Here is a 144,179-nt window from a genome sequence, read left to right as displayed (position 1 = left end):
TATTACTTAATTACAGTTATGCAAATGAGGCAGTACAATTTGATTACTACAAATATTAATATTTGCGGGAAATTCATCACTGTAACCAGTAAATTAATGTTACTTATTTGAATATTTTTAAACAATGAAATCTGTGTTCATACAATATAAATTGATTTACTCACCACAGCTACAACTTGTTTTTCTTTACAATTCCCATGCCTCAATATGACAAGACAAGAGACTCTATAGGGGTAAATGAACAGCTCATGTTCACTGGGATACACAAGATTTTTGCTATTCAATTTATTGCAGGGTTTTTGATTTTTTTGAGCCATGAGGAGTTTTTTTTTCTCAAAGCGCAAGAGCATGACCAATTTGTCCTAAAATCAATATTTTAAGGAAAAAATCATCAGGAATTGCTCTGAAACAGCTACAGGTTGAGGGTTGAGTATCCCTTATCCGTATATCCGTTATCCAAATTATTCTGAAAACCATAAATTCCAGAAAGGGGATTTTTTTTTTTTGCTAAATGCACTACTGGGAACATCTGTACCAGAACTACTGAGGACATGATATGTAACTGGCACTACTGGGGACATCTGTAACAGCACTACTGGGGACATGATATGTAACTGACACTACTGGGGACATCTGTAACAGCACTACTGGGGACATGATATGTAACTGGCACTAATGGGGACATCTGTAACAGCACTACTGGGGACATGATATGTAACTGGCACTACTGGGGACATCTGTAACAGCACTACTGGGGACATGATATGTAACTGCCACTACTGGGGACATCTGTAACAGCAATACTGGGGACATGATATGTAACTGGCACTACTGGGGACATCTGTAACAGCACTACTGGGGACATGATATGTAACTGGCACTACTGGGGACATCTGTAACAGCACTACTGGGGACATGATATGTAACTGCCACTACTGGGGACATCTGTAACAGCAATACTGGGGACATGATATGTAACTGGCACTACTGGGGACATCTGTAACAGCACTACTGGGGACATGATATGTAACTGCCACGGAATAATCCGTTATCCAATATTCTTCTGGTCCCGATCATTTTGGATAAGGGATACTCAACCTGTACTGCATCCTCTAATGACTAATTGAGCAATTGGACGCCTCCAAATGATGACTCTGGCTCTTCTCTGCGACAGCATTGGACTGGGACTGTCCCAGCACAGGACAGGTACTATCCCTATCTCCACACCCCACTTCCTCTGACCCTGTACACACTTCCTGCACACAACCTTGTACTACCGTTTCCCTTGCACCCGCTCCCGAAACTACCTCTAGCCCTTAACCTGCTCCCCACACACATTACTCTAAACTACCACTAGCATACCCTCCAACTGTACCGATTTAGCCGGTACAGTACCGTTTTTTAACGGTCTGTACCGACTAAATCAAAGTGTACCTAATGTACCGGTTTTTGAAGGCTTTGGGTGGCTCCTCGCTCCCTTCCCCCTTGACAGGCAATGGGAATCGATTGGGACCGGCACAGATGAAAATAAGAATGTATTCTTCCTATCCTGGGCCTTCTGCACCCGTTCCCAGGGGTGCATTGCGGTGGGTCCCAGGGTGCATTGCGGCACATCAAGTCATCAGGCGGCCAGCGGACTCCCAGGCTGAGAGACGCTGGTGGAGGGCGGAGGTATATCCTATACCTGCAGCAGCGACCCGGTGAAGTCTCCCTCCAGCCGTTTTGTGCCTGTGTCCTGGCGCTTTCTCCGCTGGGGCCTGCCGGCATGGTGCTCCGGGCTGCGCTATCTCACTAGCGGGCAATGCGATCGGCAACAGTGTCTTCTCGCAGACCAGCACCCTCAGGTCAGGCTGTGTCTGTGGAGGCTGTATGTGCCCAGTTAAATGTACTGTGCTGGGCACATAATACATAAAATAAAAATGTTTGAAATGCAGTTATACTGTAGTTCACTGTCCTGTACATATTCGGAAAGGGGGCGTGGTCACACCCCCTTTACTTATGGCAACGCCCTCTCTTTCTGTTGGCCACGCCCCCTTCCCGAATATGTACCGATTTCTAACCTGCAGATGTTGGAGGGTATGCCACTAGGCCTGTATCTGCTCCCCACACACATTACTCTAAACTACCACTAGGCCTACACTTACTTCCTACACACAATACACTACACTACCCCTAGGCCTGCTCCTACTCCCCACACACTTTACTCTACACTACCCCTAGGCCTGCACCTGCTTCCCGCACACATTACTCTATACTACCACTAGGCCTGCACCCACTCCTCACACACATTACTCTACACTACCCCTAGGCCTGCACCTGCTCCCCACACATATTACACTATACTACCACTAGGCCTGCACCCACTCCTCACACACATTACTCTATACTACCACTAGGCCTGCACCTGCTCCCCACACATATTACACTATACTACCACTAGGCCTGTACCCACTCCTCACACACATTACTCTACACTACCCCTAGGCCTGCACCTGCTCTCCACACACATTACTCTATACTACCACTAGCCCTGCACCTGCTCCCCACACATATTACACTATACTACCCCTAGGCCTGCACCTGCTCCCTGCACACATTACTCTATACTACCCGTAGGCCTGCACCCACATCTCAAACAAACAGCATTGGCAGCCATCCACAGGCTGCACGCTGTTTCAGAAAAAAAATGCCCTCCTGCGTGACCAGCTCTTTTAAAAAGAATATATCCTGTGAGTATCGCGTACCTGTGGATATCTAATACTGGTCACGAGATAGTGTGACATGCTCAGGAACTTGGATTATGAGAACCTCTTAACCTAACACAGTCCCTGGCTCTATTTACTTATTACTAAAATTTAGTTATATCTTTAATTTTAAGTAATTTCAAGTTCAGGTTATATAACATTAGGCAATGTCAAGAGAGCAGCTCACTCACTGTTGCCTTGTTCTAACAGCATCTTCCTATAGTGACACATGAACGAGAATATTTTACTGTTTTAATTTATTTTTCAGATGTTGACGAGTGTCTGTTCAGCCCTTGTAAATATGGAACATGCTTTAACACCATAGGAAGTTATGTATGTATTTGTAATCTGGGTTTCACTGGTGTAAACTGTGATGAAGGTAAGTAAATGTGTAACAACATCCTGTTTTTTCTTATGTAGGGGAGATGTATCAAAGCTCGGCGAGACAAAGTGGAAAGAGATAAAGAACCATCCAATCAGATCCTGTAATTTGTCAGAGACTATGAAGTGACAGTTAGACACTGATTGGTTGGTTCTTTATCACTTTCCACTGTATCACTCTCCAAGGTTTCATACAACTACCCCATATTTTGTTAGCAATAACCTTTTTAACATACAACAAATGGTACTTCTTCATCTTTGTGGTCACCGCTACGTAAGGATTTTCGGCAAGGGAACTATTACAAATCTGCTCGCCCATCCCACCCTCCTGTGTGCACGCCACCATCTATTACTTTAAGTAAAGTTGCGGCAAGCAAAGCGGAGCTGAGTGAGCAACCGAGCCCGAAGCGAAGCGAGCCTGCGAGGGGACGATGCTGCTTAGCAGCACTTCATAAATTCCGCAGCAAAAGCGGTGGCAGCAAAGATGAGGAAGTACCCAAAAAATAGCAATCTAAAAGTTGAATATTGCAATGTTCTTTCACTGTGACGGTTTTGAGCCCACAAACTCTCCACCCCACCCTCACTCCCTATATGTTCCTGCCTCCAATATCTGTCTTCTCAGCGCCTTCTCTCTATATCCAGCAAGTTTGAAACAGATCAATGTCCCTGCAATTTTTTACTTTCTGTTATGACATCTTGTAGCACACAAAAGAGTAAATTGGTCTGTTGAGTGGCCTCTAGTGGTTATTGGCTGTACTTCACCTCATAGGTGAGATGATGAGTAGTTAGACTAGAGGCTTTTACATATATACATTAAGGTAGGTCATGTTCATATGAAACTCTTTTTCATATACTTTGGCCAAAGACAAGAGCTGTCACAGGCTTCCTCCATTCTACACATGTCATTTGTATTATTACGGTTACATTCAAACAGCGGTATTGCACAAAAATCTGTAGTTTTTTTTTAAATGCAATGAAATGAAAATGGAGTTGCTTGTAAATAATGAAAAATGTACAGTGAAAAAAATGATTGATTTGTAATTTGTGACATGATCATCCCACGTCCATTTATGTTCAATTGCTAGACACAATTTGCTATATTCCAATATGAGAGTGAGATCACTAGCAGGGGGTCCCCGGCTAAAGTGAAAATCAGCCCTGTCGGGTCAGTAAAAGGCTAGTGTCTCTATTAAATCTTTCACACCCAGCTCTGACCCAGAATCGGCGCTTTCACATTAAACCCGGGTCACCCGCTATACAGAAGGATGACCCAGGTCCATCCGTCACCATTCACTGCAATAACCTGGGTTCGAAGTGCGAGGATGAAAGAGCCACATAACGCAACAACCACAGTGCTGTCATTGTATTATGGAAATGTATTTCAATGTACTCCGCCCTTTAGCTAATAGAGCAATATAACTGCAACATACAGTATACACAAAATGTCATTGATTAAAATATTTCTTTACCACCCCTAGTAGACAAAACATTTTATACTACTTTCCTGTTCATCTTAGTCTAAATAGATAACCATAAGGCCAATGAATAAACATAAAAAATATCTGTTTGAGGGTTCGATGGAGTTTCTGGTTGGGCTTGGATGCACATTTGAACCAACATTTCCCAAATTTCTATTGGTGTGAGTGATCTCTATGATACAGTGACTAACCATGTGTACAAAGTGGTATGGAAGCAGCAAACAGAAGACCATACCAAGTTCCGCTCCTGTTATATTAACTAAGAACAGCAAGCTGCTATGACTACAGTGTAGTCTTACCAAAATAATACAGCTGTACCTTTTGTACGATAGATCACATGAAAAGATGACTGTGGAGATACCGTGTTTCCCCGATAATAAGACACTGTCTTATTTATTTTTTTCACTCAAAAAAGACCATAGGTCTTATTTTCGGGGGAGGGCTTATTTTAAAAAATGCCCCAGTGCTCCTTTAAAACATGCCCCAGTGCTCCTTTAAAAAATGCCCCAGTGCTCCTTTAAAAAAATGCCCCACTGCTCCTTTAAAAAAATGCCCCACTGCTCCTTTAAAACATGCCCCAGTCCACCATCTCAAAATTGAACCCAGTCAACCATCTTCCACATGCCCCCACATTCTTGATGGCCCCAAACCTGTTTGTTTACCGGAACTCCGTACGGTACGGTATTGATGGCCCCAAAACATCCGTCGGCGCTGTGTGCTGCACAGGCTGTACTGTTCAGCAGCCGCGTGATGTGCGCGGCGTGACGTCACGCTGCGCCTACCGCAATGCATCCCTGGGAACGGGAGCCGCGGTATTACCGTACAGGCGAGGTGAGCGGGGCTGAGCGGGGCTACACTTTAACAACTGTAAAAAAAATCTATGGGAAATTTCATAGGTCTTATTTTCAGGGGAGGGCTTATTTTGGACAAATGTTCCAAATCTGGGGTAGGGCTTATTATCGGGGTAGGTCTAATTATCGGGGAAACACGGTAGTAATGTAAGAATTCAATGTAAGCAGCATGAATGAATTGATACATCCTAATTTGTGTCAATGGTTGAGGCTAGATGTAGCAGTGCAATGGTTTAAAAAAAATATTAGTACATACAGTATGTCACCTTAATACTAATTAAGCAATTTATTTAAAAAAAATGCTCTCTAACACAATTTACCTGAGCATTTTTGTTGACCATATGAATCCTTTTTTTATCACAGTCTACCCAGTGTCACACTGCAGTTGCCAAACCCACTTACCTCACCTGACACTGTCCGTATTCATCATGGCCAGTGGCGTAACTAAATACATGTGGGCCCCATAGCAAACATTTGTAAGAGACCCTATTCATCCACTAATACTGATAAATGTATATTGCACATGATACTTTGACAGGCAAAGTGGGCCCCTCTCAGTTCTGGGCCCCATAGCAGCTGCACCCCCTGCACCTATGATAGTTATGCCCTTGATCATGGCACATTCCCAGGTTACAGCATTTCCTGAGATATAGCATGGCATGGGCACTGCCATCTTGTCTTGATCATATGATTATCCTGCTTCTGTTCTGGGCTCCCTTATTCCACATGACCACTACAGCCAATCCACTCACTAAATGGATTTGCCAAGTTAATTAGCACATTGCGAGTACAACTGGTCTCCCTCCTAGTTTCTGGTTTCTGGTCAGTAGTCTCTTTCTGATTGTGTTCAGCAATCCTGAACAACCCTTCCACAAATGTGCTATAGGGATGGATATCGACCCGCGATGTTTCACTATCGTTATTTTTTATTCGATTGTAGTGTTTTTACCATTCGGTAGCAGCATTCAGATGTTTGCCACCATCGAATATTAAACATTCAATTGTGTTCCGATGGTACCAACCCCCAGCCAGCCATGCTGCAGTGCTTCTGCACATGCGTGGCTGGGTTGAAGATGGTTGCGCATATGCAAAAAAAAGATTTTTTGTGCATGCGCCAATCATTTGAATTTTTTTTTTCTATTGAATACTTTTGATGCGATGGTCAGTGACCATCGCATCAAAAGATTTGATGGCGGAAGCCCAGCCATCTTTTGATGGTGGGCTTCTGATGTCCATCCCTACTGTACTAGTGCTTTCCTGTTACTTCGCTTTTTCATACACCTGTGGGCTCTTGCCTGCAATATACCAAAACGTGCTGGAAGCCTTGTTATATTACCCGTGTATCACAAAAAAACCTATACCAACATATCCTGGAACCTCCTGCACCTACCAACTCACAGATTTACTGTTACCCTGTGAGAAATCTACACCATTATATTCGTGCAAACTGCTACCGTCATCTGCTATTCCAGTACGTTTCAAACTGCATTTCAGTGTGCTACCCCCCTCCATTTCAACTTAATATGCCTCACCAGCCCACATAGCCCCTCCCCTGGTTACTGCTTTAATGATTACACATTTTCAAGCACTGCTGGAAGTAGAAGAAACGTATTGCAGTCTTTCCATAATCATTGATTTATTTACTGGTTACAAAGGAAAACATCATTTAAAATAAATATTTTAAAAGTTAAAATAAAAAACATAATAACAATAAAAATATGTTTTATATTTTGAAATTGTTTTCATATGCAGATATTGATGAGTGTCGGAGCAACCCCTGCAGGAATGGGGCCACATGCAATAATTTAGTCAATGCCTTTTCCTGCTCCTGTGTTCCTGGCTTTACCGGCAGATTCTGTGAAATAAGTGAGTGACTGTATCGGAGTACTTAGTGATTGTACAAGTATTGTATACAAGTGTATCTGCTTTATATACTCATCACTGATCACTTTTCTTAGCATATCCCACTCTATTATTACAGATATTAATGACTGCACTGCAACTTCATGTCGCAATGGTGGTATCTGCATTGATCTGGTAAATGATTTTGCTTGCTTATGTCCTCCTACCTGGGAAGGAAAGAGCTGTAACATAGGTAATACTTCATCTTATTTCCTTATTACTGTTATTTGGTAGTAACCAGAGGCACTTTTAGAGAGGAGAGGGCCTATGTTGCGGCTCCGATTGGGCCCTCTTCTATCCGGCGGTGTGGCAGACTTTGGCATTGTGTGTCACAGTGCCAAAGTCTGCCATACCGCTGGAGTGGAGGGGGCCCAATCGGACATGCATAGGTCTCTGGTAAAATGGTGCTTGCACCGCATTCCTGGGGACATCCCAATGGCACATTTGCAAATCGCTGGAAAATAGTGGTAGTGGCCATTTTCCCAGTGATATTTGCAGCTTGGCAGCAAGCATCAAGATGACAGAAAGGTAAGTATAATTAAATGGGTGCAAATATAAATATATATATATATACAGTATATATATATATATATATATATAAATATATACCAAGCGGCCGGCCCATGTGCACCACATACCTTGCACCCATTATAGATACGCCAGCGTTAGTATGATTTTCTCATGACTACAGTAGGGGTTCCCAACTACAGTCCTCTAGTACCACCAACAGGTGCTGATTTGTGGATGTCTTTAATCATGCACAGGTGAATTAATCTTTGCTGTGTTGGAAATGATCACACTGGGTTTCACAGACCAATATCTTCAAAGCAGGACCTGTCAGGTAGACTTGTGGGTTGAGGTCGAGACCATTGGACTACAGACAATAAATGATAATATGTAACAGTTCTGCTTTTTATACATATTCTTGTATTCCAGATGTGGATGAATGTAAAAATGGACAGAACCAATGCAGTGTTAATGCACAATGCGAAAACTATCCAGGAAGCTATCGTTGCAAGTGCAATTCTGGATACCAAGGAAATGGATATGTCTGCAATGGTATTTAGTTATTTCTTTATATTTTGCAAGGTTCCACACAATGGCCCTTATTCAGATCTGATCGCAGTACAAATTTGTTTGGAAAATGGGCAAAACCACGTGCACTGCAGGTGGGGCAGATGCAATATGTGCAGAGAGAGTTAAATTTGGGTGGGGTGTGTTGAAACTGAAATCTTAATTGCAGTGTAAAAATAATGCAGCCAGTATTTACCCTGCACAGAAACAAAAATACCCACACAAATCTAACTCTCTCTGCACATATCTGTTACATATGCCCCACCTGCAGTGCACATGGTTTTGCCCATTTTCCAAACAAATGTGTACTGCGATCAGATCTGAATAAGGGCCAAAGTACAAAGCACTGCACAACAACTAACATAAAAACAATAATGTAATGGCCTGAAAACAATGCACAACTGGGAGCAACACACAGCGTAGGTATTGCAATTAAGCCACAGACACGGTGATCCACAAGAGAAGGCACACTGACTGGGCGAGCAGATGTTGGCCTGATTCAGACCCATTTGATGGGCTTCTAAATGTAGAAGCCCAGAGATCTGGTCTGAATTACCCCCATTGCCAGAGTACATGAAAGGGTTGGATGGCGTGGAGCACTGATGTTAAGAATGGGAAAGGGAAGTGAGCCCTACTGAACTTAAGGTTTAGAGGAACTTTGCCATACTAAAAAGCTTAAATGAACGTTTCCAGCCTAAAATGCCCCTATCAGTGTATCAGTCATGTTTACAATGATAACCAGTAGCTAATATCACTAAGTTTCTCTTGTTGAGCTTCTTCCTACAGCTGACAGACATAGGACACAGATAATGATGCTCACCTCTGTATCTTACATAGTAACATAGTAATTAAAGCTGAAAAAAGATGTTAGTCCATCGAGTTCAACCTATTTGACTTGTAACTACTGACTTGAGTAAGTCCTATCTATAGGATTCCCATAGTGGCCAAAATACATCCAGTTTTGATTTAAATGCATTAACAGTAGTTTCTGTAACCACCCCCACCGGCAATGAGTTCCAGAATGTTACTGCTCTAATGGTGAAGAATCCTCTTCTTAATTCAGTATGGAATTTATTTTTCTCGAGCCTCAGTACATGCCCGCGTGTCCTAAGTATACAGATGTAGCCCCTGTCATCTTGGCAGGGGCTGGCAATTCTATTGACAGCCCCCAGCTCCCGACAGGGGGCGCGCACGCCCCGCGGCAGCGGAGCTCCCTGCTGACGTCCGCTGCCTCCCCCGCCACCGCCAGTCCCCCTCGCTCCCCACTAACCCTGCCCATCTCCCTGAAGCGAAGAGGTGCAGGGTGCCGCTTTCCAGCTGCCGAGAGACTGGGACGCACATGACGGTGAGACGCACGTGCATCCCAGTTTAATGGAGTCCATATCCGCTGGCGCTAGCCAGAGGGGACATTCTGGCGGGTGTCGTGCAAGGACAAGGCCGGCTCCATCTGTAGGCCTGTTAGTGAACAAATCATGTCCCAGTTCCATATGATTCCCAATCCTGTATTTGAACATGCTAATCATATCACCTCTCAACCTCCATTTCTCCAGTGAAAACATATTCAGCCTGGTTAACCTATCTTAGGATTCTAGTGATTTGAGTCTGTGACCGGACGCCTACCCTATGCCCTTCGGGTCCACAGATAGGGATTCCCTGTTACCGTCAGTAACCACCTGTTTCTGACTCCGCCCACTTCGCAGTGGGCAGGGATATAGCTGCCACCACCAGGCTCCTACTTAGGTTACGCCTGGAGCCATCGTTACCTCCTCAGGCCCAAACGCTGGCACCTGAGTACTACCTGCTGGAGTGTGTGCGTCGACACTCTGCTGACACACCCCCGACTGGCGTTGGTTGGTTCCCTGCTGGTCACTGACAAGACCTCTGCTTTGGTAGCTGGCAGAGTGGAACTTGGAGACGTTGGATGCGATACCCAGTACAGCTGGAGAACTGAATTATTGCAGTAAATCTGTTGGTCGCAAGATGAAAGTGGTCATCTTGAGGCAATAGATGGTTTATTTGCTCAAATATAAGCTCTTTAAAGAGCCCTCTCCTATCGATAGGAGGCACAGCATACAGATGTTACAGCATTCATACAGGCAGATTTACAATTTTACACAGGGCAGCAGCCCTCCTTTTATGCTACTCCAATACACGTTACCACAGGTGGTAAGCCCACCCTGTGGTCTTCAACCAATCAGTTTAAGTGCCAGAGATGTGCATGTGCTGGGCACATGCACACTCTGCATTGTTCTTGATGGACAGAGGGGAATGGTTACTTCCATACTTAATGCCCTATAAAAACTCAATTTAGCCTATAATTAGCTTGTTCATTTTTGTTCCCATAATAAATGACTTTACATTTTTCAATGTTAAACTGTATTTTCCACTTTTCCACCGACCTTTCCAGTTTATTTAAGTCACTTTGTAGTGTTTCCACATTCTCTCCTGAGTTAATTTCCTTACTCAATTTCATGTCGTCCGCAAATGTTGCAATTTTATTCACTTTGTCACTTCCAATATCATTAATTAATATATAAAATAAGGTGGGTCCCAATATTTTACCATGCGGGACTCAACTTTGGACCTTACCCCAGCTGGAATGTATGCCATTTACCACCACTCTCTGTCCCCGATTGTGCAACCAGTTTTTATCCAATTACAAATTGTATCTCCTAACCCTAAATTACCTGGTTTCATTAATAACCTTTTATGAGGTACCAGGGGAAATATACTAAGGAAAATATGCCTAAAAAATTTGTATTTGTATATTAAAATACAATTTTTTTCGGCGTATTCGTATTTTTGGCATTTACTATGACAAAAATACACAGATTCATATTCGTATTTATGGCACAATTGTATTTGTATATACATATACGAATGTATACGCCATCGGACAATACAAATAGGAATCCCCATTCAAAAGAATGGTGATTCCTAATGTACTAAGTGGCCGTATTTTCAATACGGCCACTAATTAGCATAAATCGGCTGTAATGACCGGCCAAATACGCCAGGAAAATAGACTTCAATTTACTGGCGTATTTGGCTTTAGTCTGCATGAAAAAGTCAGATCCATGCAGGCTTCAGTGTGCAAAAAAAAGAAAAATAACTAAATTTAAAACGCTGGCATCTGAGTACTACCTGCTGGAGTGTGTGCGTCGACACTCTGCTGACACACCCCCGACTGGCGTTGGTTGGTTCCCTGCTGGTCACTGACAAGACCTCTGCTTCGGTAGCTGGCAGAGTGGAACTTGGAGACGTTGGATGCGATACCCAGTACAGCTGGAGAACTGAATTATTGCAGTAATTCTGTTGGTCGCAAGATGAAAGTGGTCATCTTGAGGCAATAGATGGTTTATTTGCTCAAATATAAGCTCTTTAAAGAGCCCTCTCCTATCGATAGGAGGCACAGCATACAGATGTTACAGCATTCATACAGGCAGATTTACAATTTTACACAGGGCCGCAGCCCTCCTTTTATGCTACTCCAATACACGTTACCACAGGTGGTAAGCCCACCCTGTGGTCTTCAACCAATCAGTTTAAGTGCCAGAGATGTGCATGTGCTGGGCACATGCACACTCTGCATTGTTCTTGATGGACAGAGGGGAATGGTTACTTCCATACTTAATTCCCTATAAAAACTCAATTTAGCCTATAATTAGCTTGTTCAGTTTTTTTCCCATAATAAATGACTTTACATTTTTCAATGTTAAACTGTATTTTCCACTTTTCCACCGACCTTTCCAGTTTATTTAAGTCACTTTGTAGTGTTTCCACATTCTCTCCTGAGTTAATTTCCTTACTCAATTTCATGTCGTCCGCAAATGTTGCAATTTTATTCACTTTGTCACTTCCAATATCATTAATTAATATATTAAAAAAGGTGGGTCCCAATATTTTACCATGCGGGACTCAACTTTGGACCTTACCCCAGCTGGAATGTATGCCATTTACCACCACTCTCTGTCCCCGATTGTGCAACCAGTTTTAATCCAATTACAAATTGTATCTCCTAACCCTAAATTACCTGGTTTCATTAATAACCTTTTATGGGGTACCAGGGGAAATATACTAAGGAAAATATGCCTAAAAAATTTGTATTTGTATATTAAAATACAAATTTTTTCGACGTATTCGTATTTTTGGCATTTACTATGACAAAAATACACAGATTCATATTCGTATTTATGGCACAATTGTATTTGTATATACAAATACGAATGTATACGCCATCGGACAATACAAATAGGAATCCCCATTCAAAAGAATGGTGATTCCTAATGTACTAAGTGGCCGTATTTTCAATACGGCCACTAATTAGCATAAATCGGCTGTAATGACCGGCCAAATATGCCAGGAAAATAGACTTCAATTTACTGGCGTATTTGGCTTTAATCTGCATGAAAAAGTCAGATCCATGCAGGCTTCAGTGTGCAAAAAAAATAAATACATTTAAAAAAAGGGCTTGGGGTCCCCCCCCTCCACAGCCGTAACAAGCACCAGGCTCAAAGAGTCTGGGATGGTTTTTAAAAAACTGAAAACCAATGAAATAGGGCTCCGCTGAATTTTTAAAACCAGCCCCAGGCTCCAGGGCCGGGTCTGGTTCCCAAAATACGAGGACAAAATGAATATGGGTCCCCCATATTTTAAGAACCAGCCCCAGGCCCAACCAGCCAGCAGGGTAATGCCACTGCTGGGGGGAGACTTTTTATACAAGCCAAAGTATTCATCCCTACCGACCAGTCAGCCTGGGCAGGGGTCCTGGGGGAGTGGGGACCCCCCATTGAAGGGCCCCCCCACCTCCAGAACTTACCTGCCCAGGCTGAAGCCTGGTGCTGTCCCCTGTACCCCTGGGCTGTGGGTACCAGGCTGATTTAAGGTGTAAAAATAGAGAAAACCATTGAGTTTTGTTGTGGAACTATGAGTCCCAGCAAGCCTGGAACACATACTGGGACTTGGAGAACCACAAGTCCCAGCATGTGGACGAATCCGTGCAGGCTGCCAATACCAATTTGTATTTTAAAATACAAATTTGTATTTAAAATATGAATTCGTATAGGAAAATATACGAATCAGTACGATATCGAATAATATGAATCAGTTAAATACGACTGATTAGTAAATTATCCTCCAGAATACGAATGAAAATACGACTACACCAGTCATATTCATTCATATTCATTCGAATTACGAATACGAATACGATTTTCGTATTCTTAGTAAATTTCCCCCACTGTGTCAAAAGCTTTAACAAAATCAAGCAGTATTACATCAACAGATTTCCCTAAGTCCATTCCCCTACTGACTTCCTCATAGAAGCTAATTAAATTAGTCTGACATGATCTATTTTTGACGAACCCATGCTGAGCCTTTCTCCTGTTCTAAGACATTTTTAATCCTATATCTTATTATTCCTTCTAATATTTTCCCCACAATGGATCTAAGGCTGACCGGTCTATAATTTTAAGGGTTAGTTTTGTTACCTTTCTTCCATATTGGTACTACGTTAGCTATGCGCCAGTTCCTTGGTACCGTCCCGGATTTTATTGATTCCTTGAATATCAGATATAATGGTAGTGCTATGACAGAACTCAATTATTTTAGTTCCAAGGGTGTATTTCGTCCGGACCAGGAGATTTTTTACTACTTACAGGCAAGTCCAAACTATGGCCCTCCAGATGTTGTGAAACTACAAGTCCCATCATGCCTTGCCACAGTTTTGCTATTAGGAATGCTAAAATAATTGCAAGGCATGCTGGGGTGTGTAGTTTCACAACAGCTGGAGGGCCGCAGTTTGGACATGCCTGACTTAGGATCTGTAATCTATTTTTAACTATTTCCTCACTCAAACATACAGTATGGGAGCAATCAAGAGCCAAGCTTTTAATCTGTGGGAGATAGTCTGAAGATAATTCCCTTGTAAATACTGAAGCAAAAAATTAATCGAATAATTCAGATTTCTCTTTTCCTTCTATTGCCAGGGTACCCTGCTTATTTTTTAGTTGGCCAATATTTTCCTTCCTTAACCGTTTCCCCTTTATATAACTGTATAATTTTTTGGGAGTAGATTTGCTATCTGCGACATTCAGTCTCTGATTTAACCATCTTGATTGTATTTTTACATTTCTTATTACATTCTTTATATGCGGCAAATTATTTGGGTGTCCCATCTTGTTTAAATGCTTTGAATCCCTCCTTTTTTTAGCTATTTCAAATTTGACTTTGCTGTTAAGCCACATAGGTTTCCTTTTGACATTTGTTCTTTTATTTACCCTAGGAATAAATTCATCAGTGCCCTCCAGCAGTATTTTTTTTTTAAGTTTGCCACCTTTTAGTATATTACCATTGAGGTGTGCCATTATGTTTTATTGTCTATCAATGTATTGTGTCTAGTAAATTATTTTTTTTCCATATTTTTATGATTGTGGCCACAAAGACAGCTTTGTACTAATTTTTTTTATTAAATACTACTAATTGATTAATTGATTACTTAATACTCTAGCCTATGTGTAGTTTTGTTCTCTTTGTTCTTTTTTTGGGGGGGGGGCCTTGGGATACTGAGCAATCCCAAACAAACAGCGGCATTGGTCTAGAGAGACTTTTTTTTAAATGTGGGTACAGTATTACTGTTTATAATTTGTTGTATTGATATTGAGTTTGTAGCACTAGATTTCTTTCCATTTCACTTATTTTAGGTCATTGAATTGAAGTATGGTTATTTATGTCAGTTATAACAGTTCAGTAAAGTTTTCATCCAAATCCATCCAGTAGGCTCAGAACAAGCTTCCTGTGTCAGAATTCTATCAGCCGTATGCCACTGAAATATCTGATAAGGACCTCAAGCCTTAATTATGTCTTCTTGGGCTCTATGAAGTTTTCATCCAAATCCATTTAGTAGAAACCCCCGGACATGCTCACTGGGTCTAAGTTCTGTCTAGTGAAAACTAACAGTAATTCCAACCACCCCCTACTATGTTTTCTGGGATATGCTCCCCAGCATCATACAGCATACACTAATGGGAGGACCAACTGGAACCCCAGCCCCCTAGTATGTCTTCTCGGATCCAGTGGAAGGTTCACAATAGGCTCTGCAAGTCCATGTTCTGCCAGCTTGCACATATTTAAGTTCCGGATGGGACTAAAACCCCCTTAAAATCTGGCCACGATCCAACTGGACCACCTCCTGTTGGTTTCATCCCACTCACTGCAGCAGTGTTGAAATCCATATCCAGACAGACAAACAAGCATGAATTTTAAATATAACAAATACAGTACCTCTTGTAAATTTCAGTGTGCCTATGGCCTAATGACACCTGAGGAATTGTGAATTAAAAGACTTTGGGTGAAATGTACTAAGATGAGAGATTCAGAAAGAGAGAGGTTTGTAAATCAAAATCAAACTGGTTTTGCAGGGTAAATGATTGCCGCTTTAAAAAAAAATGGAGATTTCTTACCAAATCTCTCACCTTCTGAGTCTCTCATCCTATTAAATTTCACCCTTTATATTGAGCCAACACTATGTTTAACTCACGTTGATGTCATCTACATGTATTGTATATTTGTATAACCTTAGGATGAAAAATACTTTATGCTGCAAATACATTAATTGAATAAGCTATTTACAATTCAATGCGGAAATGAAGGTTTATGCAATAGTTTTATGTATTTGGAATGACTGTGTTATCATGTCTTTATTACAGAGGACAGACTATTTGAATATAGAAGTGGGCACAAAGCAACAAAACGCTACAAGGATTTTGTTTCTCCCTTGATTAATGTCCCATCGGGCTTTCCTTTTGGTGCTTCACTTTACAACACATTATATGTAAGTTTTACCGTATGACAAAGTATCATATTACACAACATTAATGGTAGGATGTAATGCCGCGGAATGCAGACTTAATTTAGACTTTTTTAAAGGGGCAATCACTTACAAGGCATGGGTTTGTATTGTAAGTGATTGCCCCTTTTAAAAAACATCTGAGTTAATTTCTGTATGGCATCCTAGAAAATTAAGTGCAGAATCTGATTGGTTGCTATGGGCAACATTACTTCTTAATTTTTAAAAGCTTTAGTAAATTTACTATAGCTATTGTGTGTGTGTGGGGGGGACATGTTTATCTAATTAATGTTTTCTGGCCTTTTTCTTATTTGTCCCATATTTTCAGGCATTTTTCTTATTCGTCCCATATTTTCTGGCCCTTTTTCTTATTTGTCCCATATTTTCTTGCCTTTTTCTTATATTTCCCATGTTTTCTGGCCTCTCATTTTTTTTTTTTTTCACTCTTCTGAGTCCCCGACTTCTACTTTTCATCAGTACTGGTCCTTTCTTCTCACTCTAGGATGCTTCCACTGCTTTTTTTAGCTCTTTCCTACCAAACTCTCTACCATCATTCAAACCTTCAAAGAGCCCTTCAGACTATAGAAGATTTCCCATACAATACATTTCATTGTATACAGTATCAATAAAATGTAGTCATTTTATATATACTGTATACAGACTAATATATTGTTTTAACGTGCAAGTTTTATCTGTTAAAAGTTGTTTTACCTTACCATATTCTTCCATGTCTTTATATGTAATTGTTTCCCTGTGTTATATCATTTACTGATTAATGTGTGTTGATTAACTACAGACACCATGAGACGCCAAATAAATAAAAAATAATACTAATAATAATACAAATTGTGAAGTAAATGTAACCTTTCCCACAGATTAAGAAAAAAAAATGTACTTGTTTCCTAGCACGGCGCCCATTGTGACCCATCGCTTACCTTAAGTTAAGGTACGCGATGGGACCCGACCGACGCGATTTCGGGCTATTTTTAGCCTTTCCTGACAATTAGAAAATCGGGTCCATCGCATACCTTAAGTTAAGGTACGCGATGGGACCCGACCGACGCGATTTCGGGCTATTTTTAGCCTTTCCTGACAATTAGAAAATCGTGTCCATCGCATTAGTCGCATTGTATGCCATTATAATGGCATGCGACCGACACGACCGACGCGATTTAACATTGAATGCATTGTACTTAATGTTAAATTTCTATGTAAAATCGGGTCCATTGTATGCCATTATAATGGCATACAATGCGACCAATGCGATGGACCCGATTTTACATAGGGAACAATGTTAAATGGCCCACCATACCCGATTTTTGATTGTATATCCACCCTGATGGGTAATTTGTATGTGAAATCCCCCCCCCCCCATTGTTAACGCCACCCCACGATGAACGCCATCCCGAAGCGTGGTGAGCGTAGCGAGCCCGTGCGGGGCGGCGGTACGCGTCCTCCGACCTTTTCATACCCCCACTATCCACGTCGGCGTGGAGTTAACCTTATATAGTGTGGCGAGCGCAGCGAGCCACCGAGCCCAAAGCATGGCGAACGCAGCGAGCCCCGTGAGGGGACGCGCATTACTTCACAGGTATTACGCGGCCCCTCACGGGGCTCGATGCGCTCGCCACGCTTCGGGCTCGGTGGCTCGCTGCGCTAGCCACACTATATAAAATCAACTCCACGCCGACGTGGATAGTGGGGGTATGAAAAGGTCGGAGGACGCGTACCGCCGCCCCTCGTGGGCTCGCTGCGCTTGCCACACTTCGTGTTGGCATTGGTCATGGGGTGGCGTTAACAATGGGGGGGCATTTGACCTATCAGGGTTGGTATACAATGAAAATTGGGGTCTAGGGGGGCATTTTACATTGGGCCCAATGTAAAATCGGATCTCAGGGACCATTTCACATTGGTTCCAATGTAAAAATCGGGTCAATCGCGTTGATCGCATCGCATGCAATTTGGTTGCATGCGATGCGATCGACACGATTTTTACAGACCCGATGTATACAATTAAAATCGTTGGTGCCGTGCTAGGAAACCTGTACCAAAAATTATTAAAAAGAGGCATCATTTTTTTAGAGAGTAAATTAAATTACTATAATCGATAATCAGAGCAATCAATAGAATTTCTAATTTCAAGATAGAGAAAAAAAAATATTACAAAATGACCATACAGCCTCATAAGCCTAAATTATGACATGCATCCTGGTGCACTGTCCCTAAAGCTGTGTACACAACACACTAACAATATCGCTTAATCTCCAGACAAATTCTATACACTGAATGGTTTTGTTAGTGATATTGTTCAGTCACACTACTCGGACCCCCAATAAATGGGATGTGGTCGGCTGGTTGACCCTAATAAGGCCAACAGTCAATAGGTAAACTTTGCAGTACACATCTATGGTGCCTATGTCCACCTGTGTCAACACAGACACCCCCAAAAAATTTGAAAAATGCATTCAGACCTTTTCTACTGTATGTGGATCTATTGATTGTGTTGACCTTTTGACCATGATAACCTAAGCTATGTCATCCTTTTTCATGTGTCGACTTATGGCATGTCGACAAATAGTGGTCGATCTATTGAGTGTTGTATAAAATGATGTATAAGCATTAGCTACATTTATACACTAAAGGTGCGTACACACGGGGGCAATTTTGTCCAAAATCGCGGGAAATATGGTCGCTGAGCGACCATATTGCCCGCAATGGGAGTGTGCACCGGCGATATATCGCCGGGTGCGCGCTCCCGTTTTTGCCCCTGTGGTGATCGCTGGTCGTAGGAACATGCTCCTGCGACCAGCTGATTACCACTGCCGGGCTCCCCCCAGCAGTTTCTTTTTCATCAGCGACCATCTCTGGTCGCTGATAAACAGGAGAAACTGAGCAATATATTGCTCAGCCATATATTGCTCAGCCATATATGGCTGAGCAATATATCTCCCCCGTGTGTACACAGCATCACTCTGCATCATGAATTGTGGTATCCCTGCTGTGGCAAACACCATCATTTGCAATGCTTTTGACTTTTGGTTTTAAAAAATCACTATAAAGTATTTTCATTTATATTTTTTCACTTTTTGAAAAGTCACATTTTCAATAATTTCACCATTAACCCAGGGGATCCCAGAAGGACCATAAGTGGGGATCATTGATTACAAAGGCTGACACAACCCAATTAATTGGGCAATTGGTCAGTTGATTGATTTACTTAAAGACAATCACTTTATTGATTCACTTATTAATTTAACACTTGTGGGTCGTTACTCAAAAATATTATTGTCTCCTATCAATATACCCAGGGCTATTTTTCAGCAGGCTCCAGCAGGAACTGAGGCCCTTATTTTAGTTCACTCTTTCTGACAAAATATTTCTTAGATGGACAAAACCATGTGCACTGCAGGTGAGGCAGGTGTTACTTGTGCAGAGATAATTAGATTTGGGTGGGGTTTTACACCTGCCTCACCTGCAGTGCACACGGTTTTGTCCATCTAATGCCCCCCATACACGGTCCGTTTTTGCGGTCCGTTCTGTACTGTTATAATTACACATCGGATCGCATCCCTTGTGCATGCATTGTGCATGCACTGCGATCCGATACGATGTGTACCTAGTACAAAAAGTATGTGCAGCACATACTTTTTGTACCGTACTATGTGATGCGCGGGAGCGCGCATCTCATAGTACAGAACGGAGCCGGCAAAAACGGAGCGTCTATGGGCTCCTTTAGAAATATTTTGTCAGAAAGAGTGAACTAGAATAAGGGCCTTAGTTCCTGCTGGAGCCTGCTGAAAAATAGCCCTGAATATACATATATATTCTTTGCATGTTGTTGGAACAGGGATACCTGTAATATATAATTTAATATTGATATATCGATACCATTGCCTCACTTACTTTCATTTTCTAGTTTCTTTTTCTTTTTTCTTTTTTCTCTTTTTTTCTTTCTTCTTTCTTCTTTGTTTAGTTCCCATTATTTCATCTGTTTCTCTCATTTTCCAATTTTATCTTTTATTTATTTTTCTTTATTCTTTATTTTTGCTAGGTTAGTGCACTTTATTTTAATGCGTATCATTAAAATTACATTTTAAATAGTAAAAAGTAGTGCCCCAACAAAGAGAGTTATCTTTTTTTCCCCTTTTCTTCATTTACGATTCTGTGAGGAGACCTGATAAAAGTTAACTGTTGGTAGGTCTCAAGGACTGGAGTTGGCTACCCCTGCATTAGACGATATGCACCATAACATCATATCATTAAAAATATTGTTATCCTGTATATTGCTAAGAAATAACACATAGTGTGTACCCAGCATAATACTTGGGATCAGGCCACTGTTACATGGCTTAGCTATGCCACTGACAAAACAATATTGTAAATATCAGTTTCAAAAGCTTGTTGCCAAATAAATTCCTTGCTTAAATTATGCTTAAATTGCTTAAAAATGTCATTAATTTATTTATTTTCATTTTTCCTGCTACAGTTCACAGACAATGGGGTTATTATTTTCCAACTTAATTATTATGATCCTATTTACATAATGAGTTACCCTCATAGCTCTTTCTACAACAATGACTACTCTACTCCTCCCATGATTGCTGTTTTCTGGGCAGATGCTGATTTCACCTATATGGGGGAACTGTACTACCAGGTGAGAGACCCCATTATATAATTGGTCTTTGTGCATGAGTGTTGTGATGTCATCATATGTGTTGATGCTTTGTTTGCATATTTCTACACTGTGAAATACATTAGTGCATTTGTAACTAAATATAATTTAAAAAATAGTAGTTACTGTACATTTATTACATGATTTATAATTCCATTAGAATAATTAGCTCATTATTTGGTATTATTTGGTATATTACGAGTTAATGGACACTTATTGGGAACGTGTGTTAATGCACCTTTGGTTAATCACTGCTTTACTGTTGCTCTACGGCAGCTAATAATGTATTTTATGTATACATTTTGGTGTCACAATCATCATTTTCCAATATTTTATATATATATATATAACATGCTGCACCTGCCATGTGATGCGATGTCTACTGACTACTGCTAATGCTCGTAGTGAGAGTTAGGGTTGCTCAAAAGTTGTATGGTGCAACCAATGCTAATCTTTGTACACTAACAGCGAATCAGTGATGGCAGCTGTATCTGTCTCTGTAAAAAATACATTGGCTGCAGCTATAGCATGCCTTACATTGTTATAACAGTATTATCCCATAGCTTTTCTACCTCAAGAGTTTTCAAGAAGCATTAAGGTGCATACGCACTGTGTACGCACGGAGATGATCACTAAAATACGCACTGAGCGATTTTCCTCCTGCCCAGAGATTTTCTCCACTGTGAACAGCTTTCAAAACCAAGACCATATGGAAAGCCATAGAGGGTGGGATGTACTAAGGGAAAAATGCAGTAAAACCCTGTTTTTTGGGGGTTTTACTGCATTTTCAAATGTACTAATCCCCTGCCGCCACGTCTTTGCAGGGCAGAGTATCGCTACCTTTGGGCTTCTATCGCCACCTGCTGCAGATTCCTAATCCCCTCCCAGTCCTCAGTCAAAATCCTCCTCCCACTAGCATATGTCAAAGCCTGATGTCCTTCCAGCTACAGGGGAAGGTGCCAAGGGCAGCCTCGCTGAGCAGGGGATGGGATGGAGACCCCCCACACACCACATCACAGGTATCGCAGGGGGGCCTCCATCACCACATTGCAATGCTAGGCGCAGATGTTAATACAACTGCGCTAACATCGATGCGGGGGTGTGGCCGTGGGGCTGCAATGTATTTTAATACATCCCGCCCTCAGTCTGCTGGTAATACCAGCCAATGAAAGGTGGGCAAACATCACAGCTCACCGCTATTTACCTGCCCATACACATTGGGCAGCTTTTGAACTCAAAGCCCCTCAAACAGCGAGTGTCAGTCATGCAAGAAAATACACAGATGCACTGTGGGCCTTTACCCTGTTACCTTGTGATTTGCAAACCTGTGTTCCCGATACTTGAGCCATGACAGTTGATTCTGACTCCTGTTTCTCATATTTTAATGTTCTCATCTTTATTGTCTCTCCCACTTCTTGGCCACAGCCAACCCCCTGCAGGCTGTGGGTAAACTAAAGTAATAAGTCAGTTACACTTACTGTTCCTCTTCCATATTGCTTTCAAATTTCTAGGAATTCTCTTCAGTCTTTGTATGTTTCAGGTTCTGAGTCCCATGGCTACATTTGTGTCTATGGTTTTGTTTACATGGCTATTTGTTGCAACCAAAGATTTGTGACAAAAAAAAAAAAAATTGTATATATTTTTATTGTAAATGAGCAGACTACAGCTGATATGTACAGTAAGTAACACTTGTAGTAGAGTTGCCACTGACACTTCTTAAAAGAGGTAAGTACTGTAGCAAAGAACCATGAGAACCGTTGCCCCGCACGAGATTCCCTTTTTATGAGAATGCTTCACTTTTAGATATGATATCAATGTTTGTAAATAGCTGCTCCTTACAGAGTAGTAATAATTGCAGATCCTTAAAGAATCTTCCTTTCCTCAGGTATATGACTTCCAGGTATCACCCACTCAGAATTTAGACTTCAAAATCAAACTTGAATCTGAGATAAAGGAGTATTTCCCTTTCCTGAATTTCAAAGCCACCTGGGCAATAAAGATAAGCTGGGTAGACGTTCTTCCATTTCCCGCATATCAGTTCAGCTCCACAGAGGTGAGATTACAGGCTAGACTTCTATGTGCTTATTTGTATAAGGCAGACATAGGAATTTTGGGTTAGATGTTTTTTAGAAAACGAATGTAAGTTAATGAATTTGCATTTATTTAGACTAATAGACATATCTGCTTATTTATTTTAATATTTTATGATTATAGTAAGAGAAGTCGATTCATTTCGGTGTTAAGATTGTATCAAATAATCTCAATCATGAGAATTTAAAATCCGTAGGAATGTTCTTTGCATAATGAGCTCCTTTGCCAGAAGATACTGGAGCCCCAGTAACCACTAAGGGCGGTATCTAATTCGGGATTCCGATTGTAGGAACGTCCCTACAGTTATATGACCTATCAATATACTGTACAGTATAGAAATTGTACCAATGTACAGCAAAGGTGTGATGTAATGATGCCCGAGTACGGCAGCCGTGCAGGATGTAAGACAATTTTCTTTTTCTCTCCAACAAACGTGTATGTGAAGAAAACAAAGATGGGAAAAACAATGTGTAGTTCTGTTTCTTGAGCTTAAATATAGTTTAAAGGGTTCTTTCAGGACACTTTGAAATCCCTCCTTTCCAGTGATGTTCTATTTTTAAAAGGTTCACCACGTGTTCTCTGATCCGTGTAAAAGCTGGCGTACATGTATGCTTACATATATCTGGAGCCTTCAACACGCATCAGGGTATCTTTATCAATAAGTATTCTTACTTGTATGCTTACTTTAAGCTAAGTATGAATCCTCACATCAAGGTATCTTTGACCATGGAAACTTCTCCAAAGAGTTTTTCACGTAATTTTATTGTGGTATAAAAACGGGGGTCAAATTACATAGGTATAACAATGGTTTCCAAAATATTAAAACGTATATCAGTTAACATGGATTGTTCTAAGGCCCAGGTTAGGGAGTCACAAAAAAAGATGTTTTGCCCGGGACGGCTCACCAATACCAAAGGTCTCTCACAAAGAACATGAACTGAATATACCTTAAAAACAGCAGCACCGCACCGACGCGTTTCGACCCTCAGGTCTTTATCAAGGTGGTGCTGTATGTGGGTCCAGACAGGGTTTATATACCTTAAATCCCCTCCCCTTCCCCTTGTCATCGGTGGGTGTGGGAGGTGGGGAATCAGTAAAAACACATCAAATTTCTATCAAATTTCTGAGCCATTGGTATAAAAATACGTTCTATAAATGGACATAATCAATACACATATCTGTATTACAAAAAGCATTAAATTTCATGTTGTGTAAAAACATATCAATTAAAAAACGGAAGTCAGGACCGGAAGTCCATTTATGGGCATATCGCCCTGCACCCTGTATCTCGCCTGCCCCACGGGGGCTATTACTCTTTCCGTTATTTTGTATGCTAGCACAGGGCTGGCATATGCAGTACTCTGATCTGTGTTAGCGTGTAAGCGCCCCGCTTCCGGTATGTGTATACCCGGAAGTCGGAGCGCGCCGTGGAACGCACGGCCATGTTTATTGGATACAGGTGCAGGCTTATGACACGCAACGCTGTCTAAAAGGAAGCGTTCTTACTTCAATGCTGACACGCACAGCCATATTAATTGCGTGCGCAGTGGAACGCAGAGTCCTATAAAGATCCTGGCTTTTGTAAGGGTGACACGCACGGCCATTTTAGATGTTATATAGATCCATTTATTTTATAATGAAACGCACGGCCATATTTATCTATTGTGAGTCTAGTGTGGTTGTTATGACGATCTCTTCTTTTAATATATGTTCCCCAACTAATTGTCAATTTAGAATTCTATCAGGATAGGCATATTGCTATGATATATACAAACAATAATTGTATCGGAATGGGCATATTTCTCTACTGTGTATAGAAAATGGGTTCATTATTAGCTTCTTATAGGAACCATTTAACTTCAAAGTCGCCGTTTAGGCCATTGGGTGTAAGGGTTTTCATGTTATAGATGATATTGATATGTTTTTACACAACATGAAATTTAATGCTTTTTGTAATACAGATATGTGTATTGATTATGTCCATTTATAGAACGTATTTTTATACCAATGGCTCAGAAATTTGATAGAAATTTGATGTGTTTTTACTGATTCCCCACCTCCCACACCCACCGATGACAAGGGGAAGGGGAGGGGATTTAAGGTATATAAACCCTGTCTGGACCCACATACAGCACCACCTTGATAAAGACCTGAGGGTCGAAACGCGTCGGTGCGGTGCTGCTGTTTTTAAGGTATATTCAGTTCATGTTCTTTGTGAGAGACCTTTGGTATTGGTGAGCCATCCCGGGCAAAACATCTTTTTTTGTGACTCCCTAACCTGGGCCTTAGAACAATCCATGTTAACTGATATACGTTTTAATATTTTGGAAACCATTGTTATACCTATGTAATTTGACCCCCGTTTTTATACCACAATAAAATTACGTGAAAAACTCTTTGGAGAAGTTTCCATGGTCAAAGATACCTTGATGTGAGGATTCATACTTAGCTTAAAGTAAGCATACAAGTAAGAATACTTATTGATAAAGATACCCTGATGCGTGTTGAAGGCTCCAGATATATGTAAGCATACATGTACGCCAGCTTTTACACGGATCAGAGAACACGTGGTGAACCTTTTAAAAATAGAACATCACTGGAAAGGAGGGATTTCAAAGTGTCCTGAAAGAACCCTTTAAACTATATTTAAGCTCAAGAAACAGAACTACACATTGTTTTTCCCATCTTTGTTTTCTTCACATACACGTTTGTTGGAGAGAAAAAGAAAACTTTCTGGAGAACTTTAACAACAACTCCTAACAGTGGGCGCTTTTCCTATCTTTTGTATTTTACTGTCTCTCTTTACCCAGGGAAGGTAACCCCTGGGCAGGTTAGTGCCGCCTTTTTCAGCGCCATTGATTTTATTACATTTTATTGTATTAGGATGTAAGACAAACTTGGATGTTTTTTAAAGGGGCAAGCAAACGGCCCTAAATGTTATTTTGGATGTTTAACCCTAATTTTCTTACAAACATTGGGTCTGATTCAGCATGGATCTCTAATCTTATCACATAGAGATATGTGATGCATTCACAAATTTGCACAGGGCGTTTTTCCTTTTTGTCTTGGCGGTGTCTTTCTGCTCCAGTGAACTGGATTTTCCCTGATTAGCGATCCGTGCTGAATAAGGCCCATTGAACTGAACTGAATATAGGGCCAGTTGTGATAATTCTATCTTACTGTATGTTTCTTGCAGACAAGCACCTACCAAGCTGTACTAGTCACAGATGGCATTTTCTCTTTCTGTCTGATGCGATATGAGGATGGAGGCATGAAGTGGCGATATTATTCTATCCCTACATACTACATGCCCAAAATGGGCTACTTTAGGTATATACTCTGTACATTGCAGCTATTGTATGATGGGAACAAGCAGAGTGTAGTTTTCTAATGTAATGGGCCCCATACATCAGCAATCACAATTTATGGATTTCAAGATACAGGGATTTTTTTGGCAGATAAATGGATTCTACAATCTATTTGACTTAACCACACATTACAGATTTATTTCAGTGATCGGCAGATTTTTCCATCTAAAGATTGCATCTTCATATCTGGAAATTGCCCAATCGATTGTCATTTCAGCTGTTTATAATGTAAATAGATGAAGAAGACGAATTGGGAATGCCCACACATATAAAAAGGATCCGCAGATAATACCAGATTATTAAGCATGTTTAAAAATCTGATTAAACAATCGGTTGGCGATTTTGATTGGGATTGCCAAAAGAGGGAGCCCACACATCTAAAATTAATTGTGGCAATCATCTCCATATCTGAAAATTGTCACAATTAATTGCTGATGTATGGGGCCCTTAAGACTTGTGGTGTCATTATCAGGGTATGGGTCATAGGCATAGGCGTGCGCAGCCCATTTTATTAGAGGGTGCACAATTGGAGGGGTGTGTCTATCACCGCCTACTGGGCGTGTCTATCACTGCCAACTGGGCATCAATGCAAATGTATTGAAAAATGAATTAATACTTTACTATAGAAGAACTATATATTATGTGTCCCCCCCCCTCCCACTAACAGGCCGCCTGCAGTAGACACTCAGTGACTGCTTTTGGATGCCCTGCCCACCATAGTAAAGTCAGTGTCAGTCACATTTATTTAATAATTCTATTTTCTATCTTCAAGCCACACTGCTTCGAAGAAAGTTTGTGGCTATATTAACATAAATAAAAACCACATAGGCGTCCCACCCCAGATAATAATACATTGCATAGACGTTCCCCCTCCCAAGATAATAAAACATATAGGTGGTTTCATCCCCCAAAGATAATAATACAGCACATACTGTAGGTCCCCCCAGAAATTAATACAGCATATAAGTCAGTATCCCCCCGGATAATAATACAGCACATAAGTCCCCCACCTCGATCTTAATACAGCACATAGGTCCCCCAACAGATAGTAACACAGCAAATAGGCCCCCCATATAATAGCACAGCACATAGGTCCCCCCCCCCCACAGATAGTAATACAGCAAATAGACCCCCCAGATAATAATACAGCACATACTGTAAGTCCCCCCGCTGAAATAATAGCACAGCACATACAGTAGGTCCCCCCCCACATATAATACCGCACATGATAAGTCCCCACCCAGATAATAATAATGCACATAGGTCCCCTCCCCCCACATATAATACAGCAATACAGCACATAACCCCTCCCCCCCAACCCTCACAAAAAAATCCAAATAAATAATACAGCCCATGGTCAGTCACCCACCACCAGTTTGCAGAAAGGAGGTTTAAGGGACCAGACCACCAGCTGAGAAAATCCCAGCACAGAAGCCGCTGCATGTTCAAAGCAGGGCGACCCTGTGTTGCGGGTAGATGGTGCGGCGCCGGCAGTCCCTCCTCCCTGTTGCCCCAATATTTGTGTGCCGCGAAATGAGTGAGAGCGGGTCAGTGTAGCTGCATGATGTCATGATGCACCACACCTGCAATGCTAGGAACATGCGGCATTCATTTTGCGTGGGTGGGCAGTCATTAGGGGGTGCCTGGGCACGTGCGTGCGCACGCCTATGGTCAAGGTTGACAGTCATTAGGTCAACAACTATTGGATGACAGGCCATAGGTCAACACATGAAAAAGCTCAACATGGCTTAGGTTAACAGGGTCAATAGGTCAACACAAGCTATAAGTCGACATGGAAAAGGTCAACATGAGTTTTCACAGGTTTTTTGTGTCTGTTGAATTACGTCAACATGGACACCATATAAGTGCACCACGTCCCCTTCAGGAACAACATTGTAGTAGTTTGTATGACCTATTTTTACATGGTTTGGTTATACAATCTAACAAATTGGAACAGTCATTTGTGATTGCACATGGGTGGGAAGTCACATGCACAGTGACATTTATCTGATCGTTGGGTTCGTAAGATTCGCAGACAAGATATCAGGTCTGAATCAGGCCCTATGCACAGCAATTTCTCAGTGTAGACTCCTATAAAAGACACTGCTGATACACATTATCGTCCCACTGTCCTCAGTACATTTGGGGGACAAAAAGATTTTAGCACTTATATTAACCCTTTGAGTGCCAACATCTCTGTGAGAGATGTTCAAAATATCTGCTAAAAATGCCAGCGTCGCTCACATTTGGTATATCAATTCAAATAAAAAATGTGTCAAAAAAGATTATATTTCCTATATAAAATAAACATTACGGGTGACATTCTATGGGATGAGATTTTTTTCGCACTTTCAAAATCACCCATTATCGCACTTTTTTAATGTCGCATTTATGCTGCGAATTCGCATATTTAATGAGGTGCGAATTCTGGAATGAAAAGTGCGATGTAGTGCGATAATGTGCGAATTTTAGGCATGAAAATGTGCGAATTTTAGCCATGAAAATGTGCAAATTGTAGGCATGAAAATGTGCGATTTTAAAGAAAACGTGTGATTTTGTGTTCATAAAAAAAAAAAATTGGCGTGGGGTCCCCCCTCCTGAGCATAACCAGCCCCGGGCTCATTGAGCTGGGGCTGGTTCCAAAAATACGGGGGACAAAAAGCATAGGGGTCCCCCGTATTTCTGAAACCAGCCCCGGACTCTTGGACCAGTCCTGGTTCCAAAAATACGGGGGACAAAAAATCTGGGGGTCCCCCGTATTTAGAAACCAGCACTGGGCTCCAACAGCCCTCGGTGTCATGCCACAGCCGGGGGACACTTTTTATATAAGGTCCCCCGGCCGAAATATGAGCACCGTGGCTGGTCAGCCTTGGACGGGGTACCTGGAGGAGTGGGGACCCCCCCATAAAGGGGTCCCCCCCCAGGCTTCACCCGTCCAGGGCTGAAGCCAGGGGCTGTCACCGGCGTCCGTGGCCAGTGGACGCCGGCCTGATAGGGTTAAATCTTCCATACATAACATTGCTTGATACAGAAGAACTACAAGTGCCAGCAGACCTCCCCCGCATGCTGGGACTTGGAGAACCACAAGTCCCAGCATGCGGGGCATTAATGGGCCCGCTGGGACTTGTAGTCCACCTGTAAAAAGAATGTTAAAAAAAACACACACACAGAGAAGTAAAACTTTATTACACACACATTCACACTCCTCACTTTTACACCCACGTACTCACCAATCCAGGTCCAGTGCTATCCTCTTCACAGCCGGCTCCCCCCGCACTGACAGCGGGGAGAATGGGCTCTCTCCGATGCCGCTAACAGCCTCTGTAGCGCTGGCCCAGTGCTACAGAGGCTGAGAGCGTCTTTGGCTTATGCGTCTCCAGGGAGACGCATAGCTCAGCCAACACAGGGCCATGCACAGATCTCTATGATCTGTGCAGGGTTCTGGCCAAATCGCATATCAGAACCTGGTCTGATTTTTTTGAGATTTTTAGACACATTTTTTAAATTCTCATCTCATTAAATATGCGAATTGTATACTTTTCAATGTGAAAACATCTGGATGCGAGTTGTGGCGAAAACTAAAAATCGCACTTTTAAAAAGTGCGATTTCGCTGCAAAACCGCACTTTTTGCCGATTTTTGCATCTCATTAAATATGCGAATTAGGGAAAAAGTGCGAAAACGGCCGTTTTTGCGATAAAATTCGCCAAAGTCAGATTATCTCATCCCATAGAATGTCACCCTACAGGTCATTATGATGAATACATATGTTTGCTTTGCAATTTTCACTGCTAAATTGACAAGTTCTCTTGGCTCTCAAAGGGTTAAACCCTTTTCTTTGGGTCCATTATGAGGGCGACATTTTATAATCTAGGTCTACAGCGTTTTTTTGTTATACTTGTTTAAAGTTAACAGTTACTGGAATTTTGTCCTCCTTTTGGTTTAATGTTTGCATTGTTTTTCCTTTTTTTTGGGCATTGTTAAGAAAAAATAACTGAATATCCCAGCATGCTATGCTGTATCTGAATTTTGGATGCAAATTTACAGTAAAGTGTACAAAACTCCAGTTTTAAGCTTATACCTCTAATGTACTCTGAGGCAAGGAATTAACATTAGCATAAAAGACAGTTTTCTGACATCAATAACCCTTTCAGTGCCAACATCTCTGTGAGAGATGTTACAAATGTCTGCTAAAATGCCAGAGTCTCTCGCATTTGTTATATAAATTCAAATAAAAAATGTTTTATCAAAAAAAGATTATATTTTTTATATAAGGTAATCATTACAGATTATTATGGGGTATAAAAATTCACTTGGCACTCAAAAGGGTTAAGAGAACAAAATATACAATGGAATGTAGTCTATACCTAACAATCGGCAGATACGATAAACAGATTATTAGGAGCATGCTCCTGTAATGTTATATTGTAAGTATTAGGTATAAAATTGTTATGCGTGTACAGTACTGTATGTTCAGATACATGAGTTTTCACAGGTCGTCATCCACCATACAGTATCATCTACAACTGATGTGTTTTTACTTTCAGTGGAGAACCTACATACCACAGTTTTGTTCCAAATTTCCCAGCATTTAATGACCCACAAACTGACCATTCTGCTAGTATCCAAAAGAGATACACTCCAGACCGGTACCAAGGATACAATACGAGTAAGTACATTATACCCATATATGCCATGATAATAAAGTTAATCAGAATCTGTGTTCTAGCAGCTTAGAGATTAATGCATTGCTCTTCAGAGTCTTTTTCACTCTTACTGTACATACTATAGTTTACATTAGTGCCAGCTTTATGTCACAAGGGGACAAAAAAAAGCGTATGATACTTATTTTATCACAACATAAATATTATTCCTATTGGATGATTCTGGTTATTAGTTAAATATAACTCACATCAAACACACAATTATGTATCAAGTAATTGCTCATAATCAGTGCAAGTCTAAGCAGTATTAGATGTCTCCAGAAAGTAACTTATATAATAGTAACAGGAACCTGCAGAAAGAGCAATTCTCCAAAAGTCAGTCTCTCCCTCTCTCTCTTTTGCTCTCCCCATATGTATCTGTGTAACTAATATTGATATGGTTTTGACTGATTATATGCAATTACTTGTTATACAATTGTGTATTCAGGGCCGGCGCTAGGGTGTTCGGCGCCCCCCTGCAAACTAAAAATGTGCGCCCTCAATGCCTGCTGAAGGCTCATGATGAAAAAACACATAATGGGCTTAGTAGCAGCAATACCTTATGTAGACATTTTGGTGCCCTGGTTAGAAAACCCCCCCACGCACACACACGCAGACACCAAAACCAGTGATAACATGCGCTGTAGGCGTGCGGAAAAATTTACACCGCAAATCCTATTACACATGATTGCCACACACCGTAGTCCCCATAACACATTGTCACACACCATAATTCCTATTACATGTTATAACCCACTGTAATGCCTATTACACATTACGCTACAACCGTAACGCCTATTACATATGATAACAAATGCCATAATGCCTATTACATATTATACCACACACCGTAATGCCAGTTATATATTATGCCACATAAGTGGCGCTTACCTACATGCTCATTGCCAGGAGTTACATGCTCGTTGCCATGGGTTTCTTGCTCAAATACAGGGGTTACATGCTCCTTACTAGGGGTTTGATGCTCGTTGCCACTGAGTTACCATTAAATGCGTATATGGTAAAGGTAGATAGCAGTTTTGGCAGTACTGGGTCAAGGAGGGGGTTAGGGTTAGATAACCATATTTAATTCCTTTTAAAATAAATAACTTATCTATTGTAAAGTGGCTTTCCCTGGTGGTCTAGGGCAGTGTTTCCCAAACCTGGTCCCTAGGTACCTCCAACAGTTTTCCAGGTCTCCACACAGAATCACAAGTGCTATAATTAGCTCCACCTGTAGATCTTTTAAAATGTGCCTGAATAATGAGTGCACCTGCCGGGTGACCTGGAAAACGTGCACTGTTGGGGGTACTTGAGGACCAGGGTTGGGAACCACCGGTCTAGGGTGAAAGCACTCAGCAAGTGTTTATTACCACACAACCTACCCCTCCCCCCTTTCCCAGCAGTTTTGGGGTTGGTGGCAGCCAGCCCAGTACACCTACCCCAGGCAGTGAAGAGAAAGCAGGGCTGGTCCATGCTGTAGCTGCAGCTCCTGACTTGTCCTGCGCATGTCACATAGGCAGCACAAAGCACAGCAACATTGTAGCTGCCCCAGCAGTGTCCAGACTATTGCTGAAAATACTGGTAACTGAGACACTCGCGGTGGGGAAGACCCAATTAAGCGATAGCCGATGCGGTAGTCAGCACTGTGTTGTTGCTGTGCTTCTGGCACTGCTGTCTGTATGACAGGCACGGTACAGGAGGCACCATGTCCCGGCAGAAGCAGAGTGGAAGTGCCGGGAGAGGCTTGAGCGCCTCTTCAGCCAGGCGCCTCCCTGCACCGCAGGAGCCGCTGAGTGGGTAGCGCCGGCCCTGTGTGTATTTGATTTTAAAAATCTTTTACTAATATTATAAATTACATACAAAACACAATAATGTTCCCAATCAATCCACCAATGTGTCTCACGAGATCTGTGTGATGTGCTTAAACACACAGTCTCCTGACCCACAAAGGGAAACAGAGAAGGAGCCACTAGATCGGGTGCACAAACAATAACAAGAACAGGTGTCGATTATGTATAGTATCAATTGCAGCTCCCTATTGAGGACCTCTGTGTCTCTCAACATAGACCAAAATTTATACAAATTCAAACAATATATTGTTTAAGAGAGCGCACATGACACTAATAAATTTTAAACAGGTTTTTTCATTTATTATTATACACAATCAATAATTAAATAGAATAGCATAAAATGACTAGACAGAGATAGCCGTGGGGAAAATTAAATGGTGAAATAATTCAGTCCGTTTAAAAGTCCAGCATTACATTTCCGGACAATATTCAATTAGCTGTTATGCCCAAGGGATGCTCCAGTATGTAATACCACAATGGTAGCTTGGTAGATATTCACAATCTCAGGTGAAACTGTTATTGTTGGTAACAATTTGCAGCGCTTTTACCTTGATGATACAGCCCGTAAATAAGATAATGATGTTGAAGAATTACATACCAGCTTTTACGGTAATCGCCTCGATAGACTTGTGGGTGCAGCGGCTGATTTTTGGAAGGCAGACCGCAGCGTGAGACCTGCTCACTTAGCTGCGTCTGCGGGTAATCCACACACACTCGGCTGGGGGCGGACACCCGTTTGCAGTCTTAATGCCGTTGCTGAAGTTAGTCTCCCACTGCTCTATAGATGTGCGGCTTGGAGTTCCCAGTTGTTACCGGCTCGCTGGATAGCGGGAGCAATAAGGGGCGATGTAACCAGCTTTCAAGTGATTGCTGTTTTAAAAGTCCATACCCATCGGCAGTCTGTCAGTCAAACAGGGGGTCTCTTGACGCGTTTCATCGTCATAAAATTTAGCGGTTTGTATAAATTATAAATTACGTGCTTTCCTTATTTTCCTCTTAGTTTAGCTGTGCCTGTATGTTTGGATATACTCTGCGTGCCTAATCACTTTGATTTTGTAGATGAACTGCAGTATATCATTAAGCAGGTAGTCACACCATAGCTGAGTTTTAGCCGGATTAAGGCCATTATTCAGATCTGATCGCAGTACAAATTTGGGTACTTGTTTAGTTTCACGGTGGCAGCTCTACGCTACGTTTTCAACGTAGCCTAAGCTACGTTGTCAGCGTAGCCGCCGCCATGAAACTGCACTGGGAGCAGGGGGAGCAGGGTGGTGGGTTGCAGAGGGAGCAGGGTGGTGAGTGCTTTGTTTTATACTTACCGCCCTCCGGTCGGCGATCCTCACGGGCGATAGTCACTCCCCGGCGGCAGCTTTCAGTCCCCCTCCTCCGGCAGTCACTCCCCGACACCAGCTATGTATGTAATTCAGCGTATTGCCACTGGGGGGGGCATCACATTTTTCCCTGCTCCCCCAGCGGCACTACGCTAATTGCGTACATTGTCCGCTGCCAGTGCCGGAAGAGGGGGACTGAACGCTGGCACCGGGGAGTGACTGCTGGAGGACGGGGGCTGAACGCTGCCCATCAGTGGACTTGATGGACCCGGTGTCCGGGCCAGAGGAGGTTAAGTATAAAGCACAACACACACACATTTCCCCCACTATCCACCTCATATCCCCACTATCCACGTCATACTCCCAGTATCCACATTGGCATGGAGTTGATTTTATAAAGTGTGGCGAGCGCAGCAAACCACCGAGCCCGAAGTGTGGCGAGTGTGCGTATCCGTGTCCCCTCGCTGCACCTCTCCATGCTTCGGGTTTGGTGGCTCGCTACGCTCGCCACACTTTATAGAATCAACTCCGCGCCGATGTGGATACTGGGGGTATGACGTGGATAGTGGGGATATTAACCATTATGTCGTTTCAGGGCTCCAGAAGCACTTACATAGTTTAAGTAGGCAGCATAGTGCTGTGTTGGTATTCTCAATACAGCACTACGTAAATGCCTCCGTGAAACTAAACAAGTACCCAAATTTGCTCTCAAACTATGTGCACTGCAGGTTGGGCAGATGTAACATGTGCAGAGAGAGTTATATCTGGGTGATTTATTTTGTTTCTGTGCAGGGTAAATCTCATCACCGTAAATATTAACATTTAAGTGCCCTTGTATCTTTTTTATATTTCCATAATATTTTTTCATTTCTCTGCATTTGACAGATAAAAAGGGCTATTGGGCCTATCGTCTGGAATACAATGATGCCAACAGGGTAAATCCTCGACAGCAATGTCGTAACTGGTATTACAATGAGATTCATTCAAACATCTTCCCATACTGGATTTATTATGGACGCCCATGTCCATGTTCATACCAGCAGGCTAGATTTGATACTTCTGCTTATACACCTGCAAGTCGTCTTCAAGGGTATGGATTTCAGCAGAAAAACACAGGTCAGTCTTCCACATATATGGGTAAATGTACTAAGATGCGAAACCTATTGAAGATGGGATGTTGCCCTATTAGCAATCAATCAGATTCTACTTATTTATATAGCACTTTCTAGAATATAATATATAGGGGAAAATGTTCTAAGATTGCTGATTACAGATGATCCACAGTACAAACGGGTACGACCAGGATCGTCTGTAATCGGCCCAAAAATACGAATAGAGAATACAGATCATTTACTAAGCATCCGTATTCTCCGGATTCGTATTTTCTGATGGTGGAGTCATTCGTATTTGGCTTCCAAATTACTGGCAGCCAAATAGGTACAACCTGGCAGCATCTCACAGATTAGTCACATATGTGCGATGATGCCCTGCGAAAAAGATGGGGAACATAAATAAATAAATTTTAAAAATGGCCTGCAGTCCCGCTGCCCGGCTATAACCAGCCCATTGAGCCCATTGGTTGCAGAAATACAGGGGGGGGGGGGGGGGAATCAAATGGGGTCCCCTGTATTTCTAAACCAGCACCTTGGCCCAGTCCTGGTTCCCAAAATAGAGGGACAAAATGACTAGCGATCCCCCGTATTTCAGCAAGCAGCTCCAGGCTCAAACAGTCAGCAGTGTGGGGACACTTATTCACACCTGGGGGGACACTTATTATATAAGGTCCCCAAAACATGATCACACTGGCTGGTCATGCTGGGCTGGGTCCCTGGGGGAGTGGGAACCCCCCAATAAAGGGGTCCCCCCCTCCAGGGGAACTCTGTACCAGGCTGATGGCAGTGAAAAGTGTAAAAAAAAAAAAAAAAAGAAGTAAAGTATTCAGTTATGTTGTGGAACTACAAGTCCCAGCAAGCCTCCCCCATGCAAGGATTTAAAGAACCACAAGTGCATGTGGGGCATTAGTTCCGCAACAGAACCAATACCTAATAAAAAACAGACACACTAATAAAGTAAAACTTAAATACGTATATACTACAATACATATTACAGGTACATTCACACATACATACTTACCTATAGGGTCCCCTGTAGGCCTGTCCTCTTGTCCAGTAGAATTCTTAGAGGTAGCTGTGAAAATAAATTATACTCACAATCCCCACCAGTTCTCTTCAGTCCGCGTAGCTTCCACGTTTGGAAAAAGAAAACCCGTACCACCGGACTGAGAAGAGAAGTGTGTGGTTATAGTCAGGCGGGGGCCGGCTATAACCAGCCGGTCTCTACTGCACATCAATCTCTGGCATTGTGCTGGAGTCTACTGCAACTTTGGCTACTTTGCCGCGGCTGCAGTGTCCGACGCATTACTGCCACTTGGGTGCAGTGTGGCCCCCCTTGACCCAGGGGTCCATGTGCACTGCACACATTATAAAAATGCCAATGCTTATCCCGTGCCTCACCAATACATGGGAATTCAAGTTTATTGTACACCGTCAGCCATTAGAGCATGCCCAATGGAGCAATTCAAATGTTGCTCCATTCGGCCATGCATAGCAACCGGCACTTACATTTCTGTTATGAATGTTATTTTAATGGGCTGGTAACTTGTTCATAATAATAATGCTGTCAGTATAACATTAAGTAACTTGTTGATTTGTTCCCACAGATTTATATAGCTCGTCCCACACCTTCCAGAGCGCTTTTTCCGTTTGGTATGGAGGGGGCACAAGATGTTATTACAATTACTGGGGAAGCCTCTCCTATGGAGAAAAAGAAAGATTTTTACCAACTCCCTGGGAGTATGAAAACAGTTGGCTTAGAGAACAGAACCCATACTATTATTATAATTACTATTATGGCAATGTTTATCTACCAACACTGACTCAAGAAAGGAAACAATACAAAGGTAACTGATAGCACAACCCATAAAAACTTGTCTCAACGGTTGCATATAGTAGAGCCAGTTCTAACCAATTTGGTGCCTTGGCAAGATTTTGATTGCGGCCCCCAGCAGATAATCCTAGGCTCCATTCACAGCACCCTATCTTCTCTCATTGGACACTACTGTAACTAAAGAACAAGGGGACAGGTTTTCAGAGAAAGTCCCTTTTAAGGCATTTTATAGACACATTCTCCCTTCACTGCACTCCCAAGCTCTCCCATCACAGCATTCTTCTTACCCCCCTCTCCCCCTGTCTTCTCAACTCCTGTTTCTATAACTCATCCATAGGACCTCTCACTCTGTTTAGCCCTCTCTCCCTCCTGGTCCTCTCACCTCCTGTTTCTATTACTCATCTCCTGGTCCTCTCATCTCCTGTTTCCATTAGTCAGCTCCTGCACCTCTCACTCTCCAATGCTTGGTACACCCTAGACCCTTGATGGCTAACCTTGACACTCCAGGTGTTGTTGAACTACACATCCCAGCATGCTCTGCATCAGATTTAGCATGGGCAAATAGCAAAACTGAAGCAGAGCATGCTGGGATGTGTAGTTCAACAACAGCTGGAATGTCAAGGTTTTCTATCAAGGCCTTAGACCAGGGGTGGCCAAACCAGTCCTCAAGATCTACCAACAGTCCATATTTTCCAGGTTACCTAGCTGGTGCACAGCTGCAGTCAATACTAACAGTCACATTTTCAAACATGCCGCATTCATTCCTACTATAGATCCACAGGTTGCCTGGAAAACATGCACCGTTGGTAGATCTTGAGGACAGGTTTGGCCACCCCTGCCTTAGACAATACATTCCAAAATTTTAACAATTCCGACCAGTCGGTACAACAAAATCTTAATATCGTCTAGTGTGTATGCTCTATGTCACTGCCGATGTGCACTCCTATGTGTCACCGGTGACATCCTATGTTGTCTGTACATGCAGTATGACAAAGGACATCACAAGCAAGCATTCTGCAGCATGGCCCCTTTCACGTCACAGCTGTCATTGCCAAGTGTGTATTTCACTCCCTTATTAACTCAATCTCAGCCCCTGCACCTCTCACATTTCTAGATCACTTACTTCCTGCTTCCATCTGTATGCTGCTGGAATTTTCCTACCTTTAAGATGGAGGATGACTGGCAGCACAGCTGCTGATAGGTCAGAGCGCATCCTTAGAGACCAGACATTTTTTTTTAATCCCAATATTAAAGTGGTAGTATACTGCCCCATGCCTCCCCATTTTGACCACTGGTGCTCACCCAAAGAGTTTCAATCCTTTTTTTCTACATAAGGCAGGAAAAAATCAACCTTTTTGTACTTGTAGCTTGTTATTGCTCCCTATACCCTTCCATCCTGGTGATCATTATCACCAGTTAACACACTGGATCCTTTTTTTTATCAATGTGCATGATGTGTAGACCATCCATGCCCATAGCAGTATCATCTTGGGTCCCCACACTCCATAGGTCTTCACCTCCACCCAGAGCAGTGTCATTAGCTAAATTCCTCCCAATCCCTTTGTGTCTCCCAGTAGCATTATTATAAACCCCCTCAGCCTCCACTTCCAATTGTCTTTCCCTCCCAGGGTCCTGCAGATACCACATCAGGCAGAATGTGAAAGTAAACAACTCTCCTCCTCATTGGTTGGGTGTATAGAGGAGCTGGCCCTAGGCTTGGGATTCCTCAATGCATTCCATTCCCCCTAGGCATTTGCCTATAATGCCTATGCCTAGGGCCAGCTCCTGTGACAATGATGTGTGTATATATATATATCATAGTTGCCTACCCTCAGGCATTCTACAGGAGACTCCCTCAAATAAAAGCAATCTCCCTTTCTCCCTGATTAGTCTAGCAATCTCCCTCATTTCACCTAGCCCACATTATGTAGCTGTTACAGTTTTGAGAAAAAAAGGAATGAGAGATAGATACATTTACATGAAATCATCAGCGCCATTTCCCAGCATTGGTTATAAAACACAATGTTCCCTATGGCTGTGTGCATTTCTTGTGGCCATATATATGGAATCACTTGTAAAACACAATAGATGAACAGACCCTGACACATATCAGTGACTTTTCTTCCAGCAAGTATAGTAGATTCCTCTCAGATGTAGTAGTACACAGCCACGCTTCTAGGTGCCATTTTCACAAACTCTTTTCACAATCTCTCCATATATGGAACTAGACAAGCCCTTTGGATGGAGCATGACAGGCCCACTCAATGGGGCGCTGTGCAAAATTCTACTACCGACTATAATCTCCCTGAAACTAGTTTTCAAAAGTAGGCAAGTATGATATATGGATATGGTCAGCTACCATTGAATGATTCTCTCTCCTTCAGCCGCATGCGAGGGCATGTGTTCACATATATTCTTGGTGTGTTTAGTAGATGTTTGATGCTAGATTGTTGACATGTTGGAATTTGTTATTTGTCCTATTATTGCTTTCTTATAGAAAATGAAGTTGATCCTTACAACAACTGCTGCAGATACTCTGGCTCTTCCATGCTGTGTTCTATGTACCGAGAGAGAAGACCTTATGACTACTGCTCTGGATATATTCCTCCAGACTTTGGTAAGAGTTGTCCTTATAGATGTGTCCACATGTACTGTTTTGCATCCTATGGTATTAGGCACTTGGCGCAACGTAGACACTAACAAAAGTAGCCATTTATATGTTTTCTTGAACTTTGCATCTTAGTCACATCATAGTAGCATAGAAAGTCATTTACAGTCTCCCATGCACTCTAAACTAATACTTTTGTGCCAAGTATAAAGATACAGATTACGCATAATAATGTATTATGCATACTTCACAACATACCTGATGAAATCCGTGTCAGCATCCAAATAAGAGGTGTGATTCTCAGGAATGATGCTACCGGTAGCCACGCCTACTCTTTTCATCACTATTGGGGTGTGGCCAGTGCTCTCTGTCTCCTGTGAATAGACACGTCTATTGACTGCTGGTCTCCTAAGCAGAGGATCAAATGACAAGGAGACTCCCAGCTGCCCCCTACCCCCTCACACACTGCAGTATACTGCTGTCTGCAGTTGTTACAGTGGAGCGGTCCTTAAAAATAAACTGGTGTTGGGAGGTGTGTAATATGTGGCGTGAAGCATGGCCCAGGTCTCTCATATCAGAGCTTTGTTTTTGCGCTTTACACAAATTAGCAACACTGAATTGCATGAAATGCCAGCCACAGTATTCAGTGTACCCTTGCATTGTGCAAATAAGATACATATTTTGAAAGATAGCATGACTCTTGGCGCAGCTAAATCCCAAAGTCTATGGAATTACAAATAGCTCCGTTTTGAGCAAAGGTTTGTCTGGCATACATATCAACTTGGCTGCCAATTCCACCAACAGAGGGCATCCAATTCAGCACATCGGGATATAGCTGATACTGTACAATGGTGGTCTATCCGGGGGTGTGCTGGCACATACGCGTAATCATGGCTCCACTCCCTGCTCTACACTGCACACGCACAGTACAGCCACAAACAGGCACAGTACAGCTGGGGCAGGGCTACCGTGGCACGATTCAGCAAGAATCGAGGGAGTACCAGGGAGGCTGGAGGGTAAAGACTTGCGTGTCTTTCGGGGAGCCATTCCAAAAGTGTAGGCAAGTATGCTGTGTGGACATATCTCTAATAGTTGATATTGGTAATACTTGTACAACACAATTTATTCTACTGTTTACGGCTATATAACAGGCAGCCTAACTTAATGCATGTTATCTGTTGTAGGATCTTCATTTGGAGACCCCCACATCAACACTATGAATGGCTTGCAGTATACATTCAATGGTTTGGGGGAGTTCATTTTGACCAATGTTAGAGATGAGAATGACACAGAGATTTTTAGGCTCCAAGGACGCACAGCTTTGGCCGGGAATAGCACCCAGGCCACCAACTTTGTAGGATTGGCTGCATTAATTAATAATGAGACCACGGTAAAGGTTGTTTGTTTGTTTATTGGATGTGTTTACAGTGATTGTTAAGTTGGCAGATGACTCGTACACCAAATTGATTATTGTAAGTTAAAAAACCAGTTGTGTATAGAAGTGATGGCTTAATTCTGATATCTGGCCTGTTTCAGGTTGAGTGGATACTGCATGTCAGCAATGCAATAGTTGTGAAGATAAATGGAACTGAATTTACTTTGCCAGGTAAGATAGTGTTCCTGGAGCCAAATGTAATGCAGTCCTGAGTTCGGTGGCTGTGAGGGATGTCAGCCAAACTCGGATGTTTTTACAAAAGGGCAATAACTTACATGGCATGGTTTTGCCTTGTAAGTGATTGGACCTTTAAAAAAGTCTAAGTTTGGCCAGCATCCCACACAGCCACCGAACTTGAACGGTGTTAAATTTGGCCCCTGGTTGTAGTTCTCTATCGACTATCAGATTACAAAATTATAATGTTACAGATTACCTAATTTTCTTATTGTGATGATAGTATAAGAGCAAACAGTACTAAATCAAACGTTAATAAATCAGAGGTCCAATCAAAAGTTAATAAATCAGAGGTCCGCCCAGTGTTTCAAACGTTTTTTTTCAAAATCTGGTGCCACTGCACCCAGTAGTGAGCCTTCACAGCACTAAACTACCCAGACGGATGCCCCCTCTCCCCAAACCTGCCACCACTGAAAGCATTTCCTTCCCCCCCCCCCCCGCGCGGATCGCATTCGAGCAATCGCATGTGCTTTAAAACAACGCGTGATCGCTCCTGCAATTCGATAGATATTATATGCAGCACATACTATCTATCGACACGACATTCGACCACTGAGCCTGCGCATCACATGGTCCCTAAAATGTGCATACAATCATTCAATTTATCGAACAGATGTGGTCGAACTCTAATGATTGAATGCAATATCTTATAAGTCTATGGGCTACAGTTGAGAATTGGGAATAGTTGAAAATTACCTTACTTTATCAGGAAAATTGTACAAAGGGTAAGATGAAAGAGCGGCAGCAAATTTATATTATGTGATAGTAATACTTACTTTAGCTTCCTCGTTTTTTCCGCAATTTATATTTACTCCATACATTTGGGTTATTCTGGTCCAAATTTTGTGCTGCAAATTTTGATGATATAATAATGACAAATGTATGAATGTGTGTGCATACAGATGTAGTCAGCTTCATTGCACCTGCAACTATTTGTGGCACATTAGCAGTCATGATCAACTATTCACAACCATGATCCATAGGCTTTGCATTATGTGATTGCAGGCACATATATACGCAGCCCAGTGTGGCAAGTCAATGGCATGATGCATAGGTCATGCGTACACATCACAGCTAAAATTAATGCTGCTACATCTGTAGTACTGTACCCCAATAGACAGGTTACATACCTCCCAACTGCCCCAATTACAGCGGGACAATTCTCTACCTGAAGCCTGTCCAACTGTCCCTACTGTGGGTGGCAATGTCCCAGTGGTGGGGGCAATTGAGGGGAGCCACAGATCACTACAGAGCAGCCAGTGATCACTGAAGAGATGCTGTGCGCAAGTGCATGGCATCTCTTCCGTGCAGGGAGAGAGGGAGGGAGTGCTGAGAGCCAGGGACTTCCCAGTCACTAGGGGAGCACTGGGAATGCCCCGAAATGCTAAAAACGGAAGTCATGTCCCCTCTACCCAAGATCACCCCCACCCCTTGTTCCTACACCCTTTTTAGGCGGGCCATGCCGAATGGTAGGTTCCTCTTTACCAATTACAAATGTTGCGAGGTATGAGGTTAGATTGTGGGTCAGTCCCACAGAAATAAAAAGGCACAAGATACAGAAGGGAATATGTAATAGCAATGGAATTCACCAGACATTTTTTAAAGCAGCAATTGTTTACAAGGTAAAACAAGGCCTAAATGATTGCTGCTTTAAAAAAAAAATCTTACAAGTTTGGCAAGCATCCTGCACATCTGGTGAACTCGGATGCTACTACAGAAGATACTGTATGCCCCTCAGTATGAACTCAAATTTCACTTGCACATAAAAAACAGTGTAAGTTTTATCCTGGAAAGCGCCTATTGCACTAGTATTTTCTTTGTACTACATGCCTTTGAAAAGTTGGTGAACTTTTTTTGCTGGTGCTGGCTGCCTCCGGGCATTAGCGCAAACAATTTACAAAATCTTGTCTTTGTGCCCCTCAGTATGATCAGGATTGCATGCTAAGCTTTTAACTCAGTTTTTCAGGGTTCTCTCACCATACCTGTTTTCACTGTGTCTGCTACCTCAGTATTATGTACAAGTCTTCTTGGTCCTTCACTTTCCACATTCAGACTATCTCTCAATATCGCAGCTACCACCACAATAACATCTCTAGAATTCAACATTTGCTCAAATCATCTCTCGCCGCCACTACTGTGACTTTCCCCTATCTGGCTTCCCTCTATTCCACTTCTCCCTTCTCCAATCCTTTGTTGGAATTATGGGTGGTGCTGGTAGTGCGTTGCAGCAGAGACAACAGCAATGATAAAGCCAGCAACTGTCAGAATTACCAGCAGTGCTAATAATTCCGAGCGTGACCTCGTAGATATTTATACAGTACATGTTCCTAGTGAAGTCATGGGATACATTCTCATGAGCCATGTTTAGTGCACAAAATATGTATCAATGATGAGGCATATTAGACATACTTAATGACTTTTGACTGAAATTTGATATTTTTTCCAAAGAGAGGAAATTTAATATTGTGGATTCAATTAAGGACAATGGAGCTGATATAAGGATAATAGCAATAGTAATAAAAATATTGTTATCATTCACTACTGCTTCTAGTATGACCAATGTGGCAGGAATTATGGAAAACCCAAATGTATGAAATGATGCATAGCATATGTCATATTTGGATAATATTTCACCCTTAATGCATTCTGTATTTAAGACAACTCTACATATATAAGCAAAGTAACACTGCAGAAGACAAGTAAAGATGAAATACAAGCCTCATTTGATGGTGGGATCTCAGTCACAGTGTCTGCTAAGGTGGGAGCCTTGAGCTTCGACACAATGCTAGAGCCTGATTACAAGAACAAAACGGAAGGTCTTCTGGGTAAGATAAATGTTTTAAAACAAGGGGAGAGTAGGGGAATGAGGGATAGGTTCTAGGGCACTGGACAGTTTGGCCAAGGTGAAAAAAGGCTGACTCCAAACAACAAATAATTTCACTGGCTATGTGTGTTGGTCTAGTATGGTTGAGGAGGTGCTCCCTGGGAGTAGGGTAAGTAAATGGAAAGGAATATATCCAAGAGAGGTTATACAGAAGTCTCCCTGGGTGGGGCACAAGCCTGTTGGTATAGTAAAGAGTTAAAAGATAACTTTAATCGGGTATATGTTAATAATTCCTCAAGTAAATGAAAAATGCAAACAACAAAGAACATAGAGGTAGACAAAACACGACAGAGATAAAAATAATTAGAATAATGAGTCAATTTGTGAGAAAGCAGTGAAATATTTAGGCAAGTATGTTGCACCCCAGGATGTCTGGACATAATTCCACAGTAAATATTAATTTTATCCTGGTATTGGTACAGTTCAAACAGTAAGAAATTGTCACACAATATTAGTGTGATGGTGAGCTTGTAAGACAGGGAATGTATCTCAGGTAATTACTTTTGTAGCTTGTCCCCTATTAATACATAAGCATCACACAGGTAATTTGTCTTAGATGGGCATTTGTCTGAGTCATTCTAATACAGCAATCAAAGAAAGTATCAATTAAGTTGCAAAGTAGGTAAAGCCTTCCAAATGGCACTTCCTTTCTACATGAGAGAATAAGATAGATTTATACAATGTAACAGTTTATAGCTTAGCCTTAGACTGTAAGAATTGTATAGCACATGAACCGCACCGCACACCTGGTCCTTTCCTCTGTCTTAAAACGAATCTACACATTTCACTTTACCTGCCCTTAAACCCTAGTGATATCCTATGATGCTACATATGTGTTTTTCCTGCAATGTCATTTAGATAACAGGATTAATAATAGGATGCACCGATAATCAATAGTAGGGACACTATTGTTCCTTCGTGGGTTACACTACCTATGTATAATCGCTCATCCACTGTGCACTACAAAAAATTCCCTCTCTTTTTTTGTATACAGCGGACAGCAGCATTTTACTGGGGGATATAGTGAACCTATTCTTACTATATCCTATACTATATCCTCTACCACCTCTTTTTACTCTAGGGTTCTCTCATTTCAACGGGCATCCTTTTGACTCTGCTCTGTTCCAACATCAGAGCCAAGAGGGTTACCCGCAGCAACAGCAGAAACCTGCTCTTTCTCTCAATTACCATACTTGTGATGCACCCAGAGTCCGCTCAACTACGCATTCACTAAACCATTGATTACATGCGTAGGCAGCAGCCACTCAGGGTGTCTACCCAACTCAAGTACCTGTTACTGTTTGCAACATTTTTCTTGCCTGTTTAATTATAGATTGTTACCTAGTGTTAGTGCTATTCAGAGAGGTTAATTTGCTATACAATTCTTACAGTCTAAGCCAGTGGTTCCCAAACTGTGTGCCTAGGCACCCTGGGGTGCCTCAGGACACTTGCAGGGGTGCCTTGGGTAAGGTTGGTGGACTAGGATCAATTCATATTATTTATGGTCAATGTACCAGGCAAAACCAGTGCTGGTGGCTGCCAATCAAAATATATGTGGACAAACAGAAGTAAATCCTGTCCCTCACCAGATAACTGTGACATATACACACAATGCACTTAATTTAATATATATATATTTTTTTAAGTTCTCGATAAGAAGCCTAGGGGTGCCGTGAAAATATTTTGATGCACTAGGGCGCCGTTATTCAAAAAAGTTTGGGAACCACTGGTCTAAGCTATAAACTGTTACATTGTATAAATCTATATTATTCTCTCATGTTAAAAGGAAGTGCCATTTGGAAGGCTTTACCTACTTTGCAACTTAATTGATACTTTCTTTGATTGCTGTATTAGAATGACTCAGACAAATGCCCATCTAAGACAAATTACCTAGGTGATGCTTATGTACTAATAGGGTACAAGCTACAAAAGTAATTACCTGAGATACATTCCCTGTCTTACAAGCTCACCATCACACTAATATTGTGTGACAATTTAAGACTGTTTGAACTGTACCAATACCAGGATAAAATTAATATTTACTGTGAAATATTATCCAGACATCCTGGGGTGCAACATACTTAGAAAGCCTAAATATTTCACTGCTTTCTCACAAATTCACTCATTATTCTAATTATTTTTATCTTTGTCTCTGTCGTGTTCTGTCTACCTCTTGGTTCTTTGTTGTTTGCATTACATTCTTCATTTACTTGAGGAATTATTAACATATACCCGATAAAAGTTATCTTTTAACTCTTTACTATACCAACAGGCTTGTGCCCCACCCAGGGAGACTTCTGTATATCCTCTCTTGGATATATTCCTTTCTAAGATAAATATTTGTCTAATGATAAATGCATTTTTAATATGAGATTTGCTAATTCTTACCTTGGTACAATACAATGCATAAGAGAAAAGTTACTTACGTAATAAAATAAGTCAGATATTTGCTGTTCTTGACTTTAGAAAACACTGAAAACATGGGTGTGGTATGCCGGGCTGACAGTCTGGATTCCAATGGTCAGTATACTGACATCAGAATCCCGACTGCCAGTACTCCGATCATGCTTGGTGACTCACTGCACTCGCCACAAGTTCTATTCTCCCTATATGGGGGTTGTGGACCCCCACGAGGTAGAATAGCCCCTGTAAGTCAGAATCCCGACTGTCGGGCACTTAACAGTCAGGATTAAGTGATCCAACCCGACTGTGGAGACGTCATCTGGACCACGAAAAAATATCAGAAATTCATATGTATAAATAAATTAGCCAACAATATACCATCTACAGCCTCATATGTATTCATATATGTACGTATATGTAATTACGTATATGTAATTTCAGGTGTGTTCAATGATGACATAACAGATGATCTAATGGCTGCCAATGGAACCAAACTGGAATATATTGATGGAAAACTTCCCAATGAATCCCTAATATTTGAAATCGGAATGACATGTAAGTGATTAAAATATATTATCTCAAATTCCTAATGTGCTTAATTGCAATTTAAACATAGAACCAATCTGAATCCTACAGGTAAACTAGGTCATATCATATGTATTTCATTTCTGGAGTAAATTATTTTATTTGATAATACAGAAGCCTCTGTCTCGTAGCACATTATTAGATACAGCGGCGCACACAGTTGTAGGCTCTGTCAAACATGTCTCTTCATTTACAGTTTATGGCATTTACAAATGAACAGCACTTAGAATTGCACAACATTTCAATACATTGTTGCGTATAATTAGCAGAATATTATTTAAAAAAAAAGTAAAATTGACCGAAAGTTACATTGAAATTAAAGTAAAATCATCGTTTCTGTCTATACAGAAGACTAGCTACAAGTCTGTAATCATGACATACTGTACATTGTTGTTTGCACGTACAGTATGTAACTATATTTGAACAGGTTTGGTGCATTGCCTGTGGTGGACATGTTTGGCCGACAGTATCACTGTGCATCTTGAAAGTCTGTTCTGCCGTTTTCAAAGGAAGTACAATGAATACAGACATTGGGGGTTATTCTGATTCACTCGAAAAAGGCACAATCACTCTCTACACACTTGTTAATTAGACACTGTTTATAAACCCTAGGGTACAAACACAATTGCAAATATGGAAAAAGGATTGGAAGCACTGCGCTGGATTTATATACTCACACCAAGTATCAATTCTCATGACCAATCAATTAGTATAATAGTTATATTTATTTGTAAATTATTATAATACTATCACTTTGCTATGGTGGTCACAACAAATTAAAATAAAAGCATTACATACAATTTAACATATGTATGTAATGTTTTTATTTTAATTTGTGGTGGCCACCATAACATAGTGATATTATTATTATAATTTACAAATAAATATAACTTATACTAATTGATTGGTCATGTGAATTGATACTTGGTGTGAGTATGTAAAGCCAGTGCAGTGCTTCCAATCCCTTTTCCATCTTTCTGTGACTCTACTCTCATGTAAGCAAGAGTATGTCCTACAGTATGTAGGTAATCTCCGGGCAAATGCCTTCTCTGCAAAATACAGGATAGCAAAAGTAACATTTACCCAAACTGTGAGCAATTATACATGAAATATGTGTGCTTTTAAAACAAGAGTGAATGCACCCTCGTTCCTCCCATTTGCTTCTGTGCCTAAAACCATACTCGCCGACTTTTTCATTTGCCTCTCTGGGAGAAGCCTGGAGTGGACAGCCCAATTTCCTGGTCAAGGGGGGGGGACGACAAGGCTGACGATTCAAAGCCATGCAACCAATGCACACAAACTCTGCGATTCGCAGGTCTGCAGATGGGGGGCAGGGCTAAAATGACGTAAAATGACGATATTTGCGGCATTTTATTCCCGCCCCCTCCCACGGACCTGCAAATTTCAGCATTTCTTTCAGCAGCTCTGGGGGGAAGTGGGGCTCTGGGGGGCATGTGGGAGACTTGGCCACCTTCCTGGGGGGCCAGGAGGGGAACTCAATTTTCAGGAGCCTCCTGGCCATTCCGGGAGTGTAGGCAAGTATGCCTAAAACACTACCAGCAACCTGACAAATTTTCAAGTCTTTTAACATGAAGAACCAGGATGTATTGTTTCTTCCGTAATTTCTTATCATAAAACTGTTACTGTATGTCTCACCTGTTACATGCCATGTAATGATTGCATGTACTGTACTTCAAAATGTTAACAGGCTCAGCAGGCCTAGCCTCCAAATACTGAAACAAGCGGCAATCACCAGCATTTTACTTAACCAATAATTGCAGTACTGTACCTAAAGGTTTGCTCCCTGTTCAAGCTGAACTCTTCCTACCGATATCCATCACTGTAAACAAGTTTACAGCATGGCCTATGTGGCCTAACTTTATTTGTACTGGTGACAGAATACAGCGTAATGTTTAGTTTAGGAATAAGCAATATACGGTACTGTTTTACATTCTACTATACTGTGGGTTGCTACAAAATGCACATTTTCTCCATAGGGAAGACTACTCCTTTGAACAGCATTTTCATCTACAATGAAACGGATGGGGAATCCTGGGACACCTACAACAATAATACCTTTGTGCCATTGTTTTATGATGTGCTACTACTGATCAGTCACCCTGACACTATCAAGAAGGCAAATGAGACGTGTAATGGAAATGATGAGTGTATCTTTGACATTCTGAGTACTGGAGATTTTGCACTGGGAGAAGCTACACTGGACAGTGTCATCTCAGCTGTTGAACAGAAGAGCACAATGAGTAAGACATGCCTCCACCTACGGATCATAATTCCAGCCACTCTAGAATTGAACGGGTTGGGATCGTTCGGTCTACAGCAACTAAGTTGACAAGCATTGGGTCAACACCACTAGGCCGACATGGGTCTAGGTCGACATGGGGATTTTCACTATTTTTTGACCCATGTACAATGGAGTTCAGTGCTTCAAGGGTTCCCAAAAACGAGAAGTGATGAACTCCTTTGTTCTTTTCCACTATTACTATTCACTTTTTCAGGTGTTGTTGGGTATCGCCTGATACATCGGTTGCTCAGCTGCATCTTGGTTTATTGTGCGCGCAGAGAAACCCATTTTTTTTTGCTTTAGACACTGTCGACATGGACACAGTTTGAAGTGCACCGCATCACTCTCAATGCTTCGGGCATGGTGCCTCGCTACGCTTGGCACACTATTTTATACTCCCACCACGCCCTAGTGGATGGTAGGGCATGTCAGCACATGGCTCAAAAAACAGTGAAAACCCCCATGTCGACCTTTTGACTGTCAACCTTGCCCATGACGACCTAATGCTTGTGGCGACCTAATGACCTGTCGACCTAGACCCATGTCGAACTAGATCCATGTCGACCTTGCTGCCTGTCGACCTAGTGGTGTCGACCCAATCCAAGTCATACAAGCATCCACTTATTTGTTCTTTAAGAACATCACAGCATGTAAGGAGAACATATTGTGGTATTTTTACACAGTTACATTTAAGGCCCCCCATACACAGGTCCGACTTCAACCTGCCCGGTAGCTTTCCAGGAGGGTTATATACGATTTGGCACTTGATATGCATTTTTTTTACATGCAATAAATCCCATTTGGGCATCCGCTGATTGGCTGAGAGAGCACTCTCAGCCAATCAGCAACTGCCCATTAATTTGTATAGGAGTCTTAAAATCTCCTGCCCGCCTGCCACTACTGCAGCCAGAGAGAGAGCTAGAGGATTTGGGAGGGGGTCTCTGAGGCACAGAGCCGGGAAAGCAGCTCTCCATCTTCCCCACTCTGTGGCACAGATGGCACACATATGGACCTGATTGGATGTGATACATCGCAGGTGCAAAAAAGGACCCACGATGTGCTGCTGATGGGTCCAATCCAAAAAAGCATATGTGCTGCACATATGATCTTTTAAAGCAGGGGTGGGGAACCTCAGGCCTGGGGGCCGTAGCCGGTCTGAGTGGCCCTTCCACCCGCTCGTCAGCTTCGCTGGGAGTCAAGTACAGGGGAATTCTCGCGAGAAGTCGGTCATTCTCACGAGATTCTTCTTAATCAACAGCAACTGGAGACTGGGAGTCCTATTCAGCGGCAGCCACTGGAGGGTGGGACGGCTGCAGCAGGACAATTTGTAAGAGAAATTTTACATATGGCCCCCGAAGGATTTTTTCTCCATACAAACTGCCCTTGGCACAAAAAAGGTTCCCCACCCCTGTTTTAAAGGATCCGATCCAATGTACATGGGAACACTTTTGCCAATTTTTATCTCATTTATCAGCCCGATCCATCCAAATCCAACAGGCCAGATCGGACCTGTATATGGTGGACTTTAGTTTACTAAATTAAATAAAATTGACAAGACTTATTTAGCAAATGTTCTATAATTCATAACATTTCCATACATGTTTTGTGCAAACTCTCCTGCAGACTTGATCAAATGCATACATATGATGCACATGTGCAGCAATTGTATCATGATTGATAATATATGACTACCAATAAGTATGAATGATTACATATTTTCTTAAGAAAATACAGAACTGTGTGTTTACCCCAATAAAGGTTACAGTACAGTATGTCAAAGCATCAACTTGAAAGCAAATTTGCAACAATGACAGTAGTTTTTAATATCATACTGTACATGATCTCAGTAGTCATATTACCAGTTAACATCATTTATATTGATTTTGCATAGTAGATTAAAAGATCTGCCCAAAAATCTCTTTTTCCATAGAAAACTTTCCTCCCAATGTAACTGGACTCCGCACCATCAGCACCCAGCTCTTCCAGCCGGTGACAGTGACTTACATAGCCATTGATGACAATGATGACACCGTGATATTTTCACTGCTGACAAATTCTTCTGACATCAATATAACAGGTGAGTTAACACAACTTATATTTTGATGGCTGATCCAATACGTTATGTACATCATTACATAGTCTCACTCACTGATTTGTGTATAGAATTTAGTGTTTAGGCTGTTTAGCAGGGTGCCACGCCCTGCCTGACCTTTAAAGGGCAGAATACACACTGACCCTGCTGGAACAGCATGCTAAAGAATATAAAAGATACATATATGTGTGAAATGAAATCACACACAAATTTACTTTTATGAGAGAGCGCCACACAGCTGAGTATAATTAATCAATTTATTTTGTTATTAGCATATTAATCAATTTATTCTTATATATAAAAAACATACAACAGTTATAAAAACATGATTAAGAATTTGATTAAGAATTATTTGAAACAATATATTCACTGGAAACTACACTCCGATGTTATTTATATTTCAATTATTCCAATTTTAGGAAAGCAAAGTCCCGTGCTGTGTGTAATGAACAGCAATGCAATATTTTGCGGCTTGTATAGTACTAATTTTGCACTAGGATGACGCCCTGTTTATAGAAGGTGTCCGGAGTAACAGAGGTTGGTTAAGTCGGACGGCTCCAGCTCACCTGTGCGGCTATCGCCGCTTGATGTTGTACTGCTAGATGACGTTTGCAGGCAGGGAGCGAGCCGTCCGTCTCCGCTTCAGGAAACCGCCGTACAAGTGGACTTGCCAGGAGGATCAGATGGTAAATTGAAGCCGCAAAGTGTTTTTATAATGAAGACCAGCCGGGATCTACATCAACGCCAAAAAGGATGTTTGTCGGCAGGGAGTGTAGATATTTCCAGAGACTCCAGAGTCCAGGGTCAATAAATCTTATAAAAAGTGACAAATCATATGACATTTTTTTCCGATCCAATACGCGATCCTGTGTGCATTAAATTGGATCAGGAGATTGTCATGGCTGCCAAAAGGAGATGGGAGTTCTATTTCAAATAGGATGTTGCCATGGTCAACATATCAGAATCTGCATATTAATTTACCATCTTCTAGAAGATAATAGATAGTATCTGATTGGTTGCCCATAGCAACATCTCATGTGAAACAGATCTACCATTTTAGTAAATTTCCCCCATTGTATACTGGCTAAGTGAATGGGATCGCATACAATAAATCGTATGCAAAAGGGCCACATACAATATATCATATGCCACCGGGGAGCCGCAGGGGTTGCAGACGTAACACATGTGGGCGGCATGAGATATCTCACTTTAGTGTATTGGGGCCTAAACATTTTACGGTACTTGTTTCCTAGCACGGCCACAATCTTCTTGGTCGTGTGCCTTAACTTTAAGGCACACGATGCCCACGATGGACCCGATTTTCTTTCAAATCAGGTCCATTTTACCGGCAAATGGAATATCGGGTCCATCGCGTCGGTCGTGTGCCTTTAATAAGGCACACGACGCGACCGACGCGATGGACCCGATTCTCCATAGGCTTCAATGTTAAAAATATTTTAACATTGAAGCCTATGGAGAAATCGCGTCCATCGGGTCCATCGCGTCGGTCGCGTCGTGTGCCTTAACATGGCACACGACGCGACCGACGCGATGGACCCGATTTCTCCATAGGCTTCAATGTTAAAATATTTTTAACATTGAAATCGCGTCGGTCGTGTCGGTCTTGTGCCATTATAATGGCACAAGATAAGATGGACTTGATTAAGTCCATCTTCACATAGTAATCAATGGGAAAGGGGCCAATATGGGCCATTTCTCATTGTATATGGCCCCGTCATGCCCCCACATTTTAAACGCCACCCCACTATTGACGCCAATCCGAAGCGCGGCGAGCGCAGCGAGCCCGCGAGGGGCGGCGGTGCGCGTCCTCCGACCTTTTCATACCCCTACTAGCCACGTCGGCGTGGAGTTGAGAATAGAATAGTGTGGCGAGCGCAGCGAGCCACCGAGCCCGAAGCGTGGCGAGCGCAGCGAGCCCCGCGAGGGGACGCGTATAACTTCACAGGTATACGCGTCCCCTCGCGGGGCTCGCTGCGCTCGCCACGCTTCGGGCTCGGTGGCTCGCTGCGCTCGCCACACTATTCTATTCTCAACTCCACGCCGACGTGGATAGTAGGGGAATGAAAAGGTCGGAGGACGCGCACCGCCGCCCCTCGCGGGCTCGCTGCGCTCGCCACGCTTCGGGTTGGCGTCTATCGTGGGGTGGGGTGTACGCCGTGACATTTGGGGGGGTTGGGAATATTTTACATTGAATCCAATGTAAAATCGGGTCCCAGGGACCCGATTTACATTTCATTAAAAAAAAAAAATCGGGTCCAAAATCGGTCGGTCGCGTCGATCGCATCGCATGCGACCAAATCGCATGCGATGCGATTGAACCGATTTTTCCGACACGACCACCCCGATGTAAATCGGTGTGGCCGTGCTAGGAAACAAGTACCCATTTTACAAAGACAGATGTATAATGGTTATCTTAATGATTGTTTATCTCTCTCCACTTTATTACTCTCAAGAGTTGGATAAATCTGGTTGCAACTATGAATAGAAGGAAGATCACAAGTGTAACATACCCTACCACAGTGATTTTCAACCTTTTTACCTTGCGGCACACTAAATAAGATTTTAAAATTGCCAAGACACACCATGAGAACGCCACAGGGCAAAATACATTGGCCCCCACAGGAAAAAAAATAAACTAATGACCTCATATCAAAAACAATCACACTGGTTCCCACAGCAAACAAAAATAAAATACATGAATACATTACATGAAAAGAAGAGACCAGTAAATAACAGTTGAACTGGTGGTGGCTGTAAACTAGTTTGGGCATCTCTAGATCTGGGGGCACACTTGAGAACAGCTCAAGGCACACTAGTGTGCCACAGCACAGTGGTTGAAAAAAATAATGAAAACTGTCCCCAAGCTAGTGTAATATCCTGTAGTAATGATATTGTTTTGTATAATATTAACACCCTGTGGGCATATGATGCCATACTCCATAGTCTTATTATAAGAAACTGTTGTTGTGTACCATCCCCATAGGGGACATTCAATGTTATATGGGCATGTATAGGAATGCCTTCACAGAAGGTCACTGGGGCTTGAATGGACAAGCAATGCACTTTGTAGTACTTTATTAGACACACATATATGTATATAGCAATGCCTTCACAGAAGGCAACCAAGACTTCCTCGGAAAGTGATCAAGTTATTATGAATTAATATAAAACCCCCAGCAGATATAAATGGACTGGTCTAGCTGAGAGGCTCAGTACAGCTGGTATAGGAGGACTACTACATTTACCCCATTGTCAGGGGATCTTAAGAGAGACAGACCACAGCGTGACAGGAGGCACAGGCTACGATAATTTTTTACTGCACGAGCGGTGAGCTTGAGGTGTGAGGTGCGCGAGGCTCGGGGAGTTAGTGAGGAGCCGTTGGAGTTTGGTGGCGCAGTCTCCGGAGAAGGTGAAAGGGTGCAGAGCTACGCAGCGTGTCCTTCTCTCAGGTAACTACAATCTCCGTGGGTGGCGGGCAGAGCTAGGGCAATGTGTGACTGTAAATTAATGTACCAATGTTAAAATATGCAGAGATTGTAGTTACCTGAGAGAGGGAAACGGACAATCTGGCCAATAAATCCCCACAAAGAGCAGAAAGGAATCCAGCATTTGATATACTCTCCTGCTGAATAAATTGGCTGAATTAAATCCAGCAATACTAAACCTTGCAGAGGTTTACTGCCGGTTCAGGCAGAAACCCCTTAAAAGGATAGTGTAACCGCAGCAATCACAGAAACTTCTGAATCTCATGTCTGTGATTTAATTGTGACCAAATACCAACAGTAATAAAAAATATATAAAAAACTGATACCACCTCCCAAATAAGAGGGAACAGGGATACTTATAATTTATACCCCTGGATAAACTGTGGTTCAACATCAGCCATAATAAAAACTGACATTTTCTTCTATATAAAACAGCAAGAGCTCACTTAACAAGAAGTGAAACATTGTTGATCCAAGTAGAAATCAACTATTGCTACTGTTGCTGTATTCCTGCCACTGTAAAAGAGACAAGATCTGGGCTCTATACTAGAAAACAGAGCAGAAGTATCTAAATTAAAGCAATATAGCTACTAATATAAAAAATATAGATACACCAGTACTCATCTCACACGAATTACTACAAAGACTGCACAAGCAACCCTAGCTCTGCACCATTTGAAAAACTATTCTTTCTCACTAGCTAAATTTCTTTATTGCACTATACTGTATGCCTCATTTGTGTTGTGACTGTATTTTTTTTAACCTTTTTCACCTTATCTAAATAGTCATTATGTCCTCCAGTTTCAATTAATAAAAAAAAGGACATTTTTAAGAAAAATTAACCCTATAAAAAAGCAAATCCTCCCTGAAAATAGGTGTGCATCCAACCCTACAACCCCCTTTTTCTCTTTTGTGTCCATAAACTTATATGGTTGTGAGGATTGCACCCCCACCAGAAAGAAACAGATTGGTGGTAAGACCTACACTGATAGGTCAAACAGTTTAGAGTGCAGAATTATACCTCCTGTTCTGAAAACTAGTATAGCAAGGATTTTAGCAAAACCTGGGACACCGAGACTCATTAACTGATTAACTCAGGAAATCCTTGCTGTTCACAAAGAGTACACAGAGACTATTGTAGAGTATTGATTGTCAGTGTTCTGGTTGGTACCACACCCTATAATAATATGAGGACAGTTGTGGTATTATAAGAATCTATTTGTTTTATCATAGAGTTAATAGATAAAGTTTAACCTATTTATTATTTAAGGTAAGAAGCTACCTTAAAGGTCAGATATTTAACCTGTCATTGGGATTTTAGTGAATTTAGTATTCCACTGTATTATTAGCCAACACTTACTGTAATTTAGTAGGCAGATTGTTGTTACTCATCGTTGCATAAAACGTGAAAACCACATATATATATATATATATATATATATATATATATATATATATGTATTGCAAATATATCAACCTGTTATATAAATAAACGTGTTATGGTAAACGAAATTGACTATACTTAGTGAGGAAGAAGTCTGGAAGTCGCCCGCTAGAGAGGTGACAGAACCTGAAAAGAAAGAAAGGTAGCAAAGCATTAACACAGAGTTTCAGGATATTACAAGGAGTTGATTTGGCGTCTATGAACAGGATACAACCGGAAAATAACAATCCAAGTAAAGGCGAAATGGCAGAATCAGAACCACCGACTCCTAAATCAACAAAGAGAAGGGTTCTTCTGTCTCCAGAGAGCATGGCTGTTAGAAGGAGGGGAGAAATAGCAGAACACTCCCCTATTACCATGCCATATTATTTCGGTGCTCCATGGCTGCCCTCGTACTCAGGAAACAAATGCATGGCGGGAACAACAACCTTCAGGGATTTTAAAGACAGGATGTGATCCATGTTTGAACTGTGCCATGTTAGCAGTGATCAACAGGTACAGATATTATTAGGACAGTTTAAAGGGCCAGCAAGAAGGGAAGTGAAGGCATGGATTGGAGAGCGGAAAGTGACGGTTCAAGACATCTTTAAAAAATCGGCCAGTGTATTTGACGCACGAACCATGGCCTACTTAAAAGGGCATTTGTACTCAAGGAAACAAAAGTCACTAGAATCTTTTAGAGACTTTGCCCTAGCGGTTCAAGAAGCTTCACACGCTATTCAGGCAGTAGAGCCGGGCGATAAGGGTCAGGAGAATGAAACCTTGATCAATTTTTTTGTGGAAGGGGCCAGGGAGAAAGTGGTACGTAATCAGCTCCGGATGTGGAGGAAGCAGAACCCAGGCGGCACATTCTCAAAGTTCAAAGAGGCAATATTCCAATTATTAGGATTAAACCAGTACGATGAGGAAGAGAGTCAAATAACTACAGATACGGAGGAAGAAGAAGAAGATGAGGCTGAAGAAGAGGTAGCCCCTAAGACCCTTCTCCACAGCAAGAAAGAAGCAATGACTCAACAAGTGCAGTCCAGTTGGGACATCTCTGGACCGGTGGCAGAAAAGCTGGACTGGGAGAGGACGACGGGCCACCGATAGATTTGACTCCCAAGGGAATCCAATTTGCAGACGCTGCAGTAAGAGCAGACATATTGAGCGGCACTGCATAGAAGAAGATTTAAAAAGGGAGGACCCGAGGTCAAGGACCTATCCTCGGGAGAACCCCCCTCAGTAGGTCCAACTTCTCTGTCATGGTGGTCCCGGGTTGTAGGAGCATGTCCACATGTGAAAACTCTGGTAAACGACGTTGAAATCCCCGCCCTTTTAGACACTGGGTCCCAAGTTACCACCATTCGCTTCACTGAATTTGAGAAGTATTGGCCAAGAGAAGAAATAATGACTCCTTCTGAATTATTAGCCAGTAATGGTCAAGAAATTGAATACTGCGGATATTGGGAGGCTGAATTGATGATTGGAAAAGCACGGTTGCCCCACCAAGGTTGCCTAATTACTAACGGATACAATGAACAGTTGCCCCCGATTATATTGGGTATGAATGTCCTTAAAAACTGTCCAGAGGAACTAGTAGAGTCTCTCAAGGAAGAAATGAATAAGGCAGACAGGGAAGAACGAAAGGCATTGATACAGACGGTTCGATGGCTCAAAGGAGTGGGGAGTTTCACTAACGAGCAAGGAGAGATCGGTAAAGCAAGGATTAGCAATAGGACCCCGTCCTTATCAGACCAAATTCTGAAGTAATGTTACAATGCAAAGCTCATTTTGGGATAGGAGGAAAAGATTACGAAGCTATCATTTAACCCCATGATCCCGACGGACAATATCCATTTGCGGTGGCGAGAGCAGTGGCCAAAGTAAACCAAGGTCAAGTCTTTGTACGAGTGCTCAACCCTCATAGTTTGCACATTAAATTGTATAAAAACTGCCCGGTTGCCAGGTTGACCGACGTGGGTTTTGAAGATGTCTTTAAGGGAAAAGCCTCAGTGCCTCCCCAACAAGCCAAGAAAGTATCCCCAGCCAAAAAAACAGAAGAGAATCGGTGGTGGGATAACCTACAGGTGGGAGATCCTAGGACAACACCGGAACAGAAAGAAGGGGTGTTACGAGTGGTGAAGGAGCACACACAAGCGTTCAGTCAATATCCCTCCAATTTCGGGACAGCTAAGAACGTAGTTCACTACATTCCAACCAGAGATCATCCACCCATCAAGGAGCGACATCATCCCTTGGCGCCTGCATTATACCAGCCAGTGCGAGAAATGCTAACAGAAATTAAGCATGCTGGTGTAATAAAAGAAAGTCACAGTCCATGGGCAGCCCCCATTGTATTAGTCCTGGCAACTTGAGGTTTTGCTTGGACTATTGGAAACTAAACAACATGACCCACAAGGATTCCTATCCGCTACAAAGAATAGAAGAATCATTAACAGCATTGAAGACCGCTCAATACTTCTCAACGTTAGATCTCACAAGCGGATATTGGCAAATCCCAGTCGCCCCAGAACATCGAGAAAAGACGGCCTTTACTACACCTATGGGGTTGTTCAAATTCAAACTAATGCCCTTCGGCTTATGCAATGCTCCTGCGAGATTCCAAAGACCAATGGAACACTGTTTGGGCCATCAAAACTTTGAAATGATTCTTCTATACTTGAATGATGTAATTACCTTTTCATTGCCCTAATTCAAAGAAGGATCATCATACCTCCAGCGGCTTCCAATACCCATTGGTTCACCAAAGGACTATCCATCAAGGACTCATGCCCGGTCCAGTGCAGGTCATATGATGTGCTAAGGTTATAACTCCACTCATTAATTCTTTTTATTGCTGCTTTTTAACCATATATCCGGATTAATTGTATTTTTTTGTGCCATTAAAATTGTTACATTTTAGATATTTGATTCACTTGTAATCAATTGGTTTAATTTTTACAGCGCTGCTTCCATTTTCTCCTTCTGGCAGCATAGGACCGCTGAAACAGCAGCTGAGAGTTAAGCTGATTTTACAGTGAACACTTGGGTGGATACAATAGTTATTCTTAAAAAGCGACTGTAACACATGGAACTCTGTTTTGTGGATTACAAAAGTATACACTGAAGAATAGAGCTCCCATTTATGGCAACATTCTGAGTGGATAGAAATAAGTACAAGTTACAGTGTATGTACAGATATTACCTTTCGGAATACAAATATTGTTTTCTACTAACCTCATACTACAGGGTAGCTAAACCCTTATAAAAACTAGTATAGCAAGGATTTTAGCAAAACCTGGGATGCCGAGACTCATTAACTGATTAACTCAGGAAATCCTTGCTGTTCACAAAGAGTACACAGAGACTATTGTAGAGTATTGATTGTCAGTGTTCTGGTTAGTACCACACCCTATAATAATATGAGGACAGTTGTGGTATTCTAAGAATCTATTTGTTTTATCATAGAGTTAATAGATAAAGTTTAACCTATTTATTATTTAAGGTAAGAAGCTAACTAAAAGGTAGGATATTTAACCTGTCATTAGTATTTTAGTGAATTTAGTATTCCTTTGGGTGGCGATACCCTATAGAAGCCTATGGGCTTCTTTTCGCCGCCTGCCGACGACGACGCAAACCCGCCGCCACGCCGACCCCCCCCCCTCTGGCTTACCTTCCTGAAGGGTCCTCCTGGACCCTGGAAGATAAACCTCTCCTCCCCCTAGTGACACAGCCGGACGTCCTTCCGGCTGCAGGGGGGAGGAGGAGGCGGCGCCGGGGACAGCTTGCTTAGCTGTCCCCGGCGTGACACCGTGTGAGGGATGCAGGAGCCGGCTGGGAGGTGACGGAGACCCCCCGCACACCACATTCCAGGTATCGCGGGGGGCCTCCGTCACCGCACCGCAATGCCAGCCGCATATGTTAGTACATATGCGGCGGCATCGCGGCGGGGGGGGCGCGAAGGGCGGCGATGTATTTTAATACATCCTGCCCAGTGTCAGGTAGAGCAACAGAATGGGGGAAAGAAAGAGAGAGGGGAAAGGCAGGAAAGAGATAGCTGGGGAGGAGAAAGAGAATAGGGGCAGATTGATGGAGGGGAAGTAAGAGGGTTGAGAGAAAACAGGTGAATGGGGAAAGAGAACAGTGGAGAGAAAGAAAGAGGAGAGTGAGCGGGGCAGGGGGAGAGAGAGTGAGAGAGATGAGACAAGGGGAGGATGAGTGAGGGGGGTTGAGGGGGAAAAAGAGGGGTATGGGGAGAGAGAGAGAGAGGGGGTGAGACAGGGGAAAGGGGAGGGAAGAAAACAGGAGAGAGAGGTGGCTGAGGAGAAGAAGAGTGCAAGACAGAGGAAAAAAAGAGAAGAGAGAGTGAGGGAAGATCTTCATCCATCCTACCCCACTTGACCAGGCATTCTGTGCCCCTCTGCCCTCCCACAGTACAAACTGTCTTGTTTTACTGTACCTCCATATCGGTGCTCTCCTCAGCAGCGCAGCGTGTCCACATCAGTGGGTCCCCTCAGCAGCGCGGATGTCAGGCAGGCAGCCAGCCAGCCAGCCCGGGTCCCGCTGTCACACCCCCCCACAGCTACTCCCCCTTTATTGATTGGTGACAATAAAGCTGCTGCGGAGGGGGGGGGACAAGGCACGGGGAGCCGCGCCGTGGTGGGGAAGGATCAGGGGAAGAAAGGGATGGGACGGCTGCCGAGGCAATAGCTAATAGAGGTCTAATGGGTGCAGGGGATGCCTGCTTAGCCCTTGGGCCCCCCAAAGGCCCGGGCCCCATAGCAGTTGCACCCCCTGCACCCTCCATAGTTATGCCACTGTGCCCAAGAGAGCTGCTGCTGTATACCGCAAGTTATTTATTAATCCTCTATGCACTGTAAGTATCTCCCAGACAAGGGCACATAGCTCCTGCACAAGCCAGGCACAGGGGGAGGGGAGCTGAAAGTTTAATTAACTGAGCTGCTAAGGTGCAGCCTGAAGTTAGCAGAGTAAGAACATACTGTATACTAGAAGCCAGCAGCAGGTATGATGATCATGTCCTCTCTCTCCCCCTTGCCACTCTATACCCTCTCTCTGGGGACCATGTAAAAACCGGACCCGGACAATACCCCGGACTGGACATTGTAGAATCTGCAGTCCGGAATTTGTAGTGGTCGGTCCGGGGGGGGGGGGGGGGGTGTCCTGTCCTGGGGGTGTGGTCTGGACCGGATTTTGCTACATGCCCGGACCGTAGTGACAGCTGTCACATGAAGCACCCCCCCCCCCCCTGGACAGGACACCCCCAGGATGGAACACTACAAGCTCCGGACTGCAGATTTTGATGTCCGGTCCGCAGTCTTGTCTGGATCCGGTTTTTACTCATACCCTCTCTCTGCAAGTAACTAACTTGTGAGTACAACACCTGCCATCTCATAAAGTAGAGACTTCTTAAGAGGAGAGAGCTTCCCCTGATTCTGCAATTGGAGTTTTGTTGCCAGATACAATTGAGTATCTGAAATAATTGAAACGTACAACAAAGGCTAGAGACAGGAATGATTGAGGTTTCATATATTTCATATATATATATAGATATATATATATATCTATATATATATATATATATATATATAGATATATATATAGATATATATATCTATATATATATATATAGATATATATATCTATATATATATATATATTTATATATAGATATATATATATTGTCCTTAGTCCACAAGGTATAGCAGGATAGTTATCCCTCCAATGGAAAAAGAATGCAAATCGGTGCCCTCCCTGCTGGCTGTTGTAGACAGACAGGATACAGAAAGATGCGGGGGCGGCGGCACTCAAAATAAACACTAGTGTTTATTTTGAGTGCCGCCGCCCCAGCATCTTTCTTTATATACAGTATATATATAGAGAGGGCAGGGGGGAGGAAAAGCAGCACTCCAGGCGTCTTGTCAATAAATCACGATCAGGCCATCCTATATGGACAATGTTTCATTGCTTTTATTCAGCAATTTCTTCAGGTCATGGCATCAACACATATATATATATATATATATATATATATATATATATATGGATAATAGCCTGGCACTCTCCTTGTTAAAGGTCTCTTTGGTCCGGTGCTCTCTGTCCCTTTGGGGGGGAGGTATATGCTGCAACGAATAGGCACTCTGGACACTTTCAACATTCAGTCAAATAGAAAATAAGACACAGCTCACACTAGCTGCAGTTGTCAACGTTTCGGGTTACTACCCTTTATTACCTTTTGTCTTGATAAAGGGTAGTAACCCGAAATGTTGACAACTGCAGCTAGTGTGAGCTGTGTCTTATTTTCTATTTGACTGAATGTTGAAAGTGTCCAGAGTGCCTATTCGTTGCAGCATATATATATATATATATATATATATATATATATATATATATATTGTATATCGATAAATATATATTTTAAATTTTTCTGTGTGGTTGTGTAGGTAGGGGCCCCACTGCACTGCTTTGCCCAGGGGCCCATAATACTCTGAAGATGGCCCTCTGTTGTACAACCTATACTCCTACAGAAACATGTACATTAGGTCCAAACCTATATTTGAGCAGCACACAGTCACTGTACACATAATTAATGATCTCCTTTGTGTGTATAGATATAGTAACTGTACAAATGCCTTCTATTTATATCTATTTAACCTCCATACAGTGGATGGAGTATTGATGTGGAATCCCATCAGCTCAGCACCCATTGATGTCACTATAGCTGCTAATGATTCGAAGATCACCACTGAAGTAATCCTAACTTTGGTACTCTGTAACTGCACCAACAATGGCGTCTGTCTGTATGACAGTGCAACAAGCCTAGGAAATGAGACAACAACCTTTCAGGTAAGCATTTGTACTGGAGAGTGCATGTTATTTTGTGAAATAGCAATCAAAATGTAATGCATATAATGAGCTAATAGATTTCAAAACATCACTGATTTTAATTTGACCCAGCTGTAATATGTTATTTTTTATAATATATAGAATTTTATAATGGGTTCCCGCACAGGTGGCTGGATGTAACTGTTCTGCAGCATGGGCAGGAAGGTACTGTCAGGAAGATTTTGATGGTTGCGCAGAAAACAAATGCTTTGATAACAGCACCTGTCAAGACAGAGAGGCTCCACTGGAAGGATTCACTTGTGGCCCATGTCCCGCTGGTTTAACGGGAGATGGAATAGCTTGCTCTGGTGAGCAAATACGCCTCCTTATTTCTGTTATTGTTTCTATGTTAATGACTGTATGCAAATTTTAACATGGTATCTTTCATAATAGGACAAAGCAAACCATACAGTTTATAAGATGTAACAGATGCAGCTCATTTCAGCCACCCCAGCGATAATGTTATGTGTAATATAGCGTAAAGGTCCATACACACTGGGTGATTTTGCCCAGCGTGTATGGACAGCGATGATCGTTTTCATCGCTGGGGGGAAAGCCACTCAGTGCATACACATTGAGCCGCTTTCCCCCTGCCCAGCGCCGACAGCAGGGGGCGGACGGCTTTGCATAGTGCAGAGCTATGCAAAGCCGTACTCAAAGCTGCTCATCTGCTGGTATTACCTGCAGATGAACGGCTTTCCCGGCGATGATTCAGGAGCATGCAGCAGAGCTCACCGCACATCGCCAGAGCATACACACTGCATGGCTTTGATCTGTTGCACTGCAGGTGGGGCAGATGTAACATGTGCAGAGAGAGGTACATTTGGGTGGGGTGTGTACTTCAAACTGATATCGATAGTGCAGTGTAAAAATAAAGCAGCCAGTATTTACCCTGCGCAGAACCAAAATAACTCACCCAAATCTAACTCTCTCTGCACATGCTACATCAGCCCCACCTGCAGTGCACATGGTTTTGTCCATTAGCAAACCAAATGTCTAATATCTATGGGAGGCGGGCGTACCACCATTTGCAGGGAGGTTTCTGGTTGACTCGCAAGGGTGCGCATTTGCATCCAAGTGAGTCAAACAGAATAACCCGCTAAGTGTAGTGTACCACAACTTATACCCTTTACACACCATAATATCAGGACACCTTATACTATCTTATACTAGTGCTCCTTACGCATTATGCCAAATGATACAGTATGAGCCAAAATTCAGGGACAGGGAGTGTGACATAGGGACAGGGAGAGCAACAATGGGGACAGAGGGTCAGGAAGAGTGACAGCAGGGACAGGTGGAGAGACAGCAGGGACAGGGATAGTGACAGCAGGGACACAGGGAAAGGGAGAGTGACAGCAGGCATATAGGGAAGAGAGTGCAGAGGCCATTCAATTAATTAAAATGATAGCAGGCTATTTACTTTGCAAGCCTACCAGACTTGATGGGCACTGGGGTCAAGCAGTGGCACCCAGCAGGGATCTAGAGGCAGTGGGGATGAAAGTCGGGCATCTCCATGAGGGAGTCCAGCCAGGGGCGTAACTATAAATTTTGCTCAAAAGTTTCTGGCGCCCCCCCCACCCATATTTTAGAAATTACATATTGCTCTGCACAGCCTCCTAATGCTGAAAAGCGGTGGGTGCCCACACTGTAGATAGACAAATAGTGTTCTTAGCCTGATGACAATGCCGTCATGGCATTGAAACGTTGCTGCTGCTAAATAAATCCATAAAACTACCTGTTTGTACACAGTAACTTTGTAGTGCACACACACACACACACACACACCACCTTCCAAGGGGAGCAGGGAGCTTGTTGTCACCCTGGCTGCAGCATAGTGGGTGACAAGGAGTGGGTAAGGGTGACACAGATGGTAAGGGTGACACAGAGATAATGGGTGACATAGAGAGGGTAAAAGTGACACAGAGGAGGCAAGGGTGACATGGTGATAGTGTCTGCCACGGAGAGGGAAAAGGATGACAGGCTTGACTCACAGAGAGAAGGGGTGACACAGAGAGAAGGGGTGACACAGAGAGAAGGGGTGACAGACACAGAGGGGAAAAGGGTGACAGGGAAAGAGAAAGGGTATTCTCTAAGTTCACCCCCTTCTCTCTACAGCAGCAGCCGACCTCTGCTGCAGGCTGAGATGTCTCCCTGAACTCACTGCTGCCTCCCGCAGGGCATCTGCGTCGACAGGGTCAGGGCTTTGTGTATAATATGGATAGCTTTCTGATGGCGCTTGGGAATCCCTGTACAAGCCACATCACAACAGCAGGACTGATTATAAACTTATTATCCCCCATTCCCCACCCCCCACTACAGGCTTCCCACACAGGGATTTACCTCCTGCATCCTGCTTGAGGCTTGCTTGCCTGCAGGTCATTTGGACTGACTGTGTTCTGCATGGCTGGGTTATCGAAGGCGGTGGGAGCTCTTACCAGCTCCTCCTCCAGAAGCCGTCACACTTGTCTGCACTGTCTGCAGCCTGCCTCTATGAGCCCTGCTCCGGAATCTCGTCTGAATAATGCTGCTCAACTGCTGCAGGAAGTGGCGCAGCAGGCAGCAGGAGAGCGGTGTGAGCTGGGCGGTATATGGGATCTGCCATAAATGTCCCGACGTCCCCATCCGCTCGTGCAGGGCAGATGGTTGGGAGGCTATACGAGGTCCGGAGCGAGGGCGGGGCACGCGGAGAGTAGCTGCAGCCCCCATCCTGTCACTGGGGTTTATTCTAGTTCATTCTTTCTGACAAAATCCTTCTTAGATGGACAAAACCATGTGCACTGCAGGGGGGGCAGATGTAACATGTGCAGATAGAATTAGATTTGGGTGAGTTATTTTGTTTCTGTGCAGGGAAAATACTGACTGCTTTATTTTACACTGCAATATAGATCTCACTTTGAAGAAAAACCCCACCCAAATCTAATTCTCTCTGCACAAGTTACATCTGCCCCACCCGCAGTGCACATGGTTTTGTCCATCTAAGAAGGATTTTGTCAGAAAGAATGAACTAGAATAAACCCCACTGTCTCGCAGATCTCTGTGCCTGCCGTGACGTGACCCTGCGCCCCCGTGGTGCCGGCTCCCCCCCGCCACCGCTGGGGCTGCCGACCGTTAGTTACGCCACTGAGTCCAGCGATGCTTCAGTGGCTTCAAGGATGGGACCAGCGGCAAGCGGCAATGGGAGAGCTCCTGTAGTAGAAATGACTGGAGGGGACGGGATAAGTGGCAACACAGGATGACAATGCAGAGCAGCATCTTACAGAGGATGGATATACAATATAAAGATTTCCTTACACAGAATACATTTAAATAGATTCAAATGTAATTTCTGTAGCGTTTTGTAAGTGTAGCAAGCACTCTCCCCACCTCCTGCACAGCGCTGCATTTGAATCTCCACATTTAAAAAAAAAAAAATGTTCCTGGTCAATGGGAAGCAATTGCTGGTATGCCATATCACAACATGGTTAACGGCAGGAGCAGTATAGTGCTCTGTATATAGGAGGGCACTATATGGAGGGGTATGGTGGTGCAGTGTGTACATAGCGGCAGCATATGGCTAAATAAATCTAAATGTAAACAGTAGTCATTTCAATTTGATACAGTTAATATATATTCTAAGATGTAATAAATCTAATAGTTGAAATGTATTTTTGTTTTAGATATAAATGAGTGCTATCTAAATACATCAGATTGTCAGCAAATCTGCAATGATTTCCTGGGGGGATACACCTGCAGCTGTAACGAAGGCTATGTAGAGAATGCACTGAACAGCTCCATGTGTGACGGTAATGCAGCATACCCACTGTGTCCTCATTTATTCTCTTACATGCTTGTTATATTTCGCACACAGTAGGTAACTACATATAGATGCCACTCACATATAATAACTGAAATCATGTGAGTAGTGTGTATGTGATATCTACCATTGAGCAACAGAACTGATATAAACATACTTTTTGTTCTTATTCATTCAGACATTGATGAATGTGCAAATTCCACCTCTCCATGTGGTCAAAATGCCAACTGTACCAACATCCCTGGTAACCACACCTGTGATTGTTTACCTGGGTACGAAGGACAGCCGAACATATTGTGTGTTGGTAAGTGGTAAAATTATGGGAAATCTTTTAGCCTTAGAAGATACAAAAAGAAGGTATTATCAAACATTTGCCAGGAGGGTTACCTCTATAATTTGCCATTCTCATATTTTAGCAAATCTCCCAGTTCCAGGTAATGTGATTACCCATTGTGCCTGGCCAATGATTACCTTTGGGGTGGAATCCCATAGGGTCTTTGTGGAAAAACAGTTTCAGACGGATACTGTACCTGATCATCTATACAAACCTTCACAAAGTTTTATTGCACAAACTCTTTGGAAAGTCTCCCAATGGATGTATGAGAAAATACAATTTTTGTACTTGTGTTAAATCTTTTCTTCATAGTTATCTCCCTCTTACATTTTGTTTACCCCGCCACTGCTCTGGGGCTGTGTTATCCAAAGAGCAGAGGCATCCTGGCTGCAGAATATAAAAGAGGAGGAGCGTAGACTTCAACTAGTGTTCTCTAATAGTGCTTTACGTCATACCAACACCTCTATACCCCATTGTCCCAGTCTAGAAGAGTAATTAATGGTGCCAGACAGACAGTGAAATTCTTTAAAATTGTCAAATTATTATTATTGTAGCTTTCAGTGAGTTGAACAGTAAGCTAACATTGCCGAACATCTTAATCATGAATAGACCCCTAATACTGGTAGGTGTAGGCTTCATTACGTTTTCTGTTGCACATGATACATTAAGTAAAGCATGAATATAAATGATAAAATGTGAAACTAAGCAATAGCTATTTAGAAGTAGGGAGTGTGTACCTAATGCTTTCCCATTATTTTTAACTTGAAAAACTGCATATTTTATAGATCATGTAATCAAATTATTCTTTCCTACTACTATGATGACTATGATGACTACTATAATGACTACATACTGTATATCATTGCACTTGCAGATATCAATGAGTGTGCTCTTAATCTGTCCAGCTGTCCCACCGAGTCAGTCTGCATCAATACTGATGGGTCCTTCCAATGTGAGTGTCTGCTTGGATACAGCGGAGCCAACTGCACTGGTAAGATTCAACTATGTTGCTACAGTAATAAACAAGAATAATTAACATCACATTCCAAAATATACAAAATGGTATAGTATATATAATAAAAGAATTTCATTATGGTAATTACAACCATAAATTTAGAGAGTTTTGTGTCCCTCGTGGAATGGGTCATGTTGGGAGGTATGGATTGTGCATATTCAATTTAAACCACTGGATTATATTAGATTTAAACTAAAAGTTCAATAGTGCCTTGTTACTGTTTATAGCTGCACGTAATTGAGAGACAACTATTTTATAAAGACAAGACAATCTTAAAATACATATAGAAAAATAAAATATGTTGTAGGATCTATCTTTTTACATGCAATAATAGTGCCAGCCTCTGTACTACTCACAATGGGGCAGGGATCAGGAGACCTAATGATGTCACTGTTTCCTGGTGGAGGGAGAGGGGTTGACAGAGGGGGTGACAGAGGTGGTCCCAGTAATACTTTTTATCTTCAAATCTATTCTTAAATATTTCAAGTTGTTCATCACATTCTTCAGACTTACTGCAGTTTCTCTTTATCCTGTTGGGAGTATGGGATGTTATTTTTCCTCTTTTTCAGGTGGTTGCTCTTACAGAGAAGGTATAGATGGAGCACTGCTCATTCAGGCAGGGGATGGCGGAAAATCGCCAGCCGCCATCCCCCGCCAGCCGCCGGAAGGGGACGCGCGCATGTCCCCTTACAATGGGGCTTCCCTTGGGTCCCCGCCGCCTCACCGCCGGTCCCCGCAGGTCCCCGCCGCATTCCCCCACCTCCATGCTCCCCCTCTAACCCTGCCCATCTCTCTGAAGCGGAGGCGTGCAGAGTTTACGTCCCAGCCCGCCCGGTAACTGGGCTGCACATGTGTGTGGGGCGCTCGCGCTTCCCAATCAGATGCAGTGCCGGAGCACCGGCGGGGGTGGTCTGGTGAGCCCCGGAGCTGAGCAGCAGGCGCTCCATCTGTAGCTATTTGTGTCTACTCATTTTATAAAATTCTTTGTTGGAAATTTACTAAGATGGGAGTTCTATTTCAGATGGGATGTTGCAACCAATCAGATAATATGTATTATCTTCTAGAAGATTTAAAATAAATAAGAAGTAGATTCTAATTGGTTGCCAATAGCAACATCCCATGTAAAATAGAACTCCCATCTTAGTAAATGTTGCCTTTTGTTTCAACATTATTAGTATAAGGTCTAAACATTCACTAGAATCTTCACTAATATTAAAGATACAAGAGAGATTAAACTGGTTGCTACCCAAATATGTAAGAAACTGGATAAAAAAAGATCTCTCATTTCATTCCAAATGATTAAAATACCATCAATGTAATGTTTATAAAAAACAAATGATGTCCAAAATGGTGTGAGTTATAGATAAAAGCCTTCTGCCAACATACCATAAAAAGATCTGTGAAACTAGGTGCAAAGATAGAGCTCATAGCTGTTCCGCAGCTTATAAATCTTGAAAAAGGATATTTTAATTTAAAAATAAATAAACTTAACACAACCATGAGTGTTAAGAAATATTGTGCTGCATGCTCTTTGTTTTATTATTTTTCTATTTTCACAAACTGCTTACTGAATTTTCAAAATCTCTAGTTTTTCTATCGCAGTGTTTTTCTAATAGCTGATTTCTTTGCACACTACAGATATTAATGAATGTCTGGAAAATACTACATGCCCCTCATATTCCACATGCTTCAACACGATTGGCTCTTACTATTGTGCCTGTAAGGATGGTTATGGTGGTGAGAACTGCACAGACATTGATGAGTGCTCCTTGGGAGTGAACAATTGCAGCTTTTGGGCAAACTGTTACAACACAGAAGGATCCTATATCTGTACATGCAGAAGTGGATACTCTGGTGATGGGACGCATTGTGTGGGTGAGTTGTGTGTCTGCTGTAATATCTTTTTATTGCAGTACATTATTTTCTTTGCATCATGTCTGACATTAATATTTACTATACACCACTTATTACTATTGTTGATGTCCTAATATTTTTCCTAATTTCCTTTCTATCTTATCTATCATTCCCTGGGCCAGATGTATCAAGCTTCAAAAAGTGAGTGATAAACAGCAACCAATCCGCTCCTACCTGCCATGTTACAGCCTGCGTTTGAAAAACTACAGGTAGGAGCTGATTGGCTGGTTGTTTATCACTCTCCACTGTATTACCTTTTGAAGCTTGATACATCTGCCCCCCTATATTTAACTATTTCCATTTATTTATATTTAAATTAACATTTAATGTATTATATCAATTTGCAGATATTGATGAGTGTTCTACAAATGCTTCAATCTGTGGATTACATGCAACCTGTAATAACACCATTGGCAGCTATGATTGCTTTTGCAATCCTGGATACACCCTTGAGAATGGAACCTGTGTAGGTATGTAATAACTCTATCTATTTTACTAGCTTTCTATACTCAATGTAAAGTGTGAGTCTTTAACTGTCTTTTCATATTACATAGAAATTTGAATACAACAGAAAACCATTAAATTTATACACTAAATGGACAAAATTATTTAGCCACACAGATTATTTATTGAATTCAGGTGTTTCAATAAGAATATGTCACAGGCAGTGCTAGATTAAGGTCCTCATAGGCCCAGTATAGTGATGGCTAACCTTGACACTCCAGCTGTTGTTCAACTACAAATCCCAGCATGCCCTGCTACAGTTTTACTATTTGGCCATGCTAAAACTGTGTGTGCTGAGGGAGACTGCTAATATGGGTGTGTGAGTAGTTCAATGCGTGTGTGTGTGTGTGTATGTGTAACCACAGCAGCTACAGTAGGTCATAACTGCTGTGGTGCAGTCTTGGGGTTTATTTTCTTAGATGGGAGTTGCTATGGGCAACCAATCAGATTCTATCTATTACATACCCTCCAACATGACCCATTCTATTAAGTACATAATGCTCTGTTCCTGGACTTCCCTGCCAGTGGCAGTTACAGAGGAGGGGCTCCAGCACAGTCCAAAATTCAATGAGCCGGGGTCAGATCAACTGCCAGTGAGTCCAGGACAGTAATGTTTGAGGTGGCAGTAGGTCTGGCTCCCCTTTTTTAATGTTGGACTGTGCTGCAGCCACACATCTGTAACTGCCACTGGCAATTAAGTCCAGAAACAGAGCATTTTGTACCTAATGAAATGGGTCATGTTGGAGGGTATGCTACAGTATTATCTTCTAGAAGTTGTAAATAGATTCTGATTGGTTGCCCATAGCAACATCCCATCTTCAACAGAACTCCCATCTTGGTTGGAAAAAAACGCTCTCTGTGATTTATTTTTGTGAAGTCTGTGAAGTGCCACCTCCTGGCACACTGGGACAGCAGCATCAGTAATAATCAAAAAGAACCCATAGGCACAAGCATCAACATCAGGGTACAAACAAGGAACATGGGTGTTCCTTGTTTGTAGGAGTATCTTGAGGAGACTACCAGCCTGTGCATTGCTTACAATGATGCTTCTGAATGGTGCTGCTTCCTTCAAGGCAAGGTGGTGGACAGACAGCACTTTCACAATGTCACTTGCCTTAAAGGAGCAGCCCACGTCAGAGGGCATATGGTGCAGGTAGCGCTAGGGAAGCCTTCCACTGTGCCATTATCAGTGCCGGTTCTAAACAAAGAGGAACCTGGGGCAAAAAAATCCTTTGGTGCCCACCTACCCCCATGCAAAAAATAAACATAACTCAGTTCAAGCATAAAGGTGCCCACGCACTAGAACGATTTTTTGGCAGATTGTCCGATTTTCGATAAATCGGCCGATATATCGTACGATATTTACCGATAATCGGTCGAAAATCGGCCGATATCTGTCCGATGCGCGCTCCCGTGGATCTTTAGCTGAATCTTCTGATCTTACGTGCTGCACAAAAGATCAGAAGATTTAACAAAAGATCCATAGGAACGCACACAGGATCTTAAAGGCCCCCATACATTAGTCCGACTCCCTGCTCCCTGTTGACCTCCCAATTCGACCCTCAGCTGAAGTGCAGCCCCCCTTCACGCTGCCGGCAATCAGCTGATTCCACCGACCGCTCGCCACGCTACAGCGGGGACAATTATCCGGCTTACCGCTGAGCAGAGAACCCTATCCACCGCCAACCGCACTCCTTGTGCCGCTGTGGCCAGGACGGGGAATCCGTCACTGACTACAGGCAGGTCACACCGGCTTGCTGCCGAGACTGGGGAGAGATAGATCTGGAAGTAACTCCATCCCATAAAAACAACTGGGACCGCTCGCCGGGATCTCTTACAAACCAGCACGGAGAGAGTGCTAAGTCTCAAGTGAGCATATTACACTAACCTGTGACTGTTGAATAATTCCCCTACATTATAATAGCACAAGTACCGGTCAACATATATATATATATATATTTTTGTGCACAAATTGGACTTTTTTTCTGGTACCATAAACTATTATCATATGCAGATTACTGAAATATCCTGTCGGCCAATTAAATATTGCTGAATCTTCTATAAGCTATTACAGCCCACAAAATCGGGATCCCTATTCACCATCAGATTTATTTGATTTTTATTATTGTTTTTATGTAATGTATTAAGTGTATATTTATGTATTTCTTTACTTTTATATATAAAATTTGAAAAAAAAGCAACAGTGTGTCCAGCATTCATTTTCTCCAGCCAAGTAAAGTGTGTTCTTGGTAACATTGTATAAAAAGCAGCAGCGCAATTCACTTCAATCCCCTCCATTTTTTTCTTTATATTGTGAGTCTTAAGGTGGCCATACATCAGAAAGATATTGTACCCAATCATACAATCTCAATTGATTGTAAGATGGATTGTATGCAGATTGTGCACACATCTTGTGTACACAAATCATACAATCAATCATCAGATGGATTGTATGACTGATTGTATGATGGATTGTATGCAGATTGTGTGCACATCTTGTGTACACAATCATACAGCAGATGGATTGTATGACTGATTGTAAGATGGATTGTGTGTAGATTGTGTGTCCAAAAACCACCAAGGACTGCCAGGGATTTCAAGGGAAATTGTACACAATCATGAGCACAATCGATCTTAAGATCGATCTTTCTGATGTATGGCCAGCTTTACAGTGTTTCAATAATAGTGTACTGAGTATTTGGGAGTATTTTTATTGACCCTCTATACTAGTCATTTTCAACTTTTTTAAACTGTGGCACACCAAACAATATATAAAAATTTCCAAGGCGCACCATCAGTACCCACAGGGACAAAAACACACTTTGACCCCCACAGCTTCCCTGTTCTATTTTGACAAGTGGATGTGGTGGTTCTTTGGTGGGTGGAGTGGCCGATGTGGTGGTGACATGGGTGGGTGAGGGTTGGGTTCAAAGGTACCGTGGGTGGGGGAGGTTGACTGGGGGTGGTGTGGGTGGTTGGAATGGCGGGTGCAGGGATACTGCAGGTGGTGGAGTTGCAGGTACTGGGTGCCTCATGTGGGTGGTGTAGTGCATCAGTTGAGTGAGGGGCAGTTGAGGGGGTGTTTTGGGTGCGTTAACTATGGTGGTGTTGTGGGGTAGGTCTGGGTGCGTGTGTACTGCGAATGGGTGATGGGTAGGTGTGCTGTTTGTTTGGCTGGGGGGGGTACTGCGGGTGGAGGAGGTCCGGGTGCGGGGGTGCCGTGGGTGGGTGCATTAGTAGGGCGGGTGGGTGTGGGTTAGGCTGCTGGAGTGCAGGTTAGGGTTGGGCTGCTGGAGTGCTGGTTAGGGGAGGTTTGGGTCAGGCTGCATTAGGGGAGGTTAGGGTCAGGCTGCAGGAGGTTAGAGTTTGGGTGCAGGAGGGGAGGTTAGGGTTAGGCTGCTGGAGGGCACGTTAGAGTTAAGGTGGCCACACACGTACTGATTACCCGGTCGTTTTTGTGCTAAAATAGCATTGCATCACATGCACAAACCATGCACAATGATGCTATTTTAGCACAAAAAGTACCAGGTAATCGGTACATGTATGGGCACCTGTAGGCTGCATTAGGAGAGGTTAGTGTTAGGCTGCAGGAGGGGGGGGGGTTAAATCACACACCTATAGACATGCACATTAACTTTCGCACACATACAATATAGTGTAGCTCTGCCCCCTATTCAGATCCCTGGCTGCACTACTGGGCTGGTAAAACACTTGGGAGCCTGACAGGGGGTGGGCTGAGGTAACTTACCCCCTGTGCTCCCAATTCCCTCGGTCTTCATTTTTCTCCTGTGGTCATGGGCTGCACCACACTTTAGCAAGGAAACTGAGAGCAAACTACATAGCTCACTGCAGCAAGGGCTGCTGGGAATTGTAGTTTATTTTCTGTTTCTTCCCTACAGTGCACATGGCTCATGCCTCCTCTGCTCCTTCAGGTAGCCACTCTAATGTTTGGGGGAAGCAAGTGCACTGGGCAGATCTGTCACTCTGTGTCTCTTGCTGGGCGGAGTCATAGAGTGACTCCACCCAGCGTTATACACAAACTTACAGATTGACAGTTCTGAGCTATTATATAAAAGATATAATATAATTAATTACAGTATATTGTAGTAATTGTACTGGTTGTGTGTTAGGCAGGCTGTCAGTCAGTGTAGTGGGGTACAGTAGTACACAGTCTGCTGTCAGTCAGCTTTTATATTATATATACATTATACTTAATTATATTGTAGTAAATGTACTGGTCGTGTGTAAGGCAGGCTTTCAGTTAGTGTAGTGGGGTACACAGGCAGGCTGTCAGTCAGCTTTTCATTGTTAATTTTTTTTTCATTGTGGTGTGTGGTCACTGTGGTGTGCTGCACTGCAATCCAATACACCATATACTACTGTCAGAAGCAGAAGTTCCGTGTGTGATTTTTCAGCCTCCACGGTCTATGCATTGTCATACAAGCCCTGTCCATAAAAAAATACAATATAAAAATAAATTTTGCTGTTCTTTATTTTTTTGGTGTATACTGCACCCCAATAGTATACACAACAAGTTCCATGTGTGATTGTTCTGCATCCACGCAGCATTATACAAGATGCGCATTAAAAATAATTAAAGTAAAAAAATCCGAATCAATTTTTCTCTTCTTTATTCATTGTTTGTGTGTACTGCACCCATAGTATACTGTCAGAAGGTCTGTGTGTGATTGTTCGGCCTTCACGCAGCATTATACAAGCTGTGCATTAAAAACAAATTAAATTAATTAAAGTTAAAAAATCCAAATACATTTTTCTCTTCTTTATTCATTGTTTTTTGTTTACTGTACTCCAATACACCATACTGATACTGTCAGAAGTTCCATGTGTTTATAACCAGCCAGCTTGCTGTAGACCTTAGTCTAAATGGAATGAAAACAACATTGTGAGCTGTAAAGTGGTCAAAATTGTCTGGAAAAGGCAGGAAATGTTATTGAGGTCAATATTACTGTAGGGACAAAAAAAACCTAAAACATTACGCGATTTGGGTGTTTTTGACCATTAAAAAAACAAAACAATTCCAAAGCCTTTCATCGCATCGTTTGACAAAGCCAAATCCAAATCCCGGCGACGAATCCAAATCCGAATCTTCGGCCCCGGCGCTCATCTCTAGTTCAGACCCCTATGTGCAGCCAGGATTCTGCACACTAACCAATGTGAACACAGTGTGCACATGCTAGGGGGGCCCAGGAATCCGACTCTCAAGATTCCTAAACTCTCAGTGCCAATTACAGGTGTCTCTTTTGACCCCCCTGTTGATGGGCCTGCTCCTCCCATTTGAAAACTGGCTCATACTCATACTAGCAAATGTAAAAAAAAATCCCACATGTCTGAAACATCTTACACAAGTGGAGAGTGATAAACAACCAGCCAATCAGCTCCTACTTGTCATTTTTCAAACACAGCCTGTAACATGACAGGCAGGAGCTGATTGTCTGCTGTTTATCACTCTCCATTTTATCACTTTTTGCAGCTTGATACATCTGGCCCATACACACTAACAGCACACAAAACACACCACTCCTCCCCACATAACCCCCAACATTTGCCATGTGCATTCTCTTCCACACTGAGAGCATACATACAAATACAATGACAGCACATATACACTATGCCAGCACAAATAAATATATACACACACTAATTCCATTAGGCTTTGGCTCACAGAAGCACCATAGAGTATAGCAGCAGCAGGCTCACCTCTCCCCAGGGGCTGTTAGGGAGGAAGCAGGCTGTATGAGTAGACTGCGTGGCATGAGTGCAGTGCCACTGCTATGCACGTACGCACACCTGCTGCTGGGATGTGCCACTGGCTGTTGAGTGCCTGGCAGGGGTGTAGCGAGGGCGGAGCACGAGCTCCGTGCACCAAAAGATTACAGGGCGCCGGAGCTGTGCCCGCTAGCCCGCTCCCTGTCCACCCAGCTCCTTTATGGAGAGGTTGGGTACCGCAGAGCTGTCCCTACCTACAGTTTTGCCAGGGAGATTATAGATATAACTGCATATTGTCCATGCAGGCTGGGGATTGCTCCGTCACTGCTGCTGTGATAGTGGTTTGCAGCGTGGGAGCAGCCAGGCTGGATGGTGATCTGTCTCCGACTGCAGCTGAGATTTCTCCCGGTGGGTGACATCATTCGGCTTCTCCGTCTCCAGACATAGCCAGTCAGTCATCACTCCTTAGATGGTGACCCGCACTACAGCTGACTGCCCATCTCCGACGGAGATGGAGAAGCAGAATGACGTCACTCTCTGGGAGAATTCTCAGCCGCAAGTTACCACAGCACGGCCGAACAGAAGCCGGAGACAGATCGCCATCCAGCCTGGCTGCTCCCACGCTGAAAACCACTATCAAAGCAGCAGTGACGGAGCAATCCCCAGCCTGCACGACAATCTGCAGTTATAGCTATAATCTCCACGGCAAAACTGTAGGTACATTTTGCACGGGCCACCTAGTCTAATGTAAAATAGTAGAAGTGGGTTTATTTCATATAAAGGTGCATTAGGTACTACAAATCGGGGGGGGGGGGGGGACATGCCCTTGCTCCGGGCACCGTGGCACCTAGCTACACCACTGGTGCCTGGCATTCTGGAAAACTGGGGTATGTGTGTTGTAGCACTACTACTGTTCACTGTGTGGGTGTTCGGTCACCATATGCAACAGAACAGGATGGGAGGGTTGGGAAGAGATCATAGACCACCGCAGGAGCAGCACTGGAGGTGCTGTGGGCCTATTTTGATGGGGGGGGGGGGGGGGGGTTTGGGGCAGCAGCTCAAGCTCCATCCAGCCCATTGTTAATCCGGCCATGGCGGGAGCTACGAGTACCATTGGTGGAGTGCCAGTCTCTTTTTATGACTGATTTTAAACAGACATTTTTTATTGTGGATTTCATTAGTTATTAAGCCACAGTCTAAAGCTCTTTTTTTTTTTTTTTAACCCACTGCTGTCCACTTGCGGGTGGACATGGAAGCAGAAATGTCACAGGTTTTGGATAGCCAATACGATCCCGATTTGAGAACAAAGTAAATCTGAGTAAACCCGCACATCTCTAGTAAAATAAAAACATAAAACAAATTGAAGGTGTTAAAATGTGCACATTATTGCAGTGTGGGACCCAAAAGCAGCCCACCCTCACCAACCCAGGGAGCACATGATCCCAAATTCATCCCTAAAACTGAAAATTGTAAAGAATTAAAGGACTTACCATCAGATACACTTTCATATGCAGCATGTTGGTCTCTAGTATTCACTTGCATGCAAGCATATGTGTACGCGAACACATCCACCGTATGCAGCCGAATGGGAGATAAATCATTAGATGGTCACCGACCATCAAATGATTGTTCTCCCCTTCAGAAATAAACGTCAGTCTAGACTGATTGTTATTCCAGCTGCTTTTTGCTGAATTTGGGCCGGGTGCTGAAGTCAAGTGATGTCAGCTGCCCACCCCAAGCAGGAATCACCCCTCCATAAAATGCACTTTTGTTGCCCCTGCTCGCCCTAGGCCTTCCTATCAAGAAAAGATTGGCTCAGCGAGTGTGAAACTCACCGAAGACGTCCACTCCCAGGGTTTGTGCATGCACAAACCCCAAACATCGGGGTGGGGTCAAATTTTGACCCAAACGCACGGGTCTCAATCAGCCCTTAAATGAGTTGGATGTAACTGGCAAGATTTTCATATTGATTAGCAGCTTAGCAGCTCTTCCAACACACCCATGAGGTGGCTGCTCAATGTCGATTTTTTTGTGGGGTGTCGCCAGTAGCCCTAATCCCCAGCTTGTTCACGTCAATTCCCTCCAGTTTCAAAACAGAAAATAAAGTAAAAGAGAAAAACACTGTGAACGTGTAACAATGATTGTTGGAACTGGACGGATTGGTGACAAGTCTTCTTATTCATATGAAAAATGCAAAAAATGTAAATGAGTATATCACTGTCAAAGTGTAAAAACTTTTGAATTAAACAAAAAAAAGGCACTTACTCACCGCTTTACACCATTGATATTACATTTTGTTCTTTTGATTTGCTGAGTAGCTGTCAGTTAAGGTGGGAGAAAACGTCCAGGTCGAAGAGTGCTGTGCGGCACAGAGGGCAGGTGTTGTTTTCCTGCAGCCATTCTGTAAGACAGGGAACATGGAAGGTGTGGTGACAGTGCGATACAGCTATTTCTTTACCTACCTCAATGTCCGAGATGCAGATGGTGCAGTACCCTGGTTCCTCTCCTTCCGCAATGATGTGCCTGCTGTAGGTGGGGAGACAGGGCATGATGAACCGCATGAGTCTCTCCAGCTGGAGGAGTTCTGCTCTCACTGCAGCTGCCTGATGGTCACTGGCACTAGGCTCATGTCCTCCTCTTCCTGATGATGGTCCCAAACTTCTTCCTGATCGCCTGCCATGGGATGGTCTGCGGCGTCCTGACCTCAGCCATGTCTCCCTGGTGTTCTGGGTTGGTCCGTTGCTTCCAAGCAGCTGGGCTAACTCTCTTCGGCTCATTGCGGCTGGTGAATATGGCTGTACAAATGGAAATAAAAAGCACAGATGTGATTATGCGCGGAAATCCTGTCACTGGTGAATCTGTGGTGATGAAACAACCTTATCTTCCTTGGGAGGTCTTTTCTCCTGTATATGCAGCAGCTTCTACACAGGAAATGCCAGTGCTGAGGCTTTATACCATGGAGGATTGAAATATGGCATGCGGGCGGCAGTTGGTGTTGGTCATGTGGCACATCACATCTACAGTATACGCCACATCATCCTCTTCCCACTGATATTACACAGGGGGACACGTAGGGAATGGCATGTTAGTGCTGAGGAGTCATTACACCTAGAACAGGGTGGTATGGGGCATATGTGTGTGTGCTGAACTGTCATTGCTGCTGCCATCAATTAATGATCTTTGTGGTCCCGGCTGCCAAACATTAAATAGTCTATCTATCTAATCTATCTATCTATCTATCATCTATCTATCTATCTATCTATCTATCTATCTATCTATCTATCTATCTATCTATCTATATGATTTTAAACATTACTATGATGAAGGCCAATAAAGACCGCTGTGTCCTGCTTTTTATATTGATGACAAGTCCTGTGAGTGCCACCATTCACAGCATGTATATTGTGTAGCTCCATGCTGGAAGGCACAGGCATTTCCAGATTAAGGTCCAAATAGTCCTGGAGCTGACATTTGTGAAGGGCCAATTGTGTGCAGCTGCAGGGTGATTAATCAATGGCACAAATAAGTTCATCATCATTGAGATCTGTGCATGGTCCTGTGTTAAAAAATGTGTTAGTGATTTTTTAAACAATGCTACAGAGACTGATAGCATCATTGGGCATCATTGGGCGACGCGTCTCCATGGCATAAGTCGAAGGCGCTATCAGCCTCTGTGTGTGCGTGTTTTATTTTTCTGTGTGTGCGTGTTTTATTTTAACATTCTTTTTACAGGTGGACTACAAGTTACACAAGCCCATTAATGCCCTGTATGCTGGGACTTATGGTTCTCCAAGTACCAGCATGCGGGGGTGGTCTGCTTGCACTTGTTGTTCTCCTGGATAAAGCAATGTTACGTATGTGAGTTGGTCATGGACGCCGGTGACAGCCCCGGGGTTCAGCCCTGGACGGGTGGAGCCTGGGGGGGACCCCTTTATTGGGGGGTCCCCACTCCTCCAGGTACCCCGTCCAAGGCTGACCAGCCACAGTGCTCATATTTCGGCCGGGGGACCTTATGTAAAAAGTGTCCCCCGGCTGTGGCATAACACCGCGGGCTGTAGGAGCCCAGTGCTGGTTTCAAAATACGGGGAACCCCAGATGTTTTGTCCCCCGTATTTTTGGAACCAGGACCGGTCCAAGAATCCGGGGCAGGTTTCAGAAATACGGGGGACCGCTATGCTTTTTGTCCCCCATATTTTTGGAACCAGGTCCGGCTCAATGAGCCTGGGGCTGGTTATGCTCAGGAGGGGGGACCTCATGCCATTTTTTTTATATAAACACAAAATCGCACATTACCTCAAATTTGCATATTTTCATGCATAAAAGTGGCACATTTTCATGCATAAAAATCGCCCATTATCGCACTTAATTGCACTTTTCTGTCCGGAATACGCACCTCATTAAATATGCAAATTCACGGCAGAATTTAGATAAAGTGCGATAAAATAGCATTCTATTAAATGTCACTCTACATCTCTTCAGTATACTATACTACATATCTGCACTGTATCACTTCACACTACATCTCCATACTATGGGGCTAATTCAACAAGCCCCACAGAAGTGCGAAAATCACAATCCGCCAAATTTCACACTTCTGTGCATGCACTTCACCAATATACTACATAACTACACTACCACCCCAAACTACACCTCATCACTATTTTAGTACACTACCTCCCCACACTACACCACTACACCACCTCACCAGTATCCTACTACACTACATCATTGCGCTAACTCCCTTACACTACATAAATATACACAACACTGCACTGCCCTCCCAACACTACATAACTGCACTATCTCTTTCACACTGGGCGAGATTTACTAAGCCATTAAAAATGATAGAATGGAGAGTGATAAACCAGCAACCAATCAGCTCCTACCTGTCATTTCTCAAACACAGCCATGGCAGGTAGGAGCTGATTGGTTGGTTGTTTATCACTCTCTATTTTAGCGTTTTTCAAGCTTAGTACATCTGACCCATTATAACTACACTACCTCCCTACACTACATTTCTCTCGTTATCTTTGAAATGGTCTCTTTGCGCAGAGCATCTCAAGTGGAGGTTTACAGTGATGCAGTCCAGGTAGCATAGGGGATAAGAAGGGGTGGTCCTGGGGATGGACTACTCTGTATGCCTGCTTACTCACTACAGTGCATCAGTTCATGGGTATCTGGCTTAGGCCTGCATTTGGTCACACCCCCAAACCAGACCACTTACTTGATCTCACTTTGTTCAGAGCTCCCTTGCATGACTCCTGCCTCTTTGATGAAACTGCTGCTACACTTGCTCCATTGGGCACTGCTGTAGCAGGAACCTCTTTACTCTGCAGTTTGTGATAGAGGACAGTGTCTGTGGGTTGGGTTTGGATATGTCATGGGGCATTGCTTTTGATAAATGTCAAGGCTTTGGATGGGAATGGGATGAGGCTTTGGATGGAGATGGGGCGGGGCTTCGGACTGGCCCTGATGTACTGTAGGTGAGAGTCAGTGTCAACTCGCTGGCTGGAGGAAGGTGTGAATATACAATATAGTTCTGGATGGCTGCGAGGCATTGGAGCTTTGCTGTTTGTGGCGATAGGAAAAAAAAATTCTGTCAGCACTGCAGGACACTGTGGGCTTGTTTTTAATGATGGGCCTGGAGCTCCATCAAGCCCATTTTTAGTCCGGCCCTGCTCACAGGTGAATAAAATCAAGCACCTAGACATGCGATCTCTATTTGCAAATATTTGTGATACAAAATTGGTCATTCTGAAAAGCTTAATGACTTCAAGTATGGTGTTGTTAGGATGCCACCTTTGCAATAAGATGTTCTGTGAAATTTCATCCCTGTTGAATATTCCACGGTTAACTGTAAGTGATAGTATTAGAAAGTGAAAGTATTTAGGAACATTAGCAACTCAGTCATGAATCAGAAGACCACGTTATAATCGCAATGAGGGGTCAACGACTGATAAGTCGCATGGTGCGTAAAAGTCGCCAACTCTCTTCTGATTCCATAACTGAAGAGTTCCAAACTTGCAGTGGCATTAATGTAAGCACAAAAAGTGTGCGGCTGGAGCTTAATGAAAAGGCTTTCTATGGCCGAGCAGATTCATGCAAGCACAGTCCAGTGTACTCCACAGTCTGAATCAAGGGCACTACATGCGGTGTAATGTGTATACGATTGTGCTACCATGTGTTGTGGGATCATTATCCCTTTATGGGTGGTAGGGCACAAATATTCCCTTGCACTGGTCTAGGCTCTGCCTAACCGGGGGGGGGGGGGGAAGGGGGTGTCATTGTTAGGGGAACGGAGTTCCACCATCTCTCCAGGACCACTTTAAGCCCTGCAAAAGAGCATACAGAATACTAAAATGATGTTGCTGAAGAGTAAATATGTAACATAGATCTGTTCTTTTGATATTAAACTAGTTTGTCATTTACCGATACCTCTTATAAACATAATTTGCTTATTGTTGAAGATTCTATAATAAGCACAATAGTCAATGGACTCTGGGCCCAATTCAGATCTGCACGCTGGGCTGCGAGTTTTCAGAGCGTAGCGAGCAGGTAAAGGCCACCTCATGCTGCCCAGCCTGAGTGAAATGCCACGTTCGCAGCCATGCAAACATTTCCGAATTACTCACCATTGAATGGCTTTCCCCTCTGTTCGTAATGCAGAGTACAGTAAGTTTAGACTTACTCAGTGATGTGAAGGATGCGGGGGGAAAGAGGCCAATGATGACTTCAGCAGACCTCCCTCCCTCTCAATGGCAGAGGAATGCCTGCATTTTCCATGGGTAATCCCAGAAAATGCAAGTATACTGCCCCCAAATGGCCACAGGGTGTCATTCACCCTGTGAGCAGCCAGCGAAAGCTAAACTTTGTTGGCTGTCTTCATATGTATGGTTTGCGCATGCACACAGCGCACCGTACACATGCACATTTTTATGATAATCACTCGTGCTACGAATTCGCAGCAGAGCGCACAGGTCTGAAACTATCTTCCTGCCCATCCCCTGTTCTGAGAAGAAGACTCTGCATATAAATACTTTACAGACTGTTAGAAATGCAGTGTCATCTTGAGACTACATGAGAAATCAATGATACAGTGATACTTTACATAAGTAAGGATGAAGCAGTTATAATTACTGTATAACCCCTCTATTTAGAAAAAAATATATATGAAAAAGTTGTTTTACTGCTTGATAGAAACATTTGTGTTTTAGATTCTTGATATATAGAGAACTAACTAAAATTATGTTTGTGTTCTGCTACAGATATTGATGAATGCAGCATTCCACTATACTGCAGAGGTACAGATAGAATCTGTATAAACACAGAAGGCAGCTTTATATGTATGTGTCTTCCGGGTTACCAACAAGTAAATGAGAGTTGCATAGGTATGTATAGAATGTTCACATTGGTGTTTTCTGTAACTACTGTCTTCAGTATTCCTCTTCTGTTCACATTTTGGATTTAGTTGGATAAAACACAGCCGTTAATGTATATAATCAAGCTGTACAGCAAATTACAGGAGAAGTCAAAATAAATCAAGAGTAACTTAGGATAGCACATAATGGGGGAAATTTGCTAAGATAAATACTGCTAAAAAACTTGTATTCGTATTCTAAAATACGATTTTTTTAGGCGTATTCATATTTTCAGGATTTATTATCCTGAAAATACATTAATTAGTATTCATATTCATGGCACATTTGTATTTGTATTTACAAATACGAATGTATACGACATCGATAGAATACGTATAGGAATCTCCATTCAGAAGAATGGTGATTCCTAATTACCGGCAATTAGCGGGATTCAGAAGCTAATTGCCAGTAAAATACGCCTGGAAAATACACCTCATTTTCCGGGTTTATTTGACAAAAGCCTGCATGGATCAGTCAGATCCGTGCAGATCCGTGCAGGCTTCAGTGTAAATAAATAAATAAATAAATAATTTCACAAAATGGTGTGCCCCCCCCCACAGCCATAACCAGCCCCAGGCTCACAGAGCCAGTCCTGGTTTAAAAAAAATCAGGGAACAAACCCCAAACAAAGATGGGGTTTCCTGTAATCCCACTGCTTCCGACTAGCCTATCTCTCCTTCTCCTAACCTCTTTTGCTCCTCCTATCCTGCCTACCCTACCCATCCATCCATTCCCATCCGTTCCTACTTATCCTATTGTTTTTCGTTCGTCCACCCACCTCCTTTTAGTCTGTTAACTCTTATGAGTAGGGCCCTCCTTCCTCATGTACTCACATTACCTCTTTTCCTCAACAGTGCTCCTCCTCGGTTCTTCCCTTCCTCTACTTCATCTTCAGTCTCCTCGACAATTTCGACACCTACTTCACGTTACCTTGTAATTTTTTTTTTGTTTGCTATGTACGGTGCTGCGGACACTTTGTGGCGCCTTATAAATAAACAAACTACTAATGTATTTTTTAAAACCAGCACCAGGCCCAAGGGCCGGTCCTGTTTCCCAAAATATGGATGACAAAATGTGTAGGGGTCTCCCATATGTTTTCTGTCATAGATTTTTATTGGAAGTGTTGAGAAACAATACAATATCAAATACAAAGATCACACAAGCAACAAACAAACAGGCGGTTCTTTGGGGGTAGTGTTACAGGATATACAGCCCCAGGAAGAATTGTACAAGGAGTAAAATAAAAAGGGAGGATAAAGAAAGAGGAAGGAGAACAAATATAAAGTGATAGATGGGTTATGTGGGGAGGAAGGGTGGGGGAGTGTTGGGAGGTGCAGGGGGTGGGGATATGATGCAAGGGATGGATTTGTATGGTTTTAAAATGATCCTAAGGAAAGTGAGGAGGATCATGATAGGGGGGATCTAGACGTACAGTGGAAGGCGAATATACAGACAGTCTCAAGCAAGTCCATGGAGAGGGAGGCTTCTTGAAGCATACCATGGTTCCCATACTTTGTGGTACCTCTCCACTGTTTTATTTTGGAGGCTAGTTATATATTCCATTTTGGAGACATACCAAATTTGATTTAGTAATTCTTGGTAGGATGGGGGAGCAGGATTTTTCCAAGCCTTAGCGACCTGGAGTTTAGCAGCACAGGTGATGTGGAGAATCAGTTTGTTAGAAGGAGTGGGTACTTGATCGACTGGGGCGCACAGGAGCATTGAGGACGGGTTTAGGGGGGGGGGGGGGGGCAATCTGGTAGAGCTGAGTTTATGAAAGACTGGACCATGACCCAAAACGACCTAATACGTGGACAGGTCCACCAAATGTGGAAGAAAGATCCTTCGCAACCGCATAGTCACCAGCGCGAGTTGGGGACCGAGGGGTACATAGTGTGTAGGTGAGTAGGGACTAGATATCACCTAGTGTCGATTTTGTATGAGGTTTCCTTAATAGCTACGCTAATGGAACACTTAGAGATAGTTAGACGTATCTTGTCCCATGTTTCCTCTCCCAGAGAGGCCCCAGGTCTGTTTCCCAGGCAATTTCATGGTGTTCTAGGGAGGGGCTATCCAGAGTGAGAATAGAGTGATACAGATGCGATATGATACCTTTATCCAGAGGTCTGTGGGAACATAGACTTTCCATGGGTGTGGGGTTTCTGAGAGGGCTAGCCTCCGAGAGAGAAGAGGTAACAAAACTCCGGATTTGGAGGGGTCTCCCATATTTTAAGAACCAGCACCAGGCCCAACCAGCCAGCAGGGTAATGCCCCATTACCTTGTTTATAAAAGACCCCCCCCCCCCGGCCATAGCATTAACCCACTGATCATTCAGTCCTGGGGTAGTAGGACCCACCCCCCCCCCCCATGAAAGGGTCCCCCCCTCCAGAATATACCTACCCAGGCTGAAACCTGGGGCTGACCCCGGTACCCCTGAGCTAAGGGTACCGGGCTGATTGTGGTGTAAAAAATAGAATAAACTATTGTATATTGCTGTGGAACTATGAGTCAGAACAATCCTTCCACACATGCAGGGAATTGTGTAGTTCCATAGTAATATAAACACACACACACCAGAATAATAAAACTTTATTACATACATAGCCGTTTCATACAGATACATACCTATATTGTAAAAACACATTTAAAAATGGTGTAAGAACAATTAAATTAATTATTCCAATCAGTTATAACATAATCACAAGCCTAATTATGTATAGGCTTCCTAAACAGCTTTGGCCCCTCATTTATGGATGCCCTGTGGTTTCTGGCACCAACATTTTAGCAGCAGCATCTTCGAGTTGTGAGGTGGGACCCCCATGACATGGACTGGTTTTTGAAGCACATCCCACAGATGCTCAATGGTACTGAGATCTGTGGAATTTAAAAGTCAGGTCATCACCTTGAACTTGTCCTGATCCTCATACTATTCCTGAACAATGTATCCACTAAAAGAGGCCACCAGGAAATAATGTTGCCGTGAAGTGATGTATTTGGTCTGCAACAATGTTAGGTAGATGACATATGTAAGATTAACATCCACAATTGGGAGCACCCAAAGTTTCCCAAGACAACATTGCCCAGGCCATCACACTGTCTCTTCCAGTTTGCCTTCTCCACATGGCACATAATGTTGCTATCTATTCCCAACATAAAAACATGCGCTTGGCTATCCACATGATGTAACAGAAAGCAGGATTTACCAGACCAGGCCACTTTCTTCTATTGGTCCATGGTCCAGTTTGGACAATGACCCAGTGGTCAGCATGGGCACTCTAAAGGTTGACATCTACACATCCATATACACCACAAACTGAGATGTACTGTTTGTTTGATCACTTAGTCAATTATCTGTCGTGTCCCTTCCCTATGGTCTATGGACACCCACCAAACCAGTATTGTTTGCGATTGACTATCTGGGACACCTTACCAATTTACAGAGAGCACAATAGGAACAAGCGGGACACACTTTAAGCAGGGCCACTGGGGTGCGGTACTGAGCCGCCGAGGAGAGCAGGAAGAAATAATAAATAGTTACAGGAGCCATATTATATGCAGCATAACCTTTTACCAGTCTCTACATTTTTTTATATTTCACAGATATCAATGAGTGTATTTCTCCAGAACTTAACAATTGCTCTGTAAATGCTGTCTGCTCCAATGTGGCTGGCTCATTCCACTGTGACTGCAAGACAAACTACACTGGGGATGGTGTGAACTGTACAGGTAAGTGACCCATAGCCCAAAATAATGCGACTTTGATGCACAAGTGTGACGGCAGGTGTTCGTCTTTTGCCACACATATCAAACCTGTGACAGGGTGGACCCTCGATGAGGGTGGCTATATCTGTAATATTATACCTGATGTGTTCAGAAGGTTTTTGTAATGTACATTTCTCTATCATAATGAATGTTTAAAAAATGAATGTGTACCTGGCACAAGATATGTTCAGCATCCTGGCTGACGGGATGCTAAACACATCATTATCAGGAGACAAATGCCTACCACCAAGAGCTTGGCACCAGAATGCCGACATAGATGAAGTAGCTGGAGTCAGAATGCCAACATCGATGTTAACGGCCACCAGAATCAAGACTGCTTGATTCCCGACAGCTGGGGAGTGCATTAGGTTTAGGCACTAGCAGGGACTTAGAGTTAGACAGCAAGGTTAGGGTTATGCTGAGGGGAAGGAGGGTAAGGCACTTATAAAGGGGTGTTAGGGTTAGGCAAAGTGGGAGGTTAAGTATAAGCAGGGAAGGCGACGGAGAGGGGGTCAAAGGTGTGTTGGCAAAAGTGACAGTTTGGAAGTGCTGTCACTCTCTCGGACTCATACTGTATGAACAGGCAGTTATTATATACAACCACCCCCCAAACCCACAACCCCCTCCCACACACACACAAATATACTCAATGCAATGTAACTATTATATCAAATCTCATTATTATGGCCCTCTGTGGTCAACAGTAGTGAATTTGTATTACATTGCATAATGAATATTATCTTTTATGAAATAATAAAAAAACACTTTCAATATGCAAATTAATAAAAAAGCTGCTGGACTGGGACAGGGTTGGGGGACCCCAGAGATATCACTGTACCAGGCCCAATATTTCTATTTCTGTGCCTGGGTATAGGCAGCAGAGTTAGAGAGTTAGGGTTCAATTCTAGCGGGGAATGTTAGGGTTAGGTTGCGGGGGGGGGGGGTTAAGGGTAGAGTGTGGGGTGAGAGGGTTGGGGGGGGTTAAATATACTCCCCCTGCCAGGTGTCCCCCCATCGGAATGCCGGTGTCGTTATTCTGACAGCTAGCATCTCCATTTATGGTCATCCCTATGGATCCCCCTGGCACATATTTGACTGTTGCAGATCTTTTGCATTTTATTTTTTTATTTTTTTATAAAACTGCATACTGTATGCATACAATTGTAATACCTGTGCAAATGAATTATATGTCTGCAAATTTTGACTCAAATGTGATCAATAAACACAGCATTAGCTCCATTATAATAAATAATTGTAACAATTTTCATTGTAACAAACATCAATATATTGTACCTATTTATGTATATCCAGCAGATAATAATTTACACAGTATTTTCTTCTAGTTGTTGATGAGTGCCTCTTAAACACAACAAAGTGTGAACACATTTGCACCAGTTTTCTGGGTGGGCACATCTGCAGTTGTGAGAACGGTTACAAAGTAAACAACGTAAACAGCTCCAAGTGTGACGGTACAGTAACTTACACTTACATGTATTGTTTAAAGTGAAAATTTTGTTGTGTTCTAGCTTGTGCTTTCCAATGATGCTCAGTGCTTACCCACGTGATGTAACGTTGACAAGCAAAGGTACTTCACATTTTCTGTGCAGAATGAAAGAATAAAATATTTTGAAAATGTTTATGATTTTTGGGTATTCCATGTTTTCAGAGTTGTCAACATATTCATCATGTTGACATGCACAATGCTACTTTTGACTCTACGCTAAAATCAGCCCTAATGCTAACCTGAACATTTGTTCAGTATTATTAACATTTTGACAATGTAGACAAATCACAGGTCAACAATAGCTAAGCCCGCTTGAAGAAAAAGCTAAGAAAGCTAGGCTGCTACCTTGTGATTGCCTCTTTGTTTCTGTATGTGTGATTGCCTCTGTGTTTCTGTATGTGTGAAAGTGAAAGAGATATCGTTTCAGTCGCCGCCAGCAGATGACAGTGTTTCGCTAGATAGTAAAACCTAGTGAGGCAATTAGTGATCAACTTTACCTCACCCTGTTCTGAAATTGTCACATGTACAGTACTAACTTGCCTGGAAAATACACAAGTCAATGTAAACCTGCTACTGGTTGGGGTTGCGATCTCTGAGCATCACCAGCAGTATCCTTCACTAGGAGCCTCTGGCTATACTGTAGCTTCCACAGGGTGGGTACATAATCCTGGCAGCTTGGATCCTGACAGTCAGACGACTAACAGTAGAATCCCATTCTGCCGCCGCTATTTCCGATAGGGGAAATAGCGGCGGCTCCCTATTCAATGCTGTCATTAACGACAGCAATGATGCTTGATGATGGCAGAACGGGCCCGACTTCAGAAGCTGTCGGCCTGTTCTGCCGATAACGGCCGTGGATTGTCGTTATCCGGGCCACAGATCGACAATCCATGGCCGTTTTCGCGGCCACGCCCCCTTTTCGCCCATCGGCAGGCGGGACATTGAATCCGTCGTCATCGTTGAATTGAGTCTGTCGTTATGCGGTCGATCTGACCGCAAACGGGCCTGGATCACGGCTGTCGGCGGGTATCGACTGCCGTGATTCAACATTGCATAACCCCAAAATCTCAGTGAATCCCAGTACTTATTTTAAACATTAAAGCCTTATCTTACCCTTAGCCCTAACCCACCAATCCTGCAGCCTAACTCTAACCTCCCCTTCCTGGAGCCTTATCCTAACCATCACCCTCTCCTTCAAACCAACTCTAACTTCCCACACAGACTAACCCTAATCCTCCCCTTAATGCCTTATTCTAACCCAACTACTTTCCAGTAGGATCTGTCTGTATTCATTCCATTGGAATTCTTCTGTATGTCTCCTAACTTTTGGGATTATGACTGTCGATATTTGGACCACATTCCATTTCTACATGCTTTGCTAATTACTGACCATGTCACCAGGACAAGAGCTGTATAAGGACTTGTGCTATTCTCCAGTCAGGAGGCAACAAAGGAAAAAATACTTAATTTACTTAGAGAAATATATTTTCTGTAAGAATTAATAAATGGTGTAGACCTGTTACTGTTGGGATCCAGTATTACAGGATAGTAATAATTTTGCGGTGATAGCATATTTTTTAGAAAATCAGTTGTGTCACTGCACAATGATATATAACACTCTGAAATGAAACTTTTTAAATATATTTGCAACTAACAAATATCTTTGTTGTGCAGTATGTAATCCGTTCTCTATTACCCATTGTAGACATTGATGAATGTGCCGATGCTACACTTCCATGTGCTGCAAATGCCAATTGTACTAACTTACCTGGAAACTACTCCTGTGAGTGTCTCCCTGGATATGAGGGTGATGGCAAGCACCAGTGCACTGGTAAGAGAAATATATCTGGATATACTGCACTATTCACACCAGAGAACAATTGAATGACTGTCACATATACATGTGTTTTTACAACCCCCTAAAAAACAACAAAACTCCACAGATATCAGAAAATGGTACTTGTGGAGTATCACGGCTCCCATCGTATGGCATCATATGCCATATGTAGTGGCATACGATGCCATACGATTTTTACCGATTTTTGAGCATTTTTGCTCAAAAATCGTATGCGATCGCATCGGATGCCATACGATGGCATCCGATGCGATGCGATGCGATGGCACCCGATTTTACACTGAAATGCATCAAAATGCATTGAAATGTGTATTAAAGTTGTGAAATGCCCCCAAATGCCATTTTTCATAGTGCACCACCCCCACTATCAATGTCAACCCGAAGCGTGGCGAGCGCGGCGAGCCCGCGAGGGACGGCGGTACGCGTCCTACGACCTTTTCATACCCCCACTATCCACGTCGGCATGGAGTTGAGAATAGAAAGTGTGGCGAGCGCAGCGAGCCTCGGAGCCCGAAGCGTGGCGAGCGGACGCGGATACCTGTGAAGCCCGCGAGGGGACGCGTATAGCTGTGAAGGTATCCGCGTCCCCTCGCCACGCTTCGGGCTCGGTGGCTTGCTGCGCTCGCCACACTTTCTATTCTCAACTCCACGCCGACGTGGATAGTGGGGGTATGAAAAGGTCGTAGGACGCGTACCGCCGTCCCTCGCGGGCTCGCCGCGCTCGCCACGCTTCGGGTTGACATTGATAGTGGGGGTGGTGCACTATGAAAAATGGCATTTGGGGGCATTTCACAACTTTAATACACATTTCAATGCATTTTGATGCATTTCAGTGTAAAATCGGGTGCGATCGCATCGCATGCGATTTGATCGTATGCGATGCGATGCAATGCGATTTTTAGCATACGATCAGCATACGATGCAGGTCGTGGGAGCCGTGATACTCCACAAGTACCCAGAAAATAGTTCCAGTGTACTATTATTCCTCATGCCAGTGGTGTAAATTCGTCCCAGTTGCCTGGAGGCAAGATAAATATTGGCACCCCCTTACACACACACACACAGCACCTAATATAAATATACTGTGTATATATATATATATATATATATATATATGCATGTGTGTATGAAACATAGAATTTGACATAGATTTTGACGGCTGATAAGAACAGTATCTGACATACAGATGGAGCACCTCTCACTATTTCTTCGCTGGCGGAGAGGCGCCCCATCTGACTGAGACGCACGTGCGTCTCACACGCACGCGCATCTCAGTTTCCCATCGGCGGGGGAGCGGGAACCCTGTCCGTCTCCGCTTCAGGGAGACGGACTGGGTTGGGGGGGCGGCCCTCGGTAAAGCGGCGGGGACCCAGGGGGAACTCCGTTGTAAGGCGACGCACACGCATCTCGTGCTCGCGCGTCCCCTTATGGCGGCTGGCGAATCTTCCGCCATCCCCTGCAATAGCGAGGGGCGCTGCATCTGTAGTAAGCACTGGATTTCTTATATCAATTCTAGACTATATATTGTTTTCTGTACATTTTATGTGTATATCTAGAAATATATAGACGGCACAAAGGAAAATATTAAGAGACACAGAAAACATTTGTTTTTCTTTTCTTTTAGCAATATATACCACTACTGGGGTTTCAAGTATAACTCTAACTAACAACGAATCAAGTACTGTGGCCACAGTAAATAATACATCAAATATCACAGAGTCTACTGTGACCAGTGTAATGCCAATTACAAACACCAGTACTGTCACCTCTGCTGAAAATACAGCCACAATTCCAATGTTATCTGACAACCGAACCACCGCCACCACTCCAGGGTCTATGACACATACCAGTATTGTAACTCCTGATAAGAATGCTACGAACACAAGTCCAACTTCATCAGGTTATCAGACCAGTGTCATAACTACAGACCATGATACAAACACCACAAGTGAAACATCTGCTGTATATACACATACTCATAGCACATCTCCAACAGAAACAACAGACCAAACCAAAATCACCACTCTAGTACCCATGACAGATGTTAGTATTGGGACAAGTGGCACAATTCACAACCCAAGTCAAACAGCAGCAGAAAACCAGACGGTAATTACCACTCCAGTGTCTATGACAGATGTTAGCATTGTATCTCCTGTTATAAATTCAACAATTCAGAGCCCAAGTACAACAGTAACAAAAAACCAGACTGGAAACACCACTCCAGGGTTTGCCATAAATACCACTGCTTCTACTCCTGGTATAAACACAATCATTTCAAGCACAAGTCAGACAGCATATATAACCCAAACTACCAACGCCTCTATGACTACAGCAATGCCTGTCATAAGCATACCTGCCACTTCACCAACAACAAATATATCATTAATTACACCATCATTGGCCACAACATCAACCACTAAATCAACCATTGCATCAACCACTACAGCAACTGCAGCCTCAACAACAATATCGACTACAACCTCCATGACTACAGCAACTACAACCACAATGGCTGCAACTACTACAATTTCATCAACATCAGCAATCGCATTGTCCAGCACAAGTGAAAGTATTAATGAAGGTAAGCACAGTGTAGTAAGAAACATAAACCAATGGAAAGATTTTGCAATTAAAAAAAATAACAATCTACAATTTATCATAAGAAATTCTATAAAACACATAATTAAAAATTGGGATACGGTGAAAATACTATTAGTCATCCCGACAGTCAGAAGACTGCTAACAACAGGATCCCGACAACCCGAAGTAAGCATAGGGGTTGGTGTTAGGGTCAGGTACTAGAGAAAAGGTTAGAGTTAAGATATAGTAATGGGAGATTTTATAGTTAGACTTCAGGATGGATGGCTGGGGTTAGGCTGCAGGAGGGGGAGGTAAGGTTTTGGCTGTGGAAGGAAGGGAGAAATTAGGGCTAGGCTATGGGAGGGAGAGGTTAGGGTTAGGAATAAGGGTAAGGTAAAAATACTTTTCAGATGTGTTGTGATTCTGGCCATCGGGATCCCACTGTGGATCTTCTGTTGTTATTTCATATCAAACCCTTAAAATTGTCCTCATTTGAATGACTGTAACCATATGAAACACTAATCAAATTTAAAATACAGTATAACTTCATGATTTAATATTAGAGTTAGTGTGTTCATGTTTGATTCTAGAATTGACACCATTCTCTGGATTTTTACTTAGCTGTTCAACTATTTAATTATGGGACAAATAATGGAGATACATCCTATATCCAAAGAACAACAGATTTCACCTCTCCATTGTTCCAACCAACAATGGGATTTCCATTTGGAGACCAGATAAGGAACTATCTATATGTGAGTATTGATCTCAAAGATCCAGATTTCCACTTGTGTCTATGATCATAGAAAAATATGATATTTTGTATCGTCTTTTCTTCCTAGTACACAGACAATGGACAAATAGTCTTCCCATCATCCAGAAACAACATCTTCTCTTACACTAACCCTCCACCAAACGGTTTCAGTGCAAATTATATTGTTGCCTCAATCGCTGTGTTTTGGAGTGATGCAGACTTCTCCAAGAACATGGGTACTACATACTACCAGGTACTTTTACTGCAGTACTGTAGTTTATTGGAATTAATGGTGTGGTACATACAGAGTGCCACATCTTCTTCTTTATTAGAAACACTATCAGAAACCTATTGAATACAGAATGTATTGAATACACATACAGTAGCTTGATCTAAAATAATTAATGCCTGCTTATAAACTCCTGTCAGATATACAGTCAAAGAAATGATGCTGTCACTGAAAGAGTTGAGGACATGATCAGGAGATACATGAACCCTGCATACACTGCTCAGTGGACACTGAAGATCACCTGGGAGAATGTTCCTGCATATCCAGCAAAGGACAATGATAACCGGGTCAGTAGGTCAGACAAATGTAATTCATTCCTGAACAATAACGACTCAAACCTCTAGAACTGATTTAAGGATGTGTTCATAAATATTTTCTACTTATCCATATATATATAGACCAACACATACCAGGCTGTAGTGACCACTGATGGGTTTGTCTCCTATGTTCTGATGTTGTATAAAGATGGTGGCATGAACTGGGATGATTCTGAACGCTTTCCCAAACCACTGATTGGCTACTGCAGGTAAGATTAGATTGCTGTTTTTAGTTTAAAGATTGCTTGACATGTGGCTTGACACATTAAGGGTTAACAACTCCGGGATGTACCTACAAATGCAATTACAATTGCAATGGACTTCTAACATGGATAAAATCAATACTCCCAGGACCATGACCTGGGAGTCACTTTGCACATAAGCAATATGCACGCTCTGCGGACAACACTGGGAGGGATCAGATTGGATCCCTATCAGATGCAAATGCTGCAATGCCATCTAGAGATGGGGTGGCCTACTAGCCTTGGTTCACATGAAAAAGGCTTTTTTCAGAATTGCCCATATTTTAGCCCTTAGTACATCCTAATAAGTGCTTTAAACAATGGGCCTTATTCTGATTGACACGCAAGGCTGTAAAATTCGCAACCATGAAAGTCTATCAGACGCCGCCCTCCGCCCGCAGTGCCGGCTGCCCCCCCCCCCTCGCACGCCATGCCCCCTGCATGGCTGCGAATGGATGATTTACATAATCATCCATTCGCAGGCAGGGAGAACTCATTCGATGGTCGCCGACCATCGAATGATTTCTCCCTTGCACGCAGTTAAGAGTGACCTATATAGTCACTCTAAACTGCGGGCGCCCTGTGCAAGGACAGGGCGGGCAGCTGACATCTGGTGATGTCAGCTGTCTGCCCCCCGCACCCGCGTCACAGCCTCATTAGCCTGGGAACGACCATGGAACGCTGGGCCTTCCCATATGCTAATGGAGCTGCCCATCACCCCCTGCCCATCTCTGCCCCCCCCCCCCCCCCTCGGCATTCCGAAAGTTTGCCATGGGTGCATGCACCCTGTGTCTGCACATGCGCAGAAACGCACCTGCAAATGCGGAGGACAGAATGAATCAAAATAAGGGCCAATGTCTACAAAGAAGAATATGAAATCCATAAAAGTAGTGACATAAGTTAGATCTCTTTGGAAACTTAGTCAAACCAATAAATAATGAGTATGAGGCTCAATTAGACATATCTGGTGACAGTCCTATCACAGCTATTTTTGTTGTGACCGTCAATGAATTGCTTACCTTTTCCCATGTCTGTGAAAAGGAGATGCAAACCGGCAGCCAATTCTGGATATTTGTTTTGGTCACTGTATTGGAAAAAATTATATTTTTTGTAAAATAGTTTGCTTGACAGAATTGTTATTATTTTATTTCTTAAGTTGCTCATAGTAACATTTAATGCTTAGGTATTTTTATGCAATATCTTCTACTAACAGTGTTGTTGTTGGTGGTGGTGGTGGAAGTGGTGGTGGTAGTGGTAGTAGTAGTAGTAGTAGTAGTAGTAGTATTGTCCTATATATGCAGCATATAAAACATTATGTAGCACTATATATTGGTGAATTCATGAAATAAATCAAAAGAATACAACCTGAAACATAAGATAAAGATGGCACTGTCAAGATAAACTTTCATTCTAAAGGCCCATACACACTGGGCAGCTTTGAGCTGAAAGCCGCTCAAAACAGCCTGTTTGAGTGGGTTTCAGCTCAAAGCCGCCCAGTGTGTATGCCCCAACGATGAGCGGTGAGCGCTGCTGTGCACTCCCACATCATCGCCGGGAAAGCCGCTCATCTGTTGGTTATACCAGCAGATGAGCGGTTGAGGTAGTAGATGAGCGGTAGCTCTGTGCTATGCAACGCTGTCCTCCCCCCTCCGACGGTGCCGGGCAGAGGGAAAGCCGCTCAGTGTGTATGCACTGAACGCATTTCCCCGCAGCGATGATTGACATCATCGCTGTCCATACAGGCTGGGCATAGTCGCCCAGTGTGTGTGGTATTAGTGATATCTGTGGTAATGGAATAATAATTCTAGTTGTTGGTGGGAGAGTGTGTGGCAACTATAAGGAACAAGATAGTCACTGGTACTACTCTGTAATTGTTCACTGATTCACAACAAGGGTAGATTTATTAAGCCTGGTGCAGTGATAAAGTGGCCTGTGATAATGCACCAGCCAATTCGCTTCTAACTTTCAAGTTACAGGCTGGGTTTGAAAAATGACAATTGGGAGCTGATTGGCTGCTGCGTTAACAACTTCCACTTTATCACTTCACTAGGCTTAGTAAATCTGCCCCTAAAGGGGCCATGCATCTAAATATTTTTTGTCCGATCTGGCTAGTTGGAACAAAATCTGATAATTTATGAGAGAAAATTACAGTTGACCATTTGCTTCGAAATGCTGGAAAACTGTCAAAAACGGTCATTCAGATACAGTATTACCAGAAATTTGTTCCAACCAGCCTGTTCAGACAATAAGGGGGAAATTTACTAAAGGAAATTTGTAAAAAATAGGTGTATTTGTATCCAGAAATACACTTATTTTTGACATTTACTATCCCGAAAATACGGCAATTCGTAGTCGTATTGATGTGCTATCAATGCGACTACGAATTGCCGTATTTTCGGGATAGTAAATGTCAAAAATAAGTGTATTTCTGGATACAAATACACCTATTTTTTACAAATTTCCTTTAGTAAATTCCCCCCTAAATCTTTAGGTGTATGTCCAGGGTAATACCATAAATCTGTGGTGATGTCTAGCCACAATTTATTTAATTGTATTTACGGTTATAAATAATGCATTAGTGCTGTAGAATTGACATATGTACCTATATGTTTATATGTTTAATGAACATCTTCATTACTTAACAAACTAGCCGTTTTGACATTTAATTATGTTTTTCTCTCTGTTTAGCGGGAACAGGGACACTTTCTACATAAATGATAATACATCTGTGAATATACACCGTCCAAACCACTATATAGGGAGCAATTCAGGTATGAAACAATGGTTCCAAAGAAAGAGGGATCGAATTAACATGGATGTACATTTTTAAAGTATGCACCACTTTAAACTGAGGGGTTCATGTCCAGAAGGGACTAAAGCTTGCATTTCACTTCCTGACCATTGGTCTGCCTCATGCATTGGTGAAGTACTGTAGGTTCATACCTACATTTATACTTTGTCAAAAATGGATAATAACTGCTCCTACTGAACTGTTGACCCAAGGAAGCATAAAAAACAGCACTTCAGTATCCTGACTGCTCGACTGGCTGCTATACTGACACACTTGGCCAACAGATATATATTTTTGACCGATCTTAAAATCACCTGCACCATATGTCTGACTAGAAGGCCACATTTGAATATGCCCACCCACCTGTGACATCATTTTCCATACATTCTGCTGCCAATATATCGTGAGTCCGTTTGGACAACCATACACATTTGCATGTAAAAATATATCTGCAAGATATTTTGAAATCAGCTATGCTGCAGGGCTGAAAAAATATGTTTGTGAACGACGTGCTTCTGTTATATCTAGTGTACACACAGAGTAATGTACCAGCTGCTACATGTTTAATTGGGTGTGCTAACAATATATCGGCAAGTGTGTACCCAACCTTAGAACCACCATGACCATTCACTTATTGCACTAATTTCTTTCTAAATTATCACTTGGCTGAGCCTCATTTGTATATTTAAGAAATAGCTATTAGTACATTCTTTGTTTCATACTGTAACTCACTAGCTTACTGTATATTATAATGTTATTATTTAATTGCCAAATATACATTCCCAAATAAAGTGCATCTGGAAGATTGTTTGGAATAGGTTGGAGATGGTTGGTCAACTACAATTGAATGAATATTGACTCTTGTATGTTTTTTTGGTGGAATTCTGTATTGATTATTATGATTGCTAGAGCAATTATTCTTAATGTTGTGCATTGGGCATATAAATAAGGCTACCAAAAGTTTGTGTTCTCCTTCATAAGTTGTGTGTCCGAGCTTTCTGCAGGGCCTGTACAAATTCTCATGGAGGACCCTAAGAAGCTTTAAGGAGGTTACACACTTGGATGCCCAATGAGTGACCTACTGTACTTGAAGACATTGTCATCCAGTTGTTTAACTTCCCATTTGTTTTTTAATTGCCTTAAGGGCCATGGGGCTTGCCTTAAACCCGCTAGCTCCCAAATTTTACATGGGATGCATATGGTAATCGAAAAAAAACAGAACACAGTTCACCTTCTGGAAATGAAATTATCCATATTTTTGTTAATTTATGGAGTAGTTGAGTTTACATCAAGCCCTATAATTCTCAGGTTTCTATTCCCCTTCTCTGGTACCTGTCTGTCTAGTACTGTTTCAGTCTTCATGGTCATATTGAATGGGGAGGACTTGCTTTGGGATTTTGCAATTCTGTTTTTACACCATATTTATGCCCCATGGATGCTGTTATTGGATGTTAGTCAGTGTTTTCTTTTGCTGAGATATTGTCACTCTTAATAAATAAGTACAATGGACATAATTGGTTCTGAACAATGTTGCATTAGGAACTTTCATATACGTACCTCACAGCACTGCACATACTAATGTCTGATATGAGGTGGCTACAGCAGATCTGGGCCGCATCATAGTATGGACTATCAAAACAATTTTTTTATGGTGTGTTTATGGACATAGTTTCTATATTCCTGTCACATAGAGTACATAGCCTCTGACACGATCCGACATACACACTTGCCGATGCCGGCATCAACAAAGCAGGGGCGAGAAACCTGCTGAATCTGGCAGCATGGCTATCGCTAGAGATGTCTAAAGGTGGCCTTACACTGCTGCCAAAAATCGCAGAAGTGTATGGCCAGCTGATCCCTCTTGAGTCGCTGAGGACCTTCCGATTTTCTCGCAAGATTGGACCACATATCATCTAGTAGTGTGTACCCAGCCTAAGTATGATCAACATACCAAAGGACAAAGCAAACAATAATAAAATGCTAAATATATATGTAATTAATTTATATTTGATACAGGGTAGTTTTCATTTTAATAAAAAAAATTCTGTTGGAAAATTTAAAACATTTTACTTGTCTCTCTTCCTACATTTGTTTTCTTAACCATGAAGGCTACATTATTGTGTTTACATGTACGGTATTTGCTTTATATAACTGATTATCTTATCCTGCAGATTTGCGAGGACTCTGGATATATTCACTGAATAGCATCATTCTGGATAACAGTCGTATGCAGTGTCTCAATTGGATTGATGCTCAGCCTGCACCCTCATTATGGAATTTCAATCTATTGTCTTGTCCCTGTTTATACAGCCAGGGAATATCCGATTTTCGTTTTAGAGTAACAAAAGCAGGTAAAAAAAAGTAATACAACAATTCACTTTCACTCATTTTGTTAATTTCATTTTTTATAAAAAAATTTGTATTTATCATGCTATTTATGCAATGCAGTACAAAGACAATAGAAAACAGAATATTGCGCCTGATTCAGCTTTGTTAGAAAAGAAAAAGTACTGTAGGTGGTACAGATGTAACGTGTGTAAGAAATTTAGAATTGGGTGAAGTGTGTTAAATCAGAAAATGTAATTGTATTAAGCGCTCCTCTGTTTAGGTCATTCACAATTCAGTCCATAGATGTTGTCAATGTATTTACTGGTAAGAACTTTGGTTTATATACTTACTGTATGGTCCAATTAATAAACAATGACTTTTCTGTCTCTATCCATGCACTTTCTATGTCCTCAGCACCTCTAAGTAAGATCAAAAGAAGGGACATTTCATAGTTCATTATTGTTCATATTCATTTAATAGGAAATCAGTATAAAAACATAAATATACAGAAAGCAGGCCTCTGCAATTAAGTACATCAGTTATCAGGTCTGATACACTGTATACAAATAGGGTAATGCATGTCCACAGATCAGTGGCAAACGCAGGATTTTCAGAAGGGGGTTTCCAGAGGGGCGGAGCTAAGCACGGAGATGGACACTTAGGTGACCCAGTATATGCCGGGTCAGTTAAAGAATTATAGATAGACCAAATGTATATAAATAATAATATATATATATATATATATATACACACACACACACACACACACATATATATACACACACACACACACACACACACGCAGGGGCGTCAACAGCAGTGTAGACCCCTGGGCATAGCAATGTATTGGGGCACCTACTGATCCTCCAGCGGTAGGGGTGGGGGAAGCTTTGATGTCCCGCGGGTGGTAGGGGGTATTATATCAACCGCTCAGCATGTAGGGCCTGGATCAGTAATTTCCACTAATTACCCCTTTACTGTACAGATGGGAGATGGGGTGGGAGAAGGGGGCATGGGCTGAATGAAGGGGCCCTGATACATAACTTCCAGGGTGGTAGAGGATGTTTAATATGCAGAGGAGGGGTGTATAGTGGAGTGGGCTTATTATTCACTATTTTCTGGTGGGAGGACAGCTTGCTTGACTGCAGATATCTCCAGTTCCCAGAAATAGATTTCTTAGATTTTAATGGCATTAAAAACTAGAGAATCCCACCTACCAAATGGTATTGGGGACTAGGGGATCAGAGTTCAGGAGGCAGAGCAATCTGCCAACGAGTATATAAAACTACATACCAGGTGTGTGGAGATGGAGCAGTAACCAGCTGCTGGAAGGCTGATGTATCTGGTTCTGGGAACAGGAGAGACAAGCTACTAGTGTCCATCAAAGGGGAAGAGTCCCAGCTTTTGGAATCTACCCTCAGAAAAACTCTAAGTCAGACAGAACCTGAAATATCTGACTGGGAAGAGCAATCACCAGGCTTGGATGGGGACCAGTGCTTTGAAGTCAGATATCTCCGGTTCCCAAGGGCCGATTTTTAAAATTCTTGTACCCATGGAAAGAGGGGACCCTCAGCTTTCAGCCTAGGGCCCTTAGACTCCTGGGGGGGTTTCTGGGTACTCAGAAACCCCCCCTGCGTGCGCTACTGCAGATATCTAACACTGTGAAGCCGTATCTGTACATCATCCGTGCGAATAAGTAAATATACATTTCTACGTGTGATGTAAATTTAATACTCAGTGTGTTTTGAGTTGGATTTATGTTGAAATGTTTATTTCTGAGCATACACACATAAGCCTGCTGCCATTGTGGCTTCATATTTATGTGCATACTGTGGGGGGTATTCAATGTTAGGGGCATGGCTGTAGAGCAAGCTCGACAGCCATGCCCATGTCCCGTTCTCGTTTTTCTCGACTTGAGCTCGGCGGTCGGGATTCAATGTCACGGCCGCCGAGCGGTTAGAAAGGGGCGTGGCCATGGGTTGAGGGCGGAAATAGACGAGCTCCAGCCGGGAGCTCGCATATTTCCGGCTTTTCTCGGCAGAACGAGTCCGAGAACCCCTGTTCAATGCTGTCGGGGAAGACAGCATTGAATAGAGCACCACAGCCATCTCCCCCGTCGGGAGATGGCTGCGGAAGAACGACACACATTGAATACCCCCCTGTATGTGTGATGCAAAATGGGTCAAACTGTAAAGCATTTTGTTTATAGACTAATGCATACAGTATGTAGACTTCAATTACCTCCCTATCCTATACTTACAGGTCAAACCAGTAGTAGCAGCCTGCTTCGCAGCACATTTCCTAATTGGTATAATGCCGGGGTAAGGTGTGCGTATTACCGCAAGAATCAGTACATAGATGGTTACCAGGAACGTATATGGAGGTTCTCCTCATCAGGCACTGGTAAGTAATATTCTTTAACCATTTCAGTGGTATACCCAGAAATCTTCGGGGAAGTTTGGGACGTTCGTGTGTGCGGGCACCTAAACACATGAATGCCCAAACTCCCAAACCACCCCCGAGTGGCCCAGAACTTCCCCGAATGTTCGCAAACAGCCAAAGCTAGAAGCAGCAGCCCCAGGAGAGCAGGGCTGCTGCAAAGGGCAGCGGCTGCTCCTTCTGTGGTGAGTATTTCTGGGGCAGGACAAATCTGCCCTGGTTGGTTTGTTCTGCCCCTGGAAAACCCACCACTCAAGGGGTACAAGCAATATTATTTTTTAACCCAGCTGATGAATAGCTGAATCTTTCCAATTTTGCCACACACACATTTTTTGGTGTCTCATATTGAGGTTCTTTAGATAGATGTAATTGAAAATACTGGAAAGTTCTGTGTTTGTGCAGTGATGATAGTTTTAATTCATATGGATACTTTGGATGCTGTAATGTCAGAGCTGGATTAAGATTTTGAGGGCCCCCGGAAACTTATACTGGGGAACCCTAAAGAACAATATTTATGAAGCAGGATCTTGCGCACATGCCTTCAAAGCATATGTGAAAAGGTCATACATCACGCTCTCATTACATGTTATGCAGGGAGCATGTACATCCCTTCCACAGCTGTACTTACTTACAGTGACACACATACACACATATATAGTCACACACCTATACAATTATTATTATTATTATTATTATTATTATTATCTTTTATTTATATGGCCCCACAAAGGTTCGGCAACGCCTAACAAATGACAAAAGTGCAAAACAATAAAAACAGCTGCAAGATAATTTAGTACAAGTAAATTGTATATAAACATTGCTGCATCAACAGACTTTTCACGGAAATATACATCATGATGGCTGAAACTGAGGGCTAGGTGCCATTGTAAGGAGTATGGTGTAGGACAGTGCTTCTCAGGGGCCTTTGTGCCCAAATTAAATCTCTTTATTCTCTTAAATAGTCTAGGAACAAAGGAGTACAAATTAAGGTTTAAAGATTTATTTTTAACTATTGAAATATATGTACCTATTGTATATGTTCTAAGATTAGACAACAGTAAATGTAGACAAGTCTATGAAAATATTTTTATTTTCAAATGTAGTTTTATAAAAATATATTGTTATTTTTAATCCAAGTTAAGGAAATTTTGGCTAGCCATCAAGTATTGAAGCATTTACGCATTCTTAGACAACTGTATTTTTTTAAGAAGCTTAAAATGTTCAATTTTTTAGTTACTAATTTTTCTTTTTTCTGTAGGTAGGGATCATTTAGTGAGGGGAGAGTCTAAAGGGGAAATTCCCCCCCTGCAGCCATTACTTGATCCAATTAATAAATGTAATTGCTGAACAGTGAGGAGACACATTTTCATTTGTAGCCCCCAGAGGTGGTGAGCTGAAATATGTGAAAAGTGCACTAAGCTTCAAAAGTGATAAATTGGAGAGTGATAAACAGCTAGCCATTCAGCTCCTAACTTCCATGTTAAAGGCTGTGTTTGAAAAATGTCAGGTTGGAGCTGATTGGTTGGTTGTTTATCATTGTAATATTTTTTCACTTTTGAAGCTTAGTGCATCTGGCCCAAGATGCCACCAACATATGCCATGAGTTGCACTGGACACAGAAGGCATGGCAGAGTCAGACGACAACTGCCCTTCTTATTGCACTCAGCTGCAGGATTTTATGCTCCTAATCATTTAGTAATATCAGATGCTTTATTAGCTGGATTTCTGAGAATCCATAGTGATCTTTCTTGATCTTACTAGATCTTCTTTGGCTTCTATCATATACAAAACTTAGAAACGTCACTAGACAACAGTTTTCATGGGGACAACCCTAAATTATTTTCTTTTAGCTGTATAATGCAAACAAAACCTGTATGTATTATAATTAGAAATGTGCAGACCATCATGTTTTGGTTGTGGTTCTAATTCATCATCATGCTTTAGTTTTGGCAAAACCATCCATAAGTATTTTGATTCTAATTCAGATTTTGGTTCGGTATAAAATCAATTCTTACAATCCAAAGCCTGAAATTTGGATTTAACATCTGATTTTTGAACCACAGGGAGATTCAATCTGGGACTCGGATTGGATCTTTTTGGGGGGAATCCAGACCAGGTTTTGTTTTGGGCTGGATCGACAAAATTTGGGTTGTAATGTTATAAAACAAGAGCATTTTCTCCAACCCCAATAATATGATATTAATCCAGATTTTTTTTTTCAGTCAACACTATATTATTAATCAAGTGCAAGTCAAGTTCTGTATTTTAGATTTTTAATGTTATCTCTGCCTAGACCCAGAGCTAGATGCATACGACTTGTGCTGCAATCAAGTAAAAGATCCCCAGTTTTGCTCAATGTACAAGCAGAAGAGACCCGCAATCAACTGCAGAGATTACAGACCTCTAATACCAGGTAAATGGTTTATTGCTTCAAAAATTATTGAAAGGGAAAGACAGAAGACCGATCCATCGAGATCATGGCATACACAACAAGAGGGGTGTAGTCGATGCTGTCTAACTGGTCTAAATGCAAACATTATAAGAAAGATACTGTAAGAACAAGTAATAGTCTTAGTAGACACAGTGAATGACAAATAGATTAATACTTAACTTTTATAATATAAAATTATTACCCCTTATTGCTTATGTGAGAGAAAAAGAATCCAAACAAGTTTTACAAAATTAGGAAAAAAGTGCGGATTCAACAGAAAAATAAAGATTCCTTTTCACTTCAGAATGGCAAAGACAGAAATATATATTAGGATATTGGATCAGATATTGCATTCAATTTTTCCGGATACGAATTCTAATCTTACAATTCATCCCATGTAAATCTCTGGAATAGTTAATGGCAAGGGTGATTGTGAAGAATACGTCATTTGATTTTTGACTCTGAAATTGGTATATTAAGCCAAATATAAATTCATCCTTATGAGTGTGGTTATTAATTTCAAATATATAGGAGCAAAATTAAATTTCCCTCCACAGCTATTGTGTGCGACTCAGTCCATTTCAGTGACAATGCCTTGCATCGCATATTGCTATGCTTAATCTGCAACTTTATACCCATTCCTTTGTGACAAAAATACCTATGTCACATTACAGAGATGTGATTGAAGAAATTGCACAGAATGCACAGAACAGTTTCCCAATAATTGTCATTCCAACAGCATTTAACGGTCTTTGAACTAATTGAATTGCCCACTTTACATGTACATTTTGGATGCAAATGAGGTCCAATTTCAATGCATTGCTAGAAGTATAAATATGGATGTGATATGAGATTACGTGACTGAGATTTATCTGGAAATGCTTTCTACTGTATGATCCCATCCTGACTGGAAATAACTGCTATGTTCGCATGTCTTCATAGGAGCAAAGTCCTGCAATTTGTGTAATACCCAAATATGGTTTTGCCTTCTATTAATATAGGTATTTGTGTCTTTATTTACAGGATGGATGTTTGGAGATCCCCACATTACCACACTTGATGGACTTAATTACACTTTTAATGGACTTGGAGAATTCATCCTTGTTACCGCTTCTGATGCGCATATCTCCTTCATGCTACAGGGACGTACAGTACAGACTGGTGAAGCGTTGGCCACTAACTTCCAGGCTTTTGCTGTAAATTACACCTCACCCAATGCCAGTGTTAAAGTGAGTGTCACTTTGATGAGAAGGAAACAATAACAAATTACTGTTCAATTCTAAAACAGTATTGGAGATAAGGGTGTAATAAGGAATTATATTTATGTTATATACAGCTGCATGGTGCATATCGTCAAGACGTGATAAACAATAGGTTTTCCTTGTTTATTGCACATTAATTGAATCTCAGCCATCGTACTCTTTTGACCATTAGAAATATAACAATGAACTTAAGAATTGTCTTTACATTGGTTTATATCATTCTACTATGAAATGTATCAGGGGCGGATTGGGACTTCAATCCAGCCCAGGGGGGGCGGGGGGTGGTGTATGTAATGCGGGGGATGGCAGTGGTGTTGCGGATGTAATGGGCGCAGCCAGCCTGTTTTTAATGAGTTTTGGGCCAGTCCACCGGGAAATGGCCGAATTTCCTGGCGGGCCTATCTGCCCTGTATTGCTCTCCTAAGCACCAACTTTCAGCACATGTTAACAATTGACACTGAACCATACTTGCCTACTCTCCTGGAAGTTACAAGAGACTCCTGATTACTCACGAAGTCCCCCGCTCCACCAGAAGATTGGAAAAATCTTCCACATCCCACACACGTCCTAATGAAGTGGACAGGATTTCGAAATAAAATGGGGAATCAGCAGTCTATAGTATTTTGATTTGCACACAAGCTTTGCAAGAGCAGATAGAGTACTATTTGCTGATTATGTCTGAGCACCAATAGTGTAGATATGTTTGAGCTGCATTGCTGGCACAGTGGGCGGCTACTCCACTGTCTTATCCCTTGAGGACCATCAGTAATGATCGCAGCACCCAGTGATCAGGATAATGAATTACACGCTTAGGCCCGTGACTCCTTTTTGCGGGGGGCAGGCTTAACTGTGTAATGCATAATGCTGATTCATTGTCGGAGCAAGGCAGCAAGGAATCAGCGCTTATGCTGGGGATCCAACATGTTTATGTAAAACAACCATTTGCATGTGGTGAAAATGTACATTCTGTGCAAATGTACATGCTGTGCGAATGGTGGGCCGGCATACCACCATTTGCAAGGCGGGATCTGGTTGACACGCAAGGATGCGAATTCCCATCCGAGCAAATCAACCAGAATAACCCCCTTGATTTGCCATCCTGCTACACAGGGTATTCAATTAGTGCACATTTTTCTGACAGTCAAAAAATCGATTTATGGTCAAATTTACATTTGAAACAATTAAAGTGACAACTTTTCGACTGTCACAAAAATCATTACAGTTTGAAAACAAATGGATCGGCAAATTACAAATTTTTGGCTAATGCAGTTTTGACTTTTTACAAAAAGGAAATTGCATTGGTGGAAAAACTGGACGAAAATGTCTGCAATTGAATAGGGACAGTCTGGTTTTTTGTGTGCCCCCAAAAAAGGACTTACTCAATACCCCCATTGTAAGGTTGCCTAGTTAGCGGTTTTATAATCTCACAGTCTATTTATTATTGTGGTGATTTAAAGATGTTCTCTGGGTGCTGTACTGTATATTATAATGGTAATGCTATGTAAATAAAAGATAATTTTTTTGTGACAGTACTTTTGTCTGGTCATCCACTAATAATCGACAGTGATGTCTCCTCTGCTTGTATTTTAGGTGGAGTGGTACCTTGGAGAGCATGACAGTGTAACCGCTCTGCTAGATGGTCAGAATGTGTCATATACTCTGTCAGAAGGTACAGTAGGATCAGTGGTGCATGCAAAAGGAAACATGGGAATTTTAGTTTAGAATGTATAATTTGGTTTATCAAGTTTACTAAAAGGTATTAGTAACTACTTCCAATTGGTAGTTAACATACAGTAAAGCAATATTTTTTAGACCTTTACATAGTCTACATATTATGGTACAATACATTTAAGTAGAACAAACCCCACTTTTGTTTTGTACATTTTATGTAAATGGTGCAAAAAAAACCTCCCAAAATCATGTCAGTTTTTAGTTGTCTTGGTTTCTGTTTATATCACTTACTTTGTCTTTATAGTGCATTTTATAATAAGCACCTCACGTTTGTATATCTTACAATTAGCATAATCAGTGATACATAAATCTGTGGAAACTGCTATCTCTGCATACTTTTTGTGGTGTGGTAGGGGGTTTGATAAGTAGACCCCACCATTTCCTACCATTAACCTTTTCCTGTTTTGAACCCCAATATGCCTCTCTGGTTAAAGAACTCTGACCTTTATCTTCTCTGGGGCAGATATATTAAGCCTGGCGAAGAGATAAAGTGGAGATAAAGTAGAAGGCGATAACGCACCAGACAATAAGCTGTGTGTTAGTACAGCTGCCCTTCTATTTGTAAACTGTTTGCAAGTTTACTAAAGCTTTGTACATTAAACTTAGGATATTCAGCACACAAATAATAAAGGTCACTCTGATGTCTTCACATTTTTCAAGCTACTGTATAAAGGTAAAATAGGCACTGCCTCCCTTACCTCCCCTGAGTGCACTTCCTTGTTTCTTTGTGCAGCCCCCCATAGGTTGCAATGCAGGATGCCTACAAGTGCTATTTATATAATTGAGAGCAGCGATGCCTCTCTCAAAAATATAATACAATCTCTGGAAGGTGTTATGCCTCCTATCACTGGAGAAAATAAGGGAATAGACACTGCTCTTCCTGCTTCCTCCATAGGCTCTTCACATACGATGAGTACAGGTGACCTGCTCTGCACATTCTTTTGAAAAACATGACTTTATCACATATTCTCTTCCAGTAAGAGTCTTCATAAAAATACTGCATTGAGATTAACCCTTTAAGTGGTGGGTTTTGCTGGGTCAGGACAAACCTATCAGGGCAGGTTTGTCCTTCCCCAACAAAACCCACCACATAGTTCTGGCCCACCCCCTGCGTCTCTCCCCCCTCCTGCCACTCCCCCTCCCCCTAATCTCTGCTCTGGCGCCATATGCCGGAGCTCCTGTGCTCTGCCGCTGCCCCAGCCGCCGAGCATAATAGGTGGCAGGCTCGCCGGCTCGGGGATGTTCGGGGTGGCTCGGGAGGACTCGGGCGCCGGAATCCTGAGTACCCCCGAGCCTGCCGCCTGCCAATTACTAGAACTAATGGCGGCGGGGGCAGGGAAGCTTTGGCGTACAACCGCCAGAGCTGAGAGGTGAGGGGGATTGATGGGAGGGGAGGGGACAGCAGAGCGGCCACTGGGGGGATGCCCGGACAGGTGATGCGCCAGTGGTGCACACCTGGACACCACTGGCACACACCTTCATTTTAGTTGTATGTCCAGAAATTTTTCGGGACAGCCCGCTGCGGCAGCGCAGCTGAGCCCAGAAAATCTCCAGCCATACCACTCAAATGGTTAAAGCCAATAATTATGAATCATCTTTCGCGTAATATACTAAATAAAGCTCTAACTTAGAACATTAATAAACTGTGGAACTATAGCTACAATAGTCAGAAGCAATAATACATATGAAAAGTTTCCTTTAGAATCAAACTGTCTATCTCTTTTGATTCCTAGACATGGATGTACAGATAAATAATACAAACCCAGCCGTCTTTCTAGTAAATGATGGCTCCATTACTGCAACCTTTGAGGGCCTTCTATCTGTGACAGTATCGGCTTACTCTGAAATGCTGAGTGCTGTAACCAGTCTTCCCAGCAACTTCCTCAACAAAACCAAAGGTCTTCTAGGTAAGTCTACAAAGCACAGGTAAACATATTAAAACTTGTATGTTATTTTACCACAGCCGTACACATATGTGATAATGATTCATTTTTGCAAAACATTTGTTATGTAGGTAACTGGAACAATGACCAGAATGATGATTTCTTAAGCCCAAATGGCACAATTATTCCCAGCAACAGCTCAGAAGAGGACATATTTAATTATGGATTGCTGTGTAAGTGCTATGTTGTTTTGCACTGTATGCTGTATAAATGATCATTTGCTATATGGCAGTAATTTATTAAAAAGTTTAACAAAACCAACTATAGATTTTATATGCCAACTTGAAGTTTTACACATGGAAAGTTCTCAACTTGTACAATTTAATGAATCAGGGGCGTAACTAGATGTTCATAGGCCCCATAGCAAAAGTTTGTAAGGGACCCTATTTAGAAGCCAATACTGATAAATTTAGATAGCACATCTAACTTACAGAGGAAAGATGGGCCCCCCAAAGCTCTGGGCCCCATAGCAGCTGCACCCCATGCACCTATGGTACATTCTAATGTTCTGGTTTGTTCTATGAAGGTCCACTGACAGTACACGGTGCCAGTATTAATTTTGGTTCTGATGTGTTGGTGGTAAATGTTTACCCTTTTCAGTCATGAGCTAGGGGCTTTAATTATGAAAGCTGGACATCTGGGGTCATCAAACAATACCACATGACCCTTATGTTCCATCAGACGCCTCTGGAATGCTTCTTATATGCTACAAAAAATATCAGGCTTCTATGGGTTTTTATTAGGCATACATAAAATAATAATACAATATATTAATAATACATTATGTAGATCGAATGGGAAATGTGGATGGTTTATGATTGCTTCATAGTAGTTGTAGGGGGAGAGGGGGTGCCAGTACTCTCTCTTACACAAGAAGCCAAAATGCCTTGTTACGCTTCTATGGGATGTATAGTTGTTACAGTATGTTAGGTTTAATTTAAAATATTGCAGTTTTTTTTATGTATTTGATATTCTTTATAATGGTCCTGTCAACTTCCGTAATGCTTATATCCTGCATACGCATGCACAATAATGATGCTGATATGAAGGCATACTGTATATAGCTATATTTAAGGTTGTGTATAGCTCTTCATATCGTGTAAAATACTTAATTTTTTTCTATTTGTAAAAAAAAGTTATTTAAGCTCATTTGTTATATCATCTCTGTGATCTGTAAGTAGTAACAGGTTCTCACAAAACTTTTGGTATAGTATCAATTACATATCTATTATGGGTGTAGTGTTCGCGGTGCACATGGACCTTTGAGTCCCAGGGGGGCCCCACACCACACCCATTGTACCCATTTTTTTTAATACTTACCTTCCAGAGGCCAGAGGAGGTGGCAGAAACGCTGCCAAATCGCCATAAAAAATTGGCTCGGCGGCCATTTTTTCAGTGATCTGCAGTGGAGTCTAATCGCTCTAGTGCTCAGACTCCACAATGCTTCTGTTGGCAGCGATACGAAAATTGCCAGAAAAATGGGGATTTGCGCATGCGCGGTAGGGTCTGAGCGCTTTAGTTGCACCGAGCGCCACCTCCTCTCTGAAAACCCTCCTGTAGAGTATTGGTCATTTGAATGTTTCTAACTTATAACTACTAATTCTGTTTGGATTGTTTTAATGTTTCATCTACTACATAGGGGAGGTAAAGACGAAGAGCCTATTTACCAATGCACAAGAAAAAGCAAGGAGCGTGTTCACACCAGTTTTCTTAAGTGATTTGTCAAAACAAGATCCAGTAAAGTATGCAGAACTGCAGATCAAGTGTGGTTACAAAACAGAATGCATCTTTGATGCAATGAGCACCAACAATACTGACCTGGGATTAGCAACTTTGAAAGTATCAGACATTTTACAGGAAACCAACAGCACATTGTGTGAGTATCCTTATCTGCAAATGTGATTATTTACTGCACATCTGTTCTGTTCTGCACTGATACCTTACTGTTGTGTAGTGTACCAATTATTGTCCACTTCACATCAGGAGTTGGATTACACATTCCTGATTCAATTGCAATACATTGCCGTATAAAGGGCCTCATTCAGAGATGGACGCAAATGCTATAACAGCTACAATTCAGAGTGCAGCTGCTGTGAAAATATTTGCAAATGTCACAATGGCCAGTATTTATATTGAGATGCCTACTGCCCATGGTTGATTTGCAGCATAATACCCTGTCACTCATCTATCCAACACAATCAGTGCACAAGCCAGCTCAATGTTTTCATCAGCCACAGACATAGACGGGCGTCTGGGTCCTTGCTTATGGCTGACATTTGTGTAACCTTCTTTGAACTTCTCTATCCATTCATACAAACGTTATGACAAAACAGTTTCCCCACAGTATGCACAACAAAATCTTCAATAATCATAGCCAGTCACACCATGCAGTCACAAAAGAACTGACATAACAAGTTCAAGTCAGTAAAGTAGCGTCACTCCAGGTACTTAGTAGACAAATCTTTTACTGTGGAATGTCTACAGTGTTTCGGGCTGGGGCCCGTCTTCAGGACAAGAACCTGACAAGAATATATATATGAATAGAAATCTATCTATCTATCTATCTATCTATCTATCTATTCTATCTATTCTATCTATCTATTCTATCTATTCTATCTATTCTATCTATCTATTCTATCTATTCTATCTATCTATCTATTCTATCTATTCTATCTATTCTATCTATCTATTCTATCTATTCTATCTATTCTATCTATTCTATCTATCTATTCTATCTATCTATTCTATCTATTCTATCTATCTATTCTATCTATCTATCCTATCTATTCTATCTATTCTATCTATCTATTCTATCTATCTATTCTATCTATTCTATCTATTCTATCTATTTATTCTATCTATCCTATCTATTCTATCTATTCTATCTATTTATTCTATCTATCCTATCTATTCTATCTATTCTATCTATCTATTCTATCTATCTATTCTATCTATTCTATCTATTCTATCTATCTATTCTATCTATTCTATCTATTCTATCTATTCTATCTATCTATTCTATCTATCTATTCTATCTATTCTATCTATCTATTCTATCTATCCTATCTATTCTATCTATTCTATCTATCTATTCTATCTATCTATTCTATCTATCCTATCTATTCTATCTATCTATTCTATCTATCTATTCTATCTATTCTATCTATTCTATCTATCTATTCTATCTATTCTATCTATTCTATCTATCTATTCTATCTATTCTATCTATCTATTCTATCTATTCTATCTATCTATTCTATCTATTATATCTATTCTATCTATCTATTCTATCTATTCTATCTATTCTATCTATCTATTCTATCTATTCTATCTATCTATTCTATCTATTCTATCTATTCTATCTATCTATTCTATCTATTCTATCTATCTATTCTATCTATTCTATCTATCTATTCTATCTATTCTATCTATCTATTCTATCTATCTATTCTATCTATTCTATCTATTCTATCTATCTATTCTATCTATTCTATCTATTCTATCTATCTATTCTATCTATTCTATCTATCTATTCTATCTATTCTATCTATCTATTCTATCTATTCTATCTATCTATTCTATCTATTCTATCTATTCTATCTATCTATTCTATCTATCTATTCTATCTATCCTATCTATTCTATCTATTCTATCTATCTATTCTATCTATCTATTCTATCTATTCTATCTATCTATTCTATCTATTCTATCTATTCTATCTATCTATTCTATCTATCTATTCTATCTATTCTATCTATCTATTCTATCTATTCTATCTATTCTATCTATCTATTCTATCTATCTATTCTATCTATTCTATCTATCTATTCTATCTATTCTATCTATTCTATCTATCTATTCTATCTATTCTATCTATCTATTCTATCTATTCTATCTATTCTATCTATCTATTCTATCTATTCTATCTATCTATTCTATATATTCTATCTATTCTATCTATCTATTCTATCTATTCTATCTATTCTATCTATCTATTCTATCTATCCTATCTATTCTATCTATCTATTCTATCTATTCTATCTATTCTATCTATTCTATCTATCTATTCTATCTATTCTATCTATCTATTCTATCTATCCTATCTATTCTATCTATCTATTCTATCTATCTATTCTATCTATTCTATCTATCTATTCTATCTATTCTATCTATCTATTCTATCTATCCTATCTATTCTATCTATCTATTCTATCTATTCTATCTATTCTATCTATTCATCTATTCTATCTATCTATTCTATCTATCTATTCTATCTATTCTATCTATCTATTCTATCTATTCTATCTATTCTATCTATCTATTCTATCTATCCTATCTATTCTATCTATCTATTCTATCTATTCTATCTATCTATTCTATCTATTCTATCTATCTATTCTATCTATCTATTCTATCTATTCTATCTATCTATTCTATCTATCTATTCTATCTATCTATTCTATCTATTCTATCTATTCTATCTATCTATTCTATCTATTCTATCTATTCTATCTATCTATTCTATCTATCTATTCTATCTATTCTATCTATTCTATCCTACCTATTGTATCCTACCTATTCTATCTATCTATTCTATCTATCTATTCTATCTATCTATTCTATCTATCTATTCTATCTATTCTATCTATCTATTCTATCTATCTATTCTATCTATTCTATCTATTCTATCTATCTATTCTATCTATCCTATCTATTCTATCTATCTATTCTATCTATTCTATCTATTCTATCTATCTATTCTATCTATTCTATCTATCTATTCTATCTATTCTATCTATCTATTCTATCTATTCTATCTATTCTATCTATCTATTCTATCTATCTATTCTATCTATTCTATCTATCTATTCTATCTATTCTATCTATTCTATCTATCTATTCTATCTATCTATTCTATCTATTCTATCTATTCTATCTATCTATTCTATCTATTCTATCTATTCTATCTATCTATTCTATCTATTCTATCTATTCTATCTATCTATTCTATCTATTCTATCTATCTATTCTATCTATCCTATCTATTCTATCTATTCTATTCTATCTATCTATTCTATCTATTCTATCTATCTATTCTATCTATTCTATCTATTCTATCTATCTATTCTATCTATCTATTCTATCTATTCTATCTATCTATTCTATCTATTCTATCTATTCTATCTATCTATTCTATCTATTCTATCTATTCTATCTATCTATTCTATCTATTCTATCTATTCTATCTATCTATTCTATCTATCTATTCTATCTATTCTATCTATCTATTCTATCTATTCTATCTATTCTATCTATCTATTCTATCTATCTATTCTATCTATTCTATCTATTCTATCCTATCTATTCTATCTATCTATTCTATCTATTCTATCTATTCTATCCTATCTATTCTATCTATCTATTCTATCTATTCTATCTATTCTATCTATCTATTCTATCTATCTATTCTATCTATTCTATCTATTCTATCTATCTATTCTATCTATCTATTCTATCTATTCTATCTATTCTATCCTATCTATTCTATCTATCTATTCTATCTATTCTATCTATTCTATCTATCTATTCTATCTATTCTATCTATTCTATCTATCTATTCTATCTATTCTATCTATTCTATCTATCTATTCTATCTATCTATTCTATCTATTCTATCTATTCTATCTATCTATTCTATCTATTCTATCTATCTATTCTATCTATTCTATCTATTCTATCTATTCTATCTATCTATTCTATCTATCTATTCTATCTATTATATCTATCTATTCTATCTATTCTATCTATTCTATCTATTCTATCTATCTATTCTATCTATCTATTCTATCTATTCTATCTATTCTATCTATTCTATCCTATCTATTCTATCTATCTATTCTATCTATTCTATCTATTCTATCTATCTATTCTATCTATTCTATCTATTCTATCTATCTATTCTATCTATCTATTCTATCTATTCTATCTATTCTATCTATCTATTCTATCTATTCTATCTATCTATTCTATCTATCTATTCTATCTATCTATTTATCTATCTATCTATTCTATCTATTCTATCTATTCTATCTATCTATTCTATCTATTCTATCTATCTATTCTATCTATTCTATCTATTCTATCTATTCTATCTATATATATTTCATATGGTATATTCATACTATGAATGTACTTAAATTCAGAACATTATTTTTACATTTGATGGCTCAAATAAAAATAAAATTTGTGACTTCAGATGAGACTTTCAAACACTTGTTTTTCCCTTTCCATGTGAAGCTACACAATTTCAGGGGTGGAGGCAAACTCTCCTGCCATTAGGCTTCACCCACAACATGGAAAATGCCACCATTCACAGCCTGTGGATAATGGGCTGGGCTAAATGACATTGCTTGCATCATTCAGCTCGGCCCACTCATCTTGACATAATTCCTGTATCGTCCCCATTCTGCCTATTTCACTAGTGAAACAGGTGTGATGCTGGAGATATGCCTACCCACTCAGGTAGTTAGCAGGTAGTATAGTAGGTACAGTACTGTAAATATGCTTAACACTTTTACGAGGATGATTTTAGTCTTATACTCTACATTATCAGTCTGCTTTAAATCTCATGAACATTATACATCAATTTAAAAATGACATGACAGACCTATTAATTACACAGTTAGTAGTACATACCAGTGCTCTTCAAATGATCTTCCCTATAGATAATGTAGCATATGCCAATGTGTGTTTCAGATGCTGTACCTCCTTCTATTGATGGCAATGAAACCATTCAGGCTTTCTTTATGAGCTGTGTTATGGTAAAGTACATTTCCAACAGCACAGGAGTCATTTTTTCTGCTGATCCTGGAACAAATTCAGATATCAATGTAACTGGTGAGTGCTTATTTCATATCACTTCATTTAATACACCTGTGTCCTCAAAAACGATTGCTCCAGTTGCGCAACAGCCCCTCTGGACACAGCAGGTCCCCTGCAACTCGGCTTGCATTAAGCTTGTTTTTGCATCTTTTTGTCTTGAATGTGCACCTTAGTTATAACATGATGCAACAATTGCGTTGATTTGAGACTGTATGACTATCTAGAGCAGTGGTGTCAAACTCATGGTCCTCCAGCTATTGTGGAACAACACGTCCCATCATGCACTGCCAGTTTTAGCAACCCACTATATAAGGCAGGGCATGCTGGGATGTGTAGATCCACAACAGCTGAAGGGCCATGAGTTTGACATCACTGATCTAGAGAATATGGACCTTAATTGTTGGTCCCAGATCCTTTTTTGACCTATTCTGTTTGTCAGATAGTAAATATATTTCACTGGAAATCACACACCGCAGGGACACATTAGGTGATAAATTGGGCGATATGACGTCAATTTGGAACAACATAACTTCCACATTGCATAGTGGGCTTAATTCACAAATTGATCGCAAATTCACAGATCGAATGGTTATAGAATGACTGTGCATGCATACGATATGCATTATGTATGCATGAGGGGAAATGGTGACATAAAAAGCATATGGATTGTAAATGCAAAGCGGCCGGAGCTTGACTGACAGGAAGCCCTCTTTTGGGGTGGTAACCGTTCCTTTTATGTGAGTGTCCTAAAATACACAGGCATGCCAAGGCATTTAAGGGCAGATCTGTGACGTCACTGCCAGTCTGTCTCAGTGGCGGTGATGTCACAGAGTTGTGGAAAGGTCAGACTTACTTACATTTTCACAGACTGCAAAAATCATTTGATGTTCGGGAATTGCGTATGGATTTGCGAGTGAATTGTGAAAAAGACTCATTTGTATTTCACTAGCAAAATTACACGGAGCAGGTTTTCTTTCTGTCTGAGTGGCGGCTATCTACTCGCGGTAATCTACAAGTTTGCAGTTCAATAATCAAGTCTAAATCAAGCTTAATGTGTACGCTCCTGGTGTTCATCAGATGTGCCAATTCCACTGATGACAGCAGGCAATTGAATGGATGGATAGATATATTGCTTTATTGTACCTCAAGTCGTGCAGTGTGTACTGCTGACAAATGTATCCTACCATCGGTCGGCTGGAATACACATCGTTCTGAAGCAGGCCATGAGACCATGCCCCCTTCCTTCAAGATGGCTGGTTGGCACACCGGGTGTCACTGATCTCATTGCCAGCACTTACTAAAGCTGGTTACACATTAGCTGATTATTGTTAACGATATGGACAATAACGATATTTAAAATATTTTCATGCACATCAACTAGTGTGTACGCACTATATTGTTAATGATGTGCTCTCCCACTGGTCGTTATCGTCCCCCCTCTGTACAGGCAGTAAAATTCTGACTGTACACTATCATCAATGACAGCATGCTCATGAATTATATTGTTAATGATATTGTTTGATTTGTATACACTATATTGTTAGTCCAGGAGTTCCAGGTACTGTAGTTCAAGGGAAATTGTTAACGTCTGCTAGTGTATACCCAGGTTTTACATAATTTATACTGTACATAACTCTCATTACTTAAGAGCTCATCATACAATACCTAATATTATGTTGCATTTTGCTGATATTTGGTCCATGTTCATATTGTTGCTTTTTTGTAGCTAATCACTTTAATTTTATGTTGTTACAGCTGATGGGTCTCTGATGTGGTCACCAACCAGTACATCACCATTCACCTTCAGTCTCGTAGCCACGGACTCACAAAACCTCTCATCCATTTTTCAGCCCAATTTTGTCATCTGCAATTGTAATAACATTTCTCAGTGTGATTATACCTCAATAACTAAAGTCAATGACAGTTCTCTTTCTGTAAGTAAAACAATCATAAAAAATATGTTTTTCTGCTAATATTTAATCCCAAGTAAATGCAGCAGGCATACAACCACAAAGCCTTATTATATACATTAGCTGTTCTACTGCATGAATTAGCTGTTTGTTTATAATGTTTAGGGATGACTCCTTCGGGTTCTAACTTTTAGCATAAGAGAAGGTTTATTGCAGGGTTGCCGACCCTCCCGGAATTTCCGGGAGTCTCCCGAAAATCGGGGCCCCCTCCCGGCCCCCCGGAAGGGTGGGCAACCCTCCCGGATTCAGGGGGGACCCCCACTGACCCCCGGATCGCGGCATTAAAATGCTGCAATCCTCGGGTCTCAGAGGAGGGGGCGGAGCTAAAATGACACAATTGCGTCATTTTAGCCCCGCCCCCTCCACGGAGATCCCTGAATTTGCTGGTTTACCAGCATGGGGGCGGGGCTTAGTGATGTCACGCTTAATCCCCGCCCCCTGAGCGGCTACTGTATCTCTCCTCTCCGGGCTTCTCCCGGAGAGGAGAATAAGAAAGTCGGCAACCCTGGTTTATTGTTATTAACTTGTGATCCTGAATTATCTTCAGGCACAAGAAATCATAATAGTTATTCCTGTAAAATAAATCTATGCTGATAAAATAGTATATACACATTATGTAGCCTATAGATAACAAGTATTTGTGCAAAACAGACATCTGAAACCAGCTTGTTTGCTTAAATACATGAATACTGTGTCTATATTTTATCAATTCACCATCATTTTCATTGGCAAGTTGAAGGATAAAAAATATTTATACTCAATATGTAGTTTGAGGAATTATTTCATTCCTCAAACTACATATTGAGCATAAATATTTTGTAGGACATCCTGCAGTATTATATACAGAATGTTTGTATTCCTGTATCCCTTTTGATTGTTTTGTCCGTGAATTCCATCCTGTTGCTCTTCCGATGAATGGTGAATATGCTGATTATAAATTAGGACTGTTTCTTTAAACATGTTGCCGCTATGTCCATGTAATATAGATTCACCATACCTTTTATTGGTAAATTCAATGACAAACTGACAAAGATTCTATCAAACTATACAATGAGCATCAATATTTTGCAGGTCACCCCACATAACTATACGTGTATATTTTCATGTATTATATGTGTTTATCCTGTCCGATAATATTTATTTATTACCAGTTATTTATATAGCACACACTTATTCCGCAGCGCTTTACAGAGAATATTTGAAAATTCATATCAGTCTCTGCCCCAGTAGAGCTTACAATCTATATTCCCTACCACATATAAATACATACATTCATTCCAGGGTTAATTTTGTTGGGAGCCAATTAGCCTACCAGTATATTTTTGGATTGTGGGAGGAAACCGGAGTACCCGGAGCAAGGGGAGAATATACAAACTCCGTACAGTTAGGGTCATGGTGGGAATTGAACCCATGACCTCAGCTCTGTGAGGCATTACTAACCATTACACCATCCATGCTGCCCCAATATCAATCACCCTGCTTTTTTATTCTAAGTTATGCTTAGTAAGGGATAGCTATCCTTACCTTTTATCATATTCAAAGAGTTCATTGCTTCCTGCTCCAGACCAGTATTCAGTACCATCAGTGCCAGTCTGGTGTCCAGTGGTGTCAGTGTATCAGTGCAGAAAGTGCATCCTGTCTGGCTCTAGTGCCATTGAGCTTTGTCCAATTCCCAGTGCCACCAGTAACAGTCCAGTTCCTAGTATAACCAGTTCATATCTAGTTTTTAACATTACCTGTTCCAGACCAGTTCCCAGTGCCACTGTTCACAGTTTGGGTTCCTAGAATCACCAGTTCATATCTAGTTCTCAACATCACCAGTTCCAGACCAGTTCCCAATGTCACTGGTTCCTGTTGAGATATTTTGTCAGTATTTCCAGGCCAGTCAACTTGTCACTGGTTCCAGTCTAGCTTCCAGTATCATTTACTTGCAGCCTGGCTATCTAATTTGCTTCTAGCCCTAAAGCAGTGGTTTCCAACCCTGGTACTCAAGTACCCCTAACAGTTCAAGTTTTCCATGTCTCCAAGCCAGTGCACTGTACTGTATATCAGCAACTATCACATTTTTTTAATCCATAGATGACCTGGAAAACAGGGGGCCTGATTCTGGTTCACTCGCAAAAGCATTTTTTCTCTCTCTAACCAGCGGCATAACTATAGCACCGCTATGTGGGGGCGCCGGGGGCTGCGGTGCTATAGTTAACCCCCCCCCCCCAATCCCCCGCAGACTTACCTATCTCGCTGGTCTCTGCGGCTCCGTTCTTCTGCTGAGGACCACCACAAAATGGCCGCCCCCATATAGCACACAGTTCTCTGAAACTGTCTGCTGTATGGGGGCGGCCATTTTGTGGTGGTCCTCAGCAGAAGAACGGAGCCGCCGGGACCAGCGCGATAGGTAAGGCTGTGGGGGATTGGGGGGGGGGTTGCATGGGCGGCGGGGCAGGGGGGTAGGGGTGCTTGGCGGGGCAGTGGCGAGGGGGGGCAACCCCCCCATAACGGTGGGGGGACACCCAAAACGTACCTACGCCACTGTCTCTAATGGACAAAACCATGTGCACTGCAGGTGGGGCAGATGTAACATGTGCAGAGAGAGCTAGATTTGGGTGTTATTTTGTTTCTGTGCAGAGTAAATACTGTCTGCTTTATTTTTACACTGCAATGTAGATATCCGTTTGAAGTACAAACCCCACCCAAATCTAACTCTCTCTGCACAGGTTACATCTGCCCCACCTGCAGTGCATATGGTTTTGTCCATTAGAGAGAGAATTTACTTTTGCCAGTGAAAAGAATCAGGCCTGTGATCTGTTAGGGGTTCTTGAGGACCACGGTTGGCAACCACTGCCCTAGAGTCCAGTGAGTAGCATCATTCATGTCCTTAGTAATATTCCTATCAGCAATCATAAATAGAGCTCAATGCATTATTTAAGTATATAAACAAAGTCATTTTGTAAATATGCAAACTATGGTAATATTTTTCCCCTGACACCATACAGTGTAGCACTTCTTTCATTCATTTATAGTGGAAAAATGTTTGTGATGCCCCAAGATGTGAAATGTTCATAGAAATGTTCATAGACTATAAACAATAATAGTCTATTACAGTTCTCACTTTTATTTATTTATAAACTAAATTCAGTAATAAATGAATACATTGTGTTTAGAGATCTCATATTGTTATCTATTTATTGTGTTTTTAATGACAGATTGCAGACTGCATTTGCAGCAATAATTACACAGGAGAATTCTGCCAAACCCCTCCTGATCTGTGTGTAGAAGGCTGTTTCCCCGAGGTATCATGTAACAGTACCATAGGCTGTGGACCTTGCCCTGGTGGCTTCTCTGGGGATGGAACGCATTGCACAGGTGAATATACTTTTATGTACTTTCTATTAAATTGCTTACTGTATTGAACTACATTATATCATGCTGTTTTTGTGTTACTCCCTATTCACAGATATTGATGAATGTTTGGAAGAAAATGAATGTTCTCCGTATTCTGTGTGTACGAATTTTCCAGGAAGCTTCAGCTGCACTTGCAAAGAGGGATTTTCTGGTGAGTACTTATCAGGACATATGCACTAATTGAATAAGAGAGTGCTAGAAGCTAACAAGTTATAGGTTCAAGTAAAGTAAGTGCTCAGAGTGATAACTTCCAGCCTATTTCCCAACCCAACCACAAAATGAGAGAAATCAATTCACTCCAAATCAAATATTTAAAAAGTTGAATATTAAAGATATTTTAGTCTTGGAGTTCGTCAACAGAGCTACAGTATATCAGCGACCATCAAAAGATGTGGGAGGGTCCCAGTGGCATGCCAATGGATGTTTATGTATGCGCCTTGTGAATGGTGGGCCGGCGTACCACCATTCGCAAGGCGGGATCTGGTTCACACGCAAGCGTGCAAATTCGGATCCGAGCAAATGAACCAGAATAACCCAATATTCTGTAGGCTTAAGGCAGTGATGGCTAACCTCGACACACCAACTGTTGTAGAACTACACATCCCAGTATGCCCTGCTACAGTTTTACTATTTGGCCATGCTAAATCTGATGCAGGGCATGCTGGGATGTGTAGTTTAACAACAGCTGGAGTATCAAGGTTAGCCATCACTGGTTTACAGAACTATAATTATCTGTAAAATACACAGAATATCCTGCATGTAAACTGTCTGGCTGGAGTTTGGCTGATCCCACATTAATACCACAAGCCAGAGGCCACATTTTTCACCCTGCTTTTCCTTGAAGCATTCTTTAGGTACTGGATTTACCATTCATTCCAGTCCAGCAAGAGCCATAACCCATAGCTAGTCCTATCATTATGTAACCACAATCCTCCAGTCTGTTTGTGTTCCCTTTTTTATAATAGCTTGTGAAATCATGATTATTGCCAATGGCTACTTGATGGATCTTATATCACATTCGATACAACACTCTGCTTCTCTCTCTCTCTCTCTCTCTCTCTCGCACGCGCGCTCTCTATCTCTTCTAGATCCAAGCTGATTATGGAATGACAAACTCTTCTCATAAAAGTAATTGTCGATTAATTAACTCCTCAAATTAACCTTTTGCCTAAGTGTCAAACTCTGAAAGGGCCAAAAGGTGGACAGGTTATTAGTCATAGTTGGTGCAAAATTGAATGGGCCTACTGGCTTAAAATTTAAGTGAATCACCCCCTTAGATTGAGCAATATCATCTATATATAAGTCTAGTGTCAGTTTGTCTCCATCTCCTGGCAGAGAGTGAAACTACAGCTCTTTCTCACACATGCATAAACACAGATGGTAGCAGACTAGCTTTCGAAGCTTTTGCTTCGAGCAGGCTTACTAGTACTATATACAGTATTGCTAATTATGAAAAAAAAATACTCACCTGCACCAGGGTTCTGGTGAATGCTAAGTGTCTCCTGGTCACCAAGCTTCTGCTGTGGTCCCTCTCAGATGTGCTGTAATCTGTCATTCTCACTTTACAGCAAACAAGATGCTGCTTTACAGCACCAGGTTACTCAGAGACAGAGATTTCTCATAGGCGCTGACTCTGCATAAGATCTTTCATACTTCCCAGCAATGTTTTAAAATATGTGGATTGGGGCAAGTTTATCTCATTGCATCTGAGATGCGGACTGTGATAAATATGTCCCTTAATGTGTTGTTAATTAAGTTGCACCTTTTAGTCAAACTGCATATTTTTCATTGTATCAGGTAATGGGTCCGTATGTGATGATATTGATGAATGCCGGTACTATAACTGTTCTCCTAATGCAACCTGCAATAACACACTAGGGAGTTACACCTGTACCTGTAATGATGGATTCACAGGTAAGTGACTGCTCTTGTTTTATTACCACATCAACTGGAGTGCAGTTCTGATGCTGTACTTTGAATCACTTTGAATCCCTGTTGAATAAGTACAATAAGTTGGGAGATAGGGGTAAACTTTAGTCAAATTTGGATAATACCGCACCTGTAGAACTACCACTATTTTGGATTTTTGTAAAAGAGGGAGAATGGGGGGAGGCAGGGGATTTGTTGGGGGGGGTGGGGGTTGGCAAGATATAATTGAATTTTAGTGCCCCCAAATTGCTGAATGCCGGTCCCTTATTGGAAGCTGGATCACAGGCCATATGCTGGTTGATTGACAGCTGGTCAGTGTTTGTGGGAGGCACCCCTGTAAAAAGGGTAGGTGGAAATTTATTTTGAAGATGAGTGATTATGGTATAAATTACCCCTCTTCGAGCGGCTGCGTTGACATTCACAGCCATGCACAGGGTTGGCACCCCATATATTACAAGTATGTTCAGTGTGTTAGAATATTGCATTTATTTTTTACTGTTAAAATACTGACCCTAATTCAGAACTGATCCTTTGGCTGCAGGATGGACGATTATCAGTAGGTTGCTCATGCATATGGCCCCACACCATCCTGTGATAAAATCCTGCTCATTTTTGGATTGCTGGCTGTACACAAGTTGATTGACAGAAAGCCGGCATTTTAGAGTGGTAACTGGGCGCTTTCTAGGAGTGTCAGGCAAAACTTATTTTATTTATTATTTACAGTTTCTTATAGCGCAGCAGATTCTGTTGCGCTGTACAAATGTTGACAACACTGAAATTTAAAAAGTTTTTGTTTTACTTAGCTTAGGCACTAGTCATGCCCACTGTGGTAGGGTGCAATGGAGAAAGATGTCATTCCAAAAGCATTGTGGAGACCTTTCAAATTTGTAAGACGTCCCCAATGCTATTATTCCTGCCTGAATATTGATATTCAGCCATACAAGTAGACTGACTGCAATCATTTCTGTCCACAGGTGATGGCACATCATGCTCCTGTGCTGAGTGTGAGGTAAATTATTGCAGCAATGGCGGCACATGTACTAGGATTGGGCCATCTTGCACTCCTTCATGTGACTGTATCCTGCCATTCTATGGTGATAGATGCAGAACAGGCAGCAACAGATTCCAGGCACATCTTAGCCCAGGTAAGTTCAAATTCCTTCCTGTACTATAAGTCATATGCTATTGTTATCTGAAATACGAAATGTGTATTTCCCATTTGGAACCCAGATAGTTATTACACTGCCTAAAAGTGGATTTTAATAAACATATAATTAGGTAAAATGAAGATGATATGAAATTTGTGTAACAGCGCTTTTTATAATGTCTAATACTATTTATATCTTATATGTAGATGTGAAAAAGAGGTCTGTAAATGTAACACTAACATCTACAGAAAGTAGTTTTACTTTCCAACAAGCATATGATAAGGTATGTGTGTTTTATATCATGTATAATTCTGTAAGGATTAAGGACTAGTTGTATAAAGCAGTAATAAGGGAGAAGTGAGTCAGAGGAGAAGTGGCCCATGGCAACCAATCAGCTGCTCTGTATAATATTATATTATGCAAATTACAGATGTTACTTCAGTGATGATTGGTTGACATGGAACACATCTCCTCTGGCTCACTTTTTCCTCCCTTATTCCTGCTTCATACATCTACCCCAAAGATAGATAAATGCTGTAATGTCCAGCCATCAAAATTTTTATTATAGTTCAGTCATATCTTATATTGCATTTGGTACCACAGTGAATTACACTGTCTTAATGACACCTTTTATGCTTTACAGATAATAATAAGCTTGTGGCTCATTGCAAAAAAGTAATAGCTGTCTATTGAAAACCACATTGTCGGCCTGATTCACACCTGTTCGCTAGGCAGCCTAGAGAACAGGTAAACGCTGCCCGACACCCTGCCGAACACATGCTTTCCCCCCGTGACGCAAAAATCCCCTCTCTAACATGCAAGGGGATGTGTACACTAACACATCCCCTTGCGTTTTTTCACCCATTCTGCTAGATTGTCTTTTATTATGGCCACAGATTGCCAAATTCAGTTGTCCGCCCAAGCAGGCATAGACACGCATGCTGGGTGTGCCCCTGCTTCTACCCCCTGCCTGTCCCCATTCCTCCCACTATGGAGTGAACCCCCGACCATCTGTAACAGGGCAGAATTCCTTGTTTATTTGATGTAGTACAGCATTGTTGTTCTAGTAGGCTATCTCCTTTTACACTGTGACTGTATGTTGCATTAAGAGGTATCCAAACACATATCTCCGCTATAGACAAATGATGTGCACATGAATTTTATACACACTACACAGTTTTGTTTTTTCTCTTTTGCAGATACAAAATATTCTGAATAAAGCACCCGTGAATGTGACGTCTCTTTTTAGTAATACCAGTGAAATGGAAATCCCACAGTAAGTTGTATCTGCTTTAAGGAGCCCAAACACCAGCTGTACATTTACCTGATCCGTTCCGTTAAGCAATGGCCATTTTTAATAGGTCAATGCCAATCATTTCAGATCAGCAAATCAGAAAAATTCAACATGTTTAATATCTGATTCCCTAACCCAGGCTTTGCAGGATCAGGGAAGTGAGAGCATCCTACGCATATTTATATAAAAGTCTTTAATCCCAAAAATTGAGTGACTCTACTGCCCCCCACCCCCCTGAACGTGTGACCATGTCTTCCACCCCCGAACCTGCATATAACCCCCCTGAAGTCAGAAAGGGGTGATGTCATGACATTCCCACTGCATCACATCATTATGGCTGTGCTTTTGCAGGCATGCCAACATTTCACTAATTGGCATCATTGCACATGCTTATATGCCCCCTATATGCCACACCATGATCATACTTGCCATGCCACATCCAATGGTAACATAGCATATGCCAGATGCCACGACCAGTTTCAAGGTTAAAAATTAAGGCTAAAGCCACAGCCTTTGTTTGCAAGTTGTAGTCCTGCTAGTGCTACCACTGCTTCATGACTAGAATAATGTCTATTATACAGTCATGAAGCAATTTATAACCTCATATGACGATGATGATTCATACACCTTCTCATTCTGAGTATGGTAGAGGTGTCACACCTTTAATATAGACAAATAATAATAATAATAATAATAATAATAATAATAATAATAATAATAATAAAACAGAACAATAAGGCTAAATAATAATAAAGGGGCAGATGTATTAAACTTTAACAAGAGATAAATGCAAGGGTGATAAGGAGAGATAAACATCCAGCCAATCACCTGCCAACTGCCATGTTACAGCCTGTGTTTGAAAAGAGTCAGTAAGGAGCTGATTGGCTGGACGTTTATCTCTCCTCATCACCCTTGCTTTTATCTCTTGTTAAGGCTTATTACATCTGCCCCAAAGTGTGTGTTCACAAATACTAGATTAACGTTTAGGGATGTCCACATTAGCTACTGTATTTATTAGTCTGACTTTTCTGACACTGAACTCATGGAGAAGCCTCTTTTCACCATTTCTACACCCTCTGAATATGTAGAAATAAGCCGTACAAGTAAAGCTGGTCACATAGACATTAAGGGGGGTATTCAATCTAGGATTACGGCTGTCGATCCCTGCCAATAGCCATGATCCTGGCCCATTTGCGGTCAGCCCAACAGCTGAGGAACAGGCGGGATTCAATGTCCCGCCTGCTGATCGGTGCAAAGGGGGAGTGGCCGCAAAAACGGCCGTGGATTGGAGATCTGCATCTGGGATCGCGAATTCCACGGCCGTTATCGGAAGAAAGGGCCCGACAGCTTCTAAAGTCGGGTCCATTCTGCCGTGATCCATCTTCAATGCTGTCACTAATGACAGCATTGAATAAGGAGCCGCCGCTATTTCCCCCGTTGGAAATAGTGGCGGTACATGGAATACCCCCCTAAGGATGCTAGTGTGGAATTGCAACAAGATGAGGGATATTTGTGTTTCTGATGCTAATAAGGATGTTGATGATGAGCATGTTTGTCCGTGATAAAAAGGAGGCCATGCTCATGCCTTAGCATAAGACCTAGAAAAGTAGTCACCACTTATGTATGTAATGATTTTTACCCAAATTAGTAAAGATAAGTAGAGATAGGGACGTTAACCCTCTAGGCAACCCCTCCCTGTTATCATTTGCAGCAAGTCCATGCAAGATATTTACCAAAATCTGACAAAACCCTGTAAAATAATAATAACTTGTACAGTAACAGCTACCAGCAGTTTAAATAAACACCATCACCAACCTCCTCATTTATGATCAAAGGTAATCCCTTCAAAAATTGATTTTGTATGGGTTCAAACTGACTAAGCACTTTAGCCACAAAAGAGGGAGTCTAATGTCAATGAAGTGTTTGGTTTGTTGTTGCAAATATACTTTTTAAATTAATATACAACATACTGTAATGCCGAGTGAGAGGGTCGAAGGGCATTTCCATCCTGCTCCACTTTTTTAGTAGAAAAAAATTGTATTATCCCTAATATTTTCTGGAGCACCTCATACATTTACTACAGGGGGTAGTATGGCCATCAATTTCTCATTACAACCTTAATCCTTGGCTATTAATATTGAATATTTTTATGCCCTTTTCTCTATTGGGGTCCATTTATCAACATTATTTTTACTAAAATAATGTGAACTAAGGTTTTGTACCATTTTTACCATTATTTTAGTTTTGCTGGAATGTATAAAATGGCTTTTGGAGCATTTTCTGTTAAAAACTGCTCCAAACCCCTTAATTTGCATTTTATAGTAGCTAGATCACATTTTACATACTTATTGGAAATCCGATCTGGCCAAATTTACTGAACAAAAAGTGAAAAAGATCGTAGTGAGCCATGTGATAATTGCGCCAGCTTTAGCTTTAGCTAGCAAACTACAGGGCTCACATACAGTATGAATTGGGGGTTCTGTAAATCAGGGGCTCAACTTTGCTCCGCTACGCACACTTTGCTGTCCTCAATTGAAGTCCACGTAGATTGTAAAGTATGAACAAGTTATCTTAAAGAAAAACATTGTGAAAAACTCATATAGACCTTTTCATGGGCCGACCGTTGCCATGTCGACCTATTGCTTGTATCAACCTTCTGTCAATGTCGTCCTAGTGCAAGTAGACCTTTTGCCTCTCAACCAGTAGTGGTCGACTTATTGACTGTTGGCAAAGACACTGTCGACCTTACAACTGGAACCAATTAATGCAGATGATACAATATTTAAAAACATGTAGTAGAACAAGACCTCACAAGCCTTTTCCATCAGTGATCATAAATTGTGCATTTTAACAGTATATTGTAATTAAGGTACGAAATTATATTTATCAAAGAATACATTACACAATACATTAAAACCAGAATTTCCCAACTACAATTGTGTTTTCTTTAAATGTTTTTATGATTTATTTGACATCTTTTTTTATTCCAGGATTTTCCCTTCTGGTTATTCTGCAATATTCATTGCTCGATTTACTTATTTGGCAAATATTCAAATAATTACATTTCTAAATGATCAACTGGTGGAGTATCTTGAGAAAAATGCTGATAACCGCAAACGCTCAGTGGACCTAACAGTTTCTAACATCACAGATGGTGACAAATGTAAGATTTCTGAAGTACATCAATATGGGGCTGATTTGTCAACATTATTGGGACTAAAATAATTTGAAACCTTTTCATATTATTTTATAATCACCTACAGCAGGGCCGAAACTAGGATTTCTGTCGCCCGGGTCAATGCAGTAATTTGGTGTCCTTCCTCCCCAACCCCCCCCTCCCCCCCACAACATAGGGTCACAAGGGTACATGGCACATCCCAGTCACACAGGAGCGGCATCTACAGTATACGCTCTGAGCTGCATGTATACATACAGATTGCATTCAATACATGCAGCTCAATCAGCAAATAGGTGTTGTAAATGATATAGCTGTAATACACAGCATAATAATACTTACTGTAGATGCTGCTCCAGTGGGGCCAGGTTGCCGTCCTCTGTGCCGACCACACCCCTCCCTGTCGATATCTCCTGCACTGCCGGGAGCCCACAGCATCCCCGCCGCCACGTTTACAGCCACCCGGCCTGCTGATCTTTTATCGCCACCACATTTTCTGACTGCTGGGGGGGGGGGAGGAGGTTGCTGCCTGTAGCACAGGGTACTGCACCATCAGCCATCAGAACAGGCACCAGACAACTTGCTCCTCCCCTAATGCCCCCACCCTATCCTGCGCCCGGGTCACCTGACCCCCTAGCTCCCCTCTAGTTACGGCCATGCCTACAGCAGGGGTAGCCAAATCCAATCCTCGAGAGCTACCAACAGTTCACGTTTTCCAGCTCACCTCACAGGTACACAGGTGCACTCATTACTGACTGACACATTTTAAAAGATCCACAGGTGGAGCTAAATACTTCACTTGTGATTCTATGTGGAGACATGGAAATCATTAACTGTTGGTACAGTAGCTCTCAAGGACTGGAATTGGCTATCCCTGACCTACAGTAATGGCTTTTAGAGCAGTTTTCGTGCAGCTATTTTGAAGTGTATGTCTTAAGCCATAAAATTATTAAACTAATGGGGGGTAATTGTTTTCCCTCTTAGAAGGTGGGTTAGTCAGCTTTTGGACACCAAAAGATGGACTTTAGATGAGTTCATCTGTTTTACATGGTTAACACTGCCTGTGTGAGGCATGCTCAATATGCTTGTGCGCCCAAAAACAATAAAACCTGATTAATGTTGGGCATCTAAATATGCCATTAAGATGGAAAAATTAGACACTCAAAATCTTTTTAATTTCCCCTTGTCACGCTTTTTCTATTACAACTATTAATACTCTGATATCCTTTGTGATTTATAATCAAAGATGGTGTTACCCACCAGGCATCACATTCTGGGGCTCGGTACATATGGAAAAAGTGATAAAAACCCTGTAAATGGCATTTTTTCACACATTTTAGGTTTAAGTACTTCCCGCCTTTAGTGTGATAAGAGAGCTAAGTGGTTCTGTATAATTATACAGTATACATTTATAGACTAAGAAAATTGTATCTGCTGCAGAATTTACTTAGACAAAAAGGTGCTGCACATATCTGAAAAATACCAATAAAACAAAAATGATAATATAGTGAAATGTATTAAAAAAAAAAACACATTAGTAAACACACAGTGAGACTTTAATAAATGGGTGATATCCCATTCCTCTTTCACCATTATTGCTAAAAGGTCACTACCACCTACCAAAAAAACATTGGGGAAACATTGGAAAAATAGTGAAAAACCTTTGCCTCCAATTTGAATTTAGTAATAATTGGTTACCCCCTATGTCAGGGCTGGGCAACACCGGCCCTACAGATGTTGATGAACTACACATCCCAGCATGCCTTGCATCAGTTTCAGCATGGCCACATAGCAAAACTAATACAAAGCATCCTGGGATGTGTAGTTCATCAACATCTGGAGGGCCGGTGTTGCCCAGCCCTGCCCTATGTGTATTAAAGTTGAGAGAAGCTTGTTGGCTGATAATTGTCATCTTCTTTCTTTAGTGACTTTAGATGAGCTGAAGACACTGGCTAGCTGTAATTCCGATAACTACACCCTAAATAATGAAACTTTTGAATGTGTTTTGAATTGCATTCTCATTTCATACTGTAAGAATAATGGCATCTGTGAACTCATTGATGGAGAATATAAATGCAAGTAAGTGGACATCCTATCCAGGGGCGTAACAAGAAGGATATGGGCCCCATAACAAAATGTTGGAAGGGCCCCCCTCCCCCAATTGTCACTACAATGCCCATTGTGGGGGTGTGGGGGAGAAATAGTGATAGACTAAGAGACAGTGGGTGTAGGGGAGAGAGAAAGGGGGAGAGGGCAATATGGAAAATGAGGGGGAGAGAGAGAATGAGAGGGAAAGAGAGAAGAGCAAGAGGGAAAGGGAGGAGGCGAGTAGGAGTGAGAGTGTTAGCGGGAGATGGGGGGAGAGAGAATATCAGTGAGAGAAAGAGAGGGGGTCAGCGAGAGACAGAGGGAGAGGAAGAGAGGGTCAAACGGGGCTAAAGATAGAATGGGCGTCCAGGAGAGAGTGTGAGACTGTGCCAGGTAGAGGGGTGGGGGTGAGACCATCGGAGAGGGTATTGGGGAGAGATAGGGCTATAGAGAGGGTGTGTGGTGGGGGTATGAGAGCACAGGTAAAAAAAGGGGATGGAGTCTGTCAGAGAGAAGGAGGAAAGAGAGTGAGAGGGGGAGCATGGGGAAAGAAGTGGGGAGAAGAGAGGATAAAGTCTATGGGCAGAGAGAGAGATAAAGAGAGGGGGATAAAGAGGTGAGAGTGGAGTGGGAGATTGGGTCGAGAGAAGGAGCAGTGGCAGGGGGAAAGAGAGCAGGAGAGCCCCCCCCCCCCAGTATAGACGGCGCAGTGTGCATCCTTGTACCTCCCCAAATCCCCCCTCCCCTCCCCCTCCAAGAGGAAAGGTGGCACTGTACCTCGGCAGCACTGGGTTCCACTCACCAGTGCCAGGCTACCACTGGGTCTCTGCACCGCATGGCCGGGTTCCCGCATCTCAGGACTCCAGAGCACACTTCTGGTTTTTCACACCGCTGCGCACACACACACACTACGCGCCGGGTCTCTGTCATCAGCCCCGGAAGCAGGACAGGTCAGACAGCACAGCACACTCTTGTATTTCGCGCTGTCTGGCTTGTCACTAGGCAGTAGTAGCTGGACCGCCTCCACCAGCGCTGCGCTGCGTTTCAGTTACGCTGCCTTCATTCTATTTCTGTGCGGAAAGGACAGTCACTGGGGGCACGGGACAACAGCGCTAATTTAAAGAGGGTGCAGGGGATTGCTAGCTTGGCTTTGGGCCCCCCAACCCGCCGGGCCCCATAGCAACTGCATCCCCTGCACCCTTTATTGTTACGCCACTGATCCTATCTGAAAGAATCAAGCAATTTATATAGCATTTACAAAGCATTTAGGGTAGAAAGCCATTTGCTATCAGCAGGGATGGAGTGGGGTCTGAAATGGGGTATGGGTGAAAACCGGACCAACACAAAACCTCCGGACCGCCGGACCGGACATCAAACTCTGCATTTTGTAGCTTGTAGCCTCCGGTCCGGGGGGTGTCCTGTCCGGGGGTGTCCTGTCCGGGGGGGCTGCCTGTCACACCTGTCACCAAGTAGAGGAGGGGGGGGGGGTAGAATAAAGCCTCCCTGTATGGTCCGGGCATGTAGCAAAAACTGGACGGTCCGGACCAGCTGGGGAGGCTGTAATCTCCCCTCCCCCATGTCCCTGGTGATAGCTATCACAGGGGACCCCCCCGGACAAGACACCCCTGGACAGGACACCCCCCCGGACCGGACCCTACGAGCTCCGGACTGCAGATTTTGATGTCCTGTCCGGCAGTCCGGGGTTTAGTCCGGTCCGGTTTTTACATAGTCACTCTGAAATGGCATGCAAAAAAACAAACAACATCGCAAACATAATATTACATCACAAAGATAGAGATGCAGAGCTGGACACAAAGTGGAATACCATACCACTCCAACAGCCTCTAAGGAGGGAATTCAACTGGTGCCTAGGTGAGAAAACTGCACTTTTTTACGTTTTAAGGATGACTCCGATTCAACTTATTCATTTAAAGTGTCTATTTTTTTGGCTACATGAAAAATTCAGCACGGTTCCAAAAACATGTTGATCATGAATTATGTTTTTTTGGCAAAATGACAGGTGTCTTTGTATGGTTTCGACCTGCATCAGCGATAAAGGACTCAAGGTGCCCATTTGCGGTGCGATGCAATGCGTGCTCCCGCGGGCATCCCATCGCACAGTACAAAAAGTATGTGCTGCATACTGCCTTCTGATCACATCCCATTGCATGCAAAACACATGCATTGCGATGCGATCCAGCACATAACGGGTTTGCGATCATCGCACCGTGTATGGGCACCTTTAAATATTCTCAAACTTGAAGTCAAAAGATGAAAATGTAAATCAATAAATGCTCTTTGAAAATATATCTATTTATATGTTTACTAGAATGACTTATTCTCACACCTATATTAACCACTTAACTGACATTTTTGTATGATTGCATTAGGTTTACAACATCTACCGGTATTTAAAACATATTATAATGCAATCATAAAAAAATGGCAATATCTAAGTGGTTTTTGGAAAACATTATTAGCCAGTTAAGTGGTTAATATAGGTGTATCTTTTCAAAGAACATTTAATGATTTAGGGGGAGGCATTCAATTTTTAAGTGGTTAAAATAGGTGTGAGGGGATTAAATACTAATATAATTCGCCCATGACTGATGATGGGCCAGATGCACTAAGCTTCAAAAATGATAAAATGGAGAGTGATAAACAGCCAGCCAATCAGCTGATTGGCTGGCTGTTTATCACTCTCCATTGTATCACTTTTGAAGCTTAGTGCATCTGGCCCGATATCTGAAGTTGGGGGTGATGCCAGGCTGCTATGATTGGGGGAGGGAACCAGAAATCAGAGGCGCCAGGAGGTCCCTCTGAGATTGGCTGCTACTGGAAGATTATAGTTCAGCAGCTGTCCAGTGGGTGTCTTTAAAAGTCTAGTCTGGTGTGGTTGCATCGAATGCAAGAACACCATGCAGGTATTTAATTATATATAAACTGACAGCTCTGAGCCACCCCTGGCATTTCAGCTCTGCCATCTTCCAGTTAGAATCCAGTTTGTACCCTTACCCTTTGTTTTCATGTTTTTTTTTGTCCTTTGTTCTCCACTGAAGCACATTACACATTTACAAGAATACTATCAATGCACTACAAAAGGCATATATACAGTAGTAGTGCATGAATAGAGTGATAGTATTGGATTTCATGTATCACTTGTTTCATGTACAGTGTATGTCCTTTTGTGATATCAAATACATTTATTTTCTGACTTAAAAAGTTACAGTATAGAAAACCGTTATAAGCATTTTTCCACATTCTGCACTTATTTCAGCTGTCGCCCCTTTGCACTATATCACACATCTGGACCTCAGTGTGAGAGCCTCTCCTTGAACCTGAATACTTTCTTTGGGATATTATTTGGAACTTTGGCATTCATCGTCCTGCTGCTACTGGGCATCTGGTTGGGAGTACGCTTCTATCAACAAAGGATATTTTATAATTATCATGAAGATAATGATGATGATACCGATGAGTGAGTGACTTCTCTTAGTGTGTACTTTAAACTTATATTCTATAGTGTCTGTAATAATAACATAGGGCCTGATTCATTTCAGACCTGTTTGCTAGGCTGTGTATACTTGCAGACTAGCAAATAGGTCAGTGCCACCCGCTGAAAGCCTATCACTGCTGCTCTGTATAATTTTATATTATGCAAATTACACCTGGCCCCATAAGTCATACTGACATTACTGGTATAAAGTATGCGTTGTTCTTTTACTGTATGACATAGTTGCAAATTGTGGAAGTAGAAGTCATCATGTGAGGCAGCAGAGTGGGATGCCTAGCGTGACTGATCTGACAGGTCCCATGTAACTCTAATAGCATTGGACAACTAGAACATACCAGGATACTGTGCTGACTCATTTGATATGTGACACTTGTATATCTATCTGTTTACCAATCACAACAGCATTTGGCATTTTGGAAAGCCATGGCTGTAATCTATACAGATTCTGAGACTATATGGGGCAGATTTATTAAGCCTGGTGAAGTGATAAAATGGCTGGTGATAATGGTGTGTTGCGCTGATTTTATAGTTACGCCACTGCTTCTCCCTCCCCTGTTACCAAAAGTGGGAGATTTATTAGTGTTATCTCTTTCAAAGCTTTAAATAAATAAATCTCCCCCTTAAGTCACATAAAGTCATTTATGTGACTTAAGGCACCTGACATAGATGGATGGACATGCTGTAAACCTGTACATAGCAAGATAGGCATAGGGCTGTATTCAATGTGAATACCGGCGACGTGCAGCGAATCCTGTTTAGGATTCGCTGCACATTCGCCACTGCTCGCTGCGTTCCGGAGCCTCGCCGGCTCCGGTATTCAACGAGTCAGGGGCTCGCTGCCCCTGACTGGCGAATTTGAGCTCCTGCGGCGGACGCCGCAGGGAGCCTGAGGACGGTGGCAGGCAGGGAGATAGAAGTCTCCCTGCCTGCCCCAGAACGTTTGTGGGGGGAGGTGGGCTCCCCGGGTGCCAGGCAGCACAGGCTGCCCCCCGGGGGTGCCAGCAGGGGACCGGGCATATTCACTACACCCGATCATGAATATGTAATGATCGGGTGAAGTGAATATATGAATATCTAAAAAGCGGCTCGGCTCCGGCCCCCTGCTGGCTGGTCTGTGTAAAAAAATATATATATATTTTTTAAATTAAATATATATTCATGTGCTTACAGCACATGAATAAAAATAGCATGCCCCTCCTCAGAATAAAATTCCTGATTTTTTTACACCAAATGTAAAAAACAAAACACTTTATTTTAAAAGTTCACATTCCACTTCACCATAAAAAAGATAGCGATTGCTACTCTGTGAATCATGGCGAAAAAAACCTTGAAATGTATTCGCCATCTGGTCATTGAATAGGGTGATTCACCGTTTTAGTCAGAAATTCGCCTTACAGCACAAAATCGCCATAAAAACCTGGCGAATCAGCCTCATTGAATACCGCCCAATGTCCTATATCAGGGGTGGCCAAACCTACAGTATCCTCAAGATCAACCAACAGTTCATGTTTTTCAGATAACCTGTGGATATATAGTAGGAAAGAACAGGGGCACCGACAGGTCACCCGGGCCCCGGTAAAATTGAAGGGGCATGGACACCAATGGGAGTGTGGCCTCTGGGAGCTGGGTGACCAAACCAGTGTGGGGAAAAAAATTGATAATTTGTGCGGGCTGGGATCCTTCTTGCACACACAGAGGGAGAGAGGTGACCGGCTGCAACAAGGGAGGGGGACCCAGCAGACCCAGCCAGGGTAAAAAGTACCCCCACCCCCCCTTCTTGATGCCACTGGGAGTTAATACAGCATGTTCGTACATGTGACAGTTAGTAATGACTACAGCTGTGCACTAGCTAGGTGATTTGGAAAACGTAGACTATTGGTACAGTAGATCTCGAGGACCAGTTTGGCCAGCCCTGTCCTGTATGATTGCTGTATCTTTCACATTATGTTCTTCTGTTTTCCTCTCATAATTTATTCAATGGCTACAACATAGTTCTTTATATATAAATATATCCCTTGCTTCTCTCTTAATCCTCTAATAACAGTAGACATTTTGTCTTGCTATTCAGGTTTTTCCACAATCGGTTTAACTGGGATTCATCTTTATTTTCATGTAAGTACAACTCATATTTTATAAGCTATCATCTAAGACAATTAATTGCCACAATTTGTTTTGAGAAATAAATTGAGATATATATATAGGACTTATAGCAAATGTATTCATCAGCTACTTAGTTATGTGACACCGGATATGGGATACCCCATAGTTGCCATTTTGATAAAGGGGTTGGTGCCATTGTCATTAGAAAAGAAAGTTGGTTTAAAAATAAGATTTGTTATTGTGGCTGCTGGAGGACATTGGCCCTTATTCAGATCTGATTGCAGTACAAATTTGTTCTCAAAATGGGCAAAACCATGTGCACAGCAGGTGGGGCAGATGTTACATGTGCAGAGAGAGTTACATTTGGGTGGGGTGTGTTGAAACTGAAATCTAAATTGCAGTGTAAGAATAAAGCAGCCAGTATTTATCCTGCACAGAAACAAAATAACTCACACAAATCTAACTCTCTCTCTATACATGTTACATCTGCCCCACCTGCAGTGCACATGGTTTTGACCATTTTGTAAAAAAAAGGTGAAAAACCCCATGTCGTCCTTTTGACTGTCAACCTTCCCCATGTCGACCTAATGATTGTGTCGTCATAACACCATGCCAACCGTCAGTCATGTTGACCTTCATGCATGTTGACCTAGTGGTGTTGACCTAATGCTTGTCGACCTAGTTGTTGTATATCCAAGGATCCATACCTCACTGTACTTCAGTGTCTGTGTAGTATGTAGTATGCAGTGTAATGAGAATGCAATTGTGTTACTGTGTGGAATAATCCAAATAGGGGGTACTATTGTGGACCACTGTTTCTTTATAAAGTATGGGAGGTAGGGCACAAATTTATAGTTTTTAGGACATAGTCAAAAAACCTGGCACTGGCCCAAGAGTGCCTAATGGGGGGTGTCGGTGTCAGGGGAGAAGAGTTCCACCACCTCTCCAGAACCACTTAAGCCCTGGTGCTGACGCACAGATGCTGACACAGTGACAGATGGATGCCAACACACAGACACAGGGACTGACTGAAGTACAGTTCCCTTCAGTGCCATCCCATAGGACCTAATTCAGATCTGATCCTAGGACAAAGTTGTTCTCATAGTGGGCAAAACGGTAACCATGTGCACTGCAGGTGGGTCTGATGTAACATGTGCAGGGAGAGTCAGATTTGTGTGAGTTATTTGTTTCTGTGCAGGGTAAATACTGCCTTCTTTATTTTTACACAGCAATTTAGATTTCAGTTTGAACAGACCTCACTCAAATCTAACTCTCTTTGTACATGTTACATCTGCCCCACCTGCAGTGCACATGGTTTGGGCCATTTAGAACAAATTTGCCATTCAAGTCTGAATTAGGCCCATATGCCACTGCCTAAAGCTTCCTAATGGTAGCTCTGGCCCTGGTTACAGCCTGTTCTACTATAAATACTGTATAAACTAAATCAGTAGTACAAAACACAGCAAACTGGCAGTATGGAAGTCAACATCTGACCTATGTGTAAGACTCAACAGGAACAAAGAGCTTGATTCTGGTTGATTCCCTAAGCAGCGTAAATTCGCTGGTTAGCTGCCATGCGAAATCCCCGCCACATTGCGAATGGACGTTTAGCATAAACATCTATTCATAGGGGAGCATACGGGGGCGGAATCTTTCGATGGTCGCCCTGTTCGCAAATATAAGTCAGTCTTTGCGGTGTCCGGGTGCTAGAACGAGGTGGGCGGGTGACATCCTGTGTTGTCAGCCACCCACCCCTGGCAGGCAGCTGCCCGCCTGCGTACACATTGGGATGCCCAGCATTTTCCTGGGCTGATCCACGCCCAGGAAATGCTGGGTGTCCCCCTGGCACAGCCCCCTTCCTGTCTCCATCACGTCCCCCCCTCCTGAGCGAATGCCTCGGCGACTGTTCACAGTGGTCCCGCACACGCACATATGGTAATATATGCATGCACAGAGCCTAAACATCAGACCTTGGTGGAAATACGCCGGAACCTGAGAAAAGAAAAATCTCATGGAAGTAATCACCTCTCCCATTTTATTTTTTTTATCTAACTTCAGCCCCTACCCTTATCATTCTGTTGGAAAATTCCTACCTAACAACAGGGATCTTATTTTTTACCCTATCAGCTAAATCCCCAACTAAACTCTTAATAACCACATTGTGAATGATAACCCCCAAGCAATGCCATTTATATTCCACAGACCAATCAGCTCTTCCATCTTTTTATGGTAGTAAAATCTGTCTACAAGTATTTACCCTCAAATTGACTGCTATATGTAATAACTCAGTTTCTTCTTTATCTTCTTTAGTAAATTTTGAAAGGTTTGGAGAAACAAAAAAACAAATTGACAGCCCAGACTCAAATGTACCACATTTGACCAAATTTACTCCGAAACTGGAAAAAATAGATAGCATGAAGGAGGTACGTATTTCTATTGGTTGTTCACATTTTAATGCAAGTGTATCTTATTGCAGATGCTTGTTACCAGAACTAAAGTACTGTATCAGTTGTTGCACTGTGATGGACTGATTCAGAGGTAGATGCAGTAGCATTCCCTGTTGTAGTTTTTTCCAGATTGACGGCTGAAGTTAGCTTCAGCCATCCCCTTGTGTATTTGCATGCAGCGGAAACAGAGGCGTAACTATAAATTTTGCTCCCCCCTGCCAAAAATTTTACTGCGCCCCCCCCCCTTCCTTCCCCCATGGCATTTCGGTAAGGCAAACACATGGAAAAAAATACTTTTTTTTTTAATAGCACTGGTTTAAAAAACAAACCTCTTTTATTCAGAAGTTTGTCACTGACTGGGTGGGATGGGCGACTTGTTCCCCTGTTCTTCCCTCTGCTGTTTTCCCGGCTCCTCTGGCTCTCCAGTCTCCAGCGTGTGACGTGATGACATCACACGCATAGGAGCAATTGAAGCTGAGGCAAGGACCAGCAGACACTGCTGCTTCCCCTGCCTCAGTCTGACACGAATAGGCCACGCCCCCTGCCGCCCACCCCCCTCCCATTGGCTCTCTTGCCCACAGTCATTTTTTTTTATTTTTTTTAAATGACATCCGGATTCACCATCATGGCCGCGCCCGTGCCGACTGAGCGAGCGCACGGGCAGCGGCGGGCAGTGGCAGGCGGCCTGGGGCCGGGCAGGTGGCACAAGTCAGCACACAGAAGCCGGCAAACTGTGGTCAGTGTGCCGCAGCCGGACACTGACTTGTCCGGCGGCGGCACCCCCACTATGCTACCGCTGCCTGCGCTGCCCCATAAGTATTCTGGACTCTGTCCAGACTCCGTCCAGGACCAGCACACAGCGCCCACGCAGCCCCCGCTCCCCCAAGCAGCAGCGGGGGCTGCCTCACGATATCTCCGCCCCTGAGCGGAAAGTGTAAGCCCTGAGACGCCCACATGTAATGGTAATGGATTATGTTAATCCACTGGTGGTTGAAGCAAGCCACCATCTTTAAACAATCAAACCACTGACTCTTGCAGAAGCTAATGGCAGGCAAAGTGTCTTCTTATCAACTTGGACTAAACATGGTTCCTGTAGTGGGAACACAGCTGCTTGCATTGACACATCGGGACACTCCCATGACAAGCCATTCAATGGCCTTTTTTGCATACACTTCAGTCCACATTTCATTAACCAATCAGAAACAACCATGGTTTTGTGTTGCTGTTACCAATGCCAGGGATCCCTTATACAACAACATAGAGTTGCATAGTCAGGGAAATGCACATGAATAATTGCTGAACTGTGCAAACAATAGCACTTTGTCCACCTCTTAATCAGTCCCTTAGTGTTTATTTACCTTCATATCTCTGTAAAATATATTTGACATTTTTTTTTTGATGGATTTTTTTCAGTTCAAGACAAAACGGCCAGAAATTAAAAGTGATTTGAACGGGTATGACTAGAAGACTGAAACAAAGCGCAGGAATGTTCCTACTGTACATTGTTAGGAATATTTTCACACTGGCCAGTACAAGGCAGTGTCAGATTAGACCTGCACACATCTCGTAAAACTGGACCAAAATGACGAGTAGTTATATGGGAGCAAGTAGTTATTTCAATTTCAATTGCACTTTTAGCCACATATTTAAATAAAAAAGTGTTAATTTATGGCAGAGAATATTTTTAATGCAGAGCATAAGGCATTAAAAGCCATATCTTAGGAACATAAATGTGTACAACAAAGTAGATGATTGATTAGTATTATAATGCACAATGTTAATAATGGAAAATTTATTTATTGAACTTTTTAAAAGTTATTAAGGCAGATGTGCTAGGCTTTGGAGTGGAGAGAGATACACTATCAGCCAGTCAGTTACTAACTTGCCAAGCACAGCCTGTAACATGGCAGTTACAGTAGGAGCCAACTGACACTTTTTGATTGATTAAAAAATGTCATATGTACTATACATTCCAGTTTATACATTTATCAAACTGTATAATAAATGTAAATGCTACATAATAAAATCAAAATATTTAATCCTGAATTACTTATTTATATACTGGCCAAATTGAACCAATAAAAAATATTTGTGTTTGTTTCAATTTTTTATTTTTATATTCATGAAAAATTACAATTTGATAATACATCCTACTAATTAGATACAGACGAATGGAGGTAGACATTATGTGGCTTCCCCAATAAATCTGTATGAATGAGGTATCAAACCTTTTTAAAGAGAAAAAGCACAGAAGATTCCCAAAGCAACTATGGTAACTTTAGAAAATCTTAAGTGCCATAAGTTTCTGTCAAATCCATCATAAATAGTAAGGACAAGCACTGAAATATTGGGTATAGATGGATCTATCTGTATTGTTTTCTTTGTATTGCAGTATCACAATGTTGGTGTACAGTAACCTGGTGCCCACAGTTAGGGGGAGATTCAATCGCCGTCGAGCATCTCCCGTGGTGGAGATGCTCGACGGGCCCTATTCAATGCTGTCTTCCCTGACAGCATTGAACAGGATTTCCTGTCAGAACGAGCCCGACATCTCTAGCTGTCGGGCTCGTTCTGCCGAGAACAGCCGGGAAGTGACGAGCTGCCGGCTGCAGCTCGTCACTTCCCGGCCGCAACTCGCGGCCACGCCCCCTTCTCGCCGCTCGGCGGTCGGGACATTGAATCCCGACTGCCGAGCTCCAGGCGAGCTCACCGAGAACGGGACAGGGGCACGGCTGTCGCGCTAGCTCGACAGCTGTGCCCCTGACATTGAATACCCCCCTTAGTCTCTGTAAGGAAGAGGTATGATAAATATTCTAAAAGGCAAAATCCTAAAGCTGGATACACACTATGGGCCCCGGATTATTGGATGACCGCGAATGGTACGCTGACACACTGCAACCATTTGGGGGTAGTAACCCAGTGTTTTCTGTGAGTGCCCCAAAAAAGCAGGTGTTCCCTGGCTGTTGTGAGAGAGGGCCACTGACATCAGTATCGGTCTCCTTCTCTCCACGGGCATTGCATCGCCGAGTATCAAATTTGCAGTCATGCATATGGGCGTGAACTTGCATGTGTGGGGCGGTGTATACCTGATCACTGTGCTCCTAAGATTAGCAGCCCAGCAATCAGGTCTGAATCGGGCCCTATAATATTATCTTTCCAATCTGGCTGGTTGGAACAAGAATTTGGGAATGTCTGGAAACAAATTGCAATCAACCAATTATATGGGCCCCATACATCAGCAATTACAATTAATGGATTTCCAGATCCAGGGATTTTTTTGGCCAGATAAATGGATTCTACAATCTATTTGACTTGCCCACACATTACAGATTTATTTCAGTGATCGGCAGATTTTTCCATCTAAAGATTGCATCTTCATATCTGGAATTGGCCAATCGATTGTCATTTCAGCTGTTCATAATGTAAATAGATGAAGACGATGAATTGGGAATGCCCACACATCTAAAAAAGATCTGCCGATAATACAAGATTATTAAGCATGTTTAAAAATCTGATTAAGCAATCGATTGGTGATCCCTATTCATTTTTGACTGGGATTGCCAAAAGGGGGAGCCCACACATCTAAAATTAATTGTGGCAATCATCTCCAGATCTCAGGATTGTCACAATTAATTGCTGATGTATGGGGCCCATAACTCTTTATGTTTATTTACTTTAG

The 144,179-nt window shown here is 41.9% G+C and overlaps 1 protein-coding gene across 1 annotated transcript; it reads left to right on the top strand.

The window, feature by feature from the left end:
* The first annotated feature begins 55,100 nt into the window (after positions 1 to 55,100).
* On the top strand, positions 55,101 to 142,458 carry MUC4 (mucin 4, cell surface associated). The gene is made up of 40 exons (XM_083177495.1): positions 55,101 to 55,249; positions 63,394 to 63,575; positions 63,742 to 63,922; positions 67,274 to 67,399; positions 67,589 to 67,714; positions 68,619 to 68,735; positions 70,398 to 70,634; positions 71,021 to 71,143; positions 84,170 to 84,292; positions 87,924 to 88,049; positions 89,429 to 89,554; positions 91,295 to 91,420; positions 93,069 to 94,025; positions 94,646 to 94,779; positions 94,867 to 95,031; positions 95,208 to 95,354; positions 95,466 to 95,593; positions 98,315 to 98,397; positions 100,589 to 100,768; positions 103,008 to 103,148; positions 105,478 to 105,597; positions 106,639 to 106,844; positions 108,468 to 108,546; positions 110,342 to 110,515; positions 110,623 to 110,724; positions 112,191 to 112,427; positions 117,308 to 117,448; positions 119,189 to 119,367; positions 122,607 to 122,766; positions 122,858 to 122,956; positions 124,603 to 124,719; positions 125,709 to 125,879; positions 126,089 to 126,165; positions 127,082 to 127,158; positions 130,167 to 130,339; positions 132,277 to 132,430; positions 135,717 to 135,917; positions 138,022 to 138,065; positions 140,364 to 140,476; positions 141,914 to 142,458. Exons 2-40 carry the CDS (start codon positions 63,408 to 63,410, stop codon positions 141,962 to 141,964), a joined length of 6,189 nt encoding a protein of 2,062 aa, XP_083033621.1. The 5' UTR covers positions 55,101 to 55,249; positions 63,394 to 63,407; the 3' UTR covers positions 141,965 to 142,458.
* Positions 142,459 to 144,179: the final 1,721 nt, after the last annotated feature.

Source organism: Crinia signifera, chromosome 3 (genome assembly GCF_055691185.1).
Source record: "Crinia signifera chromosome 3, ASM5569118v1, whole genome shotgun sequence".
NCBI classification, from domain to species: Eukaryota; Metazoa; Chordata; class Amphibia; order Anura; family Myobatrachidae; genus Crinia; species Crinia signifera.
Note: the sequence above shows the minus strand (reverse complement) of the source record. Positions and strands in the feature narration are given on the sequence as shown.

Bases quoted from the DNA above. Each gene is read 5' to 3' on its own strand.
- MUC4 (XM_083177495.1), top strand. From the start codon at position 63,408: ATGTGGAATCCCATCAGCTCAGCACCCATTGATGTCACTATAGCTGCT. The intron at 108,547-110,341 runs GTACAGTAGGAT...TTTGATTCCTAG, and splicing joins GTCATATACTCTGTCAGAAG to ACATGGATGTACAGATAAAT. The intron at 132,431-135,716 runs GTAAGTGGACAT...CACTTATTTCAG, and splicing joins GATGGAGAATATAAATGCAA to CTGTCGCCCCTTTGCACTAT.